The sequence below is a fragment of the Gobius niger genome (assembly GCF_951799975.1).
Source record: "Gobius niger genome assembly, contig: SCAFFOLD_95, whole genome shotgun sequence".
In the NCBI taxonomy this organism is placed as follows: Eukaryota; Metazoa; Chordata; class Actinopteri; order Gobiiformes; family Gobiidae; genus Gobius; species Gobius niger.
In genome coordinates this window covers 1-105,288 of record NW_027639111.1, presented here as the reverse complement: position 1 = coordinate 105,288, position 105,288 = coordinate 1, and the positions used below count along the sequence as shown (strand labels likewise).

Below are 105,288 nucleotides of genomic sequence, written 5' to 3'. Positions count from 1 at the left end.
AACCCTAACCCTAACCCCTAACCCTAACCCTAACCCTAACCCTAACCCTAACCCTAACCCTAACCCTAACCCTAACCCTAACCCTAACCCTAACCCTAACCCTAACCCTAACCCTAACCCTAACCCTAACCCTAACCCTAACCCTAACCCTAACCCTAACCCTAACCCTAACCCTAACCCTAACCCTAACCCTAACCCTAACCCTAACCCTAACCCTAACCCTAACCCTAACCCTAACCCTAACCCTAACCCTAACCCTAACCCTAACCCTAACCCTAACCCTAACCCTAACCCTAACCCTAACCCTAACCCTAACCCTAACCCTAACCCTAACCCTAACCCTAACCCTAACCCTAACCCTAACCCTAACCCTAACCCTAACCCTAACCCTAACCCTAACCCTAACCCTAACCCTAACCCTAACCCTAACCCTAACCCTAACCCTAACCCTAACCCTAACCCTAACCCTAACCCTAACCCTAACCCTAACCCTAACCCTAACCCTAACCCTAACCCTAACCCTAACCCTAACCCTAACCCTAACCCTAACCCTAACCCTAACCCTAACCCTAACCCTAACCCTAACCCTAACCCTAACCCTAACCCTAACCCTAACCCTAACCCTAACCCTAACCCTAACCCTAACCCTAACCCTAACCCTAACCCTAACCCTAACCCTAACCCTAACCCTAACCCTAACCCTAACCCTAACCCTAACCCTAACCCTAACCCTAACCCTAACCCTAACCCTAACCCTAACCCTAACCCTAACCCTAACCCTAACCCTAACCCTAACCCTAACCCTAACCCTAACCCTAACCCTAACCCTAACCCTAACCCTAACCCTAACCCTAACCCTAACCCTAACCCTAACCCTAACCCTAACCCTAACCCTAACCCTAACCCTAACCCTAACCCTAACCCTAACCCTAACCCTAACCCTAACCCTAACCCTAACCCTAACCCTAACCCTAACCCTAACCCTAACCCTAACCCTAACCCTAACCCTAACCCTAACCCTAACCCTAACCCTAACCCTAACCCTAACCCTAACCCTAACCCTAACCCTAACCCTAACCCTAACCCTAACCCTAACCCTAACCCTAACCCTAACCCTAACCCTAACCCTAACCCTAACCCTAACCCTAACCCTAACCCTAACCCTAACCCTAACCCTAACCCTAACCCTAACCCTAACCCTAACCCTAACCCTAACCCTAACCCTAACCCTAACCCTAACCCTAACCCTAACCCTAACCCTAACCCTAACCCTAACCCTAACCCTAACCCTAACCCTAACCCTAACCCTAACCCTAACCCTAACCCTAACCCTAACCCTAACCCTAACCCTAACCCTAACCCTAACCCTAACCCTAACCCTAACCCTAACCCTAACCCTAACCCTAACCCTAACCCTAACCCTAACCCTAACCCTAACCCTAACCCTAACCCTAACCCTAACCCTAACCCTAACCCTAACCCTAACCCTAACCCTAACCCTAACCCTAACCCTAACCCTAACCCTAACCCTAACCCTAACCCTAACCCTAACCCTAACCCTAACCCTAACCCTAACCCTAACCCTAACCCTAACCCTAACCCTAACCCTAACCCTAACCCTAACCCTAACCCTAACCCTAACCCTAACCCTAACCCTAACCCTAACCCTAACCCTAACCCTAACCCTAACCCTAACCCTAACCCTAACCCTAACCCTAACCCTAACCCTAACCCTAACCCTAACCCTAACCCTAACCCTAACCCTAACCCTAACCCTAACCCTAACCCTAACCCTAACCCTAACCCTAACCCTAACCCTAACCCTAACCCTAACCCTAACCCTAACCCTAACCCTAACCCTAACCCTAACCCTAACCCTAACCCTAACCCTAACCCTAACCCTAACCCTAACCCTAACCCTAACCCTAACCCTAACCCTAACCCTAACCCTAACCCTAACCCTAACCCTAACCCTAACCCTAACCCTAACCCTAACCCTAACCCTAACCCTAACCCTAACCCTAACCCTAACCCTAACCCTAACCCTAACCCTAACCCTAACCCTAACCCTAACCCTAACCCTAACCCTAACCCTAACCCTAACCCTAACCCTAACCCTAACCCTAACCCTAACCCTAACCCTAACCCTAACCCTAACCCTAACCCTAACCCTAACCCTAACCCTAACCCTAACCCTAACCCTAACCCTAACCCTAACCCTAACCCTAACCCTAACCCTAACCCTAACCCTAACCCTAACCCTAACCCTAACCCTAACCCTAACCCTAACCCTAACCCTAACCCTAACCCTAACCCTAACCCTAACCCTAACCCTAACCCTAACCCTAACCCTAACCCTAACCCTAACCCTAACCCTAACCCTAACCCTAACCCTAACCCTAACCCTAACCCTAACCCTAACCCTAACCCTAACCCTAACCCTAACCCTAACCCTAACCCTAACCCTAACCCTAACCCTAACCCTAACCCTAACCCTAACCCTAACCCTAACCCTAACCCTAACCCTAACCCTAACCCTAACCCTAACCCTAACCCTAACCCTAACCCTAACCCTAACCCTAACCCTAACCCTAACCCTAACCCTAACCCTAACCCTAACCCTAACCCTAACCCTAACCCTAACCCTAACCCTAACCCTAACCCTAACCCTAACCCTAACCCTAACCCTAACCCTAACCCTAACCCTAACCCTAACCCTAACCCTAACCCTAACCCTAACCCTAACCCTAACCCTAACCCTAACCCTAACCCTAACCCTAACCCTAACCCTAACCCTAACCCTAACCCTAACCCTAACCCTAACCCTAACCCTAACCCTAACCCTAACCCTAACCCTAACCCTAACCCTAACCCTAACCCTAACCCTAACCCTAACCCTAACCCTAACCCTAACCCTAACCCTAACCCTAACCCTAACCCTAACCCTAACCCTAACCCTAACCCTAACCCTAACCCTAACCCTAACCCTAACCCTAACCCTAACCCTAACCCTAACCCTAACCCTAACCCTAACCCTAACCCTAACCCTAACCCTAACCCTAACCCTAACCCTAACCCTAACCCTAACCCTAACCCTAACCCTAACCCTAACCCTAACCCTAACCCTAACCCTAACCCTAACCCTAACCCTAACCCTAACCCTAACCCTAACCCTAACCCTAACCCTAACCCTAACCCTAACCCTAACCCTAACCCTAACCCTAACCCTAACCCTAACCCTAACCCTAACCCTAACCCTAACCCTAACCCTAACCCTAACCCTAACCCTAACCCTAACCCTAACCCTAACCCTAACCCTAACCCTAACCCTAACCCTAACCCTAACCCTAACCCTAACCCTAACCCTAACCCTAACCCTAACCCTAACCCTAACCCTAACCCTAACCCTAACCCTAACCCTAACCCTAACCCTAACCCTAACCCTAACCCTAACCCTAACCCTAACCCTAACCCTAACCCTAACCCTAACCCTAACCCTAACCCTAACCCTAACCCTAACCCTAACCCTAACCCTAACCCTAACCCTAACCCTAACCCTAACCCTAACCCTAACCCTAACCCTAACCCTAACCCTAACCCTAACCCTAACCCTAACCCTAACCCTAACCCTAACCCTAACCCTAACCCTAACCCTAACCCTAACCCTAACCCTAACCCTAACCCTAACCCTAACCCTAACCCTAACCCTAACCCTAACCCTAACCCTAACCCTAACCCTAACCCTAACCCTAACCCTAACCCTAACCCTAACCCTAACCCTAACCCTAACCCTAACCCTAACCCTAACCCTAACCCTAACCCTAACCCTAACCCTAACCCTAACCCTAACCCTAACCCTAACCCTAACCCTAACCCTAACCCTAACCCTAACCCTAACCCTAACCCTAACCCTAACCCTAACCCTAACCCTAACCCTAACCCTAACCCTAACCCTAACCCTAACCCTAACCCTAACCCTAACCCTAACCCTAACCCTAACCCTAACCCTAACCCTAACCCTAACCCTAACCCTAACCCTAACCCTAACCCTAACCCTAACCCTAACCCTAACCCTAACCCTAACCCTAACCCTAACCCTAACCCTAACCCTAACCCTAACCCTAACCCTAACCCTAACCCTAACCCTAACCCTAACCCTAACCCTAACCCTAACCCTAACCCTAACCCTAACCCTAACCCTAACCCTAACCCTAACCCTAACCCTAACCCTAACCCTAACCCTAACCCTAACCCTAACCCTAACCCTAACCCTAACCCTAACCCTAACCCTAACCCTAACCCTAACCCTAACCCTAACCCTAACCCTAACCCTAACCCTAACCCTAACCCTAACCCTAACCCTAACCCTAACCCTAACCCTAACCCTAACCCTAACCCTAACCCTAACCCTAACCCTAACCCTAACCCTAACCCTAACCCTAACCCTAACCCTAACCCTAACCCTAACCCTAACCCTAACCCTAACCCTAACCCTAACCCTAACCCTAACCCTAACCCTAACCCTAACCCTAACCCTAACCCTAACCCTAACCCTAACCCTAACCCTAACCCTAACCCTAACCCTAACCCTAACCCTAACCCTAACCCTAACCCTAACCCTAACCCTAACCCTAACCCTAACCCTAACCCTAACCCTAACCCTAACCCTAACCCTAACCCTAACCCTAACCCTAACCCTAACCCTAACCCTAACCCTAACCCTAACCCTAACCCTAACCCTAACCCTAACCCTAACCCTAACCCTAACCCTAACCCTAACCCTAACCCTAACCCTAACCCTAACCCTAACCCTAACCCTAACCCTAACCCTAACCCTAACCCTAACCCTAACCCTAACCCTAACCCTAACCCTAACCCTAACCCTAACCCTAACCCTAACCCTAACCCTAACCCTAACCCTAACCCTAACCCTAACCCTAACCCTAACCCTAACCCTAACCCTAACCCTAACCCTAACCCTAACCCTAACCCTAACCCTAACCCTAACCCTAACCCTAACCCTAACCCTAACCCTAACCCTAACCCTAACCCTAACCCTAACCCTAACCCTAACCCTAACCCTAACCCTAACCCTAACCCTAACCCTAACCCTAACCCTAACCCTAACCCTAACCCTAACCCTAACCCTAACCCTAACCCTAACCCTAACCCTAACCCTAACCCTAACCCTAACCCTAACCCTAACCCTAACCCTAACCCTAACCCTAACCCTAACCCTAACCCTAACCCTAACCCTAACCCTAACCCTAACCCTAACCCTAACCCTAACCCTAACCCTAACCCTAACCCTAACCCTAACCCTAACCCTAACCCTAACCCTAACCCTAACCCTAACCCTAACCCTAACCCTAACCCTAACCCTAACCCTAACCCTAACCCTAACCCTAACCCTAACCCTAACCCTAACCCTAACCCTAACCCTAACCCTAACCCTAACCCTAACCCTAACCCTAACCCTAACCCTAACCCTAACCCTAACCCTAACCCTAACCCTAACCCTAACCCTAACCCTAACCCTAACCCTAACCCTAACCCTAACCCTAACCCTAACCCTAACCCTAACCCTAACCCTAACCCTAACCCTAACCCTAACCCTAACCCTAACCCTAACCCTAACCCTAACCCTAACCCTAACCCTAACCCTAACCCTAACCCTAACCCTAACCCTAACCCTAACCCTAACCCTAACCCTAACCCTAACCCTAACCCTAACCCTAACCCTAACCCTAACCCTAACCCTAACCCTAACCCTAACCCTAACCCTAACCCTAACCCTAACCCTAACCCTAACCCTAACCCTAACCCTAACCCTAACCCTAACCCTAACCCTAACCCTAACCCTAACCCTAACCCTAACCCTAACCCTAACCCTAACCCTAACCCTAACCCTAACCCTAACCCTAACCCTAACCCTAACCCTAACCCTAACCCTAACCCTAACCCTAACCCTAACCCTAACCCTAACCCTAACCCTAACCCTAACCCTAACCCTAACCCTAACCCTAACCCTAACCCTAACCCTAACCCTAACCCTAACCCTAACCCTAACCCTAACCCTAACCCTAACCCTAACCCTAACCCTAACCCTAACCCTAACCCTAACCCTAACCCTAACCCTAACCCTAACCCTAACCCTAACCCTAACCCTAACCCTAACCCTAACCCTAACCCTAACCCTAACCCTAACCCTAACCCTAACCCTAACCCTAACCCTAACCCTAACCCTAACCCTAACCCTAACCCTAACCCTAACCCTAACCCTAACCCTAACCCTAACCCTAACCCTAACCCTAACCCTAACCCTAACCCTAACCCTAACCCTAACCCTAACCCTAACCCTAACCCTAACCCTAACCCTAACCCTAACCCTAACCCTAACCCTAACCCTAACCCTAACCCTAACCCTAACCCTAACCCTAACCCTAACCCTAACCCTAACCCTAACCCTAACCCTAACCCTAACCCTAACCCTAACCCTAACCCTAACCCTAACCCTAACCCTAACCCTAACCCTAACCCTAACCCTAACCCTAACCCTAACCCTAACCCTAACCCTAACCCTAACCCTAACCCTAACCCTAACCCTAACCCTAACCCTAACCCTAACCCTAACCCTAACCCTAACCCTAACCCTAACCCTAACCCTAACCCTAACCCTAACCCTAACCCTAACCCTAACCCTAACCCTAACCCTAACCCTAACCCTAACCCTAACCCTAACCCTAACCCTAACCCTAACCCTAACCCTAACCCTAACCCTAACCCTAACCCTAACCCTAACCCTAACCCTAACCCTAACCCTAACCCTAACCCTAACCCTAACCCTAACCCTAACCCTAACCCTAACCCTAACCCTAACCCTAACCCTAACCCTAACCCTAACCCTAACCCTAACCCTAACCCTAACCCTAACCCTAACCCTAACCCTAACCCTAACCCTAACCCTAACCCTAACCCTAACCCTAACCCTAACCCTAACCCTAACCCTAACCCTAACCCTAACCCTAACCCTAACCCTAACCCTAACCCTAACCCTAACCCTAACCCTAACCCTAACCCTAACCCTAACCCTAACCCTAACCCTAACCCTAACCCTAACCCTAACCCTAACCCTAACCCTAACCCTAACCCTAACCCTAACCCTAACCCTAACCCTAACCCTAACCCTAACCCTAACCCTAACCCTAACCCTAACCCTAACCCTAACCCTAACCCTAACCCTAACCCTAACCCTAACCCTAACCCTAACCCTAACCCTAACCCTAACCCTAACCCTAACCCTAACCCTAACCCTAACCCTAACCCTAACCCTAACCCTAACCCTAACCCTAACCCTAACCCTAACCCTAACCCTAACCCTAACCCTAACCCTAACCCTAACCCTAACCCTAACCCTAACCCTAACCCTAACCCTAACCCTAACCCTAACCCTAACCCTAACCCTAACCCTAACCCTAACCCTAACCCTAACCCTAACCCTAACCCTAACCCTAACCCTAACCCTAACCCTAACCCTAACCCTAACCCTAACCCTAACCCTAACCCTAACCCTAACCCTAACCCTAACCCTAACCCTAACCCTAACCCTAACCCTAACCCTAACCCTAACCCTAACCCTAACCCTAACCCTAACCCTAACCCTAACCCTAACCCTAACCCTAACCCTAACCCTAACCCTAACCCTAACCCTAACCCTAACCCTAACCCTAACCCTAACCCTAACCCTAACCCTAACCCTAACCCTAACCCTAACCCTAACCCTAACCCTAACCCTAACCCTAACCCTAACCCTAACCCTAACCCTAACCCTAACCCTAACCCTAACCCTAACCCTAACCCTAACCCTAACCCTAACCCTAACCCTAACCCTAACCCTAACCCTAACCCTAACCCTAACCCTAACCCTAACCCTAACCCTAACCCTAACCCTAACCCTAACCCTAACCCTAACCCTAACCCTAACCCTAACCCTAACCCTAACCCTAACCCTAACCCTAACCCTAACCCTAACCCTATACCAGAGATGGGTCCCTTTTCAAACACCTAACCCTAACCCTAACCCTAACCCTAACCCTAACCCTAACCCTAACCCTAACCTAACCCTAACCCTAACCCTAACCCTAACCCTAACCCTAACCCTACATATGCAAATGAGAGTCTTGGCTTTCCAGAGTCATCTGCACTTTCTTCTCTATCCCTAACCCTAACCCTAACCCTAACCCTAACCCTAACCCTAACCCTAACCCTAGGACTCTATAGAAGCGCTCCTTCCGCAACTTAAATATACTTAATCTCGACCATTACTCTAACCATTGGGAGCTCATGCTTGAACTTGAGCCTCTTTAATACAGTTTTTCTTCACTTTCTCCTCCCCCCTTCCCCTCCCCCATGCCTCCTCTTTGGTGGTGTGGGTGAGAGGGGAAGGGGTTGAGCTCATGCCTGGACAGGTAGGGGAGTAGCTCGACCCCGGATAAGGGTTCTACTCCTATGCTCTTCCGCTTCCTCTCCCATTCCCCCTGTTTTTCTTTATTTTCCCTCTCCTTCCCCATACCTCTTCTTTGGATGTGTGTGGTTGGTTGGTTTGGTGGAGCATGCGGCTTGACAGGTGGGGGGAGTGGCTCGACCCTGGACAAGGGTTCTACTCCTTTGCACTTCCTCTCCTTCTTCATCACCACAGCCATTTCTTCCCCCTTTCATTTTAAGGTCTATCATCGCTTTTACGTCCATTAACTCTAGCTAGAGTCCTTTACCTAATACAATATTTTTAGTATGACAACTTTAAGCGCCGCTGGAATGAGGAAACTCAGCGACGTGCGTGGGCCCGTGCATTGCCTTTGACTCTCCTTAACTGTTTAATTCATCAAGGAATGAACAGGGAGGGTCATCGAGATAATTTTCTAACCTAACCCTAACCCTAACCCGGAATGCCTCCGGGACTAGGGGGTACCATGACAGGGGAATGGCCCATGCAAAACCGGTCTCATACCAGAGATGGGTCCCTTTTCAAACACCTAACCCTAACCCTAACCCTAACCCTAACCCTAACCCTAAATGTCAATTTTCACATTTTTTAACACACACACACAACCGTAGACGTCATGGACCATTTTATTGAACGCTCACACCTCAAAAAAATAACAGCATCAAATAAATAACATTGACACTGAGCCATTTAGTACTTTCCCCCAAAAATCGACTCAACTGTCGAGCCGAGTGAGATCCCTGCCCTCCCCACCAAAAGACTTTCTATCCACCCCATAGTCCCACAAAAGCTCTTCTCCAACCACAACATCTCGAAGAGCATGAAAGAGGACCACTGCACGTGTCCCTTCCGGGAGGTTTACGTTGTGAACCTTTGGTGCCACATTGGCATTTTTACGTGAATGGTTGAGGCGCCTTCCGTAGGTGTCCATGGTGGGGTGGCAGCTGCAGGGAAACTGTGTGGCGTCCACACACAGGCTTTTGCCTGCAGAGTCTTTGAAAAACAAAACATATCCAGACTGAAGGAGCTTTTTCCCTTGCGAGGACGGCATATTCAGTCCATGATAATCACAAACGACTTCATTTTTCCGCCGGGGCAACACTGTGATTATGCCTAGGGATTTATAAAACAGAGAAGATTGGATAAACATATTGGCGGTCAAAAAAAACGCTGTGAAGGAAATACCTTTTCCCTTTTCCTCTTCAAACTGCACCACGGCGAGACCGGTCCAGCTCTGCTCCATCACCCTGCGGACAATCCACTGCATCTCCTCCTCTGTGTCTGTAGGTGGAACCCAGGCCTTCAGCACATCCCCAGTGCTGGGTACATTTGTCACCCACTTCTCAATGTCAATCTTGTGTTGCACAGTGGATGGACGTGGTTCTGTACGGGCTCTGTTCTGTGCTTGATCTTCAGGTAAATAGAAAAGAAGAAATGTTACTATACTTACACTTACACATATTACATATTACATACATTTTGTGGTATATGTCAAATGGCAGTTGGTCTCTAAACTTTGGACCTGTGGCTTTTTTTTTTTTTACACATTTTAAGGTATCACTTTTTATAGAAGAAGATCTTCATTGATATAGTGCCTTTCACAGATATAATCACAAAGCGCTTCACATGAGACAATTGTACATTCGCTCCATACTGGGTGGTGGTAAGCTGCTTGTGGTTTCCCCTGGGTGAGACTTACAGAAGCGCTGTCGCGACTGCACACGTCTGCACCAACAGTCCCTCTGACCACCATATATAAGTAAATATAAATATATATAAAGCACTGAAGACTCAAGCATGGTATTTACCTAAAATGTACTTCTCCCGCACATGTCGCTGCTCAGATCGCCACTTCTTGTAAAAAGGCCTGTAATCGCTAAATCCGGCTTTCTCGCAGGCTGCCTTTGTCGGCGCCTGTGCATCTGGAGTGATTGGAAAGGCACAGAGGAAGTCATTCCAGCGGCTGATGGACCGAGTTTCTGGACTGGTGGTGGCACCCTCTCTGCCTGTGTACCTTGACAAAACACAGAGGGATAATGTTTTTTATTTGTAAAACTGTCAAAAATTAAGTAATAAAGCACAACTAAAATGGATTCATTTCAAAGTTTGATACTAACTTTTCTTCCAAACGGCGCACGTCAACCGCTGCGTTCTTAAGCGCCTGTCCGCCATTGGCCAGGAAAAATGCTATGCTTTCGTCCTTCTGTACAAAGGTCGGCCTCACATTTCGGAAATACGTTTCCAAAGTCTGCCAAATCATCAAAATTACACAGGTTGCCTGGACAGACTTTTTTCATCGTCAAGTGTTTCAACCTGCCTTGTCCGTGGATGGGCTCAGCCGGTAGGTGGAACCCCCCGTTGAAAGCAGAACTACTCCGCCATCTGAGTCCGGTACCCGCTGGAGCCAGCTCTGGACCTGTCCGATATTCAGATAGCGCATTAACAATAGTGTTTTCTGCTGTCATGCCCCATAGTACTTCCTGTCAGCCGGGTGGGGTGAATGAAGCTGTTCTACAGTCATCACTGTCTGTCTGCCTGCCTGTGCGCCCGCACGCCCGCCCGCCCGCCCGCCTGTCTGTCTCTCTGTCTGTCTGAGATAACCCTGTTTTCAGTGATGCCAGTAAAATGCACACAAATGGATACTTACAGTCAAATCAGATACAGCTTTTGAGCTGAATTGGTAGCCTTTCATCAGTAGCACCTGGCAGTAACGTCTGTACTCGGTGCTTTCCCGGTTGGAAAGTGTTTTTTTCTCCTTGACTTTGTCCTCTATGCACCGCATGTCACGCATGGCCGCCTGCAGCACATCCACCTCTTTACAACTGTAAAAGCAGAAAAGACATACGTGTGTTGAAAGATTTTCAAACAGCACCCAAGTGCTCCATTCGCTGCCCTTTCTGGCACTAACGTGACGGGTAGATTGGGATCAGGTCCCGCTTGATGAATCTCATCTATGACCAACTCCGGTCCACATGCCCCAGCCATAAAGTGCCTGAAAACAAACAGAAATGTCATGAAAAATGTGGCCGTCGCTATAACTTCGTGAATTCAGCCATAATCGATGATGAACACATGCTGAGATCCAGCCCTATTTTTTCCTTTCTCTCAAGCAGAATGGATATTTAAATTAAAACAATAAAAATGTTGACCCGACCTATTCTTAAACTACAGTCAACGTCTACCGCTTACCATGTTCACTCACATGGTGCTACAGAGGCAAAGAGTAACACCGAAGAGTGTAGATGGACATTGTGCCTGTGGACTCAACTCCAGATATGAAACTATGCTTATGCATGCCCCTAAAGCCTTATAGTTTGTATGTGTGTGTGTGTGTGTATGTTTAGTGTGTATGTTTTTGGTTGATGTGGGAAACCTGAGCAGCCAGAGGAAACCAATGCACACCAGGGGGCACAGAGAGGCACTCGTACCCTTCTTTAAGACGATAGATGTCGGCCAAAGGGTTATACAAGGGTATCCCATCTTGTCCCACAAAAAAAGCTTGCGGATTTTCCCCAATCGTTTGCAGGAATCTGGGTCTGGCCCACGTGTAATAAGTGTCCAGCATCTGAAATGGGCACAAAAAACACACACACACTTTGTTTTGGAGGAAATATTTGTTCACTCAATAGCCTTGCACTGCAATTGTTGAGTCTGCTGTCCACAATATCCAGTAGTACAGTCAATGATAAGTGCTTCTTTGTCCCAGCTGGCAGAAGGAAAAAAAAAAAAACTTGCCCTTTTTGTGGATGCTGTTACATGGTATGTCAATCCCCCAGTTCTCAGGGCCACTCCACTCTGCCCATCATCCACCCGGTTCGTCCAGTCCTCAACCTGAAAATTAATGGACAGCATTAATTGTTTGGCAATTAACAACAAACAATGGCACTTTCATGAAGCTAAAGAATCGGGGGTCCACACTACACGACAGAGACTCGTAAGAGCGAACACACTGCACAGCTGTGATGTCCTCTCTAACGCTTCAATTCTCCTCCGGCTTTAAAAAAAAGTGACCCCAAATCAGCAAAGATAGGCCCGTGTTTGTGAGTGTGGGAAAAAGCGATTTCTTTGCATGTGTTGTGACATAGTCTTTGTGTAATGGCAGTGTACACCACGCATACGGACACTGTATGGCTGCTAAAATGAAAGGTTCCCAGACACGTGTTCCACTTCTATAAACTTATTTATTCGGCCCAAAAACCCAATATCCACATCCACATGTGATATAGGCCCAGGTGCCATATAGAGGCAGGGGGTAAAATAACAGTGACAAATCATAATTGGCTGCTACACTTTGCAATCCTTGGACTTTCACTTGTCACTTTTCTTAACACTCTTCTTAACCGATTCAAAATGTTCAAAACAAACAAAACAAAAAGTTATACATAATACATACACACATAAAAAGACACACTACACTGTAACAACTTACAGTGAGTTGTGAAACAGCTGCACAGCTGTTGTCCCATTCTTGCAGCAGTAGGGACACGCAGTACCGTCTGAACGTAGTCATCTCTTTGGTGGTCACCGTCTCACCTCCAGCCATACTGTTGGCAATCTGGAGCATCTTCTCTTGTCCTCCAAATACAATCTCCTGGTTCTCTGCCCCGGAGCCATCATCCCACGCAGTGGTTTCACGGTCCATGTTCTCTGCCCTGGAGTCGCACAGAATTGCAGACAGTTGTTTTTCAGAGTTAATCTCAAGTGCAACACCCGAGTTTAGCCCTAACCCCCAATACTGCAAAGTCTCATTTATAACCCTAAACCACAAGTGAAATGATTTCGAGCTATGGACTAGTTATCAACAACAACGAAAAAAGAAAATACGATAAACAATGACTTATATAAAACAGAATTGGCTTTAATCATTTTACCACTCACATGGCTTCTGTTGAGGTTGCTCTGTTGACGGCCGGCCGACTCGATTACACATATAGAAACACCCCCCGCCCCTTGCTAATGACACCAGCTAACGCTCACTTAGCCACTCCTCCTGGAGGCAAATCTTGGCCAAAAAAATAAAAAATAAACAGAGACAACGCAAAACCATAGACTGTAGAAAAAATGGACGTCTTATGCTCACTCCTCCCCGTTTACCAGAATGACCACGGCCGTGGGGGAATTGATGGCGGATTTACAGACTCCTCCTCCCCAGCTCTGACGAAGCATGTTCCTAAAAAGGACATAAAGGCGGGATCTTCACCGTAGACTCGGCCCTTGTGTGACGTGTAGCTCGCGCTGCTCCAATGCTAACAGTCCGAGCCTCATTAAGGACCAGATTTCAAAAATTCATATTACGAAAACCAGCCTGGTTTCATATATTGTTATTAACCCAGCGTTATCTCAGGAGGAAGATCAGCCTCGTCTAGTGTTGAAACAATTGAAACCAGGCTTTAAAGTAGTTTTTAACGTGTCTAAAGTCCAATGCTTTTCAATGGGGGCCTAGCGGCGATATGGAGGTACTGCAGCAACGGCGGAGCAATGGCGGCCCCCACGTTTGTGGTCAAAAAGCAGGGCAGCCAGCGCCCATTGCGCAAAACGTACATTAAGCTCAAAAAGGAGAGAGGCATTGTACCGGGTTTTGGCAGCTGTGCTAATTTCCACTTGCAGTCCATGGGCAGGCTGATGTTAACAGACAATGTTTATGATATATGCATGTATAAATACAGGGAACTCTCAAAAGGACATTACAGATGCAGACACTGAACTCATTTTTTAAAAGAATTAATTGCCTTTTCACATTTATCGTAAGGTTTTCTCGGCTCTACTTCACTTTGAATTTCGTGGAACTGGAGACCTACAATTTAACCTTAAATATACCCATTTAGGACCTGTCCTCCCTGCCCGCCTCTAACCCGCTCATATGCAAATGAGAGTCATGGCTCTTCAGGGCCAACAGCACTTTCTTGCGTATACCTAACCCTAACCCTTTTCTTTGCACCTTTCGGATGTAATGCCAGACCTTAACAATGGCTATAGCAGGAAGCCTCTACTGAGGACATGTCAGTCTCATTATACGACGGCCACAACTCTTTGTCAGGGGTTTGCACCTTCTACACTTGCAACCAATCTCACATAATGCAGTGGACCAGGAGACTGCGGATGACGTACGTGGGCCAGTGCAAACCTTTGGCTCTCCTTAACGATTCAATTCACTAAGGAATGAACAGGGAGGTCATCGGGATATTCCCCAAACCTAATCCCCACCTGAACCGAGTGTAGCTCCAGTGTAGCTTGACCCAAATCTAAAAGCTTCTCCACTGGAGCCTCAGGCCAGTAACGCCTCATTAGCTGCTCGTTAGGACCATAGTGTCACCTTTTCCATTATATTTCCCTCTTATTTGGCAGTACAGTGGCTGAGTGGTTCACAGCCAGAAGGTCCCATGTTCGATTCCCACCTGAACGGGGTCTTTCTGTTTGGAGCATGTTCTCCCCGTGTCGGGTAAAACAAAGGTCAACATCAAACATTGAGTTCCTGAAACGCAGGAGAGTTAGAGACCAAACGCTTTGACACAAATCTTTTATTCGTGTTTTGTACAAACTCAACAGTTTTCTGTCCAAATGTAAAAGTCTGAACTTTCTTTGAGGAAAAGAAACTAATGAATCGTCCGAGTTCAGCAAAAACACCAACGGATAAAAAACGATAAAAGGCTCTTCACACGGGACCAGTCTGTGCTGAGGCCACCGCTCCTGACGCTCCTGACGCTCCTGACACTGTGGGCGTGGCTGCTGTGGTGGGGGGCGTGGCTCCTGTCACTGTGGGCGTGGCTGCTGTGGTGGGGGGCGTGGCTCCTGTCACTGTGGGCGTCACTCCTGTCACTTTGGCCGTGACTGCTGCGTTGGGGGGCGTGGCTCCTGACACTGTGGGCGTGGCTGCTTTGGTGGGGGGCGTGGCTCCTGTCACTGTGGGCGTGGCTGCCTTGGTGAGGGGCGTGGCTCCTGTAATTTTGGCCATGGCAGCTGTGGTGGGGGGCGTGGCTCCTGTCACTGTGGGCGTGGCTGCTGTGGTGGGGGGCGTGGCTGCTGTTGCTGTGGGCGTGACTTTAGCGAGGGGAGCGGCAGTTGCTGCAGGGATGGTGGGTGTGTCTGTGGGCGTGTCACTTGATGAAAGGGCGGAGTCAGGGGGTGGGGCTAGTGTAGATGTGGGCGGGGACTTGAGCGCCTCCTCCAGTTGGTTCATCTGTGCTGTGATGTCACTAGGATCTGCGTCCTGATTGGACAACAGGGCGTCCACCTCCATCGCGCTGAAAACAGAGACAAGTTCCATTATTTAGACGGGCTGAGATTAAAACCTTTTACCCCAGAACTGCTTTACCCCAATCCAAAAGCTTCACATAGCAACAAACATTTGATGAAAATGCTACAACCAAAACCTTTTACAAGACGTAAAAGATGTGAGAAAAAGATAAAGACGGAAAAAACATCAGGTTTGTAGGTCTCCATTCCTCCTCTGGACTATGAGACCTTTCAGATTTGGGCAAAGCTGAACTGAATGTTGAACAGAATGCAGTCGGTTGAAGGCGGAGGATGATGTTCAGTTACTGCTGGTATCGAGAAAAGGAAAGACTCAAAAGCATCTTCAGGCTTTGATGCTGTTGGTTGAGCATCACTGATCTACTGACCTGGGTTCTGATGGTCCAGAAGGTTCTGATGGTCCAGAAGGTTCTGATGGTCCAGAAGGTTCTGATGGTCCAGAAGGTTCTGATGGAGCTGTTGCTGTGGCGATGTTCTCCAGTTGCAGCGGAGTCACTGGGACAGAGCATGACTTCAGTGAAGACACGGTACCTGAGGAGCATCACAGAAGTCAGCACACGTTAGGACCTTCAGCGCCCCCTGCTGTCTGAATATAAACTCTGCTCACTAGTCTTTGGAGACTCCAGTCCGTTCTGATGGACGCTCACGCTGTTCTCCATCTTAAAGCGCTTCGACGGCGGCAGCATCTTGGAGTTCTGGGAAACAGGGATAGGGTTCGAGTTTAGCTTTACTCTTAAGTTTCTCTGAAGGTTCAGAATGTAGAGAAATGTTAAGTAAATGTTACATAACATTTATGTTTGTGAATGAATAAGTGTCGACAACATGACAGAAAACAGCTGGGAGGGGCTTTAAAAGTAAATTATGATGGGAAATCTGTGCTACAGTTCAAGTTTATGAGGGAAGTGTTGAAGAGATAAAACCAGCCCCTGAAAAAGAGATTCTTCATCTCAAAGGTCAATAAAGAAACAAAATCTCTTACACTTAAATGTGAACAGAATGATTTCAGAATCAGAGAGAAGGATCTCACCTCCAGGTATCGGACACTCTTGGAGGAGGAGGAGCCTGGGACCTTCACACGGTTCACCTCGTCCAGGATCCCCAGACACCGCGCCACCTGCAGGAGAATCACAGATCACTGACTGATCACTGACTGATCACTCACTGATCACTGATCACTGACTGATCACTGACTGATCACTGACTGATCACCGACTGATCACCGACTGATCACCGACTGATCACCGACTGATCACCGACTGATCACCGACTGATCACCGACTGATCACTGATCACTGACTATGTTTGTATGGACAGAATAATCAGATCTGCTGCGTTTATTTCATGTCATTAGAGTTAGTGCTGTAAATTTGGAGCTCATTTCCATCCGTCAGTTCCACATGAACCACAGCAGATTTGGATTTTTAGAGCAAATGTTCCCAAACTTTTCAGGCTGTGACCCCGGACCCCCCCCTCTGTAAAACGACCCCGGACCCCCCCCCTCTGTAAAACGACCCCGGACCCCCCCCTCTGTAAAACGACCCCGGACCCCCCCCTCTGTAAAACGACCCCGGACCCCCCTCTGTAAAACGACCCCGGACCCCCCTCTGTAAAACGACCCCGGACCCCCCTCTGTAAAACGACCCCGGACCCCCCTCTGTAAAACGACCCCGGACCCCCCCTCTGTAAAACGACCCCGGACCCCCCTCTGTAAAACGACCCCGGACCCCCCTCTGTAAAACGACCCCCCAGGGCCGCGGTCTCACCTCGATGTTGTGCACCTCCAGGGGCCCCGTCGAGGCGCTCTGGGGGCTGCTGATGTACTCCTGTGCAGCCTGACGGACGTGGGTCTGCAGGGACTCGAACTCGCGGTAAATGTCTGGGAACGAAGGCCGTGACGGAGCTCCGCCCTCCACCTGCCGGACACACGTTAACCCTTATTAATAATAATTAACAGGTTAATAAATAATAAACAGATCACGGATAAATAAAGGAAGAATAAACAGATCACGGATAAATAAAGATAAATAATAAACAGATCACGGATAAATAAAGGAATAATAAACAGATCACGGTTAAATAAAGGAATAATAAACAGATCACGGTTAAATAAAGGAATAATAAACAGATCACGGATAAATAAAGGAATAATAAACAGATCACGGTTAAATAAAGGAATAATAAACAGATCACGGTTAAATAAAGGAATAATAAACAGATCACGGATAAATAAAGACGAAATAAACGGTTAAATAAAGGAAGAATACATTAATATAAATAAACAAATGCATTTATGACGCATTTACAGGAAAGTCAAAGTCACAAGTGAGATTGTGCAGCAGCTCAGGGATTTTACTCAACTTCACTGTGTAGTAGTACTGCAGTAGTAGTAGTAGTACTGTAGTAGTACTGTAGTAGTACTGCAGTAGTAGTAGTAGTACTGTAGTAGTACTGTAGTAGTACTGTAGTAGTAGTAGTAGTACTGTAGTAGTACTGTAGTAGTACTGTAGCAGTGGCAGTACTATAGTAGTGCTATAGTAGTACTGTAGTAGTACTGTAGAAGTGGCAGTACTATAGTAGTGCTATAGTAGTACTGTAGTAGTACTGTAGTAGTACTGTAGCAGTGGCAGTACTATAGTAGTACTGTAGCAGTGGCAGTACTATAGTAGTACTGTAGTAGTACTGTAGCAGTGGCAGTACTATAGTAGTGCTATAGTAGTACTGTAGTAGTACTGTAGCAGTGGCAGTACTATAGTAGTACTGTAGCAGTGGCAGTACTATAGTAGTGCTATAGTAGTACTGTAGTAGTACTGTAGCAGTGGCAGTACTATAGTAGTACTGTAGCAGTGGCAGTACTATAGTAGTACTGTAGTAGTACTGTAGCAGTGGCAGTACTATAGTAGTACTGTAGTAGTACTGTAGCAGTGGCAGTACTGTAGTAGTACTGTAGTAGTACTGTAGCAGTCGCAGTACTATAGTAGTACTGTAGTAGTACTGTAGCAGTGGCAGTACTGTAGTAGTACTGTAGTAGTACTGTAGCAGTGGCAGTACTGTAGTAGTACTGCAGCAGTGGCAGTACTATAGTAGTACTGTAGCAGTGGCAGTACTATAGTAGTACTGTAGCAGTGGCAGTACTGTAGTAGTACTGTAGCAGTGGCAGTACTATAGTAGTACAGTAGTAGTATTGTAGCAGTGGCAGTACTATAGTAGTACTGTAGCAGTGGCAGTACTGTAGTAGTACTGTAGCAGTGGCAGTACTATAGTAGTACTGCAGTAGTAGCAGTACTGCAGTAGTAGCAGTACTATAGTAGTAGTAGTACTGTAGTAGTACCTTTGACAGCAGCAGCTCCCACAGACTCATAACTTTGGAAAGTCGAGGCAGAACGATCTCCATCAGGTCCTCGTCCTCACAGCGATCCACCAGCTGCACATGAACACACGTTATTACATACATGACAAAGCACACGCTACATTCACACCCGTTAATATTACATACATGACAAAGCACACGCTACATACACACACGTTAATATTACATACATGACAAAGCACACGCTACATACACACCCGTTAATATTACATACATGACAAAGCACACGCTACATACACACACGTTAATATTACATACATGACAAAGCACACGCTACATTCACACACGTTAATATTACATACATGACATAACACACGCTACATTCACACACGTTAATATTACATACATGACATAACACACGCTACATTCACACACGTTAATATTACATACATGACAAAGCACACGCTACATACACACATATTAATATTACATACATGACAAAGCACACGCTACATTCACATCACATGAACACACGTTATTACATACATGACATAACACACGCTACATTCACATCACACACGTTAATATTACATACATGACATAACACACGCTACATTCACACCACATGAACACACGTTATTACATACATGACAGAACAGCTTGCCCTCTTTTGTCAATTGACGTGAAAAACCGCTCACAAAGTTCTTTCATAAAACACGAGATCATACGTGTAACTGATAATGTCAGCTTAACCTGCTTTGTTTCCATATGGACTAGTGCGTTATTGTACATGTTTGTGTTCTATTGTACATGTTTGTGTTCTATTGTACATGTTTGTGTTATTGTACATGTTAGTGTTTTATTGTACATGTTTGTGTTCTATTGTACATGTTTGTGTTATTGTACATGTTAGTGTTTTATTGTACATGTTTGTGTTATTGTACATGTTTGTGTTCTATTGTACATGTTTGTGTTCTATTGTACATGTTTGTGTTCTATTGTACATGTTTGTGTTATTGTACATGTTTGTGTTCTATTGTACATGTTAGTGTTTTATTGTACATGTTTGTGTTTGTTTTATTGTACATGTTTGTGTTCTATTGTACATGTTTGTGTTTGTTTTATTGTACATGTTTGTGTTATTGTACATGTTTGTGTTATTGTACATGTTTGTGTTATTGTACATGTTTGTGTTCTATTGTACATGTTTGTGTTCTATTGTACATGTTTGTGTTATTGTACATGTTTGTTCCGTAATAAAGAAAGACATGGCCGTTAGAATGAATGGCCGTTCTGGCAGCCATCTTGTGGCAGCCATTTTGTGACTGGCCATGTAACCGTAACGTAATGGAATCCAATGTTTTGATCCCAGTGACCTCATGTCAGATCTGCCTTTTCATTTGTTGTTCTGTTTTGTTGGAGGCTCAGACTTTCCCTCTATTTGTTCGTGGATTTTCTTCTGTCAAACTCTTCAAATTATTCTTTTCATATAAAATATCACATTTGTTTCCTGCTTTAATGCCTGATATTTACAGGCCCTGGGACAGAGATAAAATCCTGGGAATGAAACTCTTTGACCTGGTTTTGCATCGGTGGCCTAGGGGTTAGGGGTCATGTCCGCCCTAGAGTTTTATTAAATACCTTTTACAGCACATATTTACAGATGTACAAATACCTCCTGCAGTTTGTCCTTGCGTCGATCGGCCTCTTCTTCTGCGGTGGCATATTTGGGAGGGCGCCCCCTGCGGCCCCGGCCCACCCCCACGGGCCTCTGTGAGAGGGCATCAGCTTTAAAACAGGCTCAGACAATACGCACGTGTAACTGAGCTGAACTCAAACCTTATTGGCCATGTATCCTCGACCCCGCCCTCTGCCTCGGCCCCGCCCTCTTCCTCTCCCTCGGGGCCGACCGGGTCCTCTCCCTCGGGGCCGACCGGGTCCTCTGTGAGCGCCTCTGGAAACGGGACTGTCCTCCTGCAAACAGAGGCGTCATTACAGGCGTACCCTAACCCCAACGAGGGGAAAACCAGAGGCAACACGAGCCCCTGGAAACAGGACTGTCCTGCAAACAGAGGCATCATTAAAGGCGTACCCTAACCCCAACGAGGGGAACACCAGAGGCAACACGAGCCTCTGGAAACGGGACTGTGCTCCTGCAAACAGAGGCATCATTACAGGCGTACCCTAACCCCAACGAGGGGAAAACCAGAGTCAACACGAGCCCCTGGAAACAGGACTGTCCTGCAAACAGGCGTCATTACAGGCGTACCCTAACCCCAACGAGGGGAAAACCAGAGGCAACACGAGCCCCTGGAAACAGGACTGTCCTCCTGCAAACAGAGGCATCATTACTGGCGTACCCTAACCCCAACGAGGGGAAAACCAGAGGCAACACGAGCCCCTGGAAACAGGACTGTCCTGCAAACAGAGGCGTCATTACTGGCGTACCCTAACCCCAACGAGGGGAAAACCAGAGGCAACACGAGCCCCTGGAAACAGGACTGTCCTGCAAACAGAGGCGTCATTACAGGCGTACCCTAACCCCAACGAGGGGAAAACCAGAGGCAACACGAGCCCCTGGAAACAGGACTGTCCTGCAAACAGAGGCATCATTACTGGCGTACCCTAACCCCAACGAGGGGAAAACCAGAGGCATCATGAGCCCCTGGAAACAGGACTGTCCTGCAAACAGAGGCATCATTACAGGCGTACCCTAACCCCAACGAGGGGAAAACCAGAGTCAACACGAGCCCCTGGAAACAGGACTGTCCTGCAAACAGGCGTCATTACAGGCGTACCCTAACCCCAACGAGGGGAAAACCAGAGGCAACACGAGCCCCTGGAAACAGGACTGTCCTCCTGCAAACAGAGGCATCATTACTGGCGTACCCTAACCCCAACGAGGGGAAAACCAGAGGCAACACGAGCCCCTGGAAACAGGACTGTCCTCCTGCAAACAGAGGCATCATTACAGGCGTACCCTAACCCCAACGAGGGGAAAACCAGAGGCAACACGAGCCCCTGGAAACAGGACTGTCCTCCTGCAAACAGAGGCGTCATTACTGGCGTACCCTAACCCCAACGAGGGGAAAACCAGAGGCAACACGAGCCCCTGGAAACAGGACTATCCTGCAAACAGAGGCGTCATTACTGGCGTACCCTAACCCCAACGAGGGGAAAACCAGAGTCAACACGAGCTCCTGGAAACAGGACTGTCCTGCAAACAGAGGCATCATTACAGGCGTACCCTAACCCCAACGAGGGGAAAACCAGAGGCAACACGAGCCCCTGAAAACGGGACTGTCCTGCAAACAGAGGCGTCATTACTGGCGTACCCTAACCCCAACGAGGGGAAAACCAGAGTCAACACGAGCTCCTGAAAACGGGACTGTCCTGCAAACAGAGGCATCATTACAGGCGTACCCTAACCCCAACGAGGGGAAAACCAGAGGCAACACGAGCCCCTGGAAACAGGACTGTCCTCCTGCAAACAGAGGCATCATTACAGGCGTACCCTAACCCCAACGAGGGGAAAACCAGAGGCAACACGAGCCCCTGGAAACAGGACTGTCCTGCAAACAGAGGCATCATTACAGGCGTACCCTAACCCCAACGAGGGGAAAACCAGAGGCAACACGAGCCCCTGGAAACAGGACTGTCCTGCAAACAGGCGTCATTACAGGCGTACCCTAACCCCAACGAGGGGAAAACCAGAGGCAACACGAGCCCCTGGAAACAGGACTGTCCTGCAAACAGAGGCGTCATTACAGGCGTACCCTAACCCCAACGAGGGGAAAACCAGAGGCAACACGAGCACCTGAAAACGGGACTGTCCTGCAAACAGAGGCGTCATTACTGGCGTACCCTAACCCCAACGAGGGGAAAACCAGAGGCAACACGAGCCCCTGGAAACAGGACTGTCCTGCAAACAGAGGCGTCATTACTGGCGTACCCTAACCCCAACGAGGGGAAAACCAGAGGCAACACGAGCTCCTGGAAACAGGACTGTCCTCCTGCAAACAGAGGCATCATTACAGGCGTACCCTAACCCCAACGAGGGGAAAACCAGAGGCATCATGAGCCCCTGGAAACAGGACTGTCCTCCTGCAAACAGAGGCAACATTACAGGCGTACCCTAACCCCAACGAGGGGAAAACCAGAGGCATCATGAGCCCCTGGAAACGGGACTGTCCTCCTGCAAACAGAGGCGTCATTACAGGCGTACCCTAACCCCAACGAGGGGAAAACCAGAGGCAACACGAGCCCCTGGAAACAGGACTGTCCTGCAAACAGAGGCGTCATTACAGGCGTACCCTAACCCCAACGAGGGGAAAACCAGAGGCAACACGAGCCCCTGGAAACAGGACTGTCCTCCTGCAAACAGAGGCGTCATTACAGGCGTACCCTAACCCCAACGAGGGGAAAACCAGAGGCAACACAAGACCCTGGAAACAGGACTGTCCTCCTGCAAACAGAGGCATCATTACAGGCGTACCCTAACCCCAACGAGGGGAAAACCAGAGGCATCATGAGCCCCTGGAAACAGGACTGTCCTCCTGCAAACAGAGGCATCATTACAGGCGTACCCTAACCCCAACGAGGGGAAAACCAGAGGCATCATGAGCCCCTGGAAACAGGACTGTCCTGCAAACAGAGGCGTCATTACAGGCGTACCCTAACCCCAACGAGTGGAAAACCAGAGGCAACACGAGCCCCTGGAAACAGGACTGTCCTGCAAACAGAGGCGTCATTACTGGCGTACCCCAACCCCAACGAGGGGAAAACCAGAGGCAACACGAGCCTCTGGAAACAGGACTGTCCTGCAAACAGAGGCGTCATTACTGGCGTACCCTAACCCCAACGAGGGGAAAACCAGAGGCAACACGAGCCCCTGGAAACAGGACTGTCCTCCTGCAAACAGAGGCGTCATTACTGGCGTACCCTAACCCCAACGAGGGGAAGACCAGAGGCAACACGAGCCCCTGGAAACAGGACTGGCCACACCCAGTCACATGTGGGGTCCCACAGGGGTCAGTACTCGGCCCTATACTATTCACAACCTACATGCTCCTCCTCGGTAATGTCATCAGCAAACATGGTATATCCTACCACTGTAATGCTGATGACACACAGCTTTATGTCCGAACTGCCCCAAGTCCACCTGCAGCACTGAAGCGAGTCACGGCCTTGAGGAGATAAAGCCATGGATGCATCAAAACTTCCTTCAACTTAACAGCACCAAAACTGAGGCAATACTTGTTGGCACATCTCATCAGACTCACCCCTCATCCAAACCGCATGGATTACTGTAACGGGCATTTTATTGGGCTCCTGCCAAAGACATCCAGAGACTCCAGTATATACAGAACAGTGCAGCGAGAACACTTGTGCGAGCCAGGAAGTACGAGCACATCACACCTGTTCTGTTCTCACTGCACTGGCTCCCAGTTTCTGCCCGGATCGACTACAAAATCCTGCTACTCACCCATAAATGCATCACTGGTCATTCTCCACAATACCTGCAAGAACTCATATCACGGAAACCCACCAACCGCACCCTCAGGTCATCCAGGGGCCTCCACCTCCATGTTCCTTCAACCAAACGCCGAACCATGGGGGACAGAGCCTTTTGTGCTGCTGCCCCAAGGCTTTGGAACAGCCTCCTCGTGGAGTTGAGGGAAACAAAAAACCTGGACTTTTTTAAAGCTAAATTGAAAACTTTCCTTTTTAAGAAAGCTTATAATTGTTGATGTTTTTAATGTGTGTGTTGTCTTGTTGCACTCTGAGATCCTCTGAATGAAAAGTGCGTTACAATAAAATTTATTATTAGGCCCGAGCAACGGACACGCAGTGTCCCGCGAGGGACTAATTAAAACCGTTAACGGGGGACGAAAACGCAAGAATTCACGTAGCAAACGTGAACCGATTCGCAAGTAACAGGGGTCAAAACGTAGTGCTCCGCAAGCTCTAATTTTGGGTGGGGTTCGCGAGAGAAAATAATAAAATATGGCTCAGTGGCGCCCCCTCAAGCACGCAGTTTACATTGAGTCAATGAGAGCCCGGTGGCAAAAAAAATCATCGTACAAAAGTGACATTGGCCAGGGACATAGACCACGTCAAGACATGTCAAAAATGATATTACGACCCCGCCCTAAATGCTACAGGAAGTCGGCCATCTTGGCCCGAACCTCAAACCTTCAAAATCGTACCTCTTGAACTTCTGGTCCCTGATCCTCGAGTTTTCTATGGAAAGCCTCCAATTTTGGCCAACATGTCCCCAACCCATGTGGCTTTCAAAATCATCAATTCAAATTTTGTTCCATTATTGGGCGTGGTCATGACAAGGCCGCAACTGAGAGGCCATTTTCAGCAAATTTCAAAGCCTCATATCTTTCACAGACTCGGCCGGATTGGAAAGGACCCAATCCGGCGCGCGTGCACATTCCCCACCTGGACCTAATGGTGGGCACACGCAGCCGCTATCGCCAAAAATGACCCACTGGCGCCCCCTCAAAGTTTTGACTTTAAAAATTCGTATAAAAAAAACGGGATGGCATGGAGGTGTGGAAAAAATCATACAGACCTTGTCAGTGATGGGGAACAACATATCAAAGCCACGGCTCTCTGAGTAATGTCTTTGTGGGAGAGAAATAATAGCCGAAAAATCATTTCCATTATTATTATTATTATTTTGGTGCGCCTTTGACCCCAATTTTGACCCCCTGAATATTAACGAAAACTCAATTTTATTTGACTAAATGATCAAAGTTGGTGAAAAATTCAATATTTTGAAGTCTGCAAAATCACACTGTGCATAATGCCTCAGTGGCGCCCCCTCAAGTCTGACCCCTATTCAAATGGAGGCATGAGTTTTTGGCCTAAACCTATGTTATTCGGTACAGTGATAGAGCACATCAAGACAAACGTAAAACGTCATTATAGCTACTTCCTCTGACAAACCGGAAGTCGGCCATATTGGATTGAAAATTTTACCCAGCATTTCTTCGCCTGACATTTTTTCAAGTCACTCCCAGGATTTTGGACCAAATGACATTTAACTTGGTGAGTGCAATCTAGAGGCGTAGAGCTACAATAATCAAGCTCTTTTGTTCAGATATCTGCTACGGTGTGTCTCTACCGCTCTGCTAAAAAACATGCTTTTTCCGCGCCTCTTTGACGACAACTCACAAGGGCATGCAAATTCAGATCACACTCATCTTTGGATCACATACGCCCCTCTGTGGATCGTACTGATCACCCTTGATAATTGTACAATTTTCACAAAAATAGCGCCCCCTACCTATACCTTCAAAATTACACTTGCACGAAAGTGAAAACAAAGGTGATATCCTGATTCGGCACGTCGCACTGATCAAAAAAGTCTATTACAACATGCCTCTATCTCGCTTAATTTTCTGTATAATTAGGCCCGAGCAACGGACACGCAGTGTCCCGCGAGGGACTAATTAAAACCGTTAACGGGGGACGAAAACGCAAGAATTCACGTAGCAAACGTGAACCGATTCGCAAGTAACAGGGGTCAAAACGTAGTGCTCCGCAAGCTCTAATTTTGGGTGGGGTTCGCGAGAGAAAATAATAAAATATGGCTCAGTGGCGCCCCCTCAAGCACGCAGTTTACATTGAGTCAATGAGAGCCCGGTGGCAAAAAAAATCATCGTACAAAAGTGACATTGGCCAGGGACATAGACCACGTCAAGACATGTCAAAAATGATATTACGACCCCGCCCTAAATGCTACAGGAAGTCGGCCATCTTGGCCCGAACCTCAAACCTTCAAAATCGTACCTCTTGAACTTCTGGTCCCTGATCCTCGAGTTTTCTATGGAAAGCCTCCAATTTTGGCCAACATGTCCCCAACCCATGTGGCTTTCAAAATCATCAATTCAAATTTTGTTCCATTATTGGGCGTGGTCATGACAAGGCCGCAACTGAGAGGCCATTTTCAGCAAATTTCAAAGCCTCATATCTTTCACAGACTCGGCCGGATTGGAAAGGACCCAATCCGGCGCGCGTGCACATTCCCCACCTGGACCTAATGGTGGGCACACGCAGCCGCTATCGCCAAAAATGCCTTTAATTGGCTTTTAAGTGGCTTGTAAGTGGCCCGCCCATCCTCCGTGAAAATCGCCAGAGGTCTTAGCCTGGCAGTATGCTGGCTTCTGTCAGAGGTTTCTCCTGAAATTCGCCAGTTTTCCAAATTTCCCCCTTTCTTCACAAAAACTACACTTTTGGACTCGTATATACTTATACTACCCCTCTGTCACAGACATCAGCTTTAATTTGGACGTTTTTGCCTCCAAATTCACGTTTCTCTCAACTGTACAATCACAGGAAGTTCAATTCGACTGTTTCCTGTCCGTCTCTCTGTGTGTTCCTCATACTATATAGGTCTTACCAAATAATTGCTTCAATATCGAGGGTGCTGCAGGGCTGAAACCCCCTCTCAACGATTCTTTGGGCAGCCAGGAATGTACCCCAATTACAAAATGATACAATATATTATTTTCTAAACTGTCAATCCGTTTCCTGCAAACACACAAGTGCGGAGTCTCTCATGACATTTATTTCACATCCGCTGTGTTTTTCTCAGCAGAAGTAGCTCCGTTGGTAGAGAGCTGGGTTAGTGTACAGGAGGTTGCTGGATCAAATCCTGACTTTGACTCTCTTTCATTTTTTTTTACTTTTGGACTCAGCACTATCTGGGAAAAACATGCATCGTCGCCGATGGTTCCACACTCATTAAAAACAGGGAAATGAAATGACCCCTCCAGGGGGGACATGACCTGAAGAATTCTAAACTGTAAATCCGTTTCTTGCAAGCACTCAAGTACGGGATCTCTCATGACATTAATTTTTACATCTGCTGATTCATGCACTCAACCTGAGTAGCTTCATTGGTAGAGTGCTGAGCTAGTGTGCAGGAGGATGCTGGATCAATTCCCAACCTAAACTGTTTTTTATTTCCTTTTTCTTTTGGACTCAGCGCCTTCCGGTAAGAACATGAATCATTGCCTATGGTCCCACACTCATTAAAAACGGAGAAAAAACCTCTCCTCCAGTGTGTTGCTGGTACAAAATTGCATTCTGGGAATTTAAATAAGCCAAGCTGTCATCAGGCCCATGTTTCAAGTGAAGGAGGTTGCTAGTCCAAACACAGCCTTGACACTTTTCTATTGCTTTCACCTTTTACGTGGGCCACTGCACACATTGTCACATGAGTACAGGATGTTTCATAAGATTTGCTGTGCCCGTGTAGCGTTATTGCTTGTGCATTGGGTTTCCAACCATGAGACTGCTGGGTCAATTTTGACCTTTGCTCTTTTTTTTTTTTTTTTAACCGCACCTACGGTCCCACTCTCATGAAAAACGCTTTCATATGCGTCACTAAAGAGCTAGAAATGGGGGGATCGTAGGAAAACAATTGAGGGAAAATGTCAAAAACAATCGAGGAAATGTATGGGGGGGGCATGACTTGACTAACTTCTGCTCAATAACTTAGACAAAAGTAGCGCACATCAGGATAAGAGTACTATGGAGCTACAGCTCAGTGATAGTGTGCTTGTCTTTGGTGTAGGAGGTTGCTGGTTCAAATATGGCTGTGACACTTTTCTAATGCTTTCTCTTTTCTTGCCGGCATTTTAATAGGATTATGATACAGTGAAGTCTGTCTGTGATTTTAACAGTTTATACAGTGTTAAGAGTTTCTGCAATTTCAACAGTTCTTACAGTTTCTGCAACAAAATAGGGATTTTTGCAATTACAACACAATTATGCCACTACATAGGGATTTTCACAATAGCACTATAATGCAATTAAAGGGACTTTCGCATATAATGCACTGTAATGCAACTTAAAGGGACTTTCGCATATAATGCACTGTAATGCAACTTAAAGGGACTTTCGCATAAAATGCACTGTAATGCAACTTAAAGGGACTTTCGCATATAATGCACTGTAATGCAACTTAAAGGGACTTTGCATATAATAAACTGTAATGCAACTTAAAGGGACTTTGCATATAATAAACTGTAATGCAACTTAAAGGGACTTTCGCATATAATAAACTGTAATGCAACTTAAAGGGACTTTCGCATATAATGCACTGTAATGCAACTTAAAGTGACTTTCGCATATAATGCACTATAATGCAATTAAAGGGACTTTCGCATATAATGCACTGTAATGCAACTTAAAGGGACTTTCGCATATAATGCACTGTAATGCAACTTAAAGGGACTTTCGCATAAAATGCACTGTAATGCAACTTAAAGGGACTTTCGCATATAATGCACTGTAATGCAACTTAAAGGGACTTTGCATATAATAAACTGTAATGCAACTTAAAGGGACTTTCGCATATAATAAACTGTAATGCAACTTAAAGGGACTTTGCATATAATAAACTGTAATGCAATTTAAAGAGACTTTCGCATATAATGCACTGTATTGCAACTTAAAGTGACTTTCGCATATAATGCACTGTAATACAACTTAAAGTGACTTTCGCATATAATGCACTGTAATGCAACTTAAAGTGACTTTCGCATATAATGCACTGTAATGCAACTTAAAGTGACTTTCGCATATAATGCACTGTAATGCAACTTAAAGGGACTTTCGCATATAATGCACTGTAATGCAACTTAATAGGGATTTTCGCGTCAATATGAGCGAGTTCAATCATGGAGCTCGCAAGGACCTAATGTCATGAAGAGTGGTCGCAAGAGACGAGAGCGAGCGGGGAGTGCGCCAGGGGCGAGGGCCTTTATCGCCGCGCGCGGCTTTAATTATTATTATTATTATTAATCCTTAATAATCTTTTTTCCAAAATGATGCTATTTTTGTGATCATCCAGTGTAATCGCAATTGTAATCAAATTTCGATTAATTGCACAGCCCTAGAGTCATTACAGGCGTACCCTAACCCAACGAGGGGAAACATGGGACAAAAATCCAGTGTGTTATACCTCGTCATCATCGTCGTCCTCTTCTTCCTCCTCCTCCTCCTCCTCCTCTTCCTCCTCCTCACTCTCGTCTCCGCTCGGCGACTCGGCTTTAATCTCCTGTGATTGGCTGTGGTCCCCCGAGGCCTTGGGCTTCTCTGATTGGCCATTGTCAGTGTGGGTGGGCGGGACTTTGTCACCTGTGTCATCAGGTGAGACAGGCTCTCCGTGAGTTGGGTTCAGTCTGAGGAGACGAAGGTTTGGACTTTATTTCTACTGAAGAAATTACCTCTTTGTAGTACTTGCGTACCTGTAATGGCGGTTTAACCCCGCCTTGTCGCAGTATGTGTAGCAGTATTTGTAGTAGTATTTGCAGTACTTGCGTACCTGTAATGGCAGTTTAACCCCGCCTTGTCGCAGTATGTGTTGCAGTATTTGTAGTAGTATTTGCAGTACTTGCGTACCTGTAATGGCGGTTTAATCCCGCCTTGTCGCAGTATGTGTAGCAGTATTTGTAGTAGTATTTGCAGTACTTGCGTACCTGTAATGGCGGTTTAACCCCACGATGCCGATGTACGCCTTGTCGCAGTATGTGTAGTAGTATTTGTAGTAGTATTTGCAGTACTTGCGTACCTGTAATGGCGGTTTAACCCCGCGATGCCGATGTACGCCTTGTCGCAGTATGTGTTGCAGTATTTGTAGTAGTATTTGTAGTACTTGTGTACCTGTAATGGCGGTTTAATCCCGCCTTGTCGCAGTATGTGTAGCAGTATTTGTAGTAGTATTTGCAGTACTTGCGTACCTGTAATGGCGGTTTAACCCCACGATGCCGATGTACGCCTTGTCGCAGTATGTGTAGTAGTATTTGTAGTAGTATTTGCAGTACTTGCGTACCTGTAATGGCGGTTTAACCCCGCGATGCCGATGTACGCCTTGTCGCAGTATGTGTAGTAGTATTTGCAGTAGTATTTGCAGTACTTGCATACCTGTAATGGCGGTTTAACCCCGCGATGCCGATGTACGCCTTGTCGCAGTATGTGTTGTAGTATTTGTAGTAGTATTTGTAGTACTTGCGTACCTGTAATGGCGGTTTAACCCCGCGATGCCGATGTACGCCTTGTCACAGTATGTGTAGTAGTATTTGTAGTAGTATTTGTAGTACTTGCGTACCTGTAATGGCGGTTTAACCCCGCGATGCCGATGTACGCCTTGTCGCAGTATGTGTAGCAGTATTTGTAGTAGTATTTGTAGTACTTGCGTACCTGTAATGGCGGTTTAACCCCGCGATGCCGATGTACGCCTTGTCGCAGTATGTGTAGTAGTATTTGTAGTACTTGCGTACCTGTAATGGCGGTTTAACCCCGCGATGCCGATGTACGCCTTGTCGCAGTATGTGTAGTAGTATTTGCAGTACTTGCGTACCTGTAATGGCGGTTTAACCCCGCGATGCCGATGTACGCCTTGTCGCAGTATGTGTTGCAGTATTTGTAGTAGTATTTGCAGTACTTGCGTACCTGTAATGGCGGTTTAACCCCGCGATGCCGATGTACGCCTTGTCGCAGTATGTGTAGTAGTATTTGTAGTAGTATTTGCAGTACTTGCGTACCTGTAATGGCGGTTTAACCCCGCGATGCCGATATACGCCTTGTCGCAGCTCTGACACTGGAAGGATTTGGACTTGAGGCTGTACCAAACCACGGAGTCAGAGTCCTCTGAGGGGGCGGGGCCTGAGGCGGAGGGGGTGGAGCCTGTGGGGGCGCGGCCCTCCTCCTCCACGCTCATGTCGGAATAATCGTCACTGTCTGACGGATGCGAGTCCGCCAGGTCCTCAGTCTTTATGAATTTATAATCCTTCGCGTTGTACTGCGGAGAAAAAACAGGGTTAACTCTGAATTTAGGGAAAAATTATTCTCGATTATTTGAGTCATAACTGAAATCACAATTATTCACTATTTGTTGCCTTTTTAAAAATACTAATCAAAACAAAGGCAAAGGATATGATCGGCATCTAAACTTCTGTTCAGAAAAAGGTGAGCGCTCATCAGCGGCGTTACAAAGGCAAGAGGAGCAACTTAAAGCAATTCTTCACACTTTTACTGTGACAAATACAAGGCAAGGCTAGTTTATTTGAACACAATTCATACACAAGGCAATTCAAAGTGCTTCACAGTTGCATAAAATGTTCAGCCGATCAAACACGCTCAAACAAACCACAGGACGGAGTCTCTGTGCTCCCGATAGACGAGCAGGAGAGGGTCCTTAATAATCTCCACGACAAACATGGAACAGAGCGATGATGAAAATCACTATTTCATTTTGGTTCATTGCACAGCCCGAGCTAAATTTACAACTAACCCTCTAATCCAGCCTGGTAGTTAACCCTAACCCTCTAATTCAGCCTGGTAGTTAACCCTAACCCTCTAATCCAGCCTGGTAGTTATCCCTAACCCTCTAATCCAGCCTGGTAGTTAACCCTAACCCTCTAATCCAGCCTGGTAGTTAACCCTAACCCTCTAATTCAACCTGGTAGTTAACCCTAACCCTCTAATCCAGCCTGGTAGTTAACCCTAACCCTCTAATCCAGCCGGGTAGTTAACACTAACCCTCTAATCCAGCCTGATAGTTAACCCTAACCCTCTAATCCAGCCTGGTAGTTAACCCTAACCCTCTAATCCACTTTGGTAGTTAACCCTAACCCTCTAATCCAGCCTGGTAGTTAACCCTAACCCTCTAATCCAGCCGGGTAGTTAACCCTAACCCTCTAATCCAGCCTGGTAGTTAACCCTAACCCTCTAATCCACTTTGGTAGTTAACCCTAACCCTCTAATCCACTTTGGTAGTTAACCCTAACCCTCTAATCCAGCCTGATAGTTAACCCTAACCCTCTAATCCAGCCTGGTAGTTAACCCTAACCCTCTAATTCAGCCTGGTAGTTAACCCTAACCCTCTAATCCAGCCTGTTAGTTAACCCTAACCCTCTAATCCAGCCTGGTAGTTAACCCTAACCCTCTAATTCAGCCTGGTAGTTAACCCTAACCCTCTAATCCAGCCTGTTAGTTAACCCTAACCCTCTAATCCAGCCTGTTAGTTAACCCTAACCCTCTAATCCAGCCTGTTAGTTAACCCTAACCCTCTAATCCAGCCTGTTAGTTAACCCTAACCCTCTAATCCAGCCTGGTAGTTAACCCTAACCCTCTAATCCAGCCTGATAGTTAACCCTAACCCTCTAATCCAGCCTGATAGTTAACCCTAACCCTCTAATTCAGCCTGGTAGTTAACCCTAACCCTCTAATCCAGCCTGATAGTTAACCCTAACCCTCTAATTCAGCCTGGTAGTTAACCCTAACCCTCTAATCCAGCCTGGTAGTTAACCCTAACTCTCTAATTCAGCCTGGTAGTTAACCCTAACCCTCTAATTCAGCCTGGTAGTTAACCCTAACCCTCTAATCCACTTTGGTAGTTAACCCTAACCCTCTAATCCAGCCTGGTAGTTAACCCTAACCCTCTAATCCAGCCTGGTAGTTAACCCTAACCCTCTAATTCAGCCTGGTAGTTAACCCTAACCCTCTAATCCACTTTGGTAGTTAACCCTAACCCTCTAATCCAGCCTGGTAGTTAACCCTAACCCTCTAATCCACTTTGGTAGTTAACCCTAACCCTCTAATCCAGCCTGGTAGTTAACCCTAACCCTCTAATCCAGCCTGGTAGTTAACCCTAACCCTCTAATTCAGCCTGGTAGTTAACCCTAACCCTCTAATCCAGCCTGGTAGTTAACCCTAACCCTCTAATCCAGCCTGGTAGTTAACCCTAACCCTCTAATTCAGCCTGGTAGTTAACCCTAACCCTCTAATCCAGCCTGGTAGTTAACCCTAACCCTCTAATCCAGCCTGGTAGTTAACCCTAACCCTCTAATTCAGCCTGGTAGTTAACCCTAACCCTCTAATCCAGCCTGGTAGTTAACCCTAACCCTCTAATCCAGCCTGGTAGTTAACCCTAACTCTCTAATTCAGCCTGGTAGTTAACCCTAACCCTCTAATCCAGCCTGCTAGTTAACCCTAACCCTCTAATCCACTTTGGTAGTTAACCCTAACCCTCTAATCCAGCCTGGTAGTTAACCCTAACCCTCTAATCCAGCCTGGTAGTTAACCCTAACCCTCTAATCCAGCCTGGTAGTTAACCCTAACCCTCTAATCCAGCCTGGTAGTTAACCCTAACCCTCTAATCCAGCCTGGTAGTTAACCCTAACCCTCTAATCCAGCCTGGTAGTTAACCCTAACCCTCTAATCCAGCCTGGTAGTTAACCCTAACCCTCTAATCCAGCCGGGTAGTTAACCCTAACCCTCTAATCCAGCCTGGTAGTTAACCCTAACTCTCTAATTCAGCCTGGTAGTTAACCCTAACCCTCTAATCCAGCCTGCTAGTTAACCCTAACCCTCTAATCCACTTTGGTAGTTAACCCTAACCCTCTAATCCAGCCTGGTAGTTAACCCTAACCCTCTAATCCAGCCTGGTAGTTAACCCTAACCCTCTAATTCAGCCTGGTAGTTAACCCTAACCCTCTAATCCAGCCTGGTAGTTAACACTAACCCTCTAATCCACTTTGGTAGTTAACCCTAACCCTCTAATCCAGCCTGGTAGTTAACCCTAACCCTCTAATCCAGCCTGGTAGTTAACCCTAACCCTCTAATTCAGCCTGGTAGTTAACCCTAACCCTCTAATCCACTTTGGTAGTTAACCCTAACCCTCTAATTCAGCCTGGTAGTTAACCCTAACCCTCTAATTCAGCCTGGTAGTTAACCCTAACCCTCTAATCCACTTTGGTAGTTAACCCTAACCCTCTAATCCAGCCTGGTAGTTAACCCTAACCCTCTAATTCAGCCTGGTAGTTAACCCTAACCCTCTAATCCACTTTGGTAGTTAACCCTAACCCTCTAATCCAGCCTGGTAGTTAACCCTAACCCTCTAATCCACTTTGGTAGTTAACCCTAACCCTCTAATTCAGCCTGGTAGTTAACCCTAACCCTCTAATCCACTTTGGTAGTTAACCCTAACCCTCTAATCCAGCCTGATAGTTAACCCTAACCCTCTAATCCACTTTGGTAGTTAACCCTAACCCTCTAATTCAGCCTGGTAGTTAACCCTAACCCTCTAATTCAGCCTGGTAGTTAACCCTAACCCTCTAATCCACTTTGGTAGTTAACCCTAACCCTCTAATCCAGCCTGGTAGTTAACCCTAACCCTCTAATCCACTTTGGTAGTTAACCCTAACCCTCTAATTCAGCCTGGTAGTTAACCCTAACCCTCTAATCCACTTTGGTAGTTAACCCTAACCCTCTAATCCAGCCTGGTAGTTAACCCTAACCCTCTAATCCAGCCTGCTAGTTAACCCTAACCCTCTAATCCAGCCTGATAGTTAACCCTAACCCTCTAATCCAGCCTGATAGTTAACCCTAACCCTCTAATCCAGCCTGATAGTTAACCCTAACCCTCTAATCCAGCCTGGTAGTTAACCTTAACCCTCTAATCCAGCCTGATAGTTAACCCTAACCCTCTAATCCAGCCTGGTAGTTAACCCTAACCCTCTAATCCAGCCTGATAGTTAACCCTAACCCTCTAATCCAGCCTGATAGTTAACCCTAACCCTCTAATCCAGCCTGGTAGTTAACCCTAACCCTCTAATCCAGCCTGGTAGTTAACCCTAACCCTCTAATCCAGCCTGATAGTTAACCCTAACCCTCTAATCCAGCCTGGTAGTTAACCCTAACCCTCTAATCCAGCCTGGTAGTTAACCCTAACCCTCTAATCCACTTTGGTAGTTAACCCTAGCCCTCTAATCCAGCCTGGTAGTTAACCCTAACCCTCTAATCCAGCCTGATAGTTAACCCTAACCCTCTAATCCACTTTGGTAGTTAACCCTAACCCTCTAATCCAGCCTGATGGTTAACCCTAACCCTCTAATCCAGCCTGATAGTTAACCCTAACCCTCTAATTCAGCCTGATAGTTAACCTAACCCTCTAATCCACTTTGGTAGTTAACCCTAACCCTCTAATCCAGCCTGGTAGTTAACCTAACCCTCTAATCCAGCCTGGTAGTTAACCCTAACCCTCTAATCCAGCCTGGTATTTAACCCAAACCCTCTAATCCAGCCTGTTAGTTAACCCTAACCCTCTAATCCAGCCTGGTAGTTAACCCTAACCCTCTAATCCACTTTGGTAGTTAACCTTAACCCTCTAATCCAGCCTGGTATTTAACCCTAACCCTCTAATCCAGCCTGGTAGTTAACCCTAACCCTCTAATCCAGCCTGGTATTTAACCCTAACCCTCTAATCCAGCCTGGTAGTTAACCCTAACCCTCTAATCCAGCCTGGTAGTTAACCCTAACCCTCTAATCCAGCCTGGTAGTTAACCCTAACCCTCTAATCCAGCCTGGTAGTTAACCCTAACCCTCTTATCCAGCCTGATAGTTAACCCTAACCCTCTAATCCAGCCTGATAGTTAACCCTAACCCTCTAATCCAGTTTGATAGTTAAGCCTAACCCTCTAATCCAGCCTGATAGTTAACCCTAACCCTCTAATCCGGCCTGATAGTTAACCCTAACCCTCTAATCCAGCCTGATAGTTAACCCTAACCCTCTAATCCAGTTTGATAGTTAAGCCTAACCCTCTAATCCAGCCTGATAGTTAACCCTAACCCTCTAATCCAGCCTGGTAGTTAACCCTAACCCTCTAATCCGGCCTGATAGTTAACCCTAACCCTCTAATCCAGCCTGATAGTTAACCCTAACCCTCTAATCCAGCCTGATAGTTAACCCTAACCCTCTAATCCGGCCTGATAGTTAACCCTAACCCTCTAATCCACTTTGGTAGTTAACCCTAACCCTCTAATCCAGCCTGCTAGTTAACCCTAAGCCTCTAATCCAGCCTGATAGTTAACCCTAACCCTCTAATCCACTTTAGTAGTTCTGCAGATGTTTATTTTCCCCGTTGTTAGTGTTTTGTGCTGTATAAATAATTTAGAATAAACCTGACCCGTGTGACTCACCTTGGGCGGCCGGGACACTCGCCCAGACCGAGTCTGGACTTTGATGGCTTTCTTCTCCTTCTTCTGCTTCTTCTTCTTGGGTTTGGGCTCACTGGTGTCGGCGGGCGTCTCTGAGGGGGGTTTGGACTCTGGTTTGGAGGGACTGGCTGTTGTCTGAAGGGGTTTGGGGGCCGGCTGTGCGGAGGCGGGGCTCTTGACGCTGGCGGCAGAGGTCTGTGGTGCAGCGGGAGGTTTCGGAGTCGCAGTTTGGGCAGAGTTTGTGGACGTCGCTGTTGTTTTCAGGATCTGGGTTTTGGCATTCGGACTCACAGTCACCGTCTGCACTCGGACCAGGGGGCTCTGGGGGAGGTCCTTGGAGCTCTGGTGGAATGGCTTGGGGGTGGTGAGGGCAGTGCCCGCCGGGGCACCGGGGCGGGCCGGACTCTGGACCTTGATGGTGGGTCTGGGCGGGGTCTGCACCTGGACTCTGATCGGGGACGACACAGTTTTGGGGGAGACCACAGGCACCAGCAGCTGCAGCGGCTCCATGGGGCTCTGCTGTAGGAATATGGGCCCTGTCTGCCCCCCCACCACCCCCTGCAGGGTCAGCACCTGCCCCTTGGCGTCCCCCTGCAGGGTCAGCACCTGCCCCTTGGCGTCCCCCTGCAGGGTCAGCACCTGCCCCTTGGCGTCCCCCTGCAGGGTCAGCACCTGCCCCTTGGCGTCCCCCTGCAGGGTCAGCACCTGCCCCTTGGCGTCCCCCTGCAGGGTCAGCACCTGCCCCTTGGCGTCCCCCTGCAGGGTCAGCACCTGCCCCTTGGGGTCTCCTTTGGAGGGCACCTGGATCTGGATTCGGACCGGCTCTGGCTGAAAGACCAAAACAAGAGTTCTGAATATTGGCTGGTTCCGTGTGGTTTCACCCACAGCCTCCCACGTGTCACGTTTGGATGAATGTGTTTTTTTAGTTGCTACAGGTGTAATGAACACATCCGAAAGTAAGCAAAGCGTGAGTAACAAGCTTGTTCAGATTTCATTACAATCCTGATAATTTAATTTATTTTATTTTAGTGTGTGTGCACTTCTAAAGAGCTGAAGATCAGCAATGGAAACATGTAAACAGCTAAACTTTGTTCTGTGTCGTGGTTACTAAAAGGGTTATACTAAAAGTATTTCCATGCAATGTGCTATGTTGTAAACATTTGAATTTATAGGCTGCTAAATATTACATTTCTTTATTTCAGAACTTTTTTCACAACTTGTCAGGGGCTCTTGAAAAGAAGTATATTGAGTGATCACCTTCATATTAAACATTTTAGTTTAGTAGGATATAAACTTGCTGCAGTAGAAGCAGGATGTCGAACAGATAAAGGGTCTTTGAGTTATAGCTTCACAGAGATCAGAATATCTATGCAGGATTTGACCATGTAGTAACTTCTCAGGCCCATCAATTTAGTCCCAGACTCAGTCTGAGCCAGAACATTTTTATGTATCTTAAATTGACCTTTATTTAACCAGGATCGTCCCACTGAGATTAAGAATCTCTTTTTCAGGGGAGTCCTGGCCCCAGAGGGGAATCTGTTGTACATGTTTTTAGTGGTAGGGGAAACCGGAGTACCCGGAGGAAACCTACGCAGACACGGGGAGAACCTGCAAACTCCACACAGAAAGGCCCCGTCCAGGTGGGAATCGAACCCAGGACCTTCTAGCTGTGAGGCGTGAGCGCTAACCACTGCGCCACCGTGCCACCAAAATGACTGATCACAAATGATCACTTAAATGACTTCATAGTTTAAAAATATTCTAAATGCTACTACAAAAACAAGGGTCAGAAATAGTGCCTTTATAACCACATGTCCATTATTAAAATCAAAAGGACAAAAAATGCTTATTTATGTACACACACAAATCTGAACATAACATTTCAGTTTTGCATGTATGTCGACACATTTGTGTGCCTCAAAAACGCTGCAGCGACGTCTTCCACTTTGAATTTACACTTCATTAAACTATCTAAAGAATCGTATATTCACTCGTACATTAGCAACATAGAAGTGCCCACCTTCTTCTGCAGGAGCTGGATGGGAGTGTTCTTCTGGAGAAGAGTGTGTGGAGCCTTGGTGACAGCAGGTTTGGGGCTGATGGTTTGGATTTGGACTGGTTTGGCCTGGGCGGGTCCCGGTTTGGCCTGGGTCAGTCCCGGAGTGAGCCCGGATGTTTTCTGGGCAGGTGTGGGTTTAATGATCTGCTTGGACACTTGTTGGGCCACAGTCTTGAGCTGTTGGGAGGCACCGCTCAGTCCACTCTGAGACACCACCTGGATCTGCACCGGACCGGCCTGGGCCTGGCTCTTGGACACCTGTGGACAAGGATTTTATTACCGAGGTTCGGAAACTGTCACAATAATGACTGTATCGACTCATCGCTCAATAATTCAATATTTATACAATCCGTATAGTTAAAAACAGCTTTAATAGTGTAAATGTCTGACCTGACTGAGGACCTGCTGCAGCTGCGACGCGTCCAGCGCCGACGTCTGGACCGAGGTTTGGACCTGGGCGACATGAACGTTACAGCTCAATGTGGAAGAACCTTCAGTCTTTCCCCGGGTCACTCCGCCCAGTACTTGTCTCTCCCTCTCCCCTCCCCCTGCACCCATGCATCTCACCTGGGGGGCAGCCGGGGCGCTCACGGCCTGGGTCTCTGCCTGCTGGGCACTGGTCTGAACCACAGCTCCCTGGAGAAGAGCGGCCGCCTCCTGGTCCGACACCTGAGCACAAGGAGAGAAAAAAGCACAACTATAACTTAACCGTCTCCGTAAAGTCACACGACGTCTCTGTAAAGTCACACGACGTCTCCGTAAAGTCACACGACGTCTCCGTAAAGTCACACGACGTCTCCGTAAAGTCACACGACGTCTCCAAAAGTCACACGACGTCTCTGTAAAGTCACACGACGTCTCTGTAAAGTCACACAACGTCTCCAAAAGTCACACGACGTCTCTGTAAAGTCACACGACGTCTCCGTAAAGTCACACGACGTCTCTGTAAAGTCACACGACGTCTCCGTAAAGTCACACGACGTCTCCGTAAAGTCACACGACGTCTCCGTAAAGTCACACGACGTCTCTGTAAAGTCACACGACGTCTCCGTAAAGTCACACGACGTCTCCGTAAAGTCACACGACGTCTCCGTAAAGTCACACGACGTCTCCGTAAAGTCACACGACGTCTCCGTAAAGTCACACGACGTCTCCGTAAAGTCACACGACGTCTCTGTAAAGTCACACGACGTCTCTGTAAAGTCACACGACGTCTCCGTAAAGTCACACGACGTCTCTGTAAAGTCACACGACGTCTCCGTAAAGTCACACGACGTCTCCGTAAAGTCACACGACGTCTCCAAAAGTCACACGACGTCTCCGTAAAGTCACACGACGTCTCCGTAAAGTCACACGACGTCTCCGTAAAGTCACACGACGTCTCTGTAAAGTCACACGACGTCTCCGTAAAGTCACACGACGTCTCCGTAAAGTCACACGACGTCTCTGTAAAGTCACACGACGTCTCTGTAAAGTCACACGACGTCTCCAAAAGTCACACGATGTCTCCGTAAAGTCACACGACGTCTCTGTAAAGTCACACGACGTCTCCGTAAAGTCACACGACGTCTCCGTAAAGTCACACGACGTCTCTGTAAAGTCACACGACGTCTCTGTAAAGTCACACGACGTCTCCAAAAGTCACACGACGTCTCCGTAAAGTCACACGACGTCTCCGTAAAGTCACACGACGTCTCCGTAAAGTCACACGACGTCTCCGTAAAGTCACACGACGTCTCCGTAAAGTCACACGACGTCTCCGTAAAGTCACACGACGTCTCCGTAAAGTCACACGACGTCTCTGTAAAGTCAGACGACGTCTCCGTAAAGTCAGACGACGTCTCTGTAAAGTCACACGACGTCTCCGTAAAGTCAGACGACGTCTCCGTAAAGTCACACGACGTCTCCGTAAAGTCACACGACGTCTCCGTAAAGTCACACGACGTCTCCAAAAGTCACACGACGTCTCTGTAAAGTCACACGACGTCTCCAAAAGTCACACGACGTCTCTGTAAAGTCACACGACGTCTCTGTAAAGTCACACGACGTCTCCAAAAGTCACACGACGTCTCTGTAAAGTCACACGACGTCTCCAAAAGTCACACGACGTCTCCGTAAAGTCACACGACGTCTCCAAAAGTCACACGACGTCTCCGTAAAGTCACACGACGTCTCCGTAAAGTCACACGACGTCTCTGTAAAGTCACACGACGTCTCCGTAAAGTCACACGACGTCTCCAAAAGTCACACGACGTCTCCGTAAAGTCACACGACGTCTCCGTAAAGTCACACGACGTCTCCGTAAAGTCACACGACGTCTCCGTAAAGTCACACGACGTCTCCGTAAAGTCACACGACGTCTCCAAAAGTCACACGACGTCTCCAAAAGTCACACGACGTCTCCAAAAGTCACACGACGTCTCCGTAAAGTCACACGACGTCTCCGTAAAGTCACACGACGTCTCCAAAAGTCACACGACGTCTCCGTAAAGTCACACGACGTCTCCAAAAGTCACACGACGTCTCCGTAAAGTCACACGACGTCTCCGTAAAGTCACACGACGTCTCCGTAAAGTCACACGACGTCTCCGTAAAGTCACACGACGTCTCCGTAAAGTCACACGACGTCTCCGTAAAGTCACACGACGTCTCCAAAAGTCACACGACGTCTCCGTAAAGTCACACGACGTCTCCGTAAAGTCACACGACGTCTCCGTAAAGTCACACGACGTCTCCAAAAGTCACACGACGTCTCCGTAAAGTCACACGACGTCTCCAAAAGTCACACGACGTCTCCAAAAGTCACACGACGTCTCCAAAAGTCACACGACGTCTCCGTAAAGTCACACGACGTCTCCAAAAGTCACACGACGTCTCCGTAAAGTCACACGACGTCTCTGTAAAGTCACACGACGTCTCTGTAAAGTCACACGACGTCTCCGTAAAGTCACACGACGTCTCCGTAAAGTCACACGACGTCTCCAAAAGTCACACGACGTCTCCGTAAAGTCACACGACGTCTCCGTAAAGTCACACGACGTCTCCGTAAAGTCACACGACGTCTCCGTAAAGTCACACGACGTCTCCAAAAGTCACACGACGTCTCCGTAAAGTCACACGACGTCTCCAAAAGTCACACGACGTCTCCAAAAGTCACACGACGTCTCCAAAAGTCACACGACGTCTCCGTAAAGTCACACGACGTCTCCGTAAAGTCACACGACGTCTCCAAAAGTCACACGACGTCTCCGTAAAGTCACACGACGTCTCCAAAAGTCACACGACGTCTCCAAAAGTCACACGACGTCTCCAAAAGTCACACGACGTCTCCAAAAGTCACACGACGTCTCCAAAAGTCACACGACGTCTCCGTAAAGTCACACGACGTCTCCGTAAAGTCACACGACGTCTCCAAAAGTCACACGACGTCTCTGTAAAGTCACACGACGTCTCCAAAAGTCACACGACGTCTCCGTAAAGTCACACGACGTCTCCAAAAGTCACACGACGTCTCCAAAAGTCACACGACGTCTCCAAAAGTCACACGACGTCTCTGTAAAGTCACACGACGTCTCCGTAAAGTCACGCGACGTCTCCAAAAGTCACACGACGTCTCCGTAAAGTCACACGACGTCTCCGTAAAGTCACACGACGTCTCCGTAAAGTCACACGACGTCTCCGTAAAGTCACACGACGTCTCCGTAAAGTCACACGACGTCTCCGTAAAGTCACACGACGTCTCCGTAAAGTCACACGACGTCTCCGTAAAGTCACACGACGTCTCTGTAAAGTCACACGACGTCTCCGTAAAGTCACACGACGTCTCCGTAAAGTCACACGACGTCTCCGTAAAGTCACACGACGTCTCCAAAAGTCACACGACGTCTCCGTAAAGTCACACGACGTCTCCAAAAGTCACACGACGTCTCTGTAAAGTCACACGACGTCTCCAAAAGTCACACGACGTCTCTGTAAAGTCACACGACGTCTCCAAAAGTCACACGACGTCTCCGTAAAGTCACACGACGTCTCCGTAAAGTCACACGACGTCTCCGTAAAGTCACACGACGTCTCTGTAAAGTCACACGACGTCTCCAAAAGTCACACGACGTCTCTGTAAAGTCACACGACGTCTCCAAAAGTCACACGACGTCTCCAAAAGTCACACGACGTCTCTGTAAAGTCACACGACGTCTCCGTAAAGTCACACGACGTCTCCGTAAAGTCACACGACGTCTCCAAAAGTCACACGACGTCTCCGTAAAGTCACACGACGTCTCCGTAAAGTCACACGACGTCTCTGTAAAGTCACACGACGTCTCCGTAAAGTCACACGACGTCTCCGTAAAGTCACACGACGTCTCCAAAAGTCACACGACGTCTCTGTAAAGTCACACGACGTCTCCAAAAGTCACACGACGTCTCCAAAAGTCACACGACGTCTCCGTAAAGTCACACGACGTCTCCAAAAGTCACACACGTACCTGCACCACTGTCTGCTTGGAAAGCTGTTCCAGGATCAGTCGCTGTTCCTCAGCCGTCAGCCCCGCCCCTTCCACCACACTGCCATCTGATTGGACGTACAAGATGGTAGTGTTGGCGAATTCCGCCCCCAGCCCCGCCCCCAGCAGCAGGTCACCAGAGTCGAGGACGGCGATCGTTTGTTCCTGCTCCAGTGTCTGCTCCGGAACCGACAGCACCTGCCGAAGAACATGTATGTTATTATACACATGTATGTTATCCATCCATCTTCTTCCACTTGTCCGTTGCCGGGTCGTGGGGGCAGCTGTTGGAGCTGCACCAGCCCCTATGGCGCCCCCTGCAGGTGGTGGGTCCACAGAAGGACGGCCTCGTGGTTAACCGGGCCTGGTGGTCTCTCATGAGGAGCTTCTGACCCGCTCTTTGTCTGACCCGTCACCTATAGGACCTGTTTGCTCTGGGAGACCCTACAGGGGCACGAAGCCCCGACCACAGAGCTCCAGGATCATTCAGGAGCTCAAACCCTCCACCTCCACGTTAAGGCGGCGGCTCCAGGAGGGGCACATGTATGTTACATGAATGTTATTAAACACATGTATGTTTTTAACCTCCGAACCACCAACTGCACTGAGCACATTCAAAATAAATTAAAAACATATATATATTAAAGGGAAATGAGAAGGAAATTTGGGGGATAAGAGAGTAAACATATGTATGTTATTATACACATGCATGTTACTAAACACATGTTTGCTATTAGATACATATATGTTTTTATTCACATGTATGTTATTAAACACATGTATGTTATTAAACACATGTATGTTATTAAACACATGTATGTTATTAAACACATGTATGTTTCATGTATGTTATTAAACACGTTATTATTCACACGTATGTCATTATACACATGTATGTTATTAAACACATGTATGTTAATATATACATGTATGTTACTAAACACATGTTTGTTATTAGATACATATATGTCATTATACACATGTATGTTTCATGTATGTTATGAGACGTTTCACTCTTTAGAGCGAACAGAAGCGTCTGAAGATGAAGAACTGAAGAACTATCAACCCAGTCCAGTCGAAGGTGCGTAAAGCTTCACTCCTAACCAGGGCACGGGGGCCTCTGGAGGACCGGGGGCCTCTGGAGGACCGCGAGCCTCTGGAGGACCGCGAGCCTCTGGAGGACCGCGAGCCTCTGGAGGACCGCGAGCCTCTGGAGGACCGCGAGCCTCTGGAGGACCGCGAGCCTCTGGAGGACCGCGAGCCTCTGGAGGACCGCGAGCCTCTGGAGGACCTCTGGAGGACCGCGAGCCTCTGGAGGACCGCGAGCCTCTGGAGGACCGCGGGCCTCTGGAGGACCTCTGGAGGACCGCGAGCCTCTGGAGGACCGCGAGCCTCTGGAGGACCGCGAGCCTCTGGAGAACCGCGAGCCTCTGGAGGACCGCGAGCCTCTGGAGGACCGCGGGCCTCTGGAGGACCTCTGGAGGACCGCGAGCCTCTGGAGGACCGCGAGCCTCTGGAGAACCGCGAGCCTCTGGAGGACCGCGAGCCTCTGGAGGACCTCTGGAGGACCGCGAGCCTCTGGAGGACCGCGAGCCTCTGGAGGACCTCTGGAGGACCGCGAGCCTCTGGAGGACCGCGAGCCTCTGGAGAACCGCGAGCCTCTGGAGGACCGCGAGCCTCTGGAGGACCGCGAGCCTCTGGAGAACCGCGAGCCTCTGGAGGACCGCGAGCCTCTGGAGGACCGCGGGCCTCTGGAGGACCGGGGGCCTCTGGAGGACCGCGAGCCTCTGGAGGACCGGGGGCCTCTGGAAGACCTCTGGAGGACCGCGAGCCTCTGGAGGACCGCGAGCCTCTGGAGAACCGCGAGCCTCTGGAGGACCGCGGGCCTCTGGAGGACCTCTGGAGGACCGCGAGCCTCTGGAGGACCGCGAGCCTCTGGAGGACCGGGGGCCTCTGGAGGACCGCGAGCCTCTGGAGGACCGCGAGCCTCTGGAGGACCGCGAGCCTCTGGAGGACCGCGAGCCTCTGGAGGACCTCTGGAGGACCTCTGGAGGACCGCGAGCCTCTGGAGGACCGGGGACCTCTGGAGGACCGGGGACCTCTGGAGGACCGTGAGCCTCTGGAGGGCCTCTGGAGGACCTCTGGAGGACCTCTGGAGGACCGGGGGCCTCTGGAGGACCTCTGGAGGACCGTGAGCCTCTGGAGGACCTCTGGAGGACCTCTGGAGGACCGGGGGCCTCTGGAGGACCTCTGGAGGACCTCTGGAGGACCGGGGGCCTCTGGAGGACCGCGAGCCTCTGGAGGACCGCGAGCCTCTGGAGGACCGCGAGCCTCTGGAGGACCGCGAGCCTCTGGAGGACCGCGAGGCTCTGGAGGACCGCGAGGCTCTAGAGGACCGGGGGCCTCTGGAGGACCGCGAGCCTCTGGAGGACCGCGAGCCTCTGGGGGACCGCGAGCCTCTGGAGGACCGGGGGCCTCTGGAGGACCGCGAGCCTCTGGAGGACCGCGAGCCTCTGGAGGACCGGGGGCCTCTGGAGGACCGCGAGCCTCTGGAGGACCTCTGGAGGACCGGGAGCCTCTGGAGGACCGCGAGCCTCTGGAGGACCGCGAGCCTCTGGAGGACCGCGAGCCTCTGGAGGACCTCTGGAGGACCGCGAGCCTCTGGAGGACCGCGAGCCTCTGGAGGACCGCGAGCCTCTGGAGGACCGCGAGCCTCTGGAGGACCGCGAGCCTCTGGAGGACCGGGGGCCTCTGGAGGACCGCGAGCCTCTGGAGGACCGCGAGCCTCTGGAGGACCGGGGGCCTCTGGAGGACCGCGAGCCTCTGGAGGACCGCGAGCCTCTGGAGGACCGCGAGCCTCTGGAGGACCGGGAGCGAGCCTCTGGAGGACCTCTGGAGGACCTCTGGAGGACCTCTGGAGGACCTCTGGAGGACCGCGAGCCTCTGGAGGACCTCTGGAGGACCGTGAGCCCCTGGAGGACCGCGAGCCTCTGGAGGACCGCGAGCCTCTGGAGGACCTCTGGAGGACCGCGAGCCTCTGGAGGACCGGGGGCCTCTGGGGGACCACGAGCCTCTGGGGGACCGCGGGCCTCTGGAGGACAGGGGGCCTCTGGAGGACCGCGAGCCTCTGGAGGACCGTGAGCCTCTGGAGGACCGCGACACTGAGCACGAGGAACTACCAGTTAGATTTGGCAGTAAAGTGTCTGGATATGAGCAAATGTCACTGTATTTGGACGCTTTGTTTTGAATAATAAACTGAACTTTTAGATGAGTACGGGCTGAACTCTGTCACACTGGGGGGAACTCGGAGAGTAAATGAAGAACTAAGGGATAAAACAGCAACAACAACGTCAACAAGTCCATTCATAAACTTCAGTACAAACGTCTTTCCACAAATGTCTCATGTTATAATAAACCTGATAAATAAACGCATTATCCCGGAGACCGTTAACCTAAAGTTTCCCGGAGCCGTGGTTTTCTTTTCCTCTCCCGCACGTGCACCTGGACTGGCCTGACACCGAAAACACGGGGGAAACAATGGACGGAGTGAATTAAATATATATGAAACGCCTTTATATAATGTAGTCATAAATAACAACAAACCGACGACACAGTCACCGTTTTCTGAAGATGCTAAAGGAAAATGCTAACGTGGCTAACGCGAGGCTACAGAACCAAAACAAACACACTCTGCTCACACAAATATCATCAGAACATATCAGAATAAAAGCGCACAAACGCTCCCTGAGGGCGGGTCGAACCTGGTAGCTGTGCCCGGGCTGCGGGTCCTGTTCGGCGGCTGCAGCCTCAGAACTGGCCCCGGGCTGGGAGCTCTGCGGAGCGGACTGAGCTGCTGCTGCTGCTGGCTCCCCGGGCGGCGCGCTCTGCTCCGCGGCTGGAGCGGCCTCTCCGGTCTCGGTGGGTCCTGGCTGAGTCTCCGGGGCCTCGCTGCCTGGTTCGGCCGGGTTCTGGAGCTCCTCTGCGGCTGTGGTTCTGGTGGTGGCGCCGCCGTCATCCTCCGTGTCCGCCATTTTGGATGAGGCAGTGGAGCTTCAGGAGCCCGCGCTGGCCCTGGTGAAGCGGGTGGATGTGGCGGGTGTTTGGGGGGTTATTGGGGGGTTGTCGGGTGAATACCGGGGTTTGGGAGGTGCTGGTTCGGGGGTGTCGTGCTGGTGAGGCGCTTAGGGCCTTCACAGCCGCAGTAAGTCGCTCAGTCGTAGGGAACGGTAGCGGTTAGCGGGGCAGGTTTGAACTAGCATTAGCTTTAGCATCCGCCGCCGGCAGACCGCTAATCCCGGACTGGACTCAGCTGGAGCGGAGTCACACAGCACTGGATCCACTGGACCGGACTGTGCCCAGCTGCTGTGAAGCCCAGCATTGGGTCTTGGAAAGATTAAGTCCAGTCCTTTCATTATCTTTTTATTTCACAGAAGTTGCCAGCAAACAACACAATCTATGTTTTTCCCCCCCAAAATGATAATAACCATGATAAAAACAAATTAAAAAAAATTAAAATGCAATGTTACTGTTATAATCATAGGGATGCCATGGTCGTTGTATTTTTTTTTCCCCCTTTCTTTACACCATTATTATTATCATTATATTCTTTCTTTCTTTTTTCAAAGTGTATGTTGACCATGGATCTATAATAATATCGATGTTGACCAACATTTTCATAATGGCCACTAATAAAGTACAAATGTATTTCCCTTTTGTGCCACTTTTTGCCAAGATTGTAGATGAATATTTGTGATTTTTATATTTGCAGTAAAAATAGGACTGGCTTCACCCAAATCTAAAAGCTTCTTGTATAAAGCAACAAAACAGCGACAAAAACAAGCTGAACCTGAAATTAGGAAACAGGGAAAACCCTGACGATACAAATGTTATTTTTCACTTTGTTGTTGCATCTGCAAACTAACATTAACCCTATGACGTCTCTCGTTTCTTTACTGATACAGCAATGGCCGTTACCACAATAAAAATATGATTTTGTTCCAAAATATTGTCTCTGTCCCTTATTGAAGAAATAAAGGCTCTGTTCTACAAAATACAATGAAAGGAGTAAAACACACAGTTTTAATGTCATAAAATAACCCAAATAATAATACATGTAAACTAAAATGTCAACACTAAATCACACAAAACAATCCCAACAATACAACTGTAAAACATGAGCTAAATACCGTCGTATATTTGTCTTTGCCAGCAGAGGGCGCACTATCACGGTGGATTCGCTTCACGGTATTTCTGTCTCGGCTCCGGGTCTGCAGCTTCCCCTACTCCCTGCAGGGGGAGCAGTGCAGTGCCGCGGTCCTCCTGCAGGGGGAGCAGTGCAGTGCCGCGGTCCTCCTGCAGGGGGAGCAGTGCAGTGCCGCGGTCCTCCTGCAGGGGGAGCAGTGCAGTGCCGCGGTCCTCCTGCAGGGGGAGCAGTGCAGTGCCGCGGGCCTCCTGCAGGGGGAGCAGTGCAGTGCCGCGGTCCTCCTGCAGGGGGAGCAGTTTGTTGACATCAGGGCGGAGGAGGAACAGAGTCTATGGGAGGAGGTAGATGAGCTCCAGAGAGATGCTCCGTGGCCGTGGAGCCTCCTGCCCGGACCCCAGAGCCTCCCGCTCGGCCAGTGGACTCCACTGAACCCGCTGAACCCCCCGGTACCACAGGGACCTCCCGGGGCCACCCCAGGACCACCCTGTGAGTCTGTTAGCCTCCTGCTACTGTTAGCTTCACGGCGCCTCTCACTGTTCTCCACATTTTCAGCCAGAGACACCGACAAAGCCCTGTTTTAGAGGCTGATTCTCCGGCTCTGCGGTGTTTGTTTCCTCCGTGACTCAGGAAATACAGGCAGTGGAACAACAATCACCGCCCTGTCAAACGTGACCCGCTGAAAACATTAGCATTTTAACACAGTTGTTCATATTAATCTTGCATTTCGCTAAACAACTGTCTGAATCATCTCCACGCTGATCTGTTGGAATCTTCTGTATCATTCGGCTCAGGGTTTTTAAACTTATCCATCTTTATTCTCCTTAAATGTCGGGTTTATTGAGCGGAACTAAACGCAGCATCATCACATTGCTAAAGTGTTTTATTGAACTGTAGCTTTCTTCACAAACACGAGGCTTCAGTCTGTTATATTATGTTATACTTTGTAATGTATATATTATTGTGTCAGAGCAGCAGCAGTTTACTGTATATCTGTGTTTTCGAGCGGACTGATTCATGTTTTAGTGACTCTGACGTCACGTAAGTCAGGTGCATCTGAATGACTTTATTACTCACAGTGGTCAAACCTCAGTGCAGAGAGAGAGAAGGAGCTTTAAAGGAGGAGGAGAAAAGGAGTTAGAGACGAGGAGGAGGAGGAGGAGAAAAGGAGTTAGAGACGAGGAGGAGGAGGAGAAAAGGAGTTAGAGACGAGGAGGAGGAGGAGGAGGAGGAGGAGGAGGAGAAAAGGGTTAGAGACGAGGAGGAGGAGGAGGAGGAGGAGGAGAAAGGGTTAGAGACGAGGAGGAGGAGGAGGAGAAAAGGGTTAGAGACGAGGAGGAGGAGGAGGAGAAAAGGGTTAGAGACGAGGAGGAGGAGGAGGAGGAGGAGAAAAGGGTTAGAGACGAGGAGGAGGAGGAGGAGGAGAAAAGGGTTAGAGACGAGGAGGAGGAGGAGGAGGAGAAAAGGGTTAGAGACGAGGAGGAGGAGGAGGAGAAAAGGGTTAGAGACGAGGAGGAGGAGGAGGAGAAAAGGAGTTAGAGACAAGGAGGAGGAGGAGGAGGAGGAGGAGGAGGAGGAGGAGGAGGAGGAGGAGAAAAGGGTTAGAGACGAGGAGGAGGAGGAGGAGGAGAAAAGGGTTAGAGACGAGGAGGAGGAGGAGGAGAAAAGGAGTTAGAGACAAGGAGGAGGAGGAGGAGGAGGAGGAGGAGGAGGAGGAGGAGGAGGAGGAGGAGGAGAAAAGGGTTAGAGACGAGGAGGAGGAGGAGGAGGAGAAAAGGGTTAGAGACGAGGAGGAGGAGGAGGAGGAGAAAAGGGTTAGAGACGAGGAGGAGGAGGAGGAGGAGGAGGAGGAGGAGGAGGAGAAAAGGGTTAGAGACGAGGAGGAGGAGGAGGAGAAAAGGAGTTAGAGACGAGGAGGAGGAGGAGGAGAAAAGGAGTTAGAGACGAGGAGGAGGAGGAGGAGAAAAGGGTTAGAGACGAGGAGGAGGAGGAGGAGGAGGAGAAAAGGAGTTAGAGACGAGGAGGAGGAGGAGGAGGAGGAGGAGGAGGAGAAAAGGAGTTAGAGACGAGGAGGAGGAGGAGGAGGAGGAGGAGAAAAGGAGTTAGAGACGAGGAGGAGGAGGAGGAGGAGAAAAGGGTTAGAGACGAGGAGGAGGAGGAGGAGGAGGAGGAGGAGGAGGAGAAAAGGAGTTAGAGACGAGGAGGAGGAGGAGGAGGAGAAAAGGAGTTAGAGACGAGGAGGAGGAGGAGAAAAGGGTTAGAGACGAGGAGGAGGAGGAGGAGGAGGAGGAGGAGGAGGAGAAAAGGAGTTAGAGACGAGGAGGAGGAGGAGGAGGAGGAGGAGGAGGAGAAAAGGAGTTAGAGACGAGGAGGAGGAGGAGGAGGAGGAGGAGAAAAGGAGTTAGAGACGAGGAGGAGGAGGAGGAGGAGAAAAGGGTTAGAGACGAGGAGGAGGAGGAGGAGGAGGAGGAGAAAAGGAGTTAGAGACGAGGAGGAGGAGGAGGAGGAGAAAAGGGTTAGAGACGAGGAGGAGGAGGAGGAGGAGGAGGAGGAGAAAAGGGTTAGAGACGAGGAGGAGGAGGAGGAGAAAAGGAGTTAGAGACGAGGAGGAGGAGGAGGAGGAGGAGGAGGAGGAGGAGGAGGAGGAGGAGGAGAAAAGGGTTAGAGACGAGGAGGAGGAGGAGGAGGAGGAGGAGAAAAGGGTTAGAGACGAGGAGGAGGAGGAGGAGGAGGAGGAGGAGGAGGAGAAAAGGAGTTAGAGACGAGGAGGAGGAGGAGGAGGAGGAGGAGGAGGAGGAGGAGGAGGAGAAAAGGGTTAGAGACGAGGAGGAGGAGGAGGAGGAGGAGGAGGAGGAGGAGGAGAAAAGAGTTAGAGACAAGGAGGAGGAGGAGGAGAAAAGGGTTAGAGACGAGGAGGAGGAGGAGGAGGAGGAGGAGGAGGAGGAGAAAAGGAGTTAGAGACAAGGAGGAGGAGGAGGAGAAAAGGGTTAGAGACGAGGAGGAGGAGGAGGAGGAGGAGGAGGAGGAGGAGAAAAGGGTTAGAGACGAGGAGGAGGAGGAGGAGGAGGAGGAGAAAAGGAGTTAGAGACGAGGAGGAGGAGGAGAAAAGGGTTAGAGACGAGGAGGAGGAGGAGGAGGAGGAGGAGGAGGAGGAGAAAAGGAGTTAGAGACGAGGAGGAGGAGGAGGAGGAGGAGGAGGAGGAGAAAAGGAGTTAGAGACGAGGAGGAGGAGGAGGAGGAGGAGGAGAAAAGGAGTTAGAGACGAGGAGGAGGAGGAGGAGGAGAAAAGGGTTAGAGACGAGGAGGAGGAGGAGGAGGAGGAGGAGAAAAGGAGTTAGAGACGAGGAGGAGGAGGAGGAGGAGAAAAGGGTTAGAGACGAGGAGGAGGAGGAGGAGGAGGAGGAGGAGAAAAGGGTTAGAGACGAGGAGGAGGAGGAGGAGGAGAAAAGGAGTTAGAGACGAGGAGGAGGAGGAGGAGGAGGAGGAGGAGGAGGAGGAGGAGGAGAAAAGGGTTAGAGACGAGGAGGAGGAGGAGGAGGAGGAGGAGAAAAGGGTTAGAGACGAGGAGGAGGAGGAGGAGGAGGAGGAGGAGGAGGAGGAGAAAAGAGTTAGAGACGAGGAGGAGGAGGAGGAGGAGGAGGAGGAGGAGGAGGAGGAGGAGGAGGAGAAAAGGGTTAGAGACGAGGAGGAGGAGGAGGAGGAGAAAAGGTTAGAGACGAGGAGGAGGAGGAGGAGAAAAGGAGTTAGAGACAAGGAGGAGGAGGAGGAGGAGGAGGAGGAGGAGGAGGAGGAGGAGGAGGAGGAGAAAAGGGTTAGAGACGAGGAGGAGGAGGAGGAGGAGAAAAGGGTTAGAGACGAGGAGGAGGAGGAGGAGGAGAAAAGGGTTAGAGACGAGGAGGAGGAGGAGGAGGAGGAGGAGGAGGAGGAGGAGAAAAGGGTTAGAGACGAGGAGGAGGAGGAGGAGAAAAGGAGTTAGAGACGAGGAGGAGGAGGAGGAGAAAAGGAGTTAGAGACGAGGAGGAGGAGGAGGAGAAAAGGGTTAGAGACGAGGAGGAGGAGGAGGAGGAGGAGAAAAGGAGTTAGAGACGAGGAGGAGGAGGAGGAGGAGGAGGAGGAGAAAAGGAGTTAGAGACGAGGAGGAGGAGGAGGAGGAGGAGGAGGAGGAGGAGAAAAGGAGTTAGAGACGAGGAGGAGGAGGAGGAGGAGGAGGAGAAAAGGGTTAGAGACGAGGAGGAGGAGGAGGAGGAGGAGGAGAAAAGGAGTTAGAGACGAGGAGGAGGAGGAGAAAAGGGTTAGAGACGAGGAGGAGGAGGAGGAGGAGGAGGAGGAGGAGGAGAAAAGGAGTTAGAGACGAGGAGGAGGAGGAGGAGGAGGAGGAGGAGGAGAAAAGGAGTTAGAGACGAGGAGGAGGAGGAGGAGGAGGAGGAGAAAAGGAGTTAGAGACGAGGAGGAGGAGGAGGAGGAGAAAAGGGTTAGAGACGAGGAGGAGGAGGAGGAGGAGGAGAAAAGGAGTTAGAGACGAGGAGGAGGAGGAGGAGGAGAAAAGGGTTAGAGACGAGGAGGAGGAGGAGGAGGAGGAGGAGGAGAAAAGGGTTAGAGACGAGGAGGAGGAGGAGGAGGAGAAAAGGAGTTAGAGACGAGGAGGAGGAGGAGGAGGAGGAGGAGGAGGAGGAGGAGGAGGAGGAGGAGAAAAGGTTAGAGACGAGGAGGAGGAGGAGGAGGAGGAGGAGAAAAGGGTTAGAGACGAGGAGGAGGAGGAGGAGGAGGAGGAGGAGGAGGAGAAAAGGAGTTAGAGACGAGGAGGAGGAGGAGGAGGAGGAGGAGGAGGAGGAGGAGGAGGAGGAGGAGAAAAGGGTTAGAGACGAGGAGGAGGAGGAGGAGGAGGAGGAGGAGGAGGAGGAGGAGGAGAAAAGGAGTTAGAGACGAGGAGGAGGAGGAGGAGGAGGAGGAGGAGGAGGAGAAAAGGAGTTAGAGACAAGGAGGAGGAGGAGGAGAAAAGGGTTAGAGACGAGGAGGAGGAGGAGGAGGAGGAGGAGGAGGAGGAGGAGAAAAGGGTTAGAGACGAGGAGGAGGAGGAGGAGGAGGAGGAGGAGGAGGAGAAAAGGAGTTAGAGACAAGGAGGAGGAGGAGGAGAAAAGGGTTAGAGACGAGGAGGAGGAGGAGGAGGAGGAGGAGGAGGAGGAGGAGAAAAGGGTTAGAGACGAGGAGGAGGAGGAGGAGGAGGAGGAGAAAAGGAGTTAGAGACGAGGAGGAGGAGGAGAAAAGGGTTAGAGACGAGGAGGAGGAGGAGGAGGAGGAGGAGGAGGAGGAGGAGAAAAGGAGTTAGAGACGAGGAGGAGGAGGAGGAGGAGGAGGAGGAGGAGAAAAGGAGTTAGAGACGAGGAGGAGGAGGAGGAGGAGGAGGAGAAAAGGAGTTAGAGACGAGGAGGAGGAGGAGGAGGAGAAAAGGGTTAGAGACGAGGAGGAGGAGGAGGAGGAGGAGGAGAAAAGGAGTTAGAGACGAGGAGGAGGAGGAGGAGGAGAAAAGGGTTAGAGACGAGGAGGAGGAGGAGGAGGAGGAGGAGGAGAAAAGGGTTAGAGACGAGGAGGAGGAGGAGGAGGAGAAAAGGAGTTAGAGACGAGGAGGAGGAGGAGGAGGAGGAGGAGGAGGAGGAGGAGGAGGAGGAGGAGAAAAGGGTTAGAGACGAGGAGGAGGAGGAGGAGGAGGAGGAGAAAAGGGTTAGAGACGAGGAGGAGGAGGAGGAGGAGGAGGAGGAGGAGGAGGAGAAAAGGAGTTAGAGACGAGGAGGAGGAGGAGGAGGAGGAGGAGGAGGAGGAGGAGGAGGAGGAGGAGGAGAAAAGGGTTAGAGACGAGGAGGAGGAGGAGGAGGAGGAGGAGGAGGAGGAGGAGGAGGAGAAAAGGAGTTAGAGACAAGGAGGAGGAGGAGGAGAAAAGGGTTAGAGACGAGGAGGAGGAGGAGGAGGAGGAGAAAGAGACGAGCTTAAAGAGTAACTAAACACCAAATCCACTTTTTCTGCTGATAAACGGTCTAAATGGTTGTTGAATAGAGTTGCTACATGTCCCAGTCAATATGTTGACATTTGGTGCAAACTTGTTCATAATCTCACGTTTGTGTCTAAAACCGCAGGGTTAGCGCCTCTACTGGTTTCACGCAGCAACTACATTTGATATTCTGCGGTTAGAGGAGAGTGTGTCCACGGCGTCCACAAAACGTCATCAGTTCTGCCCGTGGTTCTGGCTCTGTGGCCCCGCCCACACACGCCTCTGTGGCCCCGCCCACACACGCCTCTGTGGCCCCGCCCACACACGCCTCTGTGGCCCCGCCCACACACGCCTCTGTGGCCCCGCCCACACACACGTACATTTACAACAAACGACGTAATAAATATTTCTACTGGTGTTTTATTCAGCTCACTGGGAGAGTAGTATTATTTAGCCTTAGCCACGATGCTAACTTATAGTTTGAGATTGTGGAGGTTTCATATTGAGCTCCTGAGTCAAACCAGTAGATGGCGCCCCTGCGATGCTCACACTTCGGCTGAGGAGGTGCAGAGGAATAAATCCCTTAGAAAAGCTACTGTGCGATGCTCTCTCTCTGTTCGCAGTCACTGACGGCGAGCGAGTCGTCTGCCGGCGGCCATCTTTATTTATTTTTCGTAGGATAGTTGCTACATCAGGCCATGAGATGCACCAACTCTCCTACGGAAAAATCAACCTTGTGCACAGTCGTGACAGCGGTAACAGCCGTCTGTCAGTCCTGTCAGATCTGGGGGCGTGGCCTGAGACTGTCAACAGAGCAGACCCCGCCCACACACTCACCCCCCTCGTCTCCCCCAAAGACTTTAGTTTGTGGGTGGGGAAAGGCTCTGCCACGCCCGTTTAGTTACACTTTAACCTCATAACCGAGTTATCCAGTTCAGCATCAGCTGAACTGGATCATGTTTTATTTGAACATGATCTAAACTGACCTTTTTCCTTGTGTTGTTGTCACTCTTCTGAAGTGCTTTTTCATTCCATTTTAGCCACTTTTTTGTTGCTCTTTTGTGGCTTTATTATTACGATTTCATGACATTTTAGCCACTTTTTGTCACTTTTTTGAAGCTTTTTGGAAGAAGTTTTTATATTTCGGTGGGAACTGGGGAAATGTGCTTCGTTCAGGTCAATAGCAGGAGAAGAGAATCTGAATTGTTTTATTGCCGTTGTTAGAGGTTCAATTGTGCAACAGGAAACATATAACACTTAATGTAGGTAAAATAAAGTGTAAAAGCTTCACAGGAGGAAGAGGAGGAAGAGGAGGAAGAGGAGGAAGAGGAGGAAGAGGAGGAGGAGGAGGAAGAGGAGGAAGAGCAGGACGGTCAGTGATGTCTTTGTCTTGTTTCAGGTGAGGCTTCATTATGGCGTTGACACAGGAGTCTGTGCTGAGGGAGTTCTGCCCCCTTTACCACCTGCTCAACACCATCCCCTCCAAGGTGCGGACTCGGACCCAGACCCAGACCCGGACTCGGACTCGGACCCGGACTCAGACCCAGACCCAGACTCGGACTCAGACCCGGACTCAGACTCAGACCCGGACACAGACCCAGACTCGGACTCAGACACGGACTCGGACTCGGACTGGGATCATGTGTACAAAGTCTCACATTGAAGCCAGTCACATTAACGACTGTCGACTTATTGAACAAATGATAATCATCGTGATGTGTAAAGATCTTCAGTGTTGTTTATAATAATATATAACGTTCATAGTAATAGCTCTGCAGGTTGTGTTGTTGACAAGAGGAAACGCCTGGGAAGCTCGAAATGGAGCATTGTGCTGGGCCTCCTCTGGGGGGCGCTATTGCTCCAGCTCACAGTTAAGGGGAGACACTACAGGCAAAACTCTCTTCTGTCAGTTTTCAGGTTTTGGGCCAAATCTGTCTCTGAACATATAAACTTTCACCCGGAAACAGAAAATATGCCTAATCTTCACAATAACATGTTTAAATATTGCACTGATTCAAAGTTCCCCCATAGACTTATATGGGAGAACACAATTTCAACACATGTTTCTGTCATTGTGGCGACGCTATGTCCACGTCAGTCGGACCTAAAGACTTCACATTTTCCAGCCTTGGACTGAACAAGATTTGGAAGATTTTTTCAGAGGGATTTTTTATTATTTAATCCTTAAGCCCCATTTATTGAGTTTTGAATGTCACAAAATAAGGCGAAAATTAAGTTTTTTACAAATTTTTCCACTAAAAAACAGCTTATTTTAAAACTAAACAAGAAATCCTAAATCCCCTCTGAGAAAGTCTTGGTAAGTCATTCATCAATAAAATGAAACCAGACATTTGAATGTAGCTCTGTCCGTTATTCAGATTTCGTCGCCGAATTTTTAGGCATAAAACACTTTGTTCTTTTATGAAAAGATAAAATGACAGATGTTTTTTCTCACATTTATGCCAGTGATCGACAGCAACAGCTTCACATTGATATCTGTAAATATACATGTTTTCCCTGTTCACCTGCAGGGTCTCGCCTTAAAGCGTTTGAGTTTTTAAGTTTCTGTTTTATTCTTGAGTCTTCACTGTGACCTGACTTAGCTTTTGAACTTAAAGGGACTATACGGAGTTTAAACATCCCTCCATGTTCCTCCACGTCCTCATGTGCAGAATGAGCTCAGACCTGCCTCTAAAACCTGCACTGTCATGTGTGTGATATATGTGAATGTGTTTAGTTTGTGTGATTGTGTTTAGTTTGTGTGAATGTGTTTAGTTTGTGTGATTGTGTTTAGTTTGTGTGATTGTGTTTAGTTTGTGTGATTGTGTTTAGTTTGTGTGAATGTGTTTAGTTTGTGTGAATGTGTTTAGTTTGTGTGATTGTGTTTAGTTTGTGTGATTGTGTTTAGTTTGTGTGATTGTGTTTAGTTTGTGTGATTGTGTTGATTCTTGGACCCTCACCCTGGCTCTCGCTCGTTTGTGTTTAGTTTGTGTGATTGTGTTTAGTTTGTGTGATTGTGATTGTGTTGATTCTCGGACCCTCACCCTGGCTCTCGCTCGTTTGTGTTTAGTTTGTGTGATTGTGTTGATTCTTGGACCCTCACCCTGGCTCTCGCTCGTTTGTGTTTAGTTTGTGTGATTGTGTTGATTCTCGGACCCTCACCCTGGCTCTCGCTCGTTTGTGTTTAGTTTGTGTGATTGTGTTGATTCTCGGACCCTCACCCTGGCTCTCGCTCGTTTGTGTTTAGTTTGTGTGATTGTGTTTAGTTTGTGTGATTGTGTTGACTCTCGGACCCTCACCCTGGCTCTCGCTCGTTTGTGTTTAGTGTGTGTGATTGTGTTGACTCTCGGACCCTCACCCTGGCTCTCGCTCGTTTGTGTTTAGTTTGTGTGATTGTGTTTAGTTTGTGTGATTGTGTTTAGTTTGTGTGATTGTGTTTAGTTTGTGTGACTGTGTTTAGTTTGTGTGATTGTGTTTAGTTTGTGTGATTGTGTTTAGTTTGTGTGATTGTGTTTAGTTTGTGTGAATGTGTTTAGTTTGTGTGATTGTGTTTAGTTTGTGTGATTGTGTTTAGTTTGTGTGACTGTGTTTAGTTTGTGTGATTGTGTTGATTCTCGGACCCTCACCCTGGCTCTCGCTCGTTTGTGTTTAGTTTGTGTGATTGTGTTTAGTTTGTGTGAATGTGTTTAGTTTGTGTGATTGTGATTGTGTTTAGTTTGTGTGATTGTGTTGATTCTCGGACCCTCACCCTGGCTCTCGCTCGTTTGTGTTTAGTTTGTGTGATTGTGTTTAGTTTGTGTGATTGTGTTTAGTTTGTGTGATTGTGTTTAGTTTGTGTGATTGTGTTTAGTTTGTGTGACTGTGTTTAGTTTGTGTGATTGTGTTTAGTTTGTGTGATTGTGTTTAGTTTGTGTGATTGTGTTTAGTTTGTGTGATTGTGTTTATTTTGTGTGATTGTGTTTAGTTTGTGTGATTGTGTTTAGTTTGTGTGATTGTGTTTAGTTTGTGTGAATGTGTTTAGTTTGTGTGATTGTGTTTAGTTTGTGTGATTGTGTTTAGTTTGTGTGATTGTGTTTAGTTTGTGTGAATGTGTTTAGTTTGTGTGATTGTGTTTAGTTTGTGTGATTGTGTTTAGTTTGTGTGATTGTGTTTAGTTTGTGTGAATGTGTTTAGTTTGTGTGATTGTGTTTAGTTTGTGTGATTGTGTTTAGTTTGTGTGATTGTGTTTAGTTTGTGTGAATGTGTTTAGTTTGTGTGAATGTGTTTAGTTTGTGTGAATGTGTTTAGTTTGTGTGATTGTGTTTAGTTTGTGTGAATGTGTTTAGTTTGTGTGATTGTGTTTAGTTTGTGTGATTGTGTTTAGTTTGTGTGATTGTGTTTAGTTTGTGTGAATGTGTTTAGTTTGTGTGAATGTGTTTAGTTTGTGTGATTGTGTTTAGTTTGTGTGATTGTGTTTAGTTTGTGTGATTGTGTTTAGTTTGTGTGATTGTTTTGATTCTTGGACCCTCACCCTGGCTCTCGCTCGTTTGTGTTTAGTTTGTGTGATTGTGTTTAGTTTGTGTGATTGTGTTTAGTTTGTGTGATTGTGTTTAGTTTGTGTGATTGTGTTTAGTTTGTGTGATTGTGTTTAGTTTGTGTGATTGTGTTGATTCTCGGACCCTCACCCTGGCTCTCGCTCGTTTGTGTTTAGTTTGTGTGATTGTGTTTAGTTTGTGTGATTGTGTTGATTCTCGGACCCTCACCCTGGCTCTCGCTCGTTTGTGTTTAGTTTGTGTGATTGTGTTGATTCTCGGACCCTCACCCTGGCTCTCGCTCGTTTGTGTTTAGTTTGTGTGATTGTGTTGACTCTCGGACCCTCACCCTGGCTCTCGCTCGTTTGTGTTTAGTTTGTGTGATTGTGTTGATTCTCGGACCCTCACCCTGGCTCTCGCTCGTTTGTGTTTAGTTTGTGTGATTGTGTTTAGTTTGTGTGATTGTGTTTAGTTTGTGTGATTGTGTTTAGTTTGTGTGATTGTGTTTAGTTTGTGTGATTGTGTTTAGTTTGTGTGATTGTGTTGACTCTCGGACCCTCACCCTGGCTCTCGCTCGTTTGTGTTTAGTTTGTGTGATTGTGTTGATTCTCGGACCCTCACCCTGGCTCTCGCTCGTTTGTGTTTAGTTTGTGTGATTGTGTTTAGTTTGTGTGATTGTGTTTAGTTTGTGTGATTGTGTTTAGTTTGTGTGATTGTGTTTAGTTTGTGTGATTGTGTTTAGTTTGTGTGATTGTGTTGACTCTCGGACCCTCACCCTGGCTCTCGCTCGTTTGTGTTTAGTTTGTGTGATTGTGTTTAGTTTGTGTGATTGTGTTGATTCTCGGACCCTCACCCTGGCTCTCGCTCGTTTGTGTTTAGTTTGTGTGATTGTGTTTAGTTTGTGTGATTGTGTTTAGTTTGTGTGATTGTGTTTAGTTTGTGTGATTGTGTTTAGTTTGTGTGATTGTGTTTAGTTTGTGTGATTGTGTTTAGTTTGTGTGATTGTGTTGATTCTCGGACCCTCACCCTGGCTCTCGCTCGTTTGTGTTTAGTTTGTGTGATTGTGTTTAGTTTGTGTGATTGTGTTGATTCTCGGACCCTCACCCTGGCTCTCGCTCGTTTGTGTTTAGTTTGTGTGATTGTGTTGACTCTCGGACCCTCACCCTGGCTCTCGCTCGTCCAGGTGCAGAGGGGTTTCCGCTCGGTCCTCGTGTACCTCACGGCCGTGGACTGCAGCCCGGACTTCGTGGCCGTGGGAAGCAGCATCGGGATGTTGTACCTGTACTGCCGGCACCAGGGTCACATGACCAAGTACAGCATCGAGGTACGTGTGTTCAGGGGAGTGTGTTCAGGGGAGTGTGTTCAGGGAGTGTGTTCAGGGGAGTGTGTTCAGGGGAGTGACTGATGAATGTGTGTGTTCAGAGGAAGGAGTGACTCAGATGAATGTGTGTGTTCAGAGGAAGGAGTGACTCAGATGAATGTGTGTGTTCAGGGGAAGGAGTGACTCAGATGAATGTGTGTGTTCAGAGGAAGGAGTGACTCAGATGAATGTGTGTGTTCAGAGGAAGGAGTGATTCAGATGAATGTGTGTGTTCAGAGGAAGGAGTGACAGATGAATGTGTGTGTTCAGGGGAAGGAGTGACAGATGAATGTGTGTGTTCAGAGGAAGGAGTGACAGATGAATGTGTGTGTTCAGAGGAAGGAGTGACAGATGAATGTGTGTGTTCAGGGGAGTGACAGATGAATGTGTGTGTTCAGAGGAAGGAGTGACAGATGAATGTGTGTGTTCAGGGGAAGGAGTGACAGATGAATGTGTGTGTTCAGAGGAAGGAGTGACAGATGAATGTGTGTGTTCAGGGGAAGGAGTGACAGATGAATGTGTGTGTTCAGAGGAAGGAGTGACAGATGAATGTGTGTGTTCAGGGGAGTGACAGATGAATGTGTGTGTTCAGAGGAAGGAATGACAGATGAATGTGTGTGTTCAGAGGAAGGAATGACAGATGAATGTGTGTGTTCAGAGGAAGGAGTGACTCAGATGAACGTGTGTGTTCAGAGGAAGGAGTGACTCAGATGAATGTGTGTGTTCAGAGGAAGGAATGACAGATGAATGTGTGTGTTCAGGGAAGGAGTGACTCAGATGAATGTGTGTGTTCAGAGGAAGGAGTGACAGATGAATGTGTGTGTTCAGGGGAAGGAGTGACAGATGAATGTGTGTGTTCAGAGGAAGGAGTGACAGATGAATGTGTGTGTTCAGAGGAAGGAATGACAGATGAATGTGTGTGTTCAGAGGATGGAGTGACTCAGATGAATGTGTGTGTTCAGAGGAAGGAGTGACAGATGAATGTGTGTGTTCAGAGGAAGGAATGACAGATGAATGTGTGTGTTCAGAGGAAGGAATGACAGATGAATGTGTGTGTTCAGAGGAAGGAATGACTCAGATGAATGTGTGTGTTCAGAGGAAGGAGTGACTCAGATGAACGTGTGTGTTCAGAGGAAGGAGTGACAGATGAATGTGTGTGTTCAGGGGAGTGACTCAGATGAATGTGTGTGTTCAGGGGAGTGACTCAGATGAATGTGTGTGTTCAGAGGAAGGAGTGACAGATGAATGTGTGTGTTCAGGGGAAGGAGTGACAGATGAATGTGTGTGTTCAGGGGAAGGAGTGACAGATGAATGTGTGTGTTCAGAGGAAGGAGTGACAGATGAATGTGTGTGTTCAGAGGAAGGAGTGACAGATGAATGTGTGTGTTCAGGGGAAGGAGTGACAGATGAATGTGTGTGTTCAGAGGAAGGAGTGACTCAGATGAATGTGTGTGTTCAGAGGAAGGAGTGACTCAGATGAATGTGTGTGTTCAGAGGAAGGAGTGACAGATGAATGTGTGTGTTCAGAGGAAGGAGTGACTCAGATGAATGTGTGTGTTCAGGGGAAGGAGTGACAGATGAATGTGTGTGTTCAGAGGAAGGAGTGACTCAGATGAATGTGTGTGTTCAGAGGAAGGAGTGACAGATGAATGTGTGTGTTCAGGGGAAGGAGTGACTCAGATGAATGTGTGTGTTCAGGGGAAGGAGTGACTCAGATGAATGTGTGTGTTCAGGGGAAGGAGTGACAGATGAATGTGTGTGTTCAGAGGAAGGAATGACTCAGATGAATGTGTGTGTTCAGAGGAAGGAGTGACTCAGATGAATGTGTGTGTTCAGAGGAAGGAATGACTCAGATGAATGTGTGTGTTCAGGGGAAGGAGTGACTCAGATGAATGTGTGTGTTCAGAGGAAGGAGTGACTCAGATGAATGTGTGTGTTCAGAGGAAGGAGTGACAGATGAATGTGTGTGTTCAGGGGAAGGAGTGACAGATGAATGTGTGTGTTCAGAGGAAGGAGTGACAGATGAATGTGTGTGTTCAGAGGAAGGAGTGACTCAGATGAATGTGTGTGTTCAGAGGAAGGAGTGACAGATGAATGTGTGTGTTCAGGGGAAGGAGTGACTCAGATGAATGTGTGTGTTCAGAGGAAGGAGTGACTCAGATGAATGTGTGTGTTCAGAGGAAGGAGTGACAGATGAATGTGTGTGTTCAGGGAAGGAGTGACAGATGAATGTGTGTGTTCAGAGGAAGGAGTGACAGATGAATGTGTGTGTTCAGAGGAAGGAGTGACTCAGATGAATGTGTGTGTTCAGAGGAAGGAGTGACAGATGAATGTGTGTGTTCAGGGGAAGGAGTGACTCAGATGAATGTGTGTGTTCAGAGGAAGGAGTGACAGATGAATGTGTGTGTTCAGAGGAAGGAGTGACAGATGAATGTGTGTGTTCAGAGGAAGGAGTGACTCAGATGAATGTGTGTGTTCAGGGGAAGGAGTGACTCAGATGAATGTGTGTGTTCAGAGGAAGGAGTGACTCAGATGAATGTGTGTGTTCAGAGGAAGGAGTGACTCAGATGAATGTGTGTGTTCAGAGGAAGGAGTGACTCAGATGAATGTGTGTGTTCAGAGGAAGGAGTGACAGATGAATGTGTGTGTTCAGAGGAAGGAGTGACAGATGAATGTGTGTGTTCAGAGGAAGGAGTGACTCAGATGAATGTGTGTGTTCAGAGGAAGGAGTGACTCAGATGAATGTGTGTGTTCAGGGAAGGAGTGACTCAGATGAATGTGTGTGTTCAGGGGAAGGAGTGACTCAGATGAATGTGTGTGTTCAGAGGAAGGAGTGACTCAGATGAATGTGTGTGTTCAGAGGAAGGAGTGACTCAGATGAATGTGTGTGTTCAGAGGAAGGAGTGACAGATGAATGTGTGTGTTCAGAGGAAGGAGTGACAGATGAATGTGTGTGTTCAGGGGAAGGAGTGACTCAGATGAATGTGTGTGTTCAGGGAAGGAGTGACTCAGATGAATGTGTGTGTTCAGGGGAAGGAGTGACTCAGATGAATGTGTGTGTTCAGGGGAAGGAGTGACAGATGAATGTGTGTGTTCAGAGGAAGGAGTGACTCAGATGAATGTGTGTGTTCAGGGGAAGGAGTGACTCAGATGAATGTGTGTGTTCAGGGGAAGGAGTGACTCAGATGAATGTGTGTGTTCAGGGGAAGGAGTGACTCAGATCAATGTGTGTGTTCAGAGGAAGGAGTGACTCAGATGAATGTGTGTGTTCAGAGGAAGGAGTGACAGATGAATGTGTGTGTTCAGAGGAAGGAGTGACAGATGAATGTGTGTGTTCAGAGGAAGGAGTGACTCAGATGAATGTGTGTGTTCAGAGGAAGGAGTGACTCAGATGAATGTGTGTGTTCAGAGGAAGGAGTGACAGATGAATGTGTGTGTTCAGGGGAAGGAGTGACTCAGATGAATGTGTGTGTTCAGGGGAAGGAGTGACAGATGAATGTGTGTGTTCAGGGGAAGGAGTGACTCAGATGAATGTGTGTGTTCAGAGGAAGGAGTGACTCAGATGAATGTGTGTGTTCAGGGGAAGGAGTGACTGATGAATGTGTGTGTTCAGAGGAAGGAGTGACTCAGATGAATGTGTGTGTTCAGAGGAAGGAGTGACAGATGAATGTGTGTGTTCAGAGGAAGGAGTGACAGATGAATGTGTGTGTTCAGGGGAAGGAGTGACAGATGAATGTGTGTGTTCAGAGGAAGGAGTGACTCAGATGAATGTGTGTGTTCAGGGGAAGGAGTGACAGATGAATGTGTGTGTTCAGGGGAAGGAGTGACTCAGATGAATGTGTGTGTTCAGGGGAAGGAGTGACAGATGAATGTGTGTGTTCAGAGGAAGGAGTGACTCAGATGAATGTGTGTGTTCAGGGGAAGGAGTGACAGATGAATGTGTGTGTTCAGAGGAAGGAGTGACAGATGAATGTGTGTGTTCAGAGGAAGGAGTGACTCAGATGAATGTGTGTGTTCAGAGGAAGGAGTGACTCAGATGAATGTGTGTGTTCAGAGGAAGGAGTGACTCAGATGAATGTGTGTGTTCAGAGGAAGGAGTGACAGATGAATGTGTGTGTTCAGGGGAAGGAGTGACAGATGAATGTGTGTGTTCAGGGAAGGAGTGACAGATGAATGTGTGTGTTCAGAGGAAGGAGTGACAGATGAATGTGTGTGTTCAGAGGAAGGAGTGACAGATGAATGTGTGTGTTCAGGGGATGGAGTGACTCAGATGAATGTGTGTGTTCAGAGGAAGGAGTGACTCAGATGAATGTGTGTGTTCAGAGGAAGGAGTGACAGATGAATGTGTGTGTTCAGAGGAAGGAGTGACAGATGAATGTGTGTGTTCAGAGGAAGGAGTGACTGATGAATGTGTGTGTTCAGAGGAAGGAGTGACAGATGAATGTGTGTGTTCAGAGGAAGGAGTGACTCAGATGAATGTGTGTGTTCAGAGGAAGGAGTGACTCAGATGAATGTGTGTGTTCAGGGGAAGGAGTGACAGATGAATGTGTGTGTTCAGGGGAAGGAGTGACAGATGAATGTGTGTGTTCAGAGGAAGGAGTGACAGATGAATGTGTGTGTTCAGGGGAAGGAGTGACTCAGATCAATGTGTGTGTTCAGAGGAAGGAGTGACTCAGATGAATGTGTGTGTTCAGAGGAAGGAGTGACAGATGAATGTGTGTGTTCAGAGGAAGGAGTGACAGATGAATGTGTGTGTTCAGAGGAAGGAGTGACTCAGATGAATGTGTGTGTTCAGAGGAAGGAGTGACTCAGATGAATGTGTGTGTTCAGGGGAAGGAGTGACTCAGATGAATGTGTGTGTTCAGGGGAAGGAGTGACAGATGAATGTGTGTGTTCAGAGGAAGGAGTGACTCAGATGAATGTGTGTGTTCAGAGGAAGGAGTGACAGATGAATGTGTGTGTTCAGAGGAAGGAGTGACTCAGATGAATGTGTGTGTTCAGAGGAAGGAGTGACTCAGATGAATGTGTGTGTTCAGAGGAAGGAGTGACAGATGAATGTGTGTGTTCAGGGGAAGGAGTGACAGATGAATGTGTGTGTTCAGAGGAAGGAGTGACAGATGAATGTGTGTGTTCAGAGGAAGGAGTGACAGATGAATGTGTGTGTTCAGAGGAAGGAGTGACAGATGAATGTGTGTGTTCAGGGGAAGGAGTGACAGATGAATGTGTGTGTTCAGAGGAAGGAGTGACAGATGAATGTGTGTGTTCAGAGGAAGGAGTGACTCAGATGAATATGTGTGTTCAGAGGAAGGAGTGACTCAGATGAATGTGTGTGTTCAGGGGAAGGAGTGACTCAGATGAATGTGTGTGTTCAGAGGAAGGAGTGACAGATGAATGTGTGTGTTCAGAGGAAGGAGTGACAGATGAATGTGTGTGTTCAGAGGAAGGAGTGACAGATGAATGTGTGTGTTCAGGGGAAGGAGTGACTCAGATGAATGTGTGTGTTCAGAGGAAGGAGTGACTCAGATGAATGTGTGTGTTCAGGGGAAGGAGTGACTCAGATGAATGTGTGTGTTCAGAGGAAGGAGTGACAGATGAATGTGTGTGTTCAGGGGAAGGAGTGACAGATGAATGTGTGTGTTCAGAGGAAGGAGTGACTCAGATGAATGTGTGTGTTCAGAGGAAGGAGTGACTCAGATGAATGTGTGTGTTCAGAGGAAGGAGTGACTCAGATGAATGTGTGTGTTCAGAGGAAGGAGTGACAGATGAATGTGTGTGTTCAGAGGAAGGAGTGACAGATGAATGTGTGTGTTCAGGGAAGGAGTGACAGATGAATGTGTGTGTTCAGGGGAAGGAGTGACTCAGATGAATGTGTGTGTTCAGAGGAAGGAGTGACAGATGAATGTGTGTGTTCAGGGGAAGGAGTGACTCAGATGAATGTGTGTGTTCAGAGGAAGGAGTGACAGATGAATGTGTGTGTTCAGGGGAAGGAGTGACTCAGATGAATGTGTGTGTTCAGGGGAAGGAGTGACTCAGATGAATGTGTGTGTTCAGAGGAAGGAGTGACTCAGATGAATGTGTGTGTTCAGAGGAAGGAGTGACTCAGATGAATGTGTGTGTTCAGAGGAAGGAGTGACTCAGATGAATGTGTGTGTTCAGAGGAAGGAGTGACTCAGATGAATGTGTGTGTTCAGGGAAGGAGTGACAGATGAATGTGTGTGTTCAGGGGAAGGAGTGACAGATGAATGTGTGTGTTCAGGGGAAGGAGTGACTCAGATGAATGTGTGTGTTCAGGGGAAGGAGTGACAGATGAATGTGTGTGTTCAGAGGAAGGAGTGACTCAGATGAATGTGTGTGTTCAGAGGAAGGAGTGACAGATGAATGTGTGTGTTCAGGGGAAGGAGTGACTCAGATGAATGTGTGTGTTCAGAGGAAGGAGTGACAGATGAATGTGTGTGTTCAGAGGAAGGAGTGACTCAGATGAATGTGTGTGTTCAGAGGAAGGAGTGACTCAGATGAATGTGTGTGTTCAGAGGAAGGAGTGACTCAGATGAATGTGTGTGTTCAGAGGAAGGAGTGACAGATGAATGTGTGTGTTCAGAGGAAGGAGTGACAGATGAATGTGTGTGTTCAGAGGAAGGAGTGACAGATGAATGTGTGTGTTCAGAGGAAGGAGTGACTCAGATGAATGTGTGTGTTCAGAGGAAGGAGTGACTCAGATGAATGTGTGTGTTCAGGGGAAGGAGTGACTCAGATGAATGTGTGTGTTCAGAGGAAGGAGTGACAGATGAATGTGTGTGTTCAGAGGAAGGAGTGACTCAGATGAATGTGTGTGTTCAGGGGAAGGAGTGACTCAGATGAATGTGTGTGTTCAGAGGAAGGAGTGACAGATGAATGTGTGTGTTCAGAGGAAGGAGTGACTCAGATGAATGTGTGTGTTCAGGGAAGGAGTGACTCAGATGAATGTGTGTGTTCAGGGGAAGGAGTGACTCAGATGAATGTGTGTGTTCAGGGGAAGGAGTGACAGATGAATGTGTGTGTTCAGAGGAAGGAGTGACTCAGATGAATGTGTGTGTTCAGGGGAGTGACTGATGAATGTGTGTGTTCAGAGGAAGGAGTGACAGATGAATGTGTGTGTTCAGGGGAAGGAGTGACTCAGATGAATGTGTGTGTTCAGAGGAAGGAGTGACTCAGATGAATGTGTGTGTTCAGAGGAAGGAGTGACAGATGAATGTGTGTGTTCAGAGGAAGGAGTGACAGATGAATGTGTGTGTTCAGAGGAAGGAGTGACAGATGAATGTGTGTGTTCAGAGGAAGGAGTGACAGATGAATGTGTGTGTTCAGAGGAAGGAGTGACTCAGATGAATGTGTGTGTTCAGAGGAAGGAGTGACAGATGAATGTGTGTGTTCAGAGGAAGGAGTGACTCAGATGAATGTGTGTGTTCAGAGGAAGGAGTGACAGATGAATGTGTGTGTTCAGGGGAAGGAGTGACTCAGATGAATGTGTGTGTTCAGAGGAAGGAGTGACAGATGAATGTGTGTGTTCAGAGGAAGGAGTGACTCAGATGAATATGTGTGTTCAGGGGAAGGAGTGACAGATGAATGTGTGTGTTCAGGGGAAGGAGTGACTCAGATGAATGTGTGTGTTCAGGGAAGGAGTGACTCAGATGAATGTGTGTGTTCAGGGGAAGGAGTGACAGATGAATGTGTGTGTTCAGGGGAAGGAGTGACAGATGAATGTGTGTGTTCAGGGGAAGGAGTGACTCAGATGAATGTGTGTGTTCAGAGGAAGGAGTGACAGATGAATGTGTGTGTTCAGGGGAAGGAGTGACAGATGAATGTGTGTGTTCAGAGGAAGGAGTGACAGATGAATGTGTGTGTTCAGGGGAAGGAGTGACTCAGATGAATGTGTGTGTTCAGGGGAAGGAGTGACAGATGAATGTGTGTGTTCAGAGGAAGGAGTGACTCAGATGAATGTGTGTGTTCAGAGGAAGGAGTGACTCAGATGAATGTGTGTGTTCAGGGGAAGGAGTGACAGATGAATGTGTGTGTTCAGAGGAAGGAGTGACAGATGAATGTGTGTGTTCAGAGGAAGGAGTGACTCAGATGAATGTGTGTGTTCAGAGGAAGGAGTGACTCAGATGAATGTGTGTGTTCAGAGGAAGGAGTGACAGATGAATGTGTGTGTTCAGGGGAAGGAGTGACAGATGAATGTGTGTGTTCAGGGGAAGGAGTGACAGATGAATGTGTGTGTTCAGAGGAAGGAGTGACAGATGAATGTGTGTGTTCAGAGGAAGGAGTGACAGATGAATGTGTGTGTTCAGGGGATGGAGTGACTCAGATGAATGTGTGTGTTCAGAGGAAGGAGTGACTCAGATGAATGTGTGTGTTCAGAGGAAGGAGTGACAGATGAATGTGTGTGTTCAGAGGAAGGAGTGACAGATGAATGTGTGTGTTCAGAGGAAGGAGTGACTGATGAATGTGTGTGTTCAGAGGAAGGAGTGACAGATGAATGTGTGTGTTCAGAGGAAGGAGTGACTCAGATGAATGTGTGTGTTCAGAGGAAGGAGTGACTCAGATGAATGTGTGTGTTCAGGGGAAGGAGTGACAGATGAATGTGTGTGTTCAGGGGAAGGAGTGACAGATGAATGTGTGTGTTCAGAGGAAGGAGTGACTCAGATGAATGTGTGTGTTCAGAGGAAGGAGTGACAGATGAATGTGTGTGTTCAGAGGAAGGAGTGACAGATGAATGTGTGTGTTCAGAGGAAGGAGTGACTCAGATGAATGTGTGTGTTCAGGGGAGTGACAGATGAATGTGTGTGTTCAGAGGAAGGAGTGACTCAGATGAATGTGTGTGTTCAGAGGAAGGAGTGACAGATGAATGTGTGTGTTCAGAGGAAGGAGTGACTCAGATGAATGTGTGTGTTCAGAGGAAGGAGTGACTCAGATGAATGTGTGTGTTCAGGGGAAGGAGTGACTCAGATGAATGTGTGTGTTCAGAGGAAGGAGTGACTCAGATGAATGTGTGTGTTCAGAGGAAGGAGTGACAGATGAATGTGTGTGTTCAGGGGAAGGAGTGACTCAGATGAATGTGTGTGTTCAGAGGAAGGAGTGACTCAGATGAATGTGTGTGTTCAGGGGAAGGAGTGACTCAGATGAATGTGTGTGTTCAGAGGAAGGAGTGACTGATGAATGTGTGTGTTCAGGGGAAGGAGTGACTCAGATGAATGTGTGTGTTCAGAGGAAGGAGTGACAGATGAATGTGTGTGTTCAGGGGAAGGAGTGACAGATGAATGTGTGTGTTCAGGGGAAGGAGTGACAGATGAATGTGTGTGTTCAGGGGAAGGAGTGACTCAGATGAATGTGTGTGTTCAGAGGAAGGAGTGACTCAGATGAATGTGTGTGTTCAGGGGAAGGAGTGACAGATGAATGTGTGTGTTCAGGGGAAGGAGTGACAGATGAACGTGTGTGTTCAGGGGAAGGAGTGACAGATGAATGTGTGTGTTCAGGGGAAGGAGTGACTCAGATGAATGTGTGTGTTCAGAGGAAGGAGTGACTCAGATGAATGTGTGTGTTCAGGGGAAGGAGTGACAGATGAACGTGTGTGTTCAGGGGAAGGAGTGACAGATGAATGTGTGTGTTCAGGGGAAGGAGTGACTCAGATGAATGTGTGTGTTCAGAGGAAGGAGTGACTCAGATGAATGTGTGTGTTCAGGGGAAGGAGTGACTCAGATGAATGTGTGTGTTCAGAGGAAGGAGTGACAGATGAATGTGTGTGTTCAGGGGAAGGAGTGACAGATGAATGTGTGTGTTCAGGGGAAGGAGTGACAGATGAATGTGTGTGTTCAGGGGAAGGAGTGACAGATGAATGTGTGTGTTCAGAGGAAGGAGTGACTGATGAATGTGTGTGTTCAGGGGAAGGAGTGACTCAGATGAATGTGTGTGTTCAGAGGAAGGAGTGACAGATGAATGTGTGTGTTCAGAGGAAGGAGTGACAGATGAATGTGTGTGTTCAGAGGAAGGAGTGACTCAGATGAATGTGTGTGTTCAGAGGAAGGAGTGACTCAGATGAATGTGTGTGTTCAGAGGAAGGAGTGACTCAGATGAATGTGTGTGTTCAGGGGAAGGAGTGACAGATGAATGTGTGTGTTCAGAGGAAGGAGTGACAGATGAATGTGTGTGTTCAGAGGAAGGAGTGACTCAGATGAATGTGTGTGTTCAGAGGAAGGAGTGACTCAGATGAATGTGTGTGTTCAGAGGAAGGAGTGACAGATGAATGTGTGTGTTCAGGGGAAGGAGTGACAGATGAATGTGTGTGTTCAGAGGAAGGAGTGACTCAGATGAATGTGTGTGTTCAGAGGAAGGAGTGACTCAGATGAATGTGTGTGTTCAGAGGAAGGAGTGACTCAGATGAATGTGTGTGTTCAGAGGAAGGAGTGACAGATGAATGTGTGTGTTCAGAGGAAGGAGTGACTCAGATGAATGTGTGTGTTCAGAGGAAGGAGTGACTCAGATGAATGTGTGTGTTCAGAGGAAGGAGTGACTCAGATGAATGTGTGTGTTCAGGGGAAGGAGTGACAGATGAATGTGTGTGTTCAGAGGAAGGAGTGACAGATGAATGTGTGTGTTCAGAGGAAGGAGTGACTCAGATGAATGTGTGTGTTCAGAGGAAGGAGTGACTCAGATGAATGTGTGTGTTCAGAGGAAGGAGTGACAGATGAATGTGTGTGTTCAGGGGAAGGAGTGACAGATGAATGTGTGTGTTCAGAGGAAGGAGTGACAGATGAATGTGTGTGTTCAGAGGAAGGAGTGACAGATGAATGTGTGTGTTCAGGGGAAGGAGTGACTCAGATGAATGTGTGTGTTCAGGGGAAGGAGTGACAGATGAATGTGTGTGTTCAGAGGAAGGAGTGACAGATGAATGTGTGTGTTCAGAGGAAGGAGTGACAGATGAATGTGTGTGTTCAGAGGAAGGAGTGACTCAGATGAATGTGTGTGTTCAGAGGAAGGAGTGACTCAGATGAATGTGTGTGTTCAGAGGAAGGAGTGACAGATGAATGTGTGTGTTCAGAGGAAGGAGTGACTCAGATGAATGTGTGTGTTCAGGGGAAGGAGTGACTCAGATGAATATGTGTGTTCAGGGGAAGGAGTGACAGATGAATGTGTGTGTTCAGAGGAAGGAGTGACAGATGAATGTGTGTGTTCAGAGGAAGGAGTGACTCAGATGAATGTGTGTGTTCAGGGGAAGGAGTGACAGATGAATGTGTGTGTTCAGAGGAAGGAGTGACAGATGAATGTGTGTGTTCAGAGGAAGGAGTGACAGATGAATGTGTGTGTTCAGGGGAAGGAGTGACAGATGAATGTGTGTGTTCAGGGGAAGGAGTGACAGATGAATGTGTGTGTTCAGGGGAAGGAGTGACAGATGAATGTGTGTGTTCAGGGGAAGGAGTGACTCAGATGAATGTGTGTGTTCAGAGGAAGGAGTGACAGATGAATGTGTGTGTTCAGAGGAAGGAGTGACTCAGATGAATGTGTGTGTTCAGAGGAAGGAGTGACTCAGATGAATGTGTGTGTTCAGGGGAAGGAGTGACTCAGATGAATGTGTGTGTTCAGAGGAAGGAGTGACAGATGAATGTGTGTGTTCAGGGGAAGGAGTGACAGATGAATGTGTGTGTTCAGGGGAAGGAGTGACTCAGATGAATGTGTGTGTTCAGGGGAAGGAGTGACTCAGATGAATGTGTGTGTTCAGGGGAAGGAGTGACAGATGAATGTGTGTGTTCAGAGGAAGGACTCAGATGAATGTGTGTGTTCAGAGGAAGGAGTGACTCAGATGAATGTGTGTGTTCAGGGGAAGGAGTGACAGATGAATGTGTGTGTTCAGAGGAAGGAGTGACTCAGATGAATGTGTGTGTTCAGAGGAAGGAGTGACTCAGATGAATGTGTGTGTTCAGAGGAAGGAGTGACTCAGATGAATGTGTGTGTTCAGAGGAAGGAGTGACTCAGATGAATGTGTGTGTTCAGAGGAAGGAGTGACAGATGAATGTGTGTGTTCAGAGGAAGGAGTGACTCAGATGAATGTGTGTGTTCAGGGGAAGGAGTGACTCAGATGAATGTGTGTGTTCAGAGGAAGGAGTGACAGATGAATGTGTGTGTTCAGAGGAAGGAGTGACAGATGAATGTGTGTGTTCAGGGGAGTGACTCAGATGAATGTGTGTGTTCAGGGGAAGGAGTGACAGATGAATGTGTGTGTTCAGGGGAAGGAGTGACTCAGATGAATGTGTGTGTTCAGAGGAAGGAGTGACTCAGATGAATGTGTGTGTTCAGGGGAAGGAGTGACTCAGATGAATGTGTGTGTTCAGGGGAAGGAGTGACAGATGAACGTGTGTGTTCAGGGGAAGGAGTGACTCAGATGAATGTGTGTGTTCAGGGGAAGGAGTGACAGATGAACGTGTGTGTTCAGAGGAAGGAGTGACTCAGATGAACGTGTGTGTTCAGGGGAAGGAGTGACTCAGATGAATGTGTGTGTTCAGGGGAAGGAGTGACTCAGATGAATGTGTGTGTTCAGGGTAAAGCCGACTCTCTGACGGCGGTGAAGCTGCTCAGCTGTTTCGATGACCTCGTCGCCGTGGGAACGGCCTCAGGGCGAGTCGCGGTGTTTCAGCTCGTCTCCCCTTTACCTGGACGCAACAAACAGGTGAGTCACTTAAGCCCCGCCCCCACAACAAGGTGGTGTTTCCTCCATGTTTGAGTGATGTCCCTGTTCCAGCTGCGGCGCCTGGATGTCCAGGGTTTGCACCGAGGCCCCGTCACGGCTCTGGCCTTCAGCACCAACGGCATGAAGCTGTTTTCAGGAGACGATAAAGGACGAGTCGTCTTCACCGCATTGGACCTGGACCAGGTACAACAGCTGCCCCTTCAGTCTATACCTAACCCCAACCCTGGACCCAACCCCAACCCCAACCTTAACCCCAACCCTGGGCCAGGTACCACAGCTGCACCTTCAGTCTATACCTCACCCTAACCCCAACCCCAACCTTCAGTCTATAGCTAACCCTAACCCCAACCCCAACCTTCAGTCTATACCTCACCCTAACCCCAACCCCAACCCCAACCCCAACCCTGGACCAGGTACCACAGCTGCCCCTTCAGTCCATACCTCACCCTAACCCCAACCCTGGACCAGGTACCACAGCTGCCCCTTCAGTCCATACCTCACCCTAACCCTAACCCCAACCCCAACCTTCAGTCTATACCTAACCCCAACCCTAACCCCAACCCCAACCCTAACCCCAACCCTAACCCCAACCCTGGACCAGGTACCACAGCTGCCCCTTCAGTCTATACCTAACCCTAACCCTCACCCCAACCCCAACCCCAACCTTCAGTCTGTACCTCACCCCAACCCCAACCCCAACCCCTTCAGTCTATACCTCACCCTAACCCCAACCCCAACCCCAACCTTCAGTCCATACCTAACCCCAACCCCAACCCCAACCCCTTCAGTCTATACCTAACCCTAACCCTAACCCCAACCTTAACCCCAACCCTGGACCAGGTACCACAGCTGCCCCTTCAGTCTATACCTAACCCCAACCCTAACCCCAACCCTAACCCTAACCTGGACCAGGTACCACAGCTGCCCCTTCAGTCTATACCTAACCCTAACCCCAACCTTCAGTCCATACCTAACCCTAACCCTAACCCCAACCCTTCAGTCTATACCTCACCCTAACCCTAACCCCAACCCTGGTCTCGGCCCGGGTTTAAAGGAACAGGCCAGCGTTTTTTCATACTGAGATATGTTCTTACCTGAGCTGTGACGAGTTCTTTAGGACCTGTCTGATCTTCAGTCACGTAAACACAGCGCAGACGGTATTAGCAGTAATCTTCACTTTACTGCGCGGATGCCAAATCACTCCTGGTATTATTACACCTTACAATATAGTTCCCCCTTTTATCCGCTTAGAAAATCCCCATTGTTTAATTGTGTGTAATTATACTTTGTAGTGGAACACTTCACGTAACCATATTTAAATAGGGAAAACGTGGAAGAGCTTGGTAGCTTCTATCTTGACCTGTTTTGGAGCTGTAGAGGAGAGAGGGAGAGGCTAAATGCTAACGCTATAGAGGAGAGAGGGAGAGGCTAAATGCTAACGCTATAGAGGAGAGAGGGAGAGGCTAAATGCTAACGCTATAGAGGAGAGAGGGAGAGGCTAAATGCTAACGCTATAGAGGAGAGAGGGAGAGGCTAAATGTTAATGCTATAGAGGAGAGAGGGAGAGGCTAAATGCTAACGCTATAGAGGAGAGAGGGAGAGGCTAAATGCTAATGCTATAGAGGAGAGAGGGAGAGGCTAAATGCTAACGCCGTCTGCGCTGTGTTTACGTGACTGAAGATCAGACAGGTCCTAAAGAACTCGTCACAGCTCAGGTAAGAACATGTCTCAGTGTGGAAAAACGCTGGCCTGTTCCTTTAAGGGGCTCATGGCCGGTGTAGGGGGGGGTCCACCCTGGTCTCCCGGGTTTAAGGGGCTCATGGCCGGTGTCGGGGGGTCCACCCTGGTCTCCCAGGTTTAAGGGGCTCATGGCCAGTGTCGGGGGGATCCACCCTGGTCTCCCGGGTTTAAGGGGCTCATGGCCGGTGTCGGGGGGATCCACCCTGGTCTCCCAGGTTTAAGGGGCTCATGGCCAGTGTCGGGGGGATCCACCCTGGTCTCCCGGGTTTAAGGGGCTCATGGCCGGTGTCGGGGGGTCCACCCTGGTCTCCCAGGTTTAAGGGGCTCATGGCCAGTGTCGGGGGGATCCACCCTGGTCTCCCAGGTTTAAGGGGCTCATGGCCAGTGTCGGGGGGATCCACCCTGGTCTCCCGGGTTTAAGGGGCTCATGGCCGGTGTCGGGGGGTCCACCCTGGTCTCCCGGGTTTAAGGGGCTCATGGCCGGTGTCGGGGGATCCACCCTGGTCTCCCGGGTTTAAGGGGCTCATGGCCAGTGTCGGGGGGGATCCACCCTGGTCTCCCGGGTTTAAGGGGCTCATGGCCGGTGTCGGGGGGTCCGTAGAGCCCAGTGTAGAGATCTCGTCTCTCTTACAGGGGGAGTGTCGCTCTGTGCTGGTCCTGGAGGAGTCCTCGGCCATTGTTCAGATCCAGTACCGGCACCAGGTCCTGCTGGTGTCCACTCTGCACCGGACCCTGCTGCACCACCAGAACCTCCAACAGAACCAACAGCTGAGCCCAGACCAGGGCCAGAGTCAGGACCCCCCCACAAAGACCATCGGCACCCAGCCCCGTAAGAGGTAACACCCAGAGCTTCAGGGGCTCTTGCTTCATCTCCCTCTCCCTCCTCTTTCCCCTCTCCCCCTCCTCTCTCAGCTGAACTCTCCCCCTCCTCTCCTCAGTGGCTGAACTCTCCCCTTCCTCTCTCAGTGGCTGAACTCTCCCCTTCCTCTCTGAGCTGAACTCTCCCCCTCCTCCCCCCAGCGGCCGGTTCGGGGCCTGCTTCCTGCCCGCCCTCTGTAAGCCCAGTGACCTGCAGATGTGGGTGTCTCGCCCTGGGCTCTCTCCCCTCTCCTCCCCCTCCTCTCCTCAGTGGCTGAACTCTCCCCCTCCTCTCTGAGCTGAACTCTCCCCCTCCTCTCCCCAGCGGCCGGTTCGGGGCCTGCTTCCTGCCCGCCCTCTGTAAGCCCAGTGACCTGCAGATGTGGGTGTCTCGCCCTGGGCTCCGGCTCTGGAGGTCTGACGTGGAAGGTCTGGTCCAGGAGACTCGGCTCCTCAAAGCTCTGTTCAGCTCCTCCTCTAAGGTCAGTCCTACAAACACCCGGCTGAAGCGACGGTGCGGTCTGTGGTACTCCTGCTGCGTGTGTCCGTAGGTCCCACGGGTGGTCCTGCTCCCTCGGGCCTCTGCCTCCGGCGGGTGCTCTCCCTCTGAGAGACAGCTGGGGGCGCTCTGCTGCTTCCATCACAACTGGCTCCTGAGCTGGAACGAGTACAGCCTCTACGTCCTGGACTACACCACACAGGTACTCCCTCAGGGGTACTTTCTGACCGGGTACTCTCTGACCGGGTACTCTCTGACCGGGTACTCTCTGACCTGGTACTCTCTGACCGTGTACTCTCTGACCTGGTACTCTCTGACCGGGGACTCTCTGACCGGGGACTCTCTGACCGGGGACTCTCTGACCGGGTTCTCTCTGACCGGGTACTCTCTGACCGGGTACTCTCTGACCAGGTACTCTCTGACCGGGTACTCTCTGACCGGGTACTCTCTGACCGTGTACTCTCTGACCGGGTACTCTCTGACCGGGTACTCTCTGACCGGGTACTCTCTGACCGGGTACTCTCTGACCGGGTACTCTCTGACCGGGTACTCTCTGACCAGGTACTCTCTGACCGGGTACTCTCTGACCGTGTACTCTCTGACCGGGTACTCTCTGACCAGGTACTCTCTGACCGGGTACTCTCTGACCGGGTACTCTCTGACCGGATACTCTCTGACCGGGTACTCTCTGACCGGGTACTCTCTGACCGGGTACTCTCTGACCGGGTACTCTCTGACCAGGTACTCTCTGACCGGGTACTCTCTGACCAGGTACTCTCTGACCAGGTACTCTCTGACCAGGTACTCTCTGACCGGGTACTCTCTGACCGGGTACTCTCTGACCGGGTACTCTCTGACCAGGTACTCTCTGACCGGGTACTCTCTGACCGGGTACTCTCTGACCGGGTACTCTCTGACCAGGTACTCTCTGACCGGGTACTCTCTGACCAGGTACTCTCTGACCAGGTACTCTCTGACCGGGTACTCTCTGACCGGGTACTCTCTGACCAGGTACTCTCTGACCAGGTACTCTCTGACCGTGTACTCTCTGACCAGGTACTCTCTGACCGGGTACTCTCTGACCGGGTACTCTCTGACCGTGTACTCTCTGACCAGGTACTCTCTGACCGGGTACTCTCTGACCGTGTACTCTCTGACCAGGTACTCTCTGACCGGGTACTCTCTGACCGTGTACTCTCTGACCGGGTACTCTCTGACCGGGTACTCTCTGACCGGGTATTCTCTGACCGGGGACTCTCTGACCAGGTACTCTCTGACCGGGTATTCTCTGACCGGGGACTCTCTGACCGGGTACTCTCTGACCGGGTATTCTCTGACCGGGGACTCTCTGACCGGATACTCTCTGACCAGGTACTCTCTGACCAGGTACTCTCTGACCGGGTACTCTCTGACCGGGTACTCTCTGACCAGGTACTCTCTGACCGGGTACTCTCTGACCAGGTACTCTCTGACCGGGTACTCTCTGACCGGGTACTCTCTGACCAGGTACTCTCTGACCGGGTACTCTCTGACCAGGTACTCTCTGACCGGGTACTCTCTGACCGGGTATTCTCTGACCGGGTACTCTCTGACCGGGTATTCTCTGACCGGGTACTCTCTGACCAGGTACTCTCTGACCGGGTACTCTCTGACCGGGTACTCTCTGACCAGGTACTCTCTGACCGGATACTCTCTGACCAGATACTCTCTGACCAGGTACTCTCTGACCGGATACTCTCTGACCAGATACTCTCTGACCGTGTACTCTCTGACCGGGTACTCTCTGACCAGATACTCTCTGACCGTGTACTCTCTGACCGGGTACTCTCTGACCGGGTATTCTCTGACCGGGGACTCTCTGACCGGGTACTCTCTGACCGGGTACTCTCTGACCGGGTATTCTCTGACCGGGTACTCTCTGACCGGGTACTCTCTGACCGTGTACTCTCTGACCGGGGACTCTCTGACCGGGTACTCTCTGACCAGGTACTCTCTGACCGGGTACTCTCTGACCGGGTACTCTCTGACCAGGTACTCTCTGACCGGGTACTCTCTGACCGGGTACTCTCTAACCGGGTACTCTCTGACCGGATACTCTCTAACCGGGTACTCTCTGACCGGATACTCTCTGACCGGATACTAGAGTACTCTCTGACCGGGTACTCTCTGACCAGATACTCTCTGACCAGGTACTAGAGTATTCTCTGACCGGATACTCTCTGACCGGATACTAGAGTACTCTCTGACCGGGTACTCTCTGACCGGGTACTCTCTGACCGGGTACTCTCTGACCGGGGACTCTCTGACCGGGGACTAGAGTATTCTCTGGTCGGGGTGTAACGGGTACTCTCTGCAGGTCGGGGTGTAATGGGTACTCTCTGACCGGGGACTCTCTGACCAGGTACTCTCTGACCGGGTACTCTCTGACCGTGTACTCTCTGACCTGGTACTCTCTGACCGGGGACTCTCTGACCGGGGACTCTCTGACCGGGGACTCTCTGACCGGGTTCTCTCTGACCGGGTACTCTCTGACCGGGTACTCTCTGACCAGGTACTCTCTGACCGGGTACTCTCTGACCGGGTACTCTCTGACCGTGTACTCTCTGACCGGGTACTCTCTGACCGGGTACTCTCTGACCGGGTACTCTCTGACCGGGTACTCTCTGACCGGGTACTCTCTGACCGGGTACTCTCTGACCAGGTACTCTCTGACCGGGTACTCTCTGACCGTGTACTCTCTGACCGGGTACTCTCTGACCAGGTACTCTCTGACCGGGTACTCTCTGACCGGGTACTCTCTGACCGGATACTCTCTGACCGGGTACTCTCTGACCGGGTACTCTCTGACCGGGTACTCTCTGACCGGGTACTCTCTGACCAGGTACTCTCTGACCGGGTACTCTCTGACCAGGTACTCTCTGACCAGGTACTCTCTGACCAGGTACTCTCTGACCGGGTACTCTCTGACCGGGTACTCTCTGACCGGGTACTCTCTGACCAGGTACTCTCTGACCGGGTACTCTCTGACCGGGTACTCTCTGACCGGGTACTCTCTGACCAGGTACTCTCTGACCGGGTACTCTCTGACCAGGTACTCTCTGACCAGGTACTCTCTGACCGGGTACTCTCTGACCGGGTACTCTCTGACCAGGTACTCTCTGACCAGGTACTCTCTGACCGTGTACTCTCTGACCAGGTACTCTCTGACCGGGTACTCTCTGACCGGGTACTCTCTGACCGTGTACTCTCTGACCAGGTACTCTCTGACCGGGTACTCTCTGACCGTGTACTCTCTGACCAGGTACTCTCTGACCGGGTACTCTCTGACCGTGTACTCTCTGACCGGGTACTCTCTGACCGGGTACTCTCTGACCGGGTATTCTCTGACCGGGGACTCTCTGACCAGGTACTCTCTGACCGGGTATTCTCTGACCGGGGACTCTCTGACCGGGTACTCTCTGACCGGGTATTCTCTGACCGGGGACTCTCTGACCAGGTACTCTCTGACCGGGTACTCTCTGACCAGGTACTCTCTGACCAGGTACTCTCTGACCGGGTACTCTCTGACCGGGTACTCTCTGACCGGGTACTCTCTGACCGGGTACTCTCTGACCAGGTACTCTCTGACCGGGTACTCTCTGACCAGGTACTCTCTGACCGGGTACTCTCTGACCGGGTACTCTCTGACCAGGTACTCTCTGACCGGGTACTCTCTGACCAGGTACTCTCTGACCGGGTACTCTCTGACCGGGTATTCTCTGACCGGGTACTCTCTGACCGGGTATTCTCTGACCGGGTACTCTCTGACCAGGTACTCTCTGACCGGGTACTCTCTGACCGGGTACTCTCTGACCAGGTACTCTCTGACCGGATACTCTCTGACCAGATACTCTCTGACCAGGTACTCTCTGACCGGATACTCTCTGACCAGATACTCTCTGACCGTGTACTCTCTGACCGGGTACTCTCTGACCAGATACTCTCTGACCGTGTACTCTCTGACCGGGTACTCTCTGACCGGGTATTCTCTGACCGGGGACTCTCTGACCGGGTACTCTCTGACCGGGTACTCTCTGACCGGGTATTCTCTGACCGGGTACTCTCTGACCGGGTACTCTCTGACCGTGTACTCTCTGACCGGGGACTCTCTGACCGGGTACTCTCTGACCAGGTACTCTCTGACCGGGTACTCTCTGACCGGGTACTCTCTGACCAGGTACTCTCTGACCGGGTACTCTCTGACCGGGTACTCTCTAACCGGGTACTCTCTGACCGGATACTCTCTAACCGGGTACTCTCTGACCGGATACTCTCTGACCGGATACTAGAGTACTCTCTGACCGGGTACTCTCTGACCAGATACTCTCTGACCAGGTACTAGAGTATTCTCTGACCGGATACTCTCTGACCGGATACTAGAGTACTCTCTGACCGGGTACTCTCTGACCGGGTACTCTCTGACCGGGTACTCTCTGACCGGGGACTCTCTGACCGGGGACTAGAGTATTCTCTGGTCGGGGTGTAACGGGTACTCTCTGCAGGTCGGGGTGTAATGGGTACTCTCTGACCGGGGACTCTCTGACCAGGTACTCTCTGACCGGGGACTCTCTGACCGGGGACTCTCTTTAGGAGCAGGTCGGGGTGTAACGGGTACTCTCTCTTTAGGAGCTGGTCGGGGTGTAACGGGTACTCTCTCTTTAGGAGCAGGTCGGGGTGTAACGGGTACTCTCTCTTTAGGAGCTGGTCGGGGTGTAACGGGTACTCTCTCTTTAGGAGCTGGTCGGGGTGTAACGGGTACTCTCTCTTTAGGAGTTGGTCGGGGTGTAACGGGTGCTCTCTCTTTAGGAGCAGGTCGGGGTGTAACGGGTACTCTCTCTTTAGGAGCTGGTCGGGGTGTAACGGGTACTCTCTTTAGGAGCAGGTCGGGGTGTAACGGGTACTCTCTCTTTAGGAGCAGGTCGGGGTGTAACGGGTACTCTCTCTTTAGGAGCAGGTCGGGGTGTATCGGGTACTCTCTCTTTAGGAGCAGGTCGGGGTGTAACGGGTACTCTCTCTTTAGGAGCAGGTCGGGGTGTAACAGGTACTCTCTCTTTAGGAGCAGGTCGGGGTGTAACGGGTACTCTCTCTTTAGGAGCAGGTCGGGTGTAACGGGTGCTCTCTCTTTAGGAGCAGGTCGGGGTGTAACGGGTACTCTCTCTTTAGGAGCAGGTCGGGGTGTAACGGGTACTCTCTCTTTAGGAGCAGGTCGGGGTGTAACGGGTACTCTCTCTTTAGGAGCAGGTCGGGGTGTAACGGGTACTCTCTCTTTAGGAGCAGGTCGGGGTGTAACGGGTACTCTCTCTTTAGGAGCAGGTCGGGGTGTAACGGGTACTCTCTCTTTAGGAGCAGGTCGGGGTGTAACGGGTACTCTCTCTTTAGGAGCTGGTCGGGGTGTAACGGGTGCTCTCTCTTTAGGAGCAGGTCGGGGTGTAACGGGTACTCTTTAGGAGCAGGTCGGGGTGTAACGGGTACTCTCTCTTTAGGAGCTGGTCGGGGTGTAACAGGTGCTCTCTCTTTAGGAGCAGGTCGGGGTGTAACAGGTGCTCTCTCTTTAGGAGCAGGTCGGGGTGTAACGGGTACTCTTTAGGAGCAGGTCGGGGTGTAACGGGTACTCTTTAGGAGCAGGTCGGGGTGTAACGGGTACTCTCTCTTTAGGAGCTGGTTGGGGTGTAACGGGTACTCTCTCTTTAGGAGCTGGTCGGGGTGTAACGGGTGCTCTCTCTTTAGGAGGTCGGGGTGTAACGGGTACTCTTTCTTTAGGAGCTGGTCGGGGTGTAACGGGTACTCTCTCTTTAGGAGCAGGTCGGGTGTAACGGGTACTCTCTCTTTAGGAGCAGGTCGGGTGTAACGGGTACTCTCTCTTTAGGAGCAGGTCGGGTGTAACGGGTACTCTCTCTTTAGGAGCAGGTCGGGGTGTAACGGGTACTCTGTCTTTAGGAGCTGGTCGGGGTGTAACGGGTGCTCTCTCTTTAGGAGCAGGTCGGGTGTAACGGGTACTCTCTCTTTAGGAGCAGGTCGGGGTGTAACGGGTACTCTCTCTTTAGGAGCAGGTCGAGGTGTAACGGGTACTCTCTCTTTAGGAGCAGGTCGGGGTGTAACGGGTACTCTCTCTTTAGGAGCAGGTCGGGGTGTAACGGGTACTCTCTCTTTAGGAGCTGGTCGGGGTGTAACGGGTACTCTCTCTTTAGGAGCTGGTCGGGGTGTAACGGGTACTCTCTCTTTAGGAGCTGGTCGGGGTGTAACAGGTACTCTCTCTTTAGGAGCGGGTCGGGGTGTAACGGGTACTCTTTAGGAGCAGGTCGGGGTGTAACGGGTACTCTCTCTTTAGGAGCTGGTCGGGTGTAACGGGTACTCTCTCTTTAGGAGCGGGTCGGGGTGTAACGGGTACTCTTTAGGAGCAGGTCGGGGTGTAACGGGTACTCTCTCTTTAGGAGCTGGTCGGGGTGTAACGGGTACTCTCTCTTTAGGAGCTGGTCGGGGTGTAACGGGTACTCTTTAGGAGCAGGTCGGGGTGTAACAGGTACTCTCTCTTTAGGAGCTGGTCGGGTGTAACGGGTACTCTCTCTTTAGGAGCAGGTCGGGGTGTAACGGGTACTCTCTCTTTAGGAGCTGGTCGGGTGTAACGGGTACTCTCTCTTTAGGAGCTGGTCGGGGTGTAACGGGTACTCTCTCTTTAGGAGCTGGTCGGGGTGTAACGGGTACTCTCTCTTTAGGAGCAGGTCGGGTGTAATGGGTACTCTCTCTTTAGGAGCTGGTCGGGTGTAACGGGTACTCTCTCTTTAGGAGCAGGTCGGGTGTAACGGGTACTCTCTCTTTAGGAGCTGGTCGGGTGTAACGGGTACTCTCTCTTTAGGAGCTGGTCGGGGTGTAACGGGTACTCTCTCTTTAGGAGCTGGTCGGGGTGTAACGGGTACTCTTTAGGAGCTGGTCGGGTGTAACGGGTACTCTCTCTTTAGGAGCTGGTCGGGTGTAACGGGTACTCTTTAGGAGCTGGTCGGGGTGTAACGGGTACTCTCTCTTTAGGAGCAGGTCGGGGTGTAACGGGTACTCTCTCTTTAGGAGCTGGTCGGGGTGTAACGGGTACTCTCTCTTTAGGAGCTGGTCGGGTGTAACGGGTACTCTCTCTTTAGGAGCTGGTCGGGGTGCTGGAGTGTAGTGGGGACCTGGTGTCGGTGGCGTGTTCTGAAAACGAGATATTCATCCTGAAAGGAGACCGCGACATCATCCGCCTGTCGACCACACCTGAGGGAGTAGCTCACAGCCCCCGAGGAGCGCCCCAGGGTGAGTCTTGGCCTGTAGTTTAATATAGAAAACAGAAAACTCCCGGCTAAATGACTGTGTGCCGTCAGGGGCTGTGGGGGAAAAGGGAAAACTATTTAATGATAGAAGAAGAAGAAGAAGAAGAAGAAGAAGATCTTTATTTATATAGCGCCTTTCACAGACATATAGTCACAAAGCGCTTTACATGAGACAATTGTACATTCACCCCACACTCGGTGTAAACTACGTTTGTAGCTTCAGTTTCCCCTGGGGGAGACTGTCAGAGGCGCTTTCGCGACTTCTCACGTCTGCGCCAACGGACCCTCTGACAACCACTCACACACATCATTCATCCTGGCCTATTGTGCATGTTTTTAGTGGTAGGGGAAACCGGAGTGCCCGGAGGAAACCTACACAGACACGGGGAGAACATGCAAACTCCACACAGAAAGGCCCGTCCCTGGTGGGAATCGAACCCGGACCTTCTAGCTGTGAAGCGAGAGCACTAACCGCTGCGCTACCGTGCCGCCCAAAAGAAAGAAAACAAAGTAAAACCTGTGCGAAACATCACTGACATAAATATGAGAACAAAGTTTTCTGTCTGTGATGATCTGGTTTAGTTTTTGAATAAGCTAATCAGACTCACCTCGAGAACCTTCTGATGTTTTGTCCTTTGGCTCCAGGGGTTTCGGGGCGGTTGACCTCTCCTCTGACCACGCCTCTGACCCCCACCTTCCTGCCCCCCACCGGCGCCGTGGAGACCGCTCAGCCAATCAGAACACTGCCCATCATCACAGAGGGCGGGGCCAAGGACGGAGCGCTGGAGGAGACAGGAGAGGAGGCGCGGGAGGAGGCGAGCGAGGAGGTAGGAGACACACTTGGGTCAGGATTAAGAAGTTATTGTTGTTTCCTCAATGTTTAAGTTCAGTCACATGATGCATTTACATTATAGAATCACAATCAAAATCTATCAGAATCTAAATCCATCACAATCAAAATCTATCAGAATCAAAATCTATCACAATCAAAATCTATCAGAATCAAAATCCATCACAATCAAAATCTATCAGAATCTAAATCTATCAGAATCAAAATCTATCAGAATCTAAATATCACAATCAAAATCTATCACAATAAAAATCTCTTCTGATTCTGATTCTACAGGACTGAACCCAAACACAATAATCTGAATTAGAAGAACTGGTTCTTTATGGTGTGAAAGAGGATCAGCACAGTGTGTTTTCTAAGACCAAAATGTATTTAGAAATATGTGTTATTATATATGATATTATATGATATGATATGATATGATATTATATATTTGTTGTTATTATTATTATTATCATTATTATTATACATGCTATAACAGCGTCAGTAAACAAACAAAAGCCACTGTGTTGTGAGCTGAGTTCATTTCCTAAAGTTCGTTAATGACCAGTTCAGATTGTGGGATTGTAGAGTTTTTAATCTCTTAACCCTTAAGGCCGGAGTTACGCCTCAGGTATTTCAAACATCCTTTACAGAGGAAAGAAAACAAAACGAGACTATTGTGCTCAAAAACAACGTCACATAAACCTCCAGCACAGACTCATGTGAGTGACGCCTCATTTGAAAGCTAAGACCTACAGATCTGATCTAAGGTTTGTGTCGCTGTTGGAGACGATGCGCTCAGTTAAAGGCGGGGCAGTGATTCTGTGGGTGTGTCCTCAGGGGGCGGAGCTCCGCAGCCGCAGCAGCTCGATGACATCATCAGTGACATCATACGACAGCCCCAGATACTGCGCTCCCATTGGCCAGGAGCAGCACGCCGCCCCGCCCACAGACCCCAGATACTGCGCTCCCATTGGCCAGGAGCAGCCGGAGCTGGTGGTGACGGCCGTGAGGCTGAAGCGGAGACGGCGGCGCCGCCACGGTGCGTTTCTGCAGTCTTTCACCATCTCCTCGTTTGTCCCGTTTGGTTTTCTGTAGCTCCTCGAGTGACGCCTCCCAGTGTGGGCGGGCTCTCGGTGCCTCTGCAGAGTCTCAGCAGAAGAAATGTGTCGCTCTCAAAGGGGTTTAGCTGCTAAGCTAGCACCACCATGTTGGTGAAGTGCTGCAGATGTTGAAGTGCTGCAGATGTTGAAGTGCTGCAGATGTTGAAGTGCTGCAGATGTTGAAGTGCTGCAGATTTTGAAGTGCTGCAGATGTTTGACTCACTGTTGGACACGGGTCAGGGCAGATGTTCACAGCTGGACATTGACATCCTGTTCTTGTGCAGACAGTGGAGCCGGCCAATCGGAGGACAGCTGCTCAGAATCTCTCTTCCCATTGGACGACGGTGGCAGTGAAACAGGAAGTGACCAGACATCCCTCTGTGGACGGGACCCGGACCCGGACCAGGACCCGGACCCGGACCAGGACCGGCCCGAGTCCAGGTTTCAGTGTTTCCCATTAATATGACAGAATGTCCCGCGATAGCGCCCCCTTCAGGACACTCTGAGACATTACATTACAGTAAACAGTTACTAAACATGTGAGCACGTCTGTGTTAAAATGCAAATCCTATTTAGGGTTCAGCAGGAGGCAGGTGTGAGGGCCGACCAGCAGGGGGCAGGTGTGAGGGCAGACCAGCAGGGGGCAGGTGTGAGGGCTGACCAGCAGGGGGCAGGTGTGAAGGCAGCAGGGGGCAGGTGTGAGGGCCGACCAGCAGGGGGCAGGTGTGAGGGCAGCAGGGGGCAGGTGTGAGGGCTGACCAGCAGGGGGCAGGTGTGAGGGCAGCAGGGGGCAGGTGTGAGGGCTGACCAGCAGGGGGCAGGTGTGAGGACTGACCAGCAGGAGGCAGGTGTGAGGGCAGCAGGGGGCAGGTGTGAGGGCAGCAGGGGGCAGGTGTGAGGGCTGACCAGCAGGGGGCAGGTGTGAGGACTGACCAGCAGGAGGCAGGTGTGAGGGCAGCAGGGGGCAGGTGTGAGGGCAGCAGGGGGCAGGTGTGAGGGCTGACCAGCAGGGGGCAGGTGTGAGGGCTGACCAGCAGGGGGCAGGTGTGAGGACTGACCAGCAGGGGGCAGGTGTGAGGGCTGACCAGCAGGAGGCAGGTGTGAGGGCTGACCAGCAGGAGGCAGGTGTGAGGGCAGCAGGGGGCAGGTGTGAGGGCTGACCAGCAGGGGGCAGGTGTGAGGGCTGACCAGCAGGGGGCAGGTGTGAGGGCTGACCAGCAGGGGGCAGGTGTGAGGGCTGACCAGCAGGAGGCAGGTGTGAGGGCTGACCAGCAGGAGGCAGGTGTGAGGGCAGCAGGGGGCAGGTGTGAGGGCTGACCAGCAGGGGGCAGGTGTGAGGGCTGACCAGCAGGAGGCAGGTGTGAGGGCAGACCAGCAGGGGGCAGGTGTGAGGGCTGACCAGCAGGGGGCAGGTGTGAGGGCTGACCAGCAGGGGGCAGGTGTGAGGGCTGACCAGCAGGGGGCAGGTGTGAGGCCAGCAGGGGGCAGGTGTGAGGACTGACCAGCAGGGGGCAGGTGTGAGGGCAGCAGGGGGCAGGTGTGAGGGCAGCAGGGGGCAGGTGTGAGGGCAGCAGGGGGCAGGTGTGAGGGCAGCAGGAGGCAGGTGTGAGGGCTGACCAGCAGGGGGCAGGTGTGAGGGCAGCAGGAGGCAGGTGTGAGGGCTGACCAGCAGGGGGCAGGTGTGAGGGCAGGTCAGCAGGAGGCAGGTGTGAGGGCTGACCAGCAGGGGGCAGGTGTGAGGGCAGGTCAGCAGGAGGCAGGTGTGAGGGCAGGTGTGAGGACTGACCAGCAGGGGGCAGGTGTGAGGACTGACCAGCAGGGGGCAGGTGTGAGGGCCGGCCAGCAGGGGGCAGGTGTGAGGGCCGGCCAGCAGGGGGCAGGTGTGAGGGCTGACCAGCAGGGGGCAGGTGTGAGGGCTGACCAGCAGGGGGCAGGTGTGAGGGCAGCAGGGGGCAGGTGTGAGGGCAGCAGGGGGCAGGTGTGAGGACTGACCAGCAGGAGGCAGGTGTGAGGGCCGGCCAGCAGGGGGCAGGTGTGAGGGCTGACCAGCAGGGGGCAGGTGTGAGGACTGACCAGCAGGGGGCAGGTGTGAGGGCCGGCCAGCAGGGGGCAGGTGTGAGGGCCGGCCAGCAGGGGGCAGGTGTGAGGGCAGCAGGAGGCAGGTGTGAGGACTGACCAGCAGGGGGCAGGTGTGAGGGCTGACCAGCAGGGGGCAGGTGTGAGGACTGACCAGCAGGGGGCAGGTGTGAGGGCTGGCCAGCAGGGGGCAGGTGTGAGGACTGACCAGCAGGGGGCAGGTGTGAGGGCTGACCAGCAGGGGGCAGGTGTGAGGACTGACCAGCAGGGGGCAGGTGTGAGGGCTGGCCAGCAGGGGGCAGGTGTGAGGGCCGGCCAGCAGGGGGCAGGTGTGAGGGCTGACCAGCAGGGGGCAGGTGTGAGGGCTGACCAGCAGGGGGCAGGTGTGAGGGCAGCAGGGGGCAGGTGTGAGGGCAGACCAGCAGGGGGCAGGTGTGAGGACTGACCAGCAGGAGGCAGGTGTGAGGGCAGACCAGCAGGGGGCAGGTGTGAGGGCAGACCAGCAGGGGGCAGGTGTGAGGGCTGACCAGCAGGGGGCAGGTGTGAGGGCTGACCAGCAGGGGGCAGGTGTGAGGACTGACCAGCAGGGGGCAGGTGTGAGGACTGACCAGCAGGGGGCAGGTGTGAGGGCTGACCAGCAGGGGGCAGGTGTGAGGACTGGTCAGCAGGGGGCAGGTGTGAGGGCAGCAGGGGGCAGGTGTGAGGGCTGACCAGCAGGGGGCAGGTGTGAGGGCAGCAGGGGGCAGGTGTGAGGGCTGACCAGCAGGGGGCAGGTGTGAGGGCAGCAGGGGGCAGGTGTGAGGGCTGACCAGCAGGGGGCAGGTGTGAGGGCAGCAGGGGGCAGGTGTGAGGGCTGACCAGCAGGGGGCAGGTGTGAGGCCAGCAGGGGGCAGGTGTGAGGGCAGCAGGGGGCAGGTGTGAGGGCAGCAGGGGGCAGGTGTGAGGGCAGCAGGGGGCAGGTGTGAGGGCTGACCAGCAGGGGGCAGGTGTGAGGGCTGACCAGCAGGGGGCAGGTGTGAGGGCTGACCAGCAGGGGGCAGGTGTGAGGGCTGACCAGCAGGGGGCAGGTGTGAGGGCAGCAGGGGGCAGGTGTGAGGGCTGACCAGCAGGGGGCAGGTGTGAGGGCAGCAGGGGGCAGGTGTGAGGGCAGCAGGGGGCAGGTGTGAGGGCAGCAGGAGGCAGGTGTGAGGGCAGCAGGGGGCAGGTGTGAGGGCAGCAGGGGGCAGGTGTGAGGGCAGCAGGGGGCAGGTGTGAGGGCAGCAGGAGGCAGGTGTGAGGGCAGCAGGGGGCAGGTGTGAGGGCAGCAGGAGGCAGGTGTGAGGGCAGCAGGGGGCAGGTGTGAGGGCAGCAGGGGGCAGGTGCGAGGGCAGCAGGGGGCAGGTGTGAGGGCAGCAGGAGGCAGGTGTGAGGGCAGCAGGAGGCAGGTGTGAGGGCTGACCAGCAGGGGGCAGGTGTGAGGGCAGCAGGAGGCAGGTGTGAGGGCTGACCAGCAGGGGGCAGGTGTGAGGGCAGCAGGAGGCAGGTGTGAGGGCTGACCAGCAGGGGGCAGGTGTGAGGGCAGCAGGAGGCAGGTGTGAGGACTGACCAGCAGGGGGCAGGTGTGAGGGCTGACCAGCAGGGGGCAGGTGTGAGGACTGACCAGCAGGGGGCAGGTGTGAGGGCAGACCAGCAGGGGGCAGGTGTGAGGGCTGACCAGCAGGGGGCAGGTGTGAGGGCTGACCAGCAGGGGGCAGGTGTGAGGGCTGACCAGCAGGGGGCAGGTGTGAGGGCTGACCAGCAGGGGGCAGGTGTGAGGGCTGACCAGCAGGGGGCAGGTGTGAGGGCTGACCAGCAGGGGGCAGGTGTGAGGGCTGACCAGCAGGGGGCAGGTGTGAGGCCAGCAGGGGGCAGGTGTGAGGGCAGCAGGGGGCAGGTGTGAGGGCAGCAGGGGGCAGGTGTGAGGGCAGCAGGGGGCAGGTGTGAGGGCTGACCAGCAGGGGGCAGGTGTGAGGGCTGACCAGCAGGGGGCAGGTGTGAGACCGGTTTATCTGGTTTATTCTCTGGTTTATCTGGTTTATTCTCTGGAATCAGCACCTGCAGCCAACCTCTCCTCTTTTGTTTTGTGTCCAGTCCTCAGTCCCGGCTCCGGCCTGGACCCCTGCCCCTGTCTGGGCCCCTGTCTGGGCCCCTCTCTGGGCCCCTGTCTGGGCCCCTGTCTGGGCCCCTGTCGGACCCGACTCAGTCCTCTGGGATGAACCCGCTGCAGACGCCCGACGTGGACCTGCTGCTGGAGTGCACCTTCTCCTACCACCAAGACCAGATGCCCTCCCAGACCCACGACCACCCGTTCATGAGCCCCGAGAGCGGAGCGGCCCGGGACAAGTCCCAGAACCAGGACCAGGACAAGTTCCAGAACCAGGACCGGGACAAGTTCCAGAACCAGGACCAGAACCAGGACCTGAAGGTCTGCACTGAAGGATTTTTACAGATCTCGTTCCTTTATTTCAGGCTCACGTTAACAAAACAGAACAAAGCTCATTTTTACAAATATTTCAACAAACGTAAAACCTTTTTCAAAGTTCCTGAAATTTAAACCAAAAAATATATATATTTTTCACTAATTACTTTATTCCAAAACTAAACAAATTTTGGAATAAAATACATCAAATAAAACGCCTTATTTTTCTATGAAACATAAATGACAGAAAACCTGAAACACATTTTCCTCATATTCATGTGGATGAAGTTCAGCCGTGTTAAAGAAAACTCCACTTTTAGTTCAGTTTATTCCACAACCGCCATTTTATATTTATTTTTTTCTTTTTTATTTAGCAATTTCAAAATACAAAATCTGGAGGAGGTGCAAAATACGAGTAAAATGAAGGGTGAACATTTTTAGGGACTGTACAGAGGTATTTTTCAGATACTATTTTCTTAAAGCTGGACTTGATAATACAGTTTGAGTTCATTCCTAAAGTGAGTGTCTCCATTTACAACAATGTATTAACAATATCGGAGACAGAATTTTCTAAACCTTCAAAAAAATATAAAATATGTTCACATTTAAAATTGGGGATATTCAAGATTCTTACAAAAAAGAAAAGCAGCCTCACGTTGAATATTATTCTTCAGTTCCCTCGCATTACGACCGCTTCAGAAGAGTCAAACAGAGCCAGTTCCAAACACACGTGAAGGAAATGTTAGCATGTTAGCATGTAGCCTTTGTGTATGTTACGTGTTCTGTGAACAGTTCTCGTTAGAAGGAGATAAAGAAGTCCCTTCCTTTTCTCTTCTTGCACCAGAAGATGCAGCTTTTCCTCCTTGGAAAAGTCTTCCTTGAAGTTAATGTGAAGATCCTTGCAGACCTTCACGCCATTTGCTCCACACGTCCTCTTTCACGGTTCTCGTGCCAAACTGCAGGATGGCAGCTCTGGCTCTCTTTTACGCCAAGCCTTACCTTACGATGACCGCCTCCCGTGTGTTCTCACCATCCTCCTCGGGGCGGCCCAGGAGCTCAGATTCCACTGGCTCTTCACAAGCTCTTCACAAGCTCTTTTCAAGCTTTTCTCTTTAAGAAGGTCCATCTCGACTTGGAGCTCGGCGATGTCGGTTTAGTTCTTTTCAACGGCAGCTGAATTTTCCTGGATTTTCTTTTGGTCATCCCTGGGTCATCTCTGGGCCATCTCTGGGTCATCTCTGGGTCGTCTCTGGGTCATCTCTGGGTCATCCCTGGGTCGTCTCTGGGTCATCTCTGGATCATCTCTGGGTCATCTCTGGGTCATCTCTGGGTCATCTCTGGGTCATCTCTGGATCATCTCTGGGTCATCTCTGGGTCATCTCTGGGTCATCTCTGGGTCATCTCTGGATCATCTCTGGGTCATCTCTGGGCCATCTCTGGGTCATCTCTCTCTGGGTCATCTCTGGGTCAGCTCTGGGTCATCTCTGGGTCATCTCTCTCTGGGTCATCTCTGGGTCAGCTCTGGGTCATCTCTGGGTCATCTCTGGGCCATCTCTCTCTGGGTCATCTCTGGGTCAGCTCTGGGTCATCTCTGGGTCATCTCTGGGTCATCTCTGGGTCATCTCTGGGTCATCTCTGGATCATCTCTGGGTCATCTCTGGGCCATCTCTGGGTCATCTCTCTCTGGGTCATCTCTGGGTCATCTCTCTCTGGGTCATCTCTGGGTCAGCTCTGGGTCATCTCTGGGTCATCTCTGGGCCATCTCTCTCTGGGTCATCTCTGGGTCATCTCTGGATCATCTCTGGGTCATCTCTGGGCCATCTCTGGGTCATCTCTCTCTGGGTCATCTCTGGGTCAGCTCTGGGTCATCTCTGGGTCATCTCTGGGTCATCCCTGGGTCATCTCTGGGTCATCTTTGGGTCATCTCTGGGCCATCTCTGGGTCATCTCTCTCTGGGTCATCTCTGGGTCAGCTCTGGGTCATCTCTGGGTCATCTCTGGGTCATCCCTGGGTCATCTCTGGGTCATCTTTGGGTCATCTCTGGGTCATCCCTGGGTCATTGACCGCTGGGAGGAGCCGTGTCTCCACTTGCTTGGCCCTCTTGAGGCTTCACCATTCTTCTTTTGGCTTTCTTCTTCTTCTTCTTCTTCTCCTCAGGAAGCGCGTCAGGTAATCGTGGTGGGACATTTCGCGGGTGGGTCAAACTTGTTCCTCAGATGAAGTTGCAGAACAGTGAAAAGAAAACAGTAAGAATGTGGATGAATAAAGGTCTGTGTGATGGATTAGTGCAGAACCTTCATCACCAGTGAAGCTCCATCATCTCCACCCTGATGTTCCTCCATCATCTCCACCCTGATGTTCCTCATGACTGTGTCACATGTGGTAAAGAAAAGGGGCATTTATCGGTGTGTGAGGAAGTTCAAATCTTTGGAAGCAGATTTCTGATGTCATTGATGTAGAATGTCCTTATATGGTAAACTCTGGATGTTTCCAAATAGCTTCAAATTCAAGACAAGAAACCAGAAACGGGTCCATGTTTGTTTGGTGCAGGAGAAACATGTGAAGCTTTGAAATGGAAGGACAGAGACGGACCTGAAGCTGAGGAGCAGTGACTCTGTGGCCAAAGGGAAACTTTACAGACATTTCTACGCCTTGTAAAAGACTTTGATTTGTAGAAAATAATGTTGTTGTGATTGAGTGAAGGGGGGGTTTTAGGGGGGAGGGATTTTATTTCATTTTCTTGTGTTTGTGAATGTGTGAATATTAATATATTTGTGAAAAAAGTAAGAGAAAGAAGAATGTTCTATTTCAAACTATTGGGTTTATACATTTGAATAAAAATAAATGTCTTTACAGACGGAGCCGATGGAAAACAGCGTCTCCAGTGACGAGGACGACATCTACAGCGCGGCGCCCCCTGGAGGACAGGACAGAGATATGCCCCGCCTACCCACCAATCAGGAGCCAGAGAGCAGCGACCAATTAGACGACCTGGAGAGGCAGAGGGAGGGGCTGTGTGAGAGCTGGACCAATCACAGCGGCCCGGGCTGTGGCGTCCTCAGCCTGCACCTGACAGACAGGTAACTCCGCCCCCTTCACCTGACAGACAGGTAACTCCGCCCCCTTCACCTGACAGACAGGTAACTCCGCCCCCTGCACCTGACAGACAGGTAACTCCGCCCCTTCACCTGACAGACAGGTAACTCCGCCCCCTTCACCTGACAGACAGGTAACTCCGCCCCCTTCACCTGACAGACAGGTAACTCCGCCCCCTGCACCTGACAGACAGGTAACTCCGCCCCTTCACCTGACAGACAGGTAACTCCGCCCCCTTCACCTGACAGACAGGTAACTCCGCCCCCTTCACCTGACAGACAGGTAACTCCGCCCCCTTCACCTGACAGACAGGTAACTCCGCCCCTTCACCTGACAGACAGGTAACTCCGCCCCTTCACCTGACAGACAGGTAACTCCGCCCCTTCACCTGACAGGTAACTCCGCCCCCTTCACGTGACAGTCAGGTAACTCCGCCCCTTCACCTGACAGGTAACTCCGCCCCCTGCACCTGACAGACAGGTAACTCCGCCCCCTGCACCTGACAGACAGGTAACTCCGCCCCTTCACCTGACAGACAGGTAACTCCGCCCCTCCACCTGACAGACAGGTAACTCCGCCCCTTCACCTGACAGACAGGTAACTCCGCCCCTTCACCTGACAGACAGGTAACTCCGCCCCTTCACCTGACAGACAGGTAACTCCGCCCCTCCACCTGACAGACAGGTAATTCCGCCCCCTTCACCTGACGGACAGGTAACTCCGCCCCCTTCACCTGACAGACAGGTAACTCCGCCCCTCCACCTGAAAGACAGGTAACTCCGCCCCTCCACCTGACAGACAGGTAACTCCGCCCCCTTCACCTGACAGACAGGTAACTCCGCCCCTTCACCTGACAGTCAGGTAACTCCGCCCCCTTCACCTGACAGACAGGTAACTCCGCCCCTTCACCTGACAGTCAGGTAACTCCGCCCCCTTCACCTGACAGACAGGTAACTCCGCCCCCTTCACCTGACAGTCAGGTAACTCCGCCCCTTCACCTGACAGACAGGTAACTCCGCCCCCTTCACCTGACAGTCAGGTAACTCCGCCCCCTTCACCTGACAGACAGGTAACTCCGCCCCTTCACCTGACAGTCAGGTAACTCCGCCCCCTTCACCTGACAGACAGGTAACTCCGCCCCCTTCACCTGACAGACAGGTAACTCCACCCCTTCACCTAACAGACAGGTAACTCCGCCCCTTCACCTGACAGACAGGTAACTCCGCCCCTCCACCTGACAGACAGGTAACTCCGCCCCTTCACCTGACAGACAGGTAGCTCCGCCCCTTCACCTGACAGACAGGTAACTCCGCCCCTTCACCTGACAGACAGGTAACTCCGCCCCCTTCACCTGACAGACAGGTAACTCCGCCCCCTTCACCTGACAGACAGGTAACTCCGCCCCTTCACCTGACAGACAGGTAACTCCGCCCCTTCACCTGACAGTCAGGTAACTCCGCCCCTTCACCTGACAGACAGGTAACTCCGCCCCCTTCACCTGACAGACAGGTAGCTCCGCCCCTTCACCTGACAGACAGGTAACTCCGCCCCTTCACCTGACAGACAGGTAACTCCGCCCCCTTCACCTGACAGACAGGTAACTCCGCCCCCTTCACCTGACAGTCAGGTAAGTCCGCCCCTTCACCTGACAGACAGGTAACTCCGCCCCTTCACCTGACAGACAGGTAACTCCGCCCCTTCACCTGACAGACAGGTAACTCCGCCCCTTCACCTGACAGTCAGGTAACTCCGCCCCTTCACCTGACAGACAGGTAACTCCGCCCCTTCACCTGACAGACAGGTAGCTCCGCCCCTTCACCTGACAGACAGGTAACTCCGCCCCTTCACCTGACAGACAGGTAACTCCGCCCCCTTCACCTGACAGACAGGTAACTCCGCCCCCTTCACCTGACAGTCAGGTAAGTCCGCCCCTTCACCTGACAGACAGGTAACTCCGCCCCTTCACCTGACAGGTAACTCCGCCCCCTTCACCTGACAGTCAGGTAACTCCGCCCCTTCACCTGACAGTCAGGTAACTCCGCCCCCTTCACCTGACAGACAGGTAACTCCGCCCCTTCACCTGACAGGTAACTCCGCCCCCTTCACCTGACAGACAGGTAACTCCGCCCCCTTCACCTGACAAACAGGTGACTCCGCCCCTTCACCTGACAGGTAACTCCGCCCCCTTCACCTGACAGACAGGTAACTCCGCCCCCTTCACCTGACAGTCAGGTAACTCCGCCCCCTTCACCTGACAGACAGGTAACTCCGCCCCCTTCACCTGACAGTCAGGTAACTCCACCCCTTCACCTGACAGACAGGTAACTCCGCCCCTTCACCTGACAGGTAACTCCGCCCCCTGCACCTGACAGACAGGTAACTCCGCCCCCTGCACCTGACAAACAGGTAACTCCACCCCTTCACCTGACAGGTAACTCCGCCCCCTTCACCTGACAGTCAGGTAAGTCCGCCCCTTCACCTGACAGTCAGGTAACTCCGCCCCTTCACCTGACAGACAGGTAACTCCGCCCCTTCACCTGACAGGTAACTCCGCCCCCTTCACCTGACAGTCAGGTAACTCCGCCCCCTTCACCTGACAGACAGGTAGCTCCGCCCCCTTCACCTGACAGACAGGTAACTCCGCCCCTTCACCTGACAGGTAACTCCGCCCCCTTCACCTGACAGTCAGGTAAGTCCGCCCCTTCACCTGACAGACAGGTAACTCCGCCCCTTCACCTGACAGGTAACTCCGTCCCCTTCACCTGACAGACAGGTAACTCCGCCCCTTCACCTGACAGACAGGTAACTCCGCCCCTTCACCTGACAGACAGGTAACTCCGCCCCTTCACCTGACAGTCAGGTAACTCCGCCCCTTCACCTGACAGACAGGTAACTCCGCCCCCTTCACTTGACAGACAGGTAACTCCGCCCCTTCACCTGACAGACAGGTAACTCCGCCCCTTCACCTGACAGACAGGTAACTCCGCCCCCTTCACCTGACAGACAGGTAACTCCGCCCCTTCACCTGACAGACAGGTAACTCCGCCCCTTCACCTGACAGACAGGTAACTCCGCCCCCTTCACCTGACAGACAGGTAACTCCGCCCCCTTCACCTGACAGACAGGTAACTCCGCCCCCTTCACCTGACAGACAGGTAACTCCGCCCCTTCACCTGACAGTCAGGTAACTCCGCCCCTTCACCTGACAGACAGGTAACTCCGCCCCTTCACCTGACAGACAGGTAACTCCGCCCCTTCACCTGACAGACAGGTAACTCCGCCCCCTTCACCTGACAGGTAGCTCCGCCCCCTTCACCTGACAGACAGGTAACTCCGCCCCTTCACCTGACAGACAGGTAACTCCGCCCCCTTCACCTGACAGACAGGTAACTCCGCCCCTTCACCTTACAGACAGGTAACTCCGCCCCCTTCACCTGACAGACAGGTAACTCCGCCCCCTTCACCTGACAGGTAACTCCGCTCCCTCCTTAGTTTAAGTCTTACTTTTAGATGAAAATATTAAATGTAATAAATAATTAAAATCTCGTCGACTGAATCTAAGGTTTTTAACAATAATAACATTTATTAAAATCATATTTGAGACTGAGCTTCATGAACAAAACTCTGCTGCTCCTCAAACCTGAGGCTCAGTCTCTGAAACCTCCCCCTCTCCCTCAGGCTCCTCCCCTCTCCCTCAGGCTCCTCCCCTCTCCCTCAGGCTCCTCCCCTCTCCCTCAGGCTCCTCCCCCTCTCCCTCAGGCTCCTCCCCTCTCCCTCAGGCTCCTCCCCCTCTCCCTCAGGCTCCTCCCCTCTCCCTCAGGCTCCTCCCCCTCTCCCTCAGGCTCCTCCCCCTCTCCCTCAGGCTCCTCCCCTCTCCCTCAGGCTCCTCCCCCTCTCCCTCAGGCTCCTCCCCCTCTCTCTCAGTCTCTGAAACCTCTGTCTCCTCAGGCTCCTCCCCTCTGCCTCAGGCTCCTCCCCTCTGCCTCAGGCTCCTCCCCTCTCCCTTAGGCTCCTCCCCCTCTCCCTCAGGTTCTTCCCCTCTCCCTCAGGTTCCTCCCCTCTCCCTCAGGTTCCTCCCCTCTCCCTCAGGCTCCTCCCCTCTCCCTCAGGCTCCTCCCCCTCTCTCTCAGTCTCTGAAACCTCTGTGTCCTCAGGTTCCTCTGGTGCCTGGACTTCAGGGGAGGTCTGTTCTTCTCTCCTCTGTCGGAGACTGGACTGAACTGGACTCGCTTTGAGGACAACGTCCACCAGGCAGCGCTGTCGCCCTCAGGTACCTCCCCTCAGACTCCACCCCTCTCCCTCAGGCTCCTCCCCTCTGCCTGAGGCTCCTCCCCTCTGCCTCAGGCTCCTCCCCTCTGCCTGAGGCTCCTCCCCCTCTCCCTCAGGCTCCTCCCCTCTCCCTCAGGCTCCTCCCCCTCTCCCTCAGGCTCCTCCCCTCTCCCTCAGGCTCCTCCCCTCTGCCTCAGGCTCCTCCCCTCTGCCTCAGGCTCCTCCCCTCTGCCTGAGGCTCCTCCCCTCTGCCTCAGGCTCCTCCCCTCTGCCTGAGGCTCCTCCCCTCTCCCTCAGGCTCCTCCCCCTGTATTTGGGGTCAGTGACGTTTTGTTGAATTCTGAATAATGACAGTAAAACCCCAACATGGCCGCTCTGAGGCGTTACCTTGGCAACAGGAGTTCATCCCTGTTTGTTCTCAGGCAGCCTGCTGTGGAAGGTGGAACAGCGCTCCCTGGTGGCCATGGCGTGCTCCAAAGCGGCGGCGAAGGGGCGGAGACACTGGTACAAGGCCCTGGAGCAGGCGGCTTACGTTTCCCTCAGCGAGGACTCGGCCTGGGTCCTGAGGCCCAACGGAGACCTGTACCTGCAGACAGGTGAGTCACAGCGCCCCCTACCTGCAGACAGGTGAGTCACAGCGCCCTCTACCTGCAGACAGGTGAGTCACAGCGCCCCCTACCTGCAGACAGGTGAGTCACAGCCTCTACCTGCAGACAGGTGAGTCACAGCGCCCTCTACCTGCAGACAGGTGAGTCACAGCCTCTACCTGCAGACAGGTGAGTCACAGCGCCCCCTACCTGCAGACAGGTGAGTCACAGCGCCCTCTACCTGCAGACAGGTGAGTCACAGCGCCCCCTACCTGCAGACAGGTGAGTCACAGCGCCCCCTACCTGCAGACAGGTGAGTCACAGCGCCCCCTACCTGCAGACAGGTGAGTCACAGCGCCCCCTACCTGCAGACAGGTGAGTCACAGCCTCTACCTGCAGACAGGTGAGTCACAGCCTCTACCTGCAGACAGGTGAGTCACAGCGCCCCCTACCTGCAGACAGGTGAGTCACAGCCTCTACCTGCAGACAGGTGAGTCACAGCCTCTACCTGCAGACAGGTGAGTCACAGCCTCTACCTGCAGACAGGTGAGTCACAGCGCCCCCTACCTGCAGACAGGTGAGTCACAGCGCCCCCTACCTGCAGACAGGTGAGTCACAGCGCCCCCTACCTGCAGACAGGTGAGTCACAGCCTCTACCTGCAGACAGGTGAGTCACAGCCTCTACCTGCAGACAGGTGAGTCACAGCCTCTACCTGCAGACAGGTGAGTCACAGCGCCCCCTACCTGCAGACAGGTGAGTCACAGCGCCCCCTACCTGCAGACAGGTGAGTCACAGCCTCTACCTGCAGACAGGTGAGTCACAGCCTCTACCTGCAGACAGGTGAGTCACAGCGCCCCCTACCTGCAGACAGGTGAGTCACAGCGCCCCCTACCTGCAGACAGGTGAGTCACAGCGCCCCCTACCTGCAGACAGGTGAGTCACAGCCTCTACCTGCAGACAGGTGAGTCACAGCCTCTACCTGCAGACAGGTGAGTCACAGCCTCTACCTGCAGACAGGTGAGTCACAGCCTCTACCTGCAGACAGGTGAGTCACAGCGCCCTCTACCTGCAGACAGGTGAGTCACAGCCTCTACCTGCAGACAGGTGAGTCACAGCGCCCTCTACCTGCAGACAGGTGAGTCACAGCGCCCTCTACCTGCAGACAGGTGAGTCACAGCCTCTACCTGCAGACAGGTGAGTCACAGCCTCTACCTGCAGACAGGTGAGTCACAGCGCCCCCTACCTGCAGACAGGTGAGTCACAGCGCCCCCTACCTGCAGACAGGTGAGTCACAGCCTCTACCTGCAGACAGGTGAGTCACAGCCTCTACCTGCAGACAGGTGAGTCACAGCGCCCTCTACCTGCAGACAGGTGAGTCACAGCCTCTACCTGCAGACAGGTGAGTCACAGCGCCCTCTACCTGCAGACAGGTGAGTCACAGCCTCTACCTGCAGACAGGTGAGTCACAGCCTCTACCTGCAGACAGGTGAGTCACAGCGCCCTCTACCTGCAGACAGGTGAGTCACAGCCTCTACCTGCAGACAGGTGAGTCACAGCCTCTACCTGCAGACAGGTGAGTCACAGCGCCCCCTACCTGCAGACAGGTGAGTCACAGCCTCTACCTGCAGACAGGTGAGTCACAGCGCCCTCTACCTGCAGACAGGTGAGTCACAGCCTCTACCTGCAGACAGGTGAGTCACAGCCTCTACCTGCAGACAGGTGAGTCACAGCCTCTACCTGCAGACAGGTGAGTCACAGCGCCCCCTACCTGCAGACAGGTGAGTCACAGCCTCTACCTGCAGACAGGTGAGTCACAGCGCCCCCTACCTGCAGACAGGTGAGTCACAGCCTCTACCTGCAGACAGGTGAGTCACAGCCTCTACCTGCAGACAGGTGAGTCACAGCCTCTACCTGCAGACAGGTGAGTCACAGCCTCTACCTGCAGACAGGTGAGTCACAGCGCCCTCTACCTGCAGACAGGTGAGTCACAGCCTCTACCTGCAGACAGGTGACACACAGCCTCTACCTGCAGACAGGTGAGTCACAGCCTCTACCTGCAGACAGGTGAGTCACAGCGCCCCCTACCTGCAGACAGGTGAGTCACAGCCTCTACCTGCAGACAGGTGAGTCACAGCCTCTACCTGCAGACAGGTGAGTCACAGCGCCCTCTACCTGCAGACAGGTGAGTCACAGCGCCCTCTACCTGCAGACAGGTGAGTCACAGCCTCTACCTGCAGACAGGTGAGTCACAGCCTCTACCTGCAGACAGGTGAGTCACAGCGCCCCCTACCTGCAGACAGGTGAGTCACAGCCTCTACCTGCAGACAGGTGAGTCACAGCGCCCCCTACCTGCAGACAGGTGAGTCACAGCCTCTACCTGCAGACAGGTGAGTCACAGCCTCTACCTGCAGACAGGTGAGTCACAGCGCCCTCTACCTGCAGACAGGTGAGTCACAGCCTCTACCTGCAGACAGGTGAGTCACAGCGCCCTCTACCTGCAGACAGGTGAGTCACAGCGCCCCCTACCTGCAGACAGGTGAGTCACAGCCTCTACCTGCAGACAGGTGAGTCACAGCCTCTACCTGCAGACAGGTGAGTCACAGCGCCCCCTACCTGCAGACAGGTGAGTCACAGCGCCCTCTACCTGCAGACAGGTGAGTCACAGCCTCTACCTGCAGACAGGTGAGTCACAGCCTCTACCTGCAGACAGGTGAGTCACAGCGCCCTCTACCTGCAGACAGGTGAGTCACAGCGCCCTCTACCTGCAGACAGGTGAGTCACAGCCTCTACCTGCAGACAGGTGAGTCACAGCGCCCCCTGCCTGCAGACAGGTGAGTCACAGCCTCTACCTGCAGACAGGTGAGTCACAGCGCCCCCTACCTGCAGACAGGTGAGTCACAGCCTCTACCTGCAGACAGGTGAGTCACAGCCTCTACCTGCAGACAGGTGAGTCACAGCGCCCTCTACCTGCAGACAGGTGAGTCACAGCGCCCCCTACCTGCAGACAGGTGAGTCACAGCCTCTACCTGCAGACAGGTGAGTCACAGCCTCTACCTGCAGACAGGTGAGTCACAGCGCCCTCTACCTGCAGACAGGTGAGTCACAGCGCCCTCTACCTGCAGACAGGTGAGTCACAGCCTCTACCTGCAGACAGGTGAGTCACAGCCTCTACCTGCAGACAGGTGAGTCACAGCCTCTACCTGCAGACAGGTGAGTCACAGCGCCCCCTACCTGCAGACAGGTGAGTCACAGCCTCTACCTGCAGACAGGTGAGTCACAGCCTCTACCTGCAGACAGGTGACACACAGCCTCTACCTGCAGACAGGTGAGTCACAGCCTCTACCTGCAGACAGGTGAGTCACAGCGCCCCCTACCTGCAGACAGGTGAGTCACAGCCTCTACCTGCAGACAGGTGACACACAGCCTCTACCTGCAGACAGGTGAGTCACAGCCTCTACCTGCAGACAGGTGAGTCACAGCACCCTCTACCTGCAGACAGGTGAGTCACAGCCTCTACCTGCAGACAGGTGAGTCACAGCCTCTACCTGCAGACAGGTGAGTCACAGCACCCTCTACCTGCAGACAGGTGAGTCACAGCCTGTACCTGCAGACAGGTGAGTCACAGCCTCTACCTGCAGACAGGTGAGTCACAGCCTCTACCTGCAGACAGGTGAGTCACAGCCTGTACCTGCAGACAGGTGAGTCACAGCCCCTACCTGCAGACAGGTGAGTCACAGCCTCTACCTGCAGACAGGTGAGTCACAGCCTCTACCTGCAGACAGGTGAGTCACAGCGCCCCCTACCTGCAGACAGGTGAGTCACAGCGCCCTCTACCTGCAGACAGGTGAGTCACAGCGCCCTCTACCTGCAGACAGGTGAGTCACAGCCTCTACCTGCAGACAGGTGAGTCACAGCCTCTACCTGCAGACAGGTGAGTCACAGCGCCCCCTACCTGCAGACAGGTGAGTCACAGCGCCCTCTACCTGCAGACAGGTGAGTCACAGCGCCCCCTACCTGCAGACAGGTGAGTCACAGCCTCTACCTGCAGACAGGTGAGTCACAGCCTCTACCTGCAGACAGGTGAGTCACAGCGCCCTCTACCTGCAGACAGGTGAGTCACAGCCTCTACCTGCAGACAGGTGAGTCACAGCCTCTACCTGCAGACAGGTGAGTCACAGCCTCTACCTGCAGACAGGTGAGTCACAGCGCCCCCTACCTGCAGACAGGTGAGTCACAGCCTCTACCTGCAGACAGGTGAGTCACAGCCTCTACCTGCAGACAGGTGAGTCACAGCGCCCCCTACCTGCAGACAGGTGAGTCACAGCGCCCCCTACCTGCAGACAGGTGAGTCACAGCGCCCCCTACCTGCAGACAGGTGAGTCACAGCGCCCCCTACCTGCAGACAGGTGAGTCACAGCGCCCCCTACCTGCAGACAGGTGAGTCACAGCGCCCTCTACCTGCAGACAGGTGAGTCACAGCCTCTACCTGCAGACAGGTGAGTCACAGCCTCTACCTGCAGACAGGTGAGTCACAGCCTCTACCTGCAGACAGGTGAGTCACAGCCTCTACCTGCAGACAGGTGAGTCACAGCCTCTACCTGCAGACAGGTGAGTCACAGCCTCTACCTGCAGACAGGTGAGTCACAGCGCCCTCTACCTGCAGACAGGTGAGTCACAGCGCCCCCTACCTGCAGACAGGTGAGTCACAGCCTCTACCTGCAGACAGGTGAGTCACAGCCTCTACCTGCAGACAGGTGAGTCACAGCCTCTACCTGCAGACAGGTGAGTCACAGCGCCCCCTACCTGCAGACAGGTGAGTCACAGGCTCTACCTGCAGACAGGTGAGTCACAGCCTCTACCTGCAGACAGGTGAGTCACAGCCTCTACCTGCAGACAGGTGAGTCACAGCCTCTACCTGCAGACAGGTGAGTCACAGCGCCCTCTACCTGCAGACAGGTGAGTCACAGCCTCTACCTGCAGACAGGTGAGTCACAGCGCCCCCTACCTGCAGACAGGTGAGTCACAGCGCCCCCTACCTGCAGACAGGTGAGTCACAGCGCCCCCTACCTGCAGACAGGTGAGTCACAGCGCCCTCTACCTGCAGACAGGTGAGTCACAGCCTCTACCTGCAGACAGGTGAGTCACAGCGCCCCCTACCTGCAGACAGGTGAGTCACAGCGCCCCCTACCTGCAGACAGGTGAGTCACAGCCTCTACCTGCAGACAGGTGAGTCACAGCGCCCCCTACCTGCAGACAGGTGAGTCACAGCCTCTACCTGCAGACAGGTGAGTCACAGCCTCTACCTGCAGACAGGTGAGTCACAGCCTCTACCTGCAGACAGGTGAGTCACAGCCTCTACCTGCAGACAGGTGAGTCACAGCCTCTACCTGCAGACAGGTGAGTCACAGCCTCTACCTGCAGACAGGTGAGTCACAGCCTCTACCTGCAGACAGGTGAGTCACAGCCTCTACCTGCAGACAGGTGAGTCACAGCCTCTACCTGCAGACAGGTGAGTCACAGCGCCCCCTACCTGCAGACAGGTGAGTCACAGCGCCCCCTACCTGCAGACAGGTGAGTCACAGCGCCCTCTACCTGCAGACAGGTGAGTCACAGCCTCTACCTGCAGACAGGTGAGTCACAGCGCCCCCTACCTGCAGACAGGTGAGTCACAGCCTCTACCTGCAGACAGGTGAGTCACAGCCTCTACCTGCAGACAGGTGAGTCACAGCCTCTACCTGCAGACAGGTGAGTCACAGCCTCTACCTGCAGACAGGTGAGTCACAGCGCCCTCTACCTGCAGACAGGTGAGTCACAGCCTCTACCTGCAGACAGGTGAGTCACAGCCTCTACCTGCAGACAGGTGAGTCACAGCGCCCTCTACCTGCAGACAGGTGAGTCACAGCGCCCTCTACCTGCAGACAGGTGAGTCACAGCCTCTACCTGCAGACAGGTGAGTCACAGCGCCCCCTACCTGCAGACAGGTGAGTCACAGCCTCTACCTGCAGACAGGTGAGTCACAGCCTCTACCTGCAGACAGGTGAGTCACAGCCTCTACCTGCAGACAGGTGAGTCACAGCGCCCTCTACCTGCAGACAGGTGAGTCACAGCGCCCCCTACCTGCAGACAGGTGAGTCACAGCGCCCCTTACCTTGTAGCGAGTGAGCTGCTGTGGGTCAGGTGCTCTTCCAGGATCCGTACGCCGAAAAAAGCTGGGTCTGAAGACAAAAGGAGGTCCGAGACTTTTGTCTTCAGGCCCAGTTATTCCAGTTTTTTTGGAGGCTCAGACTTTCGCTTTTTTTTCCTTTGTCAAACACTTCTGTTTACATCAAATATATATATATAATTTATCCTCTCTCTCTCCTCCCCCCCTCCCCCTCTCCTCCCCCCCTCCTCCCTCCTCCCCCCCCCCTCCCCCCCTCCCCCTCTCCTCCCCCTCTCCTCCCTCTCTCCTCCCCCTCTCCTCCCCCCTCTTCTCCCCCCCTCCTCCCCCTCTCCTCCCCCTCTCTCCTCCCTCTCTCCTCCCTCTCTCCTCTCCTCTCTCCTCCCCCTCTCCTCCCCCCCCTCCCCCCTCCTCCCTCCCTCTCCTCCCCCTCTCCTCCCCCTCTCCTCCCTCTCTCCTCCCCCCCTCCCCCCCTCCTCCCCCCCTCCCCCTCCCGTAGGCCTCTCCCCTGACCGCCCCTGCGCCCGCTCCGTCAGGGTGGAGACCCCAGGTGTGTTCACACAGGTGTGCGTGTCAGGGGGCGTGGTCTGGGCGCTCAGTGAACACAAGGCGGTTTTCTACAGAGAAGGACTGAACAGTTTCTGCAGCGAAGGAGAGCGCTGGGTCCAGGACACCGTCAGGTACCGCCCCTGCACCTGCCACACCCTCTGCACCTGCCACACCCCCTGCACCTGCCACACCTGCCACACCCCCTACACCTGCCACACCCCCTACACCTGCCACACACCCTGCACCTGCCACACCCCCTACACCTGCCACACCCCCTACACCTGCCACACCTGTCACACCTGCCACACCCCCTACACCTGCCACACACCCTG

General features: G+C 51.2%; 2 protein-coding genes across 4 annotated transcripts; one reads left to right on the top strand and one right to left on the bottom strand.

The window, feature by feature from the left end:
- Positions 1–15,010: 15,010 nt before the first annotated feature.
- Positions 15,011–47,934, bottom strand: znf839 (zinc finger protein 839). 3 transcript variants are annotated; one of them, XM_079583321.1, is made up of 17 exons: positions 47,408–47,934; positions 43,629–43,844; positions 39,712–39,813; positions 39,535–39,597; positions 39,106–39,402; positions 37,068–37,913; positions 31,631–31,887; positions 30,049–30,268; positions 20,901–21,035; positions 20,737–20,832; positions 19,083–19,175; positions 17,518–17,667; positions 16,782–16,868; positions 16,362–16,449; positions 16,123–16,285; positions 15,504–15,744; positions 15,011–15,419 (listed from the first exon to the last, which is right to left on the bottom strand). In XM_079583321.1, exons 1-17 carry the CDS (start codon positions 47,675–47,677, stop codon positions 15,156–15,158), a joined length of 3,588 nt encoding a protein of 1,195 aa, XP_079439447.1. In that variant the 5' UTR covers positions 47,678–47,934; the 3' UTR covers positions 15,011–15,155. The 3 variants fall into 3 exon arrangements, with proteins under 3 accessions (XP_079439447.1, XP_079439446.1, XP_079439445.1); XM_079583320.1 differs by having other exon boundaries at positions 15,011–15,747; positions 16,162–16,285; XM_079583319.1 differs by having other exon boundaries at positions 15,012–15,744.
- A 1,188-nt stretch (positions 47,935–49,122) lies between these two features.
- Positions 49,123–105,087, top strand: tecpr2 (tectonin beta-propeller repeat containing 2; the record flags this gene model as incomplete). The annotated part of the gene is made up of 17 exons (XM_079583322.1): positions 49,123–49,339; positions 56,234–56,316; positions 60,524–60,664; positions 73,263–73,391; positions 73,464–73,595; positions 75,786–75,988; positions 76,336–76,492; positions 76,562–76,711; positions 83,679–83,829; positions 84,492–84,673; positions 85,519–85,720; positions 86,066–86,222; positions 89,967–90,300; positions 93,151–93,374; positions 97,545–97,660; positions 98,082–98,255; positions 104,907–105,087. Coding segments are annotated over exons 2-17 (2,708 nt in total), but the record flags the coding sequence as incomplete, so codon positions are not given.
- Positions 105,088–105,288: the final 201 nt, after the last annotated feature.

What these genes read in the sequence shown, in the direction of transcription:
- znf839 (XM_079583319.1), bottom strand. Translation starts at nt 47,677, where the DNA reads ATGGCGGACACGGAGGATGACGGCGGCGCCACCACCAGAACCACAGCC. An exon ending in GAGTGTCCCGGCCGCCCAAG is followed by an intron (nt 31,888 to 37,067) that starts GTGAGTCACACG and finishes TTTTCTCCGCAG; the next exon opens with TACAACGCGAAGGATTATAA. An exon ending in AGAGTGTCCGATACCTGGAG is followed by an intron (nt 16,450 to 16,781) that starts GTGAGATCCTTC and finishes CCTGTTTCCCAG; the next exon opens with AACTCCAAGATGCTGCCGCC.